At 39.6% G+C, this 118411-nt stretch overlaps 1 protein-coding gene across 1 annotated transcript; it reads right to left on the bottom strand.

Annotated features, from left to right (window-relative positions):
• Nucleotides 1-11123: 11123 nt before the first annotated feature.
• plcb3 (phospholipase C, beta 3 (phosphatidylinositol-specific)) lies at nt 11124-96311 on the bottom strand. Its single transcript, XM_041778988.1, has 34 exons — nt 95693-96311; nt 70876-70962; nt 43172-43240; nt 39508-39645; nt 39133-39212; nt 38999-39052; nt 38671-38743; nt 36893-36993; nt 36554-36720; nt 34139-34285; nt 33887-34044; nt 33215-33297; nt 32951-33035; nt 32025-32169; nt 30522-30623; nt 30370-30443; nt 30198-30294; nt 29846-29930; nt 27260-27384; nt 26715-26869; nt 26467-26628; nt 26257-26356; nt 25934-26038; nt 24339-24427; nt 23992-24133; nt 21718-21759; nt 21422-21531; nt 21159-21268; nt 20770-20929; nt 20496-20572; nt 19701-19790; nt 19530-19587; nt 19082-19168; nt 11124-17217 (listed from the first exon to the last, which is right to left on the bottom strand). The coding sequence occupies exons 1-34, from the start codon at nt 95789-95791 to the stop codon at nt 16900-16902; spliced, it is 3774 nt and encodes a 1257-aa protein (XP_041634922.1). The 5' UTR covers nt 95792-96311; the 3' UTR covers nt 11124-16899.
• Nucleotides 96312-118411: the final 22100 nt, after the last annotated feature.

The raw sequence follows: 118411 nt of genomic DNA, 5'->3' as shown, positions 1-118411 counted from the left end.
TAAACTGATTTTGACACTTCTTAGTTGGTTAATTGGCTCTGTCTTTTTTAAGCAAGCAACTTCTAATTAGCATTCACCAAACGAAATGTTTTTAAGTTCCACTGAAGAGGAAATGATTATTAAGTACTGTTCAATTTATGGCATGGAGAAAATTATAGAAACAAAGATGTTTTTTTCACCAGTTTTCCATTAATCTAACAATTATTTCAGCCTTAAACAAAAGAACAAAGATGACTCAAATAACTCTAAATGTCTTTGCTTCACTGAGAGACTTAACAGCCCACAATAACTCCAAGAAATTCTTTGGCCATGGAGGAGGGCGGGCAAAAATACCAGGAGAAAAATGAAATCATTCTTGTCATGCGTGGTTTGATTTATCCTAGCCTATGCATATGTGTGGGAGAGTGTGATAGGCCGTGGAGGGAGAGTGGTTAATTGGTTAAAATCAACCCTACTGTCCCATAAATGATTGTTCTTCAACTCTACACGCATCGCAGCGGGAACTTTTGAAAACTACTGAAAATGTCTGGGAAAAATGCCAAACTGGAGCACAGAAACAGAAAATTACAGCAGGAAGCCCAGCTTTTGAGAAAAATTCCCACGCTGTCAGGATATTCCAAAGTGCTAAACATTGACGATGATGAAGAAAACGCTCCAGCGGCAGGAACCGAGAGGCTGCTGGCTGCTAATGAGCTGCCGCAAGTGACGGGCAGCACACCGGCTAATGATGGGCCAGCTGCGGGAGAGAGAGAGCGATGGAGACATTGGTGAACTTGATGTCACCACAGGTTAGAAAGACAGATCAGGTTTGAATATTTTTAACAGTAAATTTTCGAGTCAAGCCCCGCCAGTTATCATGGGGATCACATGAATTCAACTTTATATGCTGGCCGGTCTAGTAAAAGTCTATAGCCTCACTGTTTGACTGCAGCTTCACTGTAACATAACATTTCAGTTAAGCCTTTTAAGTCCATGTTTATATCCAGCGTGGTGCTTTTTTCAAATCCAGATGTCAGCGGAGCCTCAGAAAGGCAGCCTGGCAGTCAGATGCAAACCCAGTTTGAGGACCCCATTGCTGCTGCATGTGCAGCCGTCAAAAGTCAACGTAAACGACATTGGACTTCTCCTGCCTCAACGACACTTGCTGCCATCCCGCTAACCTCGGCCCCTACACCGGCTCATACCAGCATGGACCAGGACACTGGGGAATATGAATGAGGATGCAGTGGACTACTCGATTAGGAAAGGGCCGATCAAGAATATACAAACATCAAAAGGGAAACTTTTTTTAAAAGTTTATTTGCACCCACAACTCCACTCTGCTTCAGGATGTGTTTTTCACTTTGTTGGCCATTTGCTTCAAAGTTTGGCACCAGTGGATTTAACATCATACAAAAGAGCGTGTTCTTGAGCATAAAGGCTCTGAGGCTCATCGTAACGGTATGCTTGCGTGGATTAACAGGACAACAGAGAAAGGACAGATTGATTTTGGACTGCACCAACAGTTCGAGAGTGAGTGCCAGTATTGAAGTGAAGAGCTGACGAGGGTTGTAGCTACAGTGAAATACCTTTGTGAACATGCCCTTAGAGGGAACAAACATACATTTGGCTCACCCAGTAACGGTTATTATTTAGGGGGCTTGGAAGTGATTGGGCAGTTCATACCGTTCCTGAGAGAGCACATGGCAGGAACGCCATCGTATCTTTCCTCATCAATCTGTGATGAGTTTGTTCAGTAACGGGGAACCAACTTTGTCAGAAATTATAAATAACTTTAACCCTTTTAAACCTACCATTGTACAAGTCCACCAGGACATATTCTTAAATTTTTACATACTGTAGTGCAATTTTTGGGAGTATTTTTATTTGCTTTATATTAATATAGCCCTTTTATCCAAAGTTTTAATATGTATTGAATTATGTCTTAACTACTACAATAAAATGCTTAAAAGTGCAATAAACCTAAAAAAATGAAAATCGTTTTTGTTTTTTCACATAAATTTCAAAATACAGAAATTGCACAGCTGTTTCCCTTAAATTTGTAAATGTTAAAAAGTTGCACAATATCCTTTGGAACCACAGGAAATTTAGTTGGAGTCCGTACATAACTTGCTTTTTGAGATATAGTCAATTTTGTAACCTGTAAAAAAAACGAGCCAGATGAGTAGTTGGACTCTTCATCTGACGCTGTAATTAGTTCGAAAGCTTTGCGCCAGCTGTAAAACAGTTTGGAGCGACCAGGTATTTGCGTCTCCATAACTACATATGTGTGGAAGTGTGTTAAAGGTGTGTGTGGGTTGTGTGTGAGAGTTTTTGTAAAAAAGTAGGGGGTGAAACGAGAGCGAGGGCGAGTATGTGTGCAGGCTAAGTTCTTCGGTGTATTCTGTGGAAAAAAAACAACAACTCCCGGGGGGGCTATTGGGTAGGGACGCGTAAGGATCATGTGACAGGTCATGCCCACAACGTAAAGATGTTTATCTCAATGTAGGAAGTGCTGCAAATACCCGTGGTCTTGCTTATAAAGATTTTTGTTATGTGCACTTTACTGTGTATTTTTTTAAAAAACCAATAACTGCAACGAAAAAGTGCTCTGAAACATGATGAATGTGTGAAATGTTAGTGTGACTCCCACGATTTTATATGCAAAAAAAATGATCGATTTATCTCATCTGGTTTCAAATATACCGCCAATCTAAAATTAATATGCTAATCATAGCACCGGTTCTATACACTGGGTTCTATAGGGTTAAAATAGCCAAATATTTTTCCAATAGTGTAGATTCTACCCCAGATTTTACATTTATCATGCACTACGTGTCCCTTGAGGGATGCATTCAGGAACGATTCATGAAATTGTTGCCCATAAACTCTCATACAGGAGAGAAAGTGGGGAATTAACATCAACTGCCATGGCCAGTGCTATGACAGTGCACGCAACATGTCAGGACTCTATAAAGGTATGCAATTTGCTGACACAAGGTGGTGTGCCCAAACACTACTATATTATGCCTGCATTATGAAAAAGTCCACAACTCTCTTGTTTGACAGGTTTGAAGCAGCTGTAAAGGACCTGTCTCCAAGTGTAAATGAAACATACAAGGCCAACACAGACAGAGGCAGGTGGTGCAAAAAGATGTTGGAGTGACTATGACCAACACAGTGGAAGTTTTTCTTGAGATGATTGACAAACTTGTGTCCAAACTAGACCGGAGGTATGGATTATATAATGAACTGAATAGCCGTATTGGATTTCTTAATAAAATGCACATCCTGACATCTCAAGAGCAATTCAGAGAATCGAGGATTCACTTGACTCTCCCTGTCACAAATGCCACTGGAGAGCGCTCCTTTTTAAACCTCGGCCTTGTTAAGATCAGACTGCGGTCTACAACGGGACAACACAGACTCAGCCATTTAACATTGATGTCCTTGGAAAGTGACACTGAGAGCGCTGGATTTCACTGTCTAATTAAGGATTTTGTCATCCGTAAAGTCAGAGGCAGTTTGAAAGATAGGAATGCCCTCATATGGTATGTGTTTTTGTTGCAAATTTCATATGATCATGCTGTTTTGTGTTGGATCAATTTGGTTTTGGAAGTTGATGCACATTTGCCATCAGACTTTGACAGCTGAACTTATAAGGCCGATTGTTTACTCTCATCTACTTCTGAGTGTACAACATACACAGTGTGGGTGCATATGTGTGTATGCACACAAATGCATGCATCATGTTTGAAGTAGATGGACGCTCACTGACGGTCTACGGTGAGCTGAGGTGTAGCTTTAGGTGAAGCAATGTTTGTGTTGAATGTAAGATGTTACTCTATGGGCTGAGTGTGAAAATTAATGCTAGAGTGACAGACAGTTATTTTAAACCAGTCTTTGGTGATTATTGATGGATTATGTAAACTAAGTGTGCCTGACGTGCACGGAAATGACCACACGCCAAATTTTCTGTCGCACACATGTTGGATAAATAGTTGCTTGTGTGGGATTAACTAAATGCCAAAAAATGTCCCCGTCCTCTGCCTCAGCTGATTATGATAGGATGCATATTTTTAGATCTTGAATGCATCCATCAAGTATCAGTTGAATAGTTCAGAGCTGCATAAATAGAATTGAATTACATGAAAATGCAACATCCGCAACTGGACAGAGGCAGGAATAGACACATGCCTTTGAGGGTCAGTTAGTCTGTTAGTGTCCACTAGCCTTAGAAGACATGCAAGCTAAAGGGTGAATATATGTAACTCTTCAGACATGATGTAGACCATGGCTGACAGAAGAACTTATTAGCTATGGCTTTACATGTCTCATGTGATTCTCATGCCTCACATGTCAGTGATGACATGACCTCTGCCCAACGGCTCAGATGATGTCAAACTCTTGATCTTCAATAAGCTCATAAAATAAATTAATTTAGTCTTAAGGTCATGAGTCCAGTGTTTTATTTTTATCAGCGTTAGATTTTGCCGTCTTGGAGAAACTGTAGAGGACGCAGTAATTGTGGCTATTTTGTCACTGTGATTAATGTGGCTTTAACTATTCCAACTTAAATCATTTATTGAACCAGGCCAAAAATATGGTAAGTTCTGATGTTAAAATGGCATTTTAGCTTGGGGGTGTGAGTTCTGATGCCAGCCTCAAGTGGACACTTGAGGAATTGCAGTTTGTTTGGGATATATTTCACATTCATCTGGGAAACCTCCTATTAAAAGTGTTTGGGAAGGGCAGGACTTTTCAGAAAATTCTCTGAAGGTGATTGGGTTAATGTTCTGTCACATTTAAAACAGGCCAATCAGACAACACCACCAAATGAGGTGGTATTAATGTACAGCTCCAGTTATGACCTGAGCTCTACAGGAGGCCACTGTCAGGTAGGAGGGGCTTTGGGACACAAATGCAGATGACAGGATTCTAAAAGTTATCCCAGAGGGATAACTACGAAATCGCAAGTGATTAATGGGAAAGGGGGAAAACCAAAGAAGAAGATAAATGCCAAAACCAATAAACCCCTGTTCTTAAAGTGGGGGTATTATGCCTTTTTTCAAAGCTTTATGCCATCTCTCTAATACCCACGTAGTAGCTTCACATGGTTTACAGCTCAAAAAACTCTTCATGTTTCTCACACTGGCGTCCTGAAAAACCCTTATCTTAACCTTCGTCTGAAACGCTTCGTTTTCACTGCTGTCTCTTATCTTTAGAAGAAACTCAAAGATCACCAGACTGGTGTGGAAATAGAGAAACAAAAAAGGGCTGGTTAACAGTTTCCTGCATCAACAAACTTTAACCCTGGGGTAACCGGAGTACTGTTCTCATAAAATTCACTCAGGGAAATCTATCAGCAATGCTTATGCAACCTTTAACTTGTAAAACCCACAATAAATAACAAAAGGAGATGCTCTTATTACCTCTGGAAGTGAGATAATGAGCTAGCACTGAGTGCTGAAACCCAAAAGTATATACATCTGCGACACCTGGTCTCAACAGCACTGATTGGTTCACACTCAGTGAAAAGGCCCTGTGCTGTCATACCTTATGAACAGTGGGGCTTGATGGTGGATAAAACTCATGCCAAGGCTGGTCAGAAGAAGTGCAAAAACATCTTCTCTACCAAGAGAAGCTTGAGTGTGGCTCTCTGCTCTACTTTTAAGAAAGAAATGGAGCCCAGTTCTTATTGAGCCGCTGCTAATACCATAGCTACATCAGAGCTAAACTATACACTGGTGGCAGCCATTGTACGTACCAGCTTCTAGTACAACTAAACCCCACCTGTTGCTACCGATGGATTGGCAAAATTTCATGTCTGTCAGACAGATCAATCTTGCAAAGCTTCAATCTGAAACATTCAGCCAGGTCAGAGAACGAGGCAGAGCTCTTGGCAGGGTTAAACAACGGTGATTGGCGATGTAGCTATAGTGGCACTATTTCAGTTCAGAAACGGGCCACCTTTTTCTTTTTACTAAAAGAGGAGCTAAAAACTAAACTGAAGTGAATGCTTTACTCGATGGAAATGAGGATTTTCCTCTTCTCTCAACCAGCCCCAGCATGAGTTTGTGGTAGTTATGGTCGGTTTTACTAGATTCCTTTAAATAAATGTGGACCAATTATCCAAAACGTATCCTTTTATATGCGTCATGCATCATGCCTGCACTATTTTAAGCTCAGTTAGTTTGGTTGGTTTTGCTAAGCTTAAAGGGATTCCAAAAACGTCAGAAAGTGGATCAAATATTTAATATTTATTCAATATTTATTGCCCTCATTAAAAAAGAGGAAAAAAGAAAAAATCTGTGAGAAACTCAGAGACAAGTGCAGTGAGAAGAGGGGCTAATGTTAGAATGAGAGAGAAGATGTCCACAGCACTTCAGAGAATTGTAAAAGGATAAAAGAAACAGCAGTGTCAGCGTGGATATAGAGAGGACACGGAAAAAAATATAGGCTAGAGTGAGAGGATGAGGAGGATAGAACGAAAAGGATAAAAAAGAGGCAGATTCCATCAAAGAATACAGACAGCGGTGGCTGCGATGGGGAGAGGATGGAGACGACTCTCAGAAAAACAGGAGGGATAAAGAATTTTGGTGAGAAATGAGATTGACAGGAAGCAAGAGAGATGAGAAAGAGTGAAAAATAAGAAGGACTGAAGGGTGACAGCAAAATGATGTTTTTCTTGGTGGGATTAAAGCCTGTTTGGAGAAAGGGAGGAGTGTTGGGATAAGGAGCTAAAGAAGAAGAACTTTGTTACATCTGCAGAAAAGATGAGGAGGGAAAAAAAACCACAAAAGTGAACTGTTCAAATTCAGAGGGGAACACAACGATGTGCGAAATGAAACTGTTCTGATAGCCAGGAGATGCAGTTTGAACAGGCTTCCCAGGTTACACCACAAACTGTTTATAGGGTTATGGATATTTCCAAATGACGCAGGTGATAATCGGAACATAATACAGAGTCCGGATAAAATGTGCATAATCTCCCAAACCAATTGCCTCCTCTCAGGCTCTATTGTGTCGCTGATTACTGAGGATTTGCGACAGGAAATCAGCGATCTGTGAAGGATTATATTCTCAAAGCAGCCATTCTGACCCTGACAAGCTGCAGAGAGGGATGAGAGGAGGCAGGAGAGGAAGAAAGACAGACTGAATGCAGTAGAAATGTTTAAGAATAATGAATGGGTGTTTTTGTTTTCTGTTCAGGACCAGGACTTTAGAAAATGCTCTCTCTAGGATTATTAGATTTTTATATCATTGATCCCAGAGCTCTAGTTTCTTCTTAGAGAGGTCATAGTTGTAGACATGAGTGTGTGGGATGACTACTCTTCAGACAAGCGATGATGGCACAGACCATTTCAATACTTTATTAACGCAGCACTTTATTTCATTTTTAACATGACATTTTATTATTAATTCTTCAAGCTGTCTTTCCGGATTAAACTAACAGACATGAAATCAGTGTTAGAGCAAAATCTTTAAATATGAATTAAGTACAACATCAAGTGTTTGTGCATGCCCGCTAATAAAAATTGTTTTTTTTGTTTTTTGTTTTTTTTAAGCGTGGAAATATTTTTTTATGTTTTGCATATTCTGATTTCACATTAATTCCAGGTTGAGCTGCACACATGGGTGCTTTTTTCTTATTTTGCATAATCTTCCCACAAATTTTAATAATAGAAAAAGAAACCCCCAGTTAAGAGAAAATGCAGTTTTAAATGGATTGTATCATTTATAATGGAAAAAGCCATCCAAACCTTCCTGGACCTACGTCAAATAATAACTGCCCCGTGAGTTAACATGAATAAACCACATTTTTGGAAAGCTGAGCTCAATTTCACAAGCCACACCCAGGCCTGACTATTGCCAGACCTGTTGGATCGAGAAATCCCTTAAATAGAATCCCTCTGACAAAGTGAAGCAGGCTAAAAGATCAGAAAAAGCAACACATCATGCTGTCAGCTGCAGAAAGTCAAGAACAGATGAGAAACAAATCACTGACATCTTTCAGTCTGGAAAGGGTTACGAAGCCACTTCAGATGCTTTAGGACTCCAGTGAACCATTATGAGAGCCATTATCCACAAATGGGGAACACTTTGAACAGGGTTAAACCTTTCTCAGAGTGGCCAGAATACCAAATGACTCCAAGAGTGCATCTACGACTCAACCAGGAAGTCCCAAAAGAACCTAGAACAACCTCTAAAGACCTGCAGGCCTCATTTGACTCAGCTAAGGTCTGTGTCCATGATTCAACAATAAGAAACAGACTGAGCAAAAATTGCATCCATTGGAGTTCCAAGACTGAAACCACTGCTGATTGAAAATATCTCAAAGGCTTGTGGCCTGGCTACCATGCATAGAAAGGGGCCCTGAGTTATGTAGTTTTGGTAGAGTATCTCTGATTAACTCAATGAAATCTATCTCTTATACAATTTTACTTTTTTTGTTGTTTTTACAAAATAAAATGAATAAAATACCATTTAAGTATTTTTAAATTCCTCTTGAACTTTACATTTTTACACATAGAAATTTTAACTTCTATTTATTTATCCACCTCTTTATCAGAAATGAATATTTATTCCCCATGCCGATGAAATCGGCAGGGGGTTATGTAAAGGGCTCCGTCTCTTTGTTTGTTTCTTTGTTTGTATGTGTACAAGATAACTCCAGAACGGAAAGTCGGATCTTCACTAAACTTTCAGGGAATATTGGGATGGTGACAGGGAAGACACTATTAGATTTTGGTGATGATCCGTGCACCCGTTCGGTTTTTCTCGGACTTCGAAATTTTGAACACCATAGTAATCAATGGGAGCGTCAGTTCCTCGGTGGCGCTGCTTAGGCGTGGGTCTGCCGCCTCAGACGGCCATTCTAGTTTGTCAGATTTTTGCACTGGGCTTGTTTCGCACTTGCAAAAGAAAGAACATCTTGATGATGTCAGAGACTTTTGGGAAAATATTCTATGGACTGACGAGACAAAATTTGAACTTTCTTGAGGGTGGTCATTCCGTTGCATCTGGCGTAATATGAACACAGCATTTCATAAAAAGAACATCATATCAACAGTCAGACATGGTGGCAGTGGTGGTGTGATGTTTGGGACTACTTTGCTGCTTCAGGACCTGGATGACTTTCTGTAATTGATGGAACCATGAATTCTGCTATCAGAAAATCCTGATGGAAAACATCCAGCCATGTCCAGAGTATGATCTGACACATACCAGAAAGGTAGTTTCTGAATGGCTAAAAAGCACAAAATGTGGGTTTAGGAGTGTCCTAGTTAAGTTCAGATTTATATCTGATTGAGATGCTGTGGCATGACCTTAAACAGGCTGTTCATGCTTGAAAGTCTCTAATGTGGTGGAGGTAAAACAATTCTGCAAAGAAAAGTGGCCCAAAATTTTTCCTCTGCGATACGAAAGACTCATGGCAAGTTATTGCAAACACTTTTTTGCAGCTGTTACCGCCCAGAGTGGCACAATCAGTTACTAGGTTTAGAGGCTAATTACTTTTTTCACATAGGACCTCCATGTAGGTTTAGATTGCTTTTTCCTTTGATAAATGAAATAATCATTTAAAACTCTATTCTGTATTTACACAATTTATCTTTGGCTAATATATTAGATATTAAAGTATTAACACTTGAGTGTGAAAGGCAGGCAAAAATAAGAAATCAGGAAGGGGGCAAATACTCTTTTCCCAGCATAAAGATATATTCAGGTAAATTCACTGTGAAAAGGGGGTAAGTGGCATTTATATCTAGCACGCAATTAGTCCTGTCTCAGTGCATGTAACAAATCTGCTTCGTTAAGTTCTTTTCTAACTTGACATGCCAAATGGATTTGTTTCACACTTCCATCTGAAAAACCTTCCATAGATGGTGTTTGGGAAAAGGCAGAGCCTTTGAAAAAAAATTTGATTGGATGAACGTTCTGTCTGTCACATCTTTACGGGCAAATCAGAGCAACAAAACATGACGTCATCACCGATACCGAGGAGTAAACTCCATAGGGAACTGCATGTGAACCATGACGACTGTAGATATGTCAGTACACGACTTTTGTCGTTTTTGAAAAGAAAACAACTCACTGCTGTTCTTTGTTCTTCTTTAAACCAAGAAATGTCGTCAAGTTCTGATAAAACTGGCGCTTTAGCAGCATCCACGCTAATGTCTTCCACCATAACTGCACCAGCCTCTTGTTGCTGCTTGCTTACGGCACGACTCTGCCACCCTCGACGCCGATTGGTCCTGTCACTTTCTAACCGGGCCCAAACAGTTCAGATGGGAGCTTTGCAAGATGGATTCACCAGTCAGAAACACAGAAACTGGTGAATCCATCTGCTTTGCAAGGTTAGTTCTTTTCTGCTCTTAGGCAGAGTATGTGCAGAAGCCCACAGCCTGGAGTGTTTGCTGGTTCAGTGGAATACCCTCTTCATTGCCAGAGGCTCAGAAAGCCAGTCAGCGTTTTTTAATGCATGAATAAATGCATCCTCCTTTCAAATAACAAGAGTGAAAAATGTAAAAGTAATCCAACAAAATAAATGGTTGACTATGGCAGCAAACAGACACTCAATATTCAGTGACACACCTGCAGCATTTGTGGCCATACGAAACAAATGGCAGGAGCATTTAAACTCTGATGTCTCAGCAAATGTTTCCAACAGAGTATGTGCAGGAAGAAGAGCCTACTTTGTTAGGGGAAAAAATGTCTCATCCCACACGAGCAAGATTTGTGCCCATTGTCTATCAGAGCTTTCCAGATTATTTTGCACCATAGAAAGTCTGTTTCTGTTGTCAGTTACTTTCTGATTTAGTTATGAATTGGCACAACAGAAACAATGATTGAGTAGTTGATTGCATTGCTTATTTTCGCAGGGGGTGTCCCAACTTTATTGAAACGGAGGTTGTCTAAATGAAAAATGAAGTAACATTCTGGCAAGCAGAAATGTGTATGAAGCAGCTATTTCAGATGTACATGCAAAAAGATTGCACTTGAACTAGTTTCATCATAAATTTCATCCATGATTTACCATAAAGATTGATCAATGGTACTAAAACTGATTGCATGCTGACCCCAGTTTGGTCTCTATTCTGGAAATACTTATTTAGAATTAAATATTGTGCAAAGAGGGCAAAGCTATGCCTCCAAACTCAGTCTGCCACTTGTAATAAATTTAAAACACACTGCAGAGCAAAAAGTGTTAAATAATAGACACTTTATCACAAATGGAAAGGAGGCAAGTGCAGAGGAAGCCTGAAGTGCTGTGGGAGGAAAAAAAAACCTCTAAACACAACCTCATCTATGACCGAGAAAACACAGCAGAGAATAACATTTGAATTGATCCAAAGTTTTGAATTAAAGGCAGAATGATGGAGCAGCTTCATCTGATAAAGGAAGAAACAGGCAAAGTTCAGCTTGTTGATGTTTATTATTGAGTATTCAGTCATATAGTTTTATTTTATCATAAAGGAACAATAAAATATTACACCTGGATCAAATTCCCTTTTAATCATTTACACTACATATACAGTGCCAAATCTAGTTGTACATATCTTGTCTAATGTGTTTTGCATGCTTTCTTACTATTACTACTTAAGTGTACAAACATGGCGCTGCCTTAAATTATTAAATGAGTCCAAAAATAAAGGATGGTCTCATTATTAGATGAACCGGAGGGAGGGAAATAGGACAGTGTGGTGGAGAGAGGAAGAGAAGACGTGACAGACAGAAGCCTTAGGGTGGGCCTGAGGAAGACGAGTCACACCAAATGTTACCAAAAGAGTGAAGTCCAGGAGTGTTAATGTGTGATGCTGAGATGAGCACAGGGCATGATAGTTGGCTATTGTGCTTGGGAAAGAATATGAAATCATGTGAGTGTGCTTAAATGAGTGTTTTTGAACATAAGCAGGATCTAAACAGCAGAGGGTAAGCTCACAGCTGACTAGAGGAAGCCCCCAGGCTCCCCTCTGGTAGTGAGGGAGCTAGCTAACAGCATTAGCATACTGACTGTTCCCTCCATCTTTCTCTGCGTGAAAAATGAAAGCATGTGCTAAAATGAGAAGAATGACAGCCTTTTCGGTGTCATGGGTTACAGTAAAGGTGAATTTACTCAGTGTCTCTACTTCTCATACACTACACATGCTAATACTTAAGGAGCTATGCTAGCTATTGACCTGCTTTTACCCTTTTAGGGCAATATAGCAAACATGCTAGCAACTTGTTGGCTAGTTTCTACACATTTATCAGATGGGGTGATACAAATATCTTTATTCATTTGTGCTTCAGTAAGGGTAGTTTCTAAAGATAATTTGCAGCCTTTTAGCTGCTAAACTGTAAAAACACCTGGTTGTATGGTATTTCTAGAACTTTTTCTTAAAAACAAACACACAAAAGAAAAATCTTAAAACAAGACCAAAATCTTTGTGCAACTGCAAAGTACAGTGAGGACTACTGGTGGGTTTGAGACAGGAAGCTTTCTTTAGGATAAGCTGCACATTACACAGCCATAATTGATCATTAATATTACAAAAATATTGAAAAGTGCCACTTTCTGGAAATAGGAGTGTGATTATAGCGTGGCATTTAATTCGAACAGAAGGGCTGTTCTACTGTTACCATCTTGTTTTATCTGATGATCCAGCATTAACAGAGGGAAGCCTGTTTTCTGCCCTGGAGCAACAACTGTCTGATCAGTTATAATAAGATTCCTATCTGTTATCAGTAACCCATATCTTACTACTGTAATTGCAGCATGTCTGTCTGTTTCAGTTTGCACACCGCACTGTTGCTCTAATTGTCAGTCGTACCTGTCAGAAGACTTTTTAAGTGTACCGGTTCAAAACTGGTGCCATAACAAAATCATAATTTGGCCAGGACACTCTTGGAAATGAGATTCTTAATCTCCATCAGGGTTTTCCAGGTTAGATAAAATAAATATGTACGTTTTCTATAAAGTCCAAAATTGTTGAGCCTTTGCATGTTACATGCATGTGTGTTTGAATGGCACAAAAGTTTTTGAGAACGCAAAGAGGATGTCTTAGACGATTAACATTCTGGGTGCCCATGCACATAAAAAACATTCAACAAATTGTTTGAAATGATCAAAGTTGAGACAGAAATGACTTCAGCAAATTTTGCATGAGAATCTGGAAAGATAAAAATGTGACAAAGTTGTCCTAAAACTTCTGACTCCTAATCAAAAGAAGAAGCGCAAGCAAATTTGTGGAAACAAAGTGTTTTTTAGAGGGATTGATTACATGCAAGGAAACTTGGATTTTCCAGTATGATCCTGAAACAATGCCGTAGCCAATGCATTGGAAAACACCACTGTCACCAAGGATGACAAAGCAAGTTGAAATTCAAGGCCATATTGATTGTTTTCTTTGACATTAAGGGTATCATTTTGGAGGAGTGGGTTTCAGAAGTGTCAATGGTGAACACTTTTACAAACAGGTTCTAGAAAAAACTGCAAGAAAAGTTCGTAGTAAGAGACCACAATTGAAGAAAAATAGTTTCATTCTTCACCAAGACAACACGGCAGCTCTCACTGTGCTCTCAGTAAAACAGTTTTTGACCCAAAAACAAATCACAGTGTTTGATCACCCTCCCTATTCACCTGATCTAGCACCGTGTGACTTTACCCTTTTCCTTAGCTCAAATCTCTGCACAAAGAAATACATTTAGTGTCTGGGTCAGATGACCTACTGCTCTGCTTTGATTGGTGGACGACCTGAATGCAGCGATGTGTCGATGCAGAGGGAAAGTATAGTGAAGGGGAAAGACTCTAAAAAATGTTTATGTTCAATAAAATTGGATGACTAACAGCATTAGTTTCGTTTTTTAAAAGCTGCTTGGTGCTATCTAGAACCAGAATTGTGAATTTTGAAAGGTGAAATAGTGGAATGATCAGATGACAGACTTTTTAAATTCTTCTTCATTCTTTTTGTTATTTGTGATACTTGTAGAGTTACTATAATCATTTTCGTTCAAAATGTTGATTCTGTCTTCTGTTTTTTTTAATTCAAACATGACACTAAACAGTGACATTCGGTGACACTTATCCAGAGTTAGTCAGGCTTTAACAGGTATAAAGTTGTTTTTTATGTGATGACTTTTAAGATGCTGTATATAAAGACTATATGCAAGGCTTAAATTTTCTTAAACTTAACATTCAAAGAATAAACCGTTCTTATATTATTGCCACAATGTGATGACTGACTCTTCACCAACAGCCAGTGTAAACTATTAAAAAAAAACTACAGAAGCTTTACACAAAAGCAGAAATCATTGGAAAGTGGTTGTATTGATGTTCATGTCACAGGAACAAAAGACAAGACAAGCAACAAAAACAGAGAATGACAAAAGTGCATTTAAACATGAAAAGACTCAACTGACGATAAAACTGCATTATTATGGGATGTTTCACCTCAAACAAAGAATTGCAAAACCCTCTGAGTACCTGTTTATAATGTAAAAATCTTACACAATATGCTTTGAAAACTTAAATAATGGACTTGGGAAGGCATGAACCACACTGACCCTCATAGCAGGCAAGCCTGCAAGGAATGTATCGACTTTCTTAGAGAATAAAGTGGTGGCATTTATGAATAGGTCTGTTTCCAAAGTTAAATTACTGTTTACACTCGTCAAGCTCTTCGTTGACTGAATGAATGTATAAAATAAAAGAAAAAGCTGTTAAACGTCTTTTAAAATGATGAGTTCACAAAGGCTGTGTGTGTGTGTGTGGGGGGGGGTAATCAGACAGACAGGCAGCCAGCACTCAAGGAGGTGAGAGAGGACAAAAGAGACATCTCATCGTAAAAATACGACTCTCATAACTGTCTTCAAGTCCTCCTGACTTCTCCTGACCTCCAACCAGCTTGAGCACTTTTGGTCAGTAGTAAAATTCACGTCAAAAAGAAACATTTAGACAGAGCACATAAACACCCCTCAACAAGACAAGAGAAAAACACATGACATTTATGCTGTTAAAAAAAACTCCAGTAAAAGATAAAAAATGGAGAGGCAGCCTTTACACAGACAGGACAGATTTCAAAATAAAAGTACCATCTAGTTTGTGCACTGCTAACAAGAATTACTGTTATTATTATTTTTGACTGCAATGGCTTATCTAAAAACATGAAATTGCAATGGGTATACGTGTCCTAAAATTTAATTTTCATAAGCTGCTTCTATAAATTCAAAGCATTACATGACAGCCCTGGATAGAATAAGAGGTAACTCCTTTAATTTGAGGCTTCAGTAAATTAAAGCATCTAACTGACTTTGGCAGACAAACAGTCACATTTGAGGGCGTTAAAGGTTCCCTTACCACATCATCTAACGCTAAAATCATGGTAAGTGTCAAACGGAGCAAAGTTCACGCTTAGACAGGAAGGGACTTCTTTCCTGTGACGGCCTCATTTTGCAATTTAGATTAAAAATACAAGACAGATTTACATTAAAATGTCATATTGCAGCTTTAAGTCATCCTCTGAAGTCTATTTCCACTGAAGCAGAGCGTATGTGTCCTCCTCCAAGCAGCAAAAGTGGCAAACTAACTGCACCATGGACCCTGACACTCACACTTAGCAGGCTCTTTCCATTAAGCAGGAAGTATTACTCTCCCGAAAAGCAGATGTCTCATCAAGAGATTAACTTTTGGCCACACACAAACCCCTACCCAGAGTTAAGTAATCTGCAACAGCGAGTAAAATATTGTGGTTCTTTCTTAATGTGTGTTAGTGTGTGTGGTCTGTTACCCAAACAGGGGGATAGATTGGATGCAAAGAGGATTTTAGAGATTTTTAGCATCCGCACCAATAAACTGTGACTATGTGTGTGTATTTAAGCATGCGCATGCTGAATGTGGATATGATTTTCATAGAGTCACGGATATGTGTGATTTGCACATTGACAACATGCACATTGACAATGTTTCTGGCTAGATGAATGTCTTGTGAACGCTCCTCATGACACTTCTTGACTGGGCAGAAAAGGTCAGGGACATTATCTTGACCTATGATGTTGCACATGTATGTGGTCAGGTAAATGCTGATTAAAAAGGTAAGGCTACATGAGTGAAAAGCTCGTACCATCAATTTAAAATGATCAGTTTAGGTTGTAGCACCGCCTGCTGGCCAGCTCCTGCCCTTACAGCCAAATAAGCAGCTTTTACACCAATGAATCAAACTAGAAATAAAGCCCTCTTTCCCTTCATGTTCCTTTTTGATTTTCAGATCAGTAAAACTTTTTTTAATCTAGATAATTTTTAATAATGTTGTAAACTTGTGTTTTTCGACATATGCAGCACTAATGCATACCCATAAGTGTTTAAATTGTTCCTTGCCTATTTGCAGGGCACGACACCCTCTGGAAAGCATCTATTGGTCCAATAGTGCCGTTAGCAAAGTGTCCTTGTGATAATTGGACTGATTTCCTGAACACAGGCAGTCATTTCTATCCCTGCTCCTCTCTACAAAGTGTAAAGCTTTTGTACAGTGTCAAAAGAGTAGGTTTAAGTTTTTGCAAACACGCATGCAGCTCCTGCTGTGGTAAAACAACAGCAAAACTTACAAACCAGGTAAGAGTGAAAATGACAACAAAAGGTATCTAAAAGATACGGACAATTAAAAGCAAACAAAGACACAAGAAAATGTAAAAAAAAAAAAAAAAAAAAAAGAAATTAAAAAAATAAAAAGTTTGGTTATGATTTCTTCCAATCAAAGTCATGATGTGTCCAACAAAAAAAAAAGCAAAATTAAAAAAACAATAAAGCTCTGTAGACACGAACAAAACAGTCTGTAATAAAAAAAGGAATAAAATTAGTTAATAATTAATATCATTACTATCCCACTTTATAATCATTATAGACCCCTTTTGTATGTAGATTGATTTTTACAAGCAATTATTCTAACTGAACGACATCTCTGCCTCCGACAGGACCGGAGTGGTAGACGAGGAAGAGGAATCCGCCAGCGAGGCCGTGCTATTGTCCATGCTCCTGTTCCAGCTGCTGCGATTGGGTGTCGATGGGTAAGAGGGCGTGGAGCAGTTGGAGGGTGGGCCGGAGCCGGAGCTGGGACTCGGGCTGCTGTGATTGGACAGCGCTGAGCACAGGGCGTCCGTTCTGAGACCTTTGTTCTGGAGCTCCAAATGAAGGTGCTGACAGATTTCCTCTGGTAGTCGTTGATACTCCTCCTCCAGATCTCGCTCCAACTGAGACTTCAGCTGGAGAAGAAGAAACGGGAATACGTCAGCTGGTCTAATAAAAGAGATGAAAGAAGCTTCATCCAAATCTCCACCCTGGATGTTAAGGCTGACAAAAAATCTGTTTGATGTAAAAGTTCGGCCATGAGCTTGCATAAGTCACTCCACAGGTTTGGAAATACGCTCCTGATCAAAATTTACGACCAGTTGAAAAATTGCAAGAATTTGCATTTTGCACTGTTGGATCTTAAGAAGTTTCTAAGTAGAGCTTCAAAATGCAAAAAGAAGAAATGGTAGTTAAGACAAAAAAAATTTGAGTAAGCAATTTATTGAAAACAACAACTAAACTGAAATAGGCTGTTCACCAGCTGATCAAAAATTTATGACCGCACCTCAAAAAACCCCAAAAACCCCTCAAAACAGAAATAAAAGTTTAAAAAAAGGACTCAGTAATGAGTAGCTCTACCAATCTTGTTGATCACTTCAGAAATTCATTTTGGCATGCTTGATGCGAGTGTTTCCAGGAGGCAAGTGGGAACGTTGCTCCAAGTGGTGAAGATGGCTTCAAGAAGGGGATCCACTGTCTGGAACTGATGTCCATTTTTGTTAACTTCCATTACCATCCATCCGCAAATGTTGTCAGTTGGATTTAGATCAGGGGAACACACAGGATTGTCCACAAGAGTGACGTTATTCTCCTGGAAGAAGTCCTTTGTCAGGCGGGCATTGTGAACTGCAATGTTGTCCTGTTGAAAAACCCAGTCGTTACCACACAGACGAGGGCCCTCAGTCATTAGGGATGTACGCTGCAACATCTCCACATAGACAGCCGCCGCTACACAACCTGAAGGTTCATTGTTCCATTGAAGGAAAAAGCATCCCAGATCATGATGGCGCCCCCTCCGCTGTGCCATGTAGAAACATCTCAAGTGGGATCTCCTTGTCATGCCAGTAACTTTGGAAGCCATCAGGACCGTCAACATTTCTTCTCATCAGAGAATAAAACTTTTTTCCACCTTTCAGTGTCCCATGTTTGATGCTCCTTTGCAAAGTCCAAACAGGCAATTTTGTGGCGTTGAAGAAGACAAGGCCTTTGAAGACTTTTCTGTGTTTCAAGCCCTTCCCTCACAGATGCCGTCTGATGGTTATTGGGCTGCAGTCGGCACTAGTAACAGCCTTAATTTGGGACGAGGATCATCCCTTGTCTTGACGGACAGCCAATCAGATCCTCCGGCTCAGTGCTGGTGAAATTTTTTTGGGTCACCACTTGACGTTTTTGTTCCATAACCCTCAGGATCGTTTAAGCAATTAAAAATGACTGTCTTACTGTGTCCAACCTCAGCTGCAATGGCGAGTTGAATCCACATTTTTGCGCAGATTTTGGCTTTTCAGGGCTGTGGTCTTAAACTTTTGATCTGCTGATGAACAGCCTATTTCAGTTAAATTGTTTAAAATAAATTGCTTACTCAAATTTTTTTTGGTCTCACTCCCATTTCTTCTTTCTGCATTTTGAAGCTCTACTTAGAAGCTTCTCAAGATCCAACAGTGCAAAATGCAAACTCTTGCAATTTTTCAAGTGGTCATAAAATTCTGATCAGGAGTGTATATTTGGTTACTCATTGGGGCTTTTGAAACCTGGATCAACTTTGTCTACATGGATGTCCCTCATTTTCAGGTAAGGGTAAATATAAAGATCAATATTTACATTCTCTGTTATCTTACATCAAGGCTATTTATCTCAACATTACAGTGTTGCTTCAGCTGACACAAAAAGTGCATTAAGTGAGACTGTGCAGCATTTTTTCTTTTCAAGGACAAACCTATTTATTGAAGAAGTAATGAGAGTGTTAAATGACAGAACTGCAGTGTGTGTGTTATTTCTCACCAGAGGAAGTTCGTCATCTATGTGCTGCAGCACCTCCCGCTGCCTCAGCATCAGCTTGTCCTGCCTCCTTGTCTGAGCCTCCTCCAGCTGGAGGGCAGGAAGGGTGGAGGATTTAGGGAAGGAGAAAAGGAGAATAAGAGGTGGTGATTTGTAGGGATAGTCAAAAAAGAGGGAATGCAAAGAAAGAAGGAATAGAAATACAAGCAGGAAACACAGGTTTGTAAAAGGGCAGAATAGAGGATTTTAGAGGAACCAGGATAAGGATAAGGGAAGGAAACATGGCAATGTGGATTAGAAAGCAAAAAGATAAAAAAGGGGGGAAGGGAAAGAGGAGTGGAGTAAAGTTGATGACAATAGCAGAAAATGTACTATAAAGTATGTAACTTGCAGTTCTGAAGGACTGTGTGTGATAAGAGAGTGTATGTGTGTATTAAGAGTGGGTGCTCACCCCGCGGATTAGGGCAACAGAATCTTGAATGTGTTTCCTGTTGATCTCATTCAGCTCCCTGCAGAGAGAGGAGGACAAAGAGAAAGAGCAGAGAAAATAAGAAAAAAGGCATCATTTAAAATATGGTTGGACTGCACAAAGATCTGATATTAAAACAGACAAATGTATTACGTCTCGGCCTTGTCTTTGTCGCGGCTCTTGGCTTCACTGATGCTGTTTTGCCGCTTCCTGTCCAGGATTTTCTGGAGCTCTTTCTTCTCCCTATAGGCACACAACTAGTATTTCAGTCTTATTCAGAGATAGCATGTTTAACACAAAGGTTTTACATTTTTGCTGTTGACCTAGTTTGTCTGTAAATTCACAGTCCAGGAATTAAAGGCATGTAGAAAAAAAGAAGAAAAAATTAAAATACAATGATTATAGCACAATATCTAAATGCAGATATTCAATTTAAAAGGAACCCTGCATATAAAGACACTACTGTTTACTTTATTAGATTACCATGAATGTCTTTTATATGTGTTTGTATGCTGGACATTTCAACAGTTTGAGGAAATTTAAAAGTAGATTGACATTTAGACTTTTATAGTTGAGCAATGAAATCTCGAAAGTGATGTCCAACACTTGCAACTGTCCCATTATTTCCTATGGAGTGTCATCCTTACTGCCTTTTTACTTTAAACCTGAGTCAAGTTTTAGTAAAGAGGGCAAACTATAGTAAATATGGAGTACCAGGCAATCCTTTAGCATCACTACCCAAGTGCAGTGGACAACAGTCGCAGCATAAAAATGATTTTTTTTTTCAGGAATGTAGATATCCAGTGTGTTTCTTTGTACAAACTGCATATTAAACACACTAATGTCAATCTAACAAGATCCATATGTCTTTATTTGCAGGCTTCCCTTTGAAAGTGACTTTAGGGTTCTGTCCCAGCTTATTTAAATCAATGCATCAGCCACACTCACTTCTCACATATCTCCCTGAGCTTTTTCAGCTGAGCTGCTTGGCATTCATGGGCGGTCTCCTTTAACTTCTGGAAGGCCTGAAAACACATTGCAGCAGACATAGCTGTCAGCGAATCACTGTGCAGATGTACCAAAGTGCCACAAAGCCTCTCAGAGGTCAGATAATGACGACATATATTTAAGTAATACTCCAAGTATGACACCTGCAGATGCATGAGTGTGCATATATTGGAGAAGGGCATCATCACTTTTCTGTGTACGCTGTGTATCCTACCTCCTGCAGGTGTGTTTGTTGCTTCTCTCGCTCCAGTGTGTGAAGCTGCTGCCGGAGCTTCAGCAGCTCTTGCATTTGCCATTCCCTCAGCTGGACTGTCTGCTTTTCAATCTCCTGATCCAACGCTGTCAGCTCTCGCTGCACTGGCTCCGGAGGCTCACTGAAAACAGATTTGGTTAGGTAAACAACAAATAACAAGCTTGACTAAAGCAAAAAACAACTTCAAGTTTCTTCTTTCCCTCACGTATACCTCTATGCACCTTTAAACAACATCTGTCATCAGTTTGTACACATATTAATCACATCTTGTGTATTTCCTCTGTACTTATCAACATCCTCTCAACTCTTTTCCCTCTAAACAGACTATAAACCCATTCATCCATCCTTACTTTTTCTTGATGCTACGTTTGAGGTGTTTCTCCATCTGACTTCGTTTCCTCTGGGTGTCAGACTGAATCTGGCTACTCCGACTCTTCTGCTCCTTACTCAGATTCCACACCTGCAAAAAACCCACAAACAGAAACTGATTCATTTTAAGGCAAAGTTTTCAAATCCATTTAGTTAAAATTTTAATCCATAGAGTACAAAATGAGAACTATAATACATGTAGGTTTGAGTGTATCCACACTATTAGATGTCTGTGTTTGCTTACCTTCTTGAGATGTTTCTTGCGCAGCTCTCTGATTTCTTTGCTCTGTTTCTTTAACAGCTTCGTATAGTTCTTCTGCTGCTTCAATTCATCTATTGCCTGGGCCTGGATGTCTAATAGAGACAGACAGAAAAACACAAAATCACTCCATATCACCATTATAATTCTCAGTGTTAATCTGGCTGACGACTATTAGCTCCTGTCTTAGCCTTAAAGATTTAAATCCTGCACACCGCTCATACAGACAAACAAATGACTCCAGTGTCTGCATTAAAATGAATGAGCTGAGATGGTCTTACCTGCCAGAACATTGGCTATTAGGTCTTCCTTTGGACTGTGTACTACACACAGAGGGACAAAAACAAACACACAGACAGAATGAGTGAAATGGATGGTGGGAAAAAAGACACAAACAAAGGAAAACCAGGAGTATCAAATGAAACAGTGAGTGTGTCTTTAGCGAAAGCTTAACATCAAAGTTATTGGATGCTCCAAGAGACAAGTGAAAACATCTTGTTATTGATTAAAATAAACGAATAAGGGACAGATTCAAGGATGTATTATGCAAGCTAATGGGATAATGTTACTCCTAAATCATGCTAATACATAATAACTTAACAAAGCAGCAACATGGGATTTCAAAGCATGGCCAACTCTGACCCGAGGATGAACTGATAGATTTTGAAGATGCAAGTTTATGGACAAAAGCCACCCCAGTACAGTATGTGTCTCTGTGTAGCTGTAGCCTCTGTATCTGATGTTAAGGTGAATTAAACATTTTTTTTTAGTATTATCATCATTATTATATTTTCTAAATTCAGTTTTATTTTATCATTATTTCAACCAATTATTTTTTATGTTGTTGTTGTTGTTTCCTGTTGTGAGATGTGGGTGGATGTGGACAGGCAGGGTTGGGGGATTGTTCATATTAGTTCAAAAATGTTTGGTGCTGTCAACAGTGTCAAACTTTGTTTTTATTACATAAGCATCAATAAAATGTTGAAATTAAAAGCCACCCCAGCCCTTCATCTTGACCCACCACTAGTGGTGTTTGACTGTTGTAAACCAAACAGAGCCATATAACCACCAGACGGCAGGAATACTTTTACCCTAAGTATGGTTATGTCTACTTAGAAATCTATATTTTTCCAAACTACACAAAACAGAAGCTTTACAAATTTTCACTGCACTTTGGCAAAGTGGCTTGCAGCTCGAATCAATCAGTCTTTATTTGTAAAGCATTTTTCATACAGAACAATGTAACACAAAGTACTTTACACACAAACAGAAAATTAAAAGAAAATACATGAGTTTAAAGTTTGTCCTGGTGGAGCTGTAAAAAGTTCTCTACCATCCATGATTTAATATCTAAAATACAGTTATAAAGGGCATCAGGAGACACAGAAACATAAAGTTGAGTGTCATCAGCATAGCTGTTGTAATTGATGCCATTTCTGCTCTAGAACACTGCATTTATTTAATCAAATTTTAGATGAGTGATCCCCAAGATTCACATAAACATTCTGTTTTTTTCTGTTAGTAAGACAAGATTTTAAACAGTTAAAAACAGCTCCAGAAATGCCAATAAAATTATGAAGTCTATTTAAAAGAATTTTGTCCACCGTATCAAAAGCTGCACTCAGGTCCAGTAAAACTAAAACCAAGAGTAATTTATTATCCATGTCGGAGGTGAAGTCATTAACAATTGTAACTAGAGCAGTCTATGTACTGTGATTTTTTCTAAAACCAGATTGATAAATTACATAAGTATTTCTGGAATTAATAAAAATCATTTAACTGGTTTAAAACAAGCTTTTCTAAAATTTTACTTTAAAATGGCAAATTGGATACAGGTCTGTAATTATCAGGTACTGATGTGTTCAAGTTGCTTCTCTTCAGAGGAGGTTTAATAACAGAAGTTTTAAAAGCAGAGGGGAATACGCCTGTTTTAAAAAGTCATAAAAGTTTTTAAAAGGGATGCTGGGATGGGACCCTCGTTGGCTTGAGTTGTATAAAAACTTTTTCAAGCATTTCTGCATCAGCCAGGACAAAAATCTCCAGTGTTTTCTCATTAAAAAGCAAAGATTCAGAAGAGTTAAAAGGCCAGGAATGTAAAAGCTTTGATCTCAAGTCTTCACATGACAAATCTGGGTGGTAAAACCAGTTAAAAACAGGGTTGATTAAGTGGTCAGTGGTTGTAAACTGAATTTTTTGGATTATTTTGATTGTCATGAATTAATTTTGAAAAATGTTCTCTTCTTGTCTTGCTTTGTTGTAGATGTTTATTTGTTCCTGGAATATTTCATAATTAACTTTAGCCACCTCCATAATGCCATCACAGTGAATGTAAGCAAAATGTAAAAATGGAATGGGAAACAGCTAGCATTACACGAAGCATCGTTTTCAAGCTGACAGTCAAGAGTCACTTAAGTTTCCATCACTGACAGTTTCATAAATGTATACTGTACATGTGACACAATAATGAAATCCTCTAAAAAGATAATAAATATGTCAACAGATTTTTTTTTTATATTTATGTACAGTGTGTTTGTACAGTTTGGGTATATCTCTACCTGGTGCAGGTAATTTGATGATGTCAGGGGTGTCATCCAATGAGATACCATGCTGTGTGTGGAAGGGGGAGGGGAGCTGACATCCTGGAATGACTTCACTCTCTCTCCTGGTGTCTCCCTCTTTGGGCTGGTTGGAAACATGCTGAACAAAATCAACAGAGAGATTAGAATTAAATGTTTAGGAGTTGCTATAGTTACACAGTCAGTGGCTTTCTGATGGGTAAACTGAATGCAGGTATTTTGTATCATGGGAAAATGCATTTCTTGGGTCGGTACACCAGCACACATTCTGACTATTCAGTGACACAGATTTAGATGTTCTAATTCAGCACACAGATGTCTCTTACCTCACTGTCTCCCTCTATGAGCACGGCCAGCTGTGTCTCCCTCTTGTGCAACGTGTGCTTTATGGGGTTGGTCAGAGCCTCTGCATATTCTGAGAGAACCCAAATACAAACACATCAGAACAAATAGTGCGGTAGTGTTAGGTGGATTCATTTTCTTTTTCCAAGCTGAATTCAAGCATTTTTCAAGCACTTTCAAGGGGAAATTTAAAGCTTTTCTAGCACCGTACAGCAGTGGTAAATTCTATATTTACACATATATATGAAAACTAAAAAATATTTTACTTTCTTATTGTATAAAAAGCAGCTCAGATGCTCTAAAGAACCAAAATTATGTTTTTTCAAATAGCTGGCAGACAACAAATTAAAGTAAAACACAATAAAGTCAATTTAAATTATTGAAATCATTAATTTCAATACATTTTTATGAAAATATGTAAATGATGACCAACCAACAAGTCTGCCTGATATTTTTAAAAAGAAACTGTGATTTTTATGTTAGGATTTTATCATTTATTTAATCATCATTTTATGTGAAAGGCCCTCATACTTACTTTGTTTCTCTATGCAACAAGCAAACTGTTCAGTCAGATAGTTATTTTAATCATGGAATGGATACAATTACAATTTGACACACTCTAAAGCACTATGACAGTAAACACTTCACCCTCAGATCCTGAGACTTTTGACCAGTTTCTGTCACAGTCTGTCCCGACTTCAGTTGCACAGTGTGAGCATTCAGGTTGTGCACAACCGTCGGATCGCACAGTGTGAGCACACAACTCGTGCGTGATGGTCGTGCGCTGTAAACGGTTCAGTCGCACGGTATGAGATGACATTCTGCTATGACTGTCGTATGGTCGGCTTGAAATTGCACAGTGTATACCCAGCTTTAGCATTAGGTCAAGAAAACAGCTGGAATAGTAAGCTTCAGTACAAATATTTAATCATTTGTTTTAAGCTTTTTAAAGTGTTAGGAGTGATAATGTTCTTTTTTGTTCTTTTCTGCTTCTTAAATTACTTTGTACTGGTTTTAATGTGGCAATTAAAGAATGGGTTGAAGCTGTATTGAAATGACACAGGGTTCTCTGATAGTCTTAAATGCACTGTTTTTAAAGTATGCACAAAGCAGGAATTGTGTCTCTTTTAACTTAAGTCACAAGACTGATGAATGGCCACCGCTGGGAGGACAAAAAGATTTTGGACTTGACAGCCACCCCACATCTATAAATTTGAATGAAACAACTCATCATTTTTGGTGGAAACCCAACAGACCTAAAACCAAACTAATGCCAAACTCAAACGAAGCCTGAGGTTGCTGCTCTTTGCGGCGCCATCCAGAGTGTACAAGGCCAGAGGCCCAGCTCAACAAGTGTTTGGTAGGCTTGCAGTTTGTGTTTCCTGTCATAAAATCCAGTCTCTTCTTTCTACTGCCTGTTTCTTTAATTTAAACTTCAGGTTAAGGCTAGTTTGTGTCTTTAGTTTTATGCAGGACACCATCTCATAAGGTAGAAAGTTTTAACTAAGTTTGTCAAGTAGCTCGGTTAGTCTGTGTGGAGCAAAGCTGAGAAGTGTTGCTGCAAATGTTCTTTTCTTACCCTGGTGTTCATTGGGGATGTAGTCCTGAGCCTCCGTGTAAACCAGCAGAGAGGACAGGAGGAGGGGCTGGTTCAGCTCATTCTTCAGGTTGATGTAATGGAAGCCTGGAAGGCAATAAAAGGGGCAAAATGAAAAAAAAAAAAAACAAAAAACAAAAGTGACTTCTGCTCTTTAAGGCTGGTTGGAGAAAGTTACAGCAGCATGGAATCAAGAGATATTTCATCTGAGTGCAGATGTACAGGACATCTGTGGACAGTTCTGTTTAAAACCAGAGCTCTCTGACTGTTAAACATTACAAGTGTGTTTATGTGTGTTTACTGACCAGGTCTAATGGCCGACACAGGGAGAATACGGTGTCCAATAAACTTGCCATTTTCTTCAAACACTGCTATCCTCAGAGAGGCCAGTGTCGGGAGGACCACCTGGGGGTGGGGGATACCAAAGGCAATGTTAAGAGAGAGGAGGGACAGCCATTTAAAGGTGATAGAGGGTTTGAAATTAATTTGAATTTTGGCATGCCGGCATGAGTTACCTTGTTAAAGACAAACATTTCATCATCCCACACCGGGTCCAGCGAGTTCCCATTGGATGTTTTGGTTCTGTACTTCCTCTTTGTGTCTGCAGGAAGTCCGAAAGTGTCCACTTCCACGTAGACACCCACTTTTTTATCAGTCAGAAACTGGCCTGAGATCACCTGATGGATGTTTAAATTACACCTTCATTACATTTCCTCTTACTGCAAAGGTTTGTTTTCCAGATGGAATCATGTCTCGTCCTTACCTTAATTTTGACGGTATTGGCGACTATACCGTCCACTATGTTTTCTGTAAACGGGTCAAAGTGTTTGTCCGTCCTGCGCATAAATTCTGGTTTCAGCAGGTAGCCGCTGCGGCCGTTGTACTCAAACACGCCCATGTTCAGCTGCATGGGGAGGTCTGGAGGAGAGGAACGGAAAGGCAAAGAAGTTGAGAAAGAAGGGATTTTTTTCAAACACTGGAATACTTTGACTTGACCTCCCTTAAGTGGGTCCTGAATTATTTATAAGGCTGAGAAAGCTTTACGTTTTTACATTTTGTCAGCCACAGAAAGCAGCATTTTAAAAATGCATCTATGTTTCTTGGAACTCAATCAAAAGTGTGATTTAAACGGCAACTTAAAGGAGAAAACAGTGGTGAGAAATGTCATAAATGAGCAGGATAGAAGTCAACGCTAAAGAGGGAATTTACATTAGAAGACTGATTTGGCATTGTGTTGTTTTAACTAACTGCATTCTGTGGATACTTGGTGTTTTACTGGCAAGTTAAGGCTGAAATAAGAAATCTTACCGAGGGTTTGGAAGTTCAGCGCCACCATCTGGCAGCCCACGTTCCAGAAAAGCTGAGGCATGTAGTTGGAGCTGTCCACCCTCGTTCCTTTGGGGTAGATTCTGCTCAGCTGATTCTTGTTGTACCTGAAGAAGTGCTGTTAAGGAGCAGACACTGTGGTGCATGTTTGTTAGTAGCTGCATTTTAATGTATTATGGGGTTAAAAGTTAGATTACACTGCAAAAATGACTGAATTGGGAAAATAATCTTATCGCAATTTTTTCCAAATATTGCAACTATGTTTCAATATTTATTTTTTAATATCTTTTAAGTTCCTAATGTTATGTAGTATAATTTATTATTCTAAATTATAAAAACACAATATAAGGGTGCTGAACAAATTTGAAGATTAATGTTATTTAAGATTATTTTGACTCATATTGGAAATTGCAAATGGGTTGTATTAAAGGGGAAAATAATTTCAATGTCATTATAATATCTAATAAACAAAACATACACAACAAAAAGAAAAGTCAGTTGTTTGGCAAACTACTCTAGAGAAAACGGACACTGGAATGTTTGCATGATGTATAGAGCTTAACATCTCTGCTGCCAAAAAAAAAATGTATCAACACATTTCAGGTCAAAGAAATATCACACCTTCTATGTTGAAAATTACAGTAGGCAATACTCGGATGGAATCTTTTGATTAATTGCCAAGCCTTAATTCTTCACAAGTGTATTTTTCTAAATCCTAGTCAGAAAATAATTCATTAAACTTAATATGAGAGCCTTTTTATCTGACAAGTCAAGATAAAGATCTCAGTTCAGGATATTAAAAGTGAAAAAGCCTGTCTTGTTAGTCAGCAGTAAAAAAAAATGCTGAAGTTTCTTGGAATTAGAAAAATATCTCAGCTCAAGAAACATAAGTATTTATTTGCTGCATTGGCGTCTTTTTACATTCATCACAAGCAATTCAGGCTTTATTTCATGCTTGTACCTTCTTAAAAAGAGAATTTTCTCAACAGTTTTTTTGCAGCATAAGCAACATTTTTAGGACTTTCAAAATTTCCCCTGCTTCGCATTACTAAATCCTCTTGTTGAATCTGATGCAATCTTTATTTCAGACAGGGTGCTTTGAAAATGAATGTAATGAAATAACTGCAACATTTCAAGTTTTATTACAAATAAGCTCCAGCAGCAAAGTTTCAAACATTAAAATCAACAATACTAGCCATAGCTAACTCATATGACAATGCAATGGAGCATTTTGGAGCCGTAGAGGTAATAGAGGGTAACATAATAGAATAAGCCTACTTAAAGGTCACATATTTAAGACAAGTTTATATCAGTCTCGGAGGTCCCCAAAACATGCCTGTGAAGTTTGTTGCTGAAAAAACACTCCAGTGTTGGGAGTTTTGCATGTCTAAAAACCCCTCTGTTTCAGCCCTGCTCAGAACAAGCTCAGTTAACAAGCTGTCTAACTCCGCCCCTGACCACGCCCCTCGTAGGAAATGGATTTGGCCTAATGGATGTGGCTCTCCTGATCCTCTCCTCAGCTGCCAGCTGGGAGGAGGATTAGTGGAGGAGGGTGGAACTTCCTTCAAAGTGAGGAGGGCCAACCAGACCTGGGGGCAGTGCTTACTCCCCACATGACATCATAAGGGGTAGATCTGAGAACGGCTTGTTTTAGCACACATGTTCTGAAAGGTGGAGAAAGAGGGAGGAGAAGGGAATGGATTTTTCTCATTCTTTGAGAGACCTTGGACAGGCCAGGGGCACATATTTTTGCTAGAAAAGCCTGAAAAGGTGTATTTAGTATAATATGTAACCTTTAACACAAATGTCAGAGACTCTGGCAAATGAGGTGCGTCACCTCCAGGGCACCCGCAGACAGATAAACTAGCAAGATTGAAATGAAAAGACTTTTCTGTGTACAGAGAAAGTGATCTTAATGCATAAGAAGGTCTCATGCACATGTAGTTGTTGACATGAATACCTCTTTGTTTCGTTTTTCAATAAATTGTCAGAATATGCTTATCAGACATGCATTTATTGAAAACTACACAAATATGAGCCTTTTCATGCTCAGTTTGCTGGTTATCTGATACTGACTTTCTTAGCTTTCCTTGTGCAAAATGAGCACTTCATGGATTCAAGTGGTGAATTGTGGACAAGTGAATTTGACTGAACATGCCTTTTTTTGTCGTCAAGGCTGGGGTTGGTCGGACATTGTGATCTCAGATACCAAAAGGTGTAACACTAATAGTCTGTTTAATTGCTCACATAGATTTATCACTATAAACTTCAGTCTGTTTCATTGCTAGCTAACAACCTCTTACAGGAGATTTAATGTCCTTACTGCTCTGTTTTCACTATGTAAAGTACTTAGAATTAATATATGTCCGAACAGAGCTTGATAAATACACTTGCCTTCCTGTGAGTCAGTGCATAAAAGTGGCATTTGAAGAGTTCACAGCCCTGTTTATACATTCAAACTCCTAAAAGGAAGAACAACATACTGAGGAAAGTTGCATCAGGGCACAAAATACATTCTTCTAATGTGCATAAATAAGTTGAGGAGGGATGACAGGCTCTGCAGGATACTCAACAAACTCCATGGGGTCGCTCTTCAGGGTGTCCATGCCTTTAGTTTCCACGAATGACGACATTTCAAAGAACTTTTTCCTCTCTGGTGGACAGAAACACGGTGAAAAAAAAACCCAAAACAGCTCAGATTTAAATATGAGGAAGACTGAGAAATAAAAAGAACAATGATAGGAAATAAACCGCCCATGTGTTGTAAGACATGATTCATCATGACCTATATGATCTGAAGCTTAATGAGCAGCTTAAGAAAGAGAGGTACTCGTCTGCCCCCTCACACACACACTTTGCTTAAGCATTGCTCTACACTGTGCCAACATTTCTGTTGTTTCCACCTCTTTCACACACTTACTGTTTGCCACCTCAAAGCTCTTGAATTTGACAGGTTCAATGTAGTTGACGAGAGTGGACATCTCCTCTGTGGCGTTGACCTCACTGCTGGCTGTACCCTGAAATCACAGACTTGTCAATCAGCCCATCTAACAGTCAGGTTCACCATCAGTCCTGCTCCTGGTGGATCTTACCTCGTCAGAGTTCGGCTTTTTCAGCTCCGTCGCTGGTTCGTCCTCCTCATCCTCCTCGCTCTCCCCTTCTCCTCCTGAATGCAAAAACACATAGGTAAGTTTGGTCTCCTTGCATTGTCTCTTATCATTGATTTCCTTCTTTTTTAACCCACCTATAGACTTGCGAGGCTCAGCATCTTTGACCATCCTTTCAGCCAGCTTCTCCTCCCCATTGGACAGAAGCTGACCTCCCTCATTGTCGTTCAAAGGACAATCTACACAGATAACAATTACAATCAACTTTAATCTGACATCCCGAAATCCGTTAACTGAACATTTTGTGTGGCACAATAACCCATTCAATTTGATTCAAATCTATTATTAACAGAGTGGACAGAAGATAGAAGATAGAAGATAGAGAAGATAGAGTCAGAAATTACAGAGAAAGAGGGAGAGTTGAACCTAACTTAACAGCCTAGCTGCAAAGCCACAAGGGCCTTTCTTCAAACTTGTATCAGGTATCAGATTCATTGTAACTGTTGCCAGGGATGTACGGCTGAATCAGCTAAAAATCCATACAAATAAAGGGGGATTTAAATTGATTCAGCTCAATTTGTGTCTCGATACTCCAATTAAACAGGGTTTAAACTCTGTCTGCCCTTAACTCTGCTTATTCAACATCATAAACTCTCTAACCTGAGACCAGCAGATGGACTCAGAACAGTCATGGCCAGAGCCGGTGAAAACTTCACGGGTGAGGATGCGCAGCCCTGTTTTAAGTCCAACGTTTCAACAATGGACTGCTGGACCTCTAATGATCACAGCTCCTCTAATAACCAGAGTGTGAGAGAGCAAATTTTGCTTTTTAAACTCGTCCTCCCTTTAACACATTCTGGAGAAAACAAGCTGTTTTCACGATAATGCACATAAAATGTTGCTGTGAGGAAGGCTGGACTAGCGCCACACGTCAAGTGTTTTGCCAACATGCTTAATTTGGCCACATAGGCCAGTCTGCTTGAACCCTGTGTCAGTCATTTACTGGAACAAGTGAGGAAAATTGCAGCTTTCTTCCAGCAGATCTTAGCAGCCGCCGCTGTACTCGTGTCCAAACATAAACTACTGGAACTGCCCCCACACAAACAACAAACTACAAACTCTGCTTTCTCCTCTAACAAAAGCATGCCTCTCAATACCAGCCACTTCTGTTCCAAGTTTTTTGACCTACAGGGGACAGTGTGAATGTTCAGAGATCTAAGCTTCTGCCTGGGAATGTAGATATGCTGATATTCCCTGTGAAAAACAAAGAATTACAGTGAACCAGGAACATAATCTGCACGGCTGATATTTAACAGGAGTTGAAGGGGTTATTCTATATTTTCCTTTGTTTATTTCTATGTGGGAATTATTGAAAAACGGCATTTTTGTACTCCTAAAACGAGAGATATTTTCAGGTTAATCTTTTCAAGGTAATGAATATAAAAAAATGTATAGATTTGTTTTTGTTTTTTTGAGTCAGAAATTAATGTTAAAAATAAAAAGACTACTTTATCAAAAAAAAAAAAAAAAACAGAACAAGAAAAAAATGTGTTTCAAAGTTTCAACTTAAAAGTGAAACTAGCTGTTACACAACAATAAAGTCATATGTGCAGACAAGTGCCAGAGACATCAGTACCCACCATTGTTGGGCGATGGCTCCTCCTGCTCTCTGCGGCGTATGCTGCCACCACTTGATGGTCGGTGGTGATAATGTTTCTTCTTGTTTTTAATGAGAATCTTCCCCAGCAACTCCTGTGGCGAGGGGAGAGCCTGGCCGGGTTCCAGCTGAAGACACAAAACACAAAGATTTGTTCAGTCCAAGTTTAAAGTTTGGATGACTGATATTGCATAACTGAGCACTAATTAGACAAATTTTTTTTTAAGATTACAATGTGGTTGTTGCAGCTACATTTTACCTTTTAGAGGAAGTCGTTTGCTTTTAAATTTATCAACTCCTGCATATTAGAACTATAAAGTAGTTCGACACAAGCACTATGTCCTTATGTGGGACATATTTTAGTTCTTTTATTTGCTACAGATCAATCAAAAATGGACCACAGACCACAGTTGGCCTGCAGCCAAAGTTTGAGCATCACTGGGATAGCAGTATTAAGTGCAATGGTACTTTAAGTGAGATACCTATGGAGAGACTGGGCCCTCATTGGATGGATATAAATGACTGGCGCTGTTTATTCTGTATTTGGATCAGGTATATGATGTATTGTTTGTACAGATTTTCCTTTTTTCTCCTTGTTTATACGGTATGTAATCATTGTTTGTCTTTTTTTTCTAGAATCTCTGATGATCCTGTCTGGCTAGAATGGATGGCATTTCTGGATTTTGGAGGGTTTTTTCAATTTTTTGATGTTATTGTTTAAAAGAAAGAACAACACAGGAACACAAAGGCAGCCTGTGAAGAAGCAGTTTTCATGGATACAGCTGTAATAATTCAGTTGTTAATGTACTGTAAATGTGAGATGTTAATAAAGAAAATATATATTGATATAAAAAGAACCGTGTACTGTAGGTTGCATCAGCCAACAGACAGACTTTTGATCAGTCTTACCGGATATTTCTCCAGTGGATCAATGAGCAAGGCGTCTCCGAAGATGGTCCTGCAGTACTCAGCCATTTTGGCCTGCTGCTTTGCTCTGAAAAATAAGAAACCAATCTATTTTTTTTTTTGGCATTTTATCACAACAAAGAATTTTGCACTTTAAATTCTAGCTAAACTGGATACTGTAAAAGAAATTAAAAAGAAACCACAATTTACAGAGCCTAGGGCAAACTCAGTGATCTAAACATACTTGAGACTGTCTGAGTAACTTACGAGTCTACGTGATTTTCGAAAGACAGGATGACAGGGTACGGGGAGGTCTTGAAAGCACTCTCTGCTATCGCCTCGATCACCTCCTGCAGTCAGAGAAAGAATGAGAACATTAACAGGAGGTGCCATGTATTTCATCTCTTTGCACGAGTATGTTGAAGATTTAGTTATCTAGGGTTAATGACTGCTTAGTACCAATGTTTACACACTTAAAGCCTTCAAATCAAGCAGTACAACTTCACCATATCCACACATGACAGAAATATTTTTGCTGACACAATCCATTCCACTATAAGTAAGATGTTCAGTAACAAAAATTTGTAAGTGTTTTTTATATCTCTAAAGAGCCGATGGAAGTGAAATAGCTCCAGTTTGGTAGAATTTTATGGCAAAACACATAAAAGTCAATGAACTATAATTTATTGTGTGAACCTCTTAACCTTTATATTTCCATAATTAGAAAGAATGCAGTTCTTGCTGTGAAAAGTTGTAAAAACTCTCATGAATAACCAATTTGTTCAATCATTTCCATGTGGTTCAGTTATGTAGGAAACAAGGAATGTGTCAGTAGTTACTCTAATACATCATCTTTGGGAGAGGAGAACCATGGGAAGAGTCTAGGGTGATTAAATATACAAGAAAATGACACATACGCCTAAAAGCAGGGGCTCCCACCTTAAAAGGGATCTCAGTGGTCATGGTGAACCCGTGAGTGATGTAGGGCTCCTCGTCTGGCGGCCGGCCCTTCCAGCAGTCCAGCTCTACACAGCGGCAGCCAGTCAGCAGCACCTGCCTGTACATCTCCACCGACGACAGACCAGTAAGCTGGCCCACTGAAGGAGGAAAGATGGTTTGGATAGAAGTGATTAACTATGTATCCGAATAATCATATTTGAGATATTACTCCGTTCAGAGCATGCTTTCTACCTGTGAGGTATGTGTTGTGTGAGGAGTTGATGAAGTAATGAGCCAGCGGCTGGTTCATGTCGTCGATGACATCCAGCCTCTCTGGAGGTACAATGCTGCTTTCTTCTCCTCCAAGGTAGCGAGTGAAAGCCTGCAAACTGATCTGGTCTGCAAAAGAGAGAGAGTGTGTGTTAATTTAACATAAAGGGACTAATTTGTCAAGATTAAGTGAACAGGCCTGCACCAATCTGCTCATGATAATCAGAATAATTAGATTAAGTTGTTAAATTCAAAGGTTGGGAGATACGAATAAAATCACATCTTGTACTTTGGTGGTCAACTGGCCTGAAAGAGCAAACAGCTCCAATTTCAGCACAAACAACCCACTTAGAGGAAACTCCAGACTAGTTGGAACACCGCGAGCTGGACAGTGGATCATTTTACCAACTTTAGCCTACCAGCGCTCTAGCAGAGCCACTCATAGTAGCTTAAACTTTAAAGTTTTGAACAGTTTATCCACGCTGACTGAAGAAAAAAGCTATTGGGGGGAAGTCCAACATGCCTCATACTATTTCTAGTCAGATGGTAAATCTATACAGGATTAGTTTTCCCAGGACTCCAAAAGAAGGAGAACAATTTTGCACCTATAAAAGTCAAGGGAAATAAACCCCTCAAGTCTGTACTTACCCAAGGACAAATGCAACTGATAAAACTTACTTTGGGATAAACAGGTGTGATCTACAAATACAGCTACACGGCAGTAAATCTTATCACCACAAAACAAGACTTGTGTGTCTTGCTCTTTTAAATATAATAAACCTTACACACTTTTAAGGCCATCAAATGTGACTGAAATAACCTTGTCAGCATTATAAAGGGAAGACTGAAATTTATCATTTTTAAAGCTTAAGAGCAAACAAAAGATTTTATATAAAGTAGCTGACTTATTAAATTTAGTGCAGCTGGCCAGTGGCTAGTGCGCTGGATTTGCCTGCAAAACTGTTTTTGATGATTTGATAACAATATGCTTCGTTATACAACTGAAGGATGTCCATCCATCCATTTTCCATACCGCTTGGTGGTCCCAGGGGGGCTGGAGCCCATCCCAGCTGTCATTGGGCGAGAGGCGGGATGCACCCTGGACTGGTCGCCAGTCAATCACAGGGCTGACATATAGAGACAGATGAGCAGGCACGCTCACATTCACACCTACGGCCAATTTAGAGTCACCAATTAACCTAATGAGCATGACTTTGGTGGTGGAGGGAAGCTGGAGTACCTGGAGAGAACGCATGCACAGGGAGAACATGCAAACTCTACACAGAAAGGCTCTGAACAGGAAGCGACCCAGGAACCTACTTGCTGTGAGGCAACAACACTAACCCCTGCGCCACCATGCAGCCCTTGAAGGACTGTTTAAGAAAAAATCAAATTCCATCCTGACTTATAAAAGAATAATCAATGCTTTGGTTATTAATGCTTTAATTTTCTGTCCTCCTCCATGGAAAATCTACCACACATCTCCATCTTGTCTATCATGCAGTAGCAAGAACTTAATCCAGCTCTTTTTGGTGAACCTGAACTGACTCAGTACATTTTAGGCCTGGTTTTAAGATTTTATGGATGTTAAAGATGCAAAAAGGAGCGATGCTTTGTCTGTTAGGATAGCACGCTACATGAGAATATTTTCCTTAAAGCACAGCTTTCTTTTAAATCTCCTGTAAAATACACGCCTTTATGTAGTCCTACTTTGGTACTCCTTTTGTAATTTTGGAAATGATATTTTAGCCACTTGTATTTAATCTCTGATTGGTTTATTTTTTTTTTATCTCCAACAATTTCACTGTGCCCAACATTTTAATGTTTGCTTTGCAACTTTTAGTTTGAACCAGCGTTTTATGGATTACTTTGTGAACTTTGTTTTGAAAGAGTGCTGTATGAATAAAGATATTCAGACTTTTCTCTGTCTTTCAATACTTTCTTGTGCTCTCTCGCCAATTATTTTTCAGGTGTAATGATGGCACCAGGAAGAGTTGCTTTGCTCATAGAGGCTATAAGTGGCTATGGATAGGATAGGTCATACATGGAGCCTGGGTCTATCGAAGGTGGCACAGCTGCCTAGGCTGTCATGTAGTTGAAGTCGAAGTAGCTATGCAGTGGCAGCCAACTATAAAAAGTTTTCACCCTTTTTGATGTTTCACCCTTTAACTGTTTTTATGAAACAATTATGATTAATATTAAATTGCCAAGATGTTTTTATAAACACTTTCCATGGCAAAGGTTCTTGATGACAGACAAGAAATAATAAGGTTAAAAATCAGGGGTTATTTAAATATTTTGTAGTTTTTCCTTGTGTTGATCACATGTTCAAGCTTCTTTGAATAAAGCACCTTAACACAAGATATGTTAGCATGAAGACCAAATTAAGTCACCAACCTCTCTCCAACTGGCTAGTGTTGGTCTCGTATTTCTCCATGATCTGTCTGACCTGCTCCCTCTTCAGCGGGGGGTACAGCACCTCGTTCAAACGGGAGTCTCGCTGCCTGCGGTTGATGAAGTCCATCAGCTGGTCCAGAGAGATAAAAGGCTTCCCCTTGGAGCCACTGGAACACAGACAGGAAAGTTTACTGAAATCATGTGCTCATGGTGACTGATGTGGTTTGGATTTTAAGAGATCCTAAATGAACATGACTAACTATAAAGGTTTCAGGGTCAGGGTTTGAATTCTATTTCAGTAAAATAAATGGAAAATAAAGCTTTATATGTGTCAAAAACCTTTCTTCAAAGATGCTTTGTATCTCAGGCCGTAGACAAAGGCTAGCAAGAAACTTCTGGAAGGCCTCCCATGTGAAGTCATCAGGCTTGAGTCCCTCTGACTGAGAGAGAAAAGAAGGGATTGTGTTAAAAAGACATAAAAAGAAAAAGAAAGAAGCCTGATCATTCAGGGACATTTTTACTGCCTGTGACTATCACTGAATATTCAACACAGTTAAACTGAGTTCCTGTAAGTGCTGCAAGCTCCTAATTATTGTGCTCAGTCCTCCATACTAGGTGTGCTTTTCTGTTGAACCAGCAGGGGGCACCAGATCACAACAATGCAAGGAGAAACGCTGACAGTGCAGTTTGCACAATCTGGTCTCCTGTTCAAACAGAAATGTCTTGTGACACGGCCAAACTGATTTTTGTAAAGATTGCACCCATTTATCACACACAGGAAACCTTGTGTTACAACCTTAACCACAACTCTTTGGTGTATTTAACTGCACAATCAAGTAAATATTCTGACAATATGATTAAAAAATTTATAAAAAACACTACTTAGCACTGAGCAAAACTTTTAAACATGGTTGGGCAAAAAACCATCAGGCGGGAAGGAGGACTGACACAACCCATGTAGTGCTCTGGATGTCCTTGCATTTTATATCATATGAAAAAATAACAGTGTCTGCACAGTATGGGATGGATGTGGCGAGTTAGCACTAGGCCTAGGGAACTGTCCAGGTGGAAGGCCTGGATAAAAGAGATGCCATCCAGCTTGACCTTGCCTGCCAAGCGACGCACATGTTGAAATGTGTTGGGCTTGACTTGTGTAATATTAACTTCAGTTTGGCCAAACTGCAAAAAGTATGGAAGAGGTTTAGGGCTACTAAAAAAAATTTGATATGCAATTTCTTTTTTAACTTGTAAGAAAAAAATTCTGAACTTTGGGTTTAAAGTCAGAATCCTGAGATTAAAGTCAGAATTCTGACTTTTAAAAAAAAAATTGTGTCCCTTTTTCAGTGGCCCTAATCCTCTGTAAAAAGCCTTCATTTAAGCAACCAATATATTTATATACACCATTAATGCTAAGTGCAGCTACAGTAAAGTGAAGATTTTCTCGTATTGAATTATCAATTCAAAGTTAGTGGGTGCACTAGTGTCAAAGTTTAAAATCAAGGAGAGTTTGTCCATAATTTAATTTCATTGAAGTTCGTGTGGAATCACAGAATCAAGTTTTAGTACGTTTCTGTTTTTCTTTTTTGTAAAGCTAAGTTTTTATTTTGTTTCCATCAACTAAACTGTTTTAGTTTTAGCTATCTCATTGGTTTTAGTAAACCGTAGTCGCCTTGGTCTCTACAACAGCCACTATTGTTTGTAGGCTAACAGTGCAACTTAACCATGCCTGTAGCTATCACCTCTTTTTCTTTAGATGACACCTACTAAATGGTCATTCTCTGCCTGGAAACAAGCTTTTCAGACAGTAGCTTTGTAAAATGGACCCCCTGATGACAGGCATAAAATCAGGCCAATCCACCTTCTTTGCAGGGTTAAGTTTTTCTTGGCTCAAAGTGAATGAATAGATAAACATCCATTAAAATTTAGACTGCCTTAGATTTAGATAACATTCCTGCAAGCCCACATCTATTTCTATTTTGGCCTCTTTAAATTGAAAAGGCATGCTAAGAATGCTCTGCAACACCCCAGGGTGATAGACTGAGTTGTTGCTATTATCATGTATGGAGGACTACAGCATCTCCTGAGCAGCCTTGTGGTCAGTGATGGCCGATAATTACCCTGTTATTGACGAGACCACACTGCTCCAGAGCCGTCTCCACTCTCTTTTTATCTGAAAACATCTTGAGAATACTGAAAGACAGAGTTTGGAGAATGGTGGTCATTGAAATTGGTTTTCATTATGACTGAGAGAAAACATCTACTGTCCAGAGATATCAGCAGAATCTGATATTAGATTTACATAAATGAAAATGATGAGCATGGGTCAGATGTCAACAGTGAGCAGAAGATAACTCTCAGTGGAGATGAAAGTGAAAGTGGAAGAGAGACAGAGAAGAGGAAAGGAAAGCAGAAGTGGTTTTTTGAATTCTGTGTGTGGCATCTCACTTCTTCACAGGAATCTTCCCGTCCTGATTCACCTGCAGTTTTAACTTGGTGTATCTAAAAGAGAAAAAAAGACTCTTTAAACCGTCATCTAACATCTGCCTCATGTCAAGATAAAAAAACTTTTAACTGCTTACGCTTTGAGGAGGAAGGTGTTTCGTGATGCATTCTGGGAGAGTATGTTTGTGGCCAAAGTGAACAGCTCATCCGTCCAAATCTGGGAAAGCAAACATGCACACAGTGATAAAACAGGGCTGTTTTAGTGTTTGTCTGATGTTAAAGTAAATGAAACAGTTTTTATATACAATATACAGCACACACAGGAAATAATCCTTCTTTACAACTCCTAAACCTGCACACTCACGAGCCTCTAAGTCAACATAGTAAAGTGAGTAACCAGCATATGGCCTTAGGAAAGAAAGAGGGACGAGGAGAAAGCTTGGAGATTAAAGGAAGGAATGACAGAAAGATATATTAGCGTGCAGGTTGACGGGTGAGTTTTCTGTGGTTACCTTGGCTGTGTCTTCCTGCATAGCCTGGAAGTTAAGGAAGGACGTGTTGACCAAGTCATTGCCATGGACCACAGTTACCAGCTTCCCTTCCACGTTGTCACCTTTTCCAAAGCCAAGCAACTCCCGCAGCTTTGGGTCCTGACACACAAACACATTTTCACCTCTTTTGACAAAATTTAACTCAAGTTTTTATTGAGAACACAGTTTTTTTTCTGCATTTAGACTCCGTCCTTCCTGCTCCTTGCCCATCTCTGAGCCTCCAGAGAACAGTAAATGTGATGCATGTGGTGCAGCACTCTGATCTAATTAACCAAACGACTCTTTCCTCCCTTTTGGACCACTCTCTCTCCACCAGCAGCTCTCTCAGTGTCTCTCTATCAATTATGCATTCCCTCCATTACTCACTCTCTATCCTCTCTCTCTTTCATTTCAATTAAATAAATTAACTCAGAGGATTGTTTATGAAGAAAAGTGCACAGAAAGGACTGCTAACAGCTTGACTTGGATCCAAACATTCTTTTTCTACTAATAGATCATCTACAGACATCATTATTAATGGTTTTATTTGGAACTATTCTCTACTGAACAAGTAGTTCCCATAAAAGTGTTGACGACGTGTTCTGTGGATTTTCAACAGCAACAGGAGGTCTGCTCCTGGACTTTAGGGTTGTTGAACTTTTAAAGCCTGTATCAACAGATTTTATGGCAGACAAATGTGAGCACATCTTTTTTTATTAGTGAGATAACATGACAAGAGAAAAAGTGATGTAAAGACAAAGGAGCAAGACGATAAGACAGGAACAGACAGTGTGCAGACCTACAAATAATAAAGGTAACAGGAATGTATGGATGTTTAAGAAAACTCTGAAAGAAGAGATAACCCTGCTGTCAAATCCTGTCTGTTTTCAACCGTACAAACTTGAGTTATTATCTGATAGCTGAAAATATGATATTAAGACCCTGTAAGGAATTTGAGGCTTGTTACAAAACAGACTGAAATTAGTATAAATGGCTCTTTAAGATCTAAAGCATAGCAAGCAAAAGTATATTTAAAAAGATTGATTATTATTATTATAAACCCCTGACTCTTCTGGCAGCACAATACAGAGAAAGCCTTTTTTAAAAATATTTTCTAATGTATTCACGCTGAGGGATGAGTCTGATTGTGTAGTAAAGCAGATGATTCATGAAATCAGAAACACAAGAAGGATAATATCTGTAAATATGAAGAACCACTCTGTTCAAAGGGGGCAAAAATTAAGACAAACTGAAAGTTCCTCACAGAAATTTACAGTGCCTATAAACTGTGTTCTACCCCTTGGATGTTTTATCCTTCAAATGATTTATAAATCAATCATGGTATATCATTTTGCTTTCTTGACCAAAAACCCCAAAATATTACAAAAACCTCTCTAATGTCAAAGTGAATACAGATTTCTACAAATGAATGTCAATTAGATAAAAATAGGTAAAGTACGTGACTGCATAAATATTCACGCCCTTCATGGTAGTTTTGGCTGCAATCACAGCACTGAGTCTGTGCGGGTAGCTCTCAATCAGGCTTGCACATCTGGACACTGCAAAACTGCTAAAGCTCTGTCAGGTTGCATGGGAATCAAGCGTGAACACCCCTTTTAAGGTCCAGCCACAAATTCTCTACTGGATTGAGGCTTAGACTTAGCCACTCCAGAATATTCACCTTCTTGACTCTAAAACTTGTCTGTGCAGCTTTCTCTGCAAGCTTCTGGTCATTGCCTTGCAGGAAAATAAATCTTCTCCCAGGCCATAGTTCTCTTGCAGACTGAATAAGACTGGCTTTTCTGGGTTGTCTATATTTTGCCGTATTCGTTTTACCCTCTACCTTTACAAGCCTGCCAGGGCTGGCTGCTGAGAAGCATCCCCACAGCATGATGCTGCCAAAACCATGCTTCACAGTGGGGATGGTGTGTTTGTGGTGATGAGTGGTGTTTTGAATGATGGCCATGAAGCACCATTTTGGTCTCATCAGACCAGAGAACTTTCTCCCACTTGACCATGAAGTCTCCTATGTGCCTTTTGGTGAATTCTAGTGAAAGATTTAATCTGAGTTTTCTTCAACAGTGCCACAAGCTCCCATAAAGCTTTGACTGGCGAAGAACTGATAGAAAATGCATTTGAAAATAATCAAATTAAATTAAAAGCAGCCTGATACTATTCTTTAAACACATCTTATCTAGTGCAGTTGATATTGATCAGAGTCCTCATTTTAAAAAAAAGTAAGCAGCAGAGGTGGGCAGAGCTGGTGAGTACATTTCTACTCATATTTTGTTATTTTATTAAATGAGCACCTTCTGGTGGTGGAATTTACATACTGAATGTTTAAATATTTGATTCTGTTTGTTCCTGAGATTATTTCTGGACTTTTCATATTTAGATGAGACTTGAGAAAGAAAGGACACATGGAGAGGAGAGAATAGGGGGTGACATCAGCCAAACGGCATCAGAACCAGGAGATGAACATGCAACCAGGACTGTGGTCTCTGTACAAAGGGCACCTGCTCAACCACATCCCCTAAACCAGCACCCCATCTGTTTGATTTGTCTGATTCAGCAAACTTTAACATGGTAGCTGCACAGTTTTGGGTCAACTCCCTGGTGCAACTTAAGTACGTGGACATACAAGAGGGAAAAGTGAGGTTGCTATAGTGCTACATTCATCTTTTGAGCCATTGTTGTTCTAAAACTAAATATTACAACACCCTTTACAATACTGTGAGCAGTGAGAAGATGGTCTGGCTGTAAAAGGAAGTCGTTCTGTGCTGCTGCTGCCAAATGTCCTGAGTGTTTGCTCATGATGGATTTATGTTAAGTCCCTATACATAACATAAAGAGTACAGAGAAGACCTGTTCTTTGTATGAAGACTCCTGAAAGAACACAGAGAACATTTTGGCAATTTATCAGTGACTGGAGTTGATTGATAATTTTGTTGAACTGAATCACAGCCACCTACACAGAGGATCTGAGGAGATAAAAAGTGTTCCTGCAATTTGGCAGACTGGCCCTTTATTCTACCACACTTGATAATTTGTCTTAAAGCCACAACTTGTTGCCTCATAACAACAAAAAATTCAATTTTTTCACAACATGAGTTTTTTGTTAGTTGTTGGCTCATTGTTCATTGCAAAAATGCATCAATTCTGAAAGACTGATTAAAAGCAGAAGCATATTGGAGTGTTTGTTCCTACTCATTGATTTAATAAAGTAAACACAGTCATATATTGTGCAGTGATTCTGTCTTTTGTTATCTTTGGCTAATCTGATCCACAAGCCTGCCCTTTGTCAACACATCCATATGTTTGAACTTAGCCACTAATGCCCTGCTTTATGCTAGCCACTCTGCCAGACTGATCTCCGTTCTTACACAATGACTTCCTCGCCAACAGTCGCTGGTTATATCACTTCCTGTCTGCTGGTCCATCTGTCAGCAGCCTCATTAGCACACTGTCACCTTTGTACCATCAGCTGAGAGAGGAAACACACACACTCAGAGGACAAAAACACGCACATCTTTTGATGACAGCCACTCTTGAGCATCACATTGCTGTTCAGAGGACAAAGTTATCAACAGCAGGAGGTGACAGCGTCTTTCTTCTCCACACACACACACACACACACATTACTAACCTTTGGCTGTTTGGCGTATTTTCCTGTTCTGGTGTCTCTGATAGTGGCAATGTCCAGAATCTCCACCTCCTAAGAGAGAAACACATCAGTCAGAGTCTTGATGGACAGAGAGGCGACATTAGCATCATAGTCACACATTTCAACACCTCTTTTTGGACTTTTATTCAGTATTATTGTAAAAAAAAATAGAAAAAAAGAAGAGGAAAGGTGTCCTTATGTCTACTAAAATTCCCATGAAATCAGGGTTGAACCCAAATCTCTTGCAAAGTTCACTATGATGAAACACTGCCTTGAATTCTTATCTCCCCCTTCATTGAAGTTGCACTAGCAGACAGTGGTTGTCCATGATGGTCACATTCAGTGCAACTGGCTGCTTTATAATAACCTTGTAAAGCAAATGAATGGCCAGATTCTGTGTCTGTCATCAGGCCAATCCATCATGCAAAGCTCAAGTCTGAAACAACAGTTCCAGCTCTGAGAACAGATCTGACCAATCAGCGTCATTTGAGGAGAATGAGGTTGAAGCTACAGGTGTGGTTCAGTTGTACTGAAAGCTGACAGCAATGGCTGCCGCCAGTGTAGCATTTAGCAGGGATGTAGCCAAGGTAGAGTGAACTTTTATCAGAACTGGGACACATTTCCTCATTAAAACAAGAACAAAGAGCCACAGAGCGGTGTTACTTTAGGCAGCTATCTCTAATTTTAGTCTTTGTCTTCAGACCAAATGTCTTTTAGTTTTAGCCCCATTTTAGTCATTTCTACCCTTTTTAGTTTTAGTCTAGTTTTAGTCCAAAAAAGTCCTCACATTTTAGTCTTAACTTTGAGTCCAAGCATTTATTTTCTTGCCTAAATCTGGTACCAAGTCATGCTAGTGTGTTCTTTGCACACTGCCAAACCTGGGGTCCCTGCTTTCTACAGCTGAGAAGTAAAATAGCTACAGATGCATTGGGGTTTCTTGTCAGATTTACCCACAGTAGAGAAATCTTATGGATTTTGAATGTCCGACAAAAATTACATTACATTACATTTTAGTCTAGTTTTAGTCATCTTGATGAAAACTAAACTTACTTTTTGTCAGTTTTAGTCTTAGTCTTACAGTTTTTGTCATGGAAAAAAAGGCTGTTGACCAAATTTTTAGTCATGTTTTAGTCGATGAAATTAACACTGCCACACTGAAAGCTTCTCTTGGCAGAGCAGATGTTTTTGCACTTGTCTTGACCAGCCTTGGCATGAGTTTTATCCTCCAGTGAGTTCCGCTGTGACAAAACTATGGGAGCGCCTGACTGTCGAGCTCAGGTTACAACATGAGCGGCACATACCTGACTACCTTACATTGGCCCGTTGCTCTGATAAGCCAGTAAATAGGATTGGGCTATATTTATTTTTTAATACCGTCATACCCATCCAAAAAATTTATATGGGGTACAGGTGCTATCATCAAGTATTTAAACCCACGTTAAACAAGCACTTGTTGACGTACACACACGAGCGTCGTGAGCAAAGCACATTCCTCTACAAGCTCAAGCTTCAGCTCAGAACACATTTATAGGGCGATGTTTATAGGAGTGCTGAAAGTGATTTACAGTTAAAGCACTGTTCCCAGTTACTTCAGGACAAAGGCGCAAACTGCGTTTGGTTTTCCTCTCCATCTTGACACATACCTTTACCTTTTTTTTTCCCACCGTTGTCCCAGAGGTAATAAGAGAAATATTAACTATCATCATCTAGGATCTGGGAATATTAACTTACATTCAGTGTGCTTTTAAACATTTAACGATTGGCCTTAAATACTTTTAGTGCTAAAAAACTCCCAGGTAAGATTTCCATTTCTGTGTGGTTGCTTGCTTCTACAAGGGTTGTCATTTCTTGAACTGAATTCAGCTGTAACAGCCCAATTAAAGAAATGCTTGCTGGTGACACTGCTGCTGCATCAGCATAGTGCCGTCGCAGTACGATTGTGTGTGAATAACCGTGACATATAGCGTAAAAAAAGTCTTTTGTTGCCGTCAGAGGAATACACAGGCACAATCCTGTTCTACATATAAGAGGATGTATTAGTAGCCTTGGCCTCCAGTGAAAACCTTAGTTACTGATAAAAAATGAGTTAAATCTATTCTTTGAAATGTAGTTGAGAAATAAAATTGTATGACTTTATTTTTTCCTGCTGTTTGGATTCATGTAGGAGTCAGAAAGAAGAAATGCTAATGACAGAGCAGTGTGTTGACAGATCGGGAAAGAAGAAACACTTGAATGAATTTCTTTGTTGAGATAAATTCCTCAGGCTTAAAGTTTACAGCCTGTCTAGGATTTCTCCTCCTTCCATTAAATCCTCTTTTATTTATCTTTTATCATACTCTCCTGTTTCTTCAGACACGAAACACAAACCAGTGACAAATGAAGTGAGTGCATGTGTTTGTATGAGACAATGGAAAACAGAGACAGAGAGAAAGAGGGGATATGTGGAAGGGACTGAGCATCTGCAGTTATCGGGCGTATCTATGGAGCTGATTTGCATGACTGATGCTATGACAAATACACAAACGTATGCATGTACGCACATGTAAACAGGCAAAGCACACACTGAGAGAAGATAAGGAAGCTGTTACAACATTATAGCGAGCAAGGGTTACACGGCCTGGGAGGAAGAGAAGGGAGACAAAAATGGGAATGATGCACATGAGGAGGAGGGGGCGGTCATAAAATCAGCCATAAACAGAGAGGACGACACTGTATATATTTGTTTAGCCCTACACTCATCCCCAGAGCTGTTCATGAATCTCACAGAGATACAGTGCTGTGAAAAAGTATCTGCCTTCTGGATTTCTTATTTTTATGCATATTTGTCACACTTCAATCCATCGTATCATCAAAAAAGTTTTAATTTATGACAAAGATAGCAAGAGTAAATACAGCATGCAGTTTTCAAACGATGATTTCACTTATTAAGAGAAAAAAAACATCCAAACCTACCTGCCCCTATGTGAAAAAGTAATGCTCCCTTGTTTAACCATGAATTAACTATGATTAGCCACATTTTGGGCAAAGCTGAGTTCATTTTCAATGGCCACAACCAGACCTGATCACTGTCTGACACAGTGAAGTAGGCTAAAAGATTCCAAAAAGCAACACATCATGTTGTGATCTGAAAAAATTCAAGAACAGATGAGAAACAAAGTTACTGTCATCTACCAGTCTGGAAAGGGCTACAAAGCCAATTATAAGGCTTTGAGACTCAAGCAAACCATGGTGAGAGCCATTATCCACAAATGGGGAAAATTTTGAACAGTGGTGCACCTTCACAGGAATGGCTGGCCTACCACTTGACTCAGTTATAGAGATGTCGGGGGAACTGCACTGACCAGCGGCCCTGTTTTTTTTGGATTTGATGGTTTAGTATAACAGCACAAAAACAATGGATGCTACAGGTGGCAAGGGAGAACCAAGGGACCAAGTTTTTGAGACTGTGGAGGCTACAGCGACTTTTAAATCTGGCGTGTGGAAGCGTTTTGGCTTCCCGGTGTCAAGAAATGAGAAAAGAGAAAAGGTGACTGACAAATGAAAAACAGTATGCAGACACTCCTCTGGCCAGGCCCTAACTCTCTTAAGGAAGCGTTCACAATCCCACTCCCACACCATAGTGTGAGGGCTCAACAAATCACAAGGTGTATTAGTGAATTTATCCTCAGAGACCTACAGCTGTTTTTAATGGTAGACAACGAAGGTTAGTGAACGTGCCTGAGCCAAAGTAAAAGCAGAGCATGGCCTAATACACACCTATGGCACTTTTTCGCACATATTGTAACATCAAAGGTGTAATTGTTATTTAATAAATGCCAATGTCAATTCCTTCCAGGTTTTCATTCGTTGCTTTGGAGAGTTTTTGATACTCCAATAAATACCATACCATGGACTTGTTATCAAGTTACTATTGTACCATGAGATTTTGATGCAGGTACACCCCTACTCAGGTAAGGTCAGTGTTCATGTTTCAAAAATAAGAAAGAGACTGGGCAAAAATGGCATCATGGGAGCGTCCCAAGGTCAAAACTACTGCTGACCAAAAGGAACACAGAGGCTCATCTCACATTTGCAAAATCATCTTGATGATCCCCAAGACTTTTGGAAAAATATTCTGACGAGACAAAAGTTTAACTTTTTGGAAGGTGTGTGTCCCGTTACATCTGGTGTAAAACTAAATGGACTTGGTAAATGGAGTTGAGCTTGAATAGTGTTATTCTAGTCATCTGAGTACTCAGAGCACTTTTACATAGCAGGTCACTTATCCAATCACAGCCTTTCACTCCATTCATTCCACCTTCACTAATGGCAGAGCTTGCTTTGGAGAATCAGCCATCAGCATTAGCTAATCCCATTCATATACATTCATGTCCATTTCAATGTGGATCGAACCACAACCTTCTGGTTGCGAGACATCCGTCTCTGCCTACTAATCCACAGTCGCCCTGACCAACACAGCAGTTTATGAATAGATTGTAGGAACAGTTAGAGCTGGGCAATTAATCAAAAAAATAATCAAAACTGACATTTAGAGCCTCTAACCAACATAAACCTGCTTTGTCAATTATTTCAATTTTTCTCCCTAACAATTTTCTCTCTACTAATGCTGACTGACTACTGACCGTGTAGTCACGTGATAGTAGCCAGGTGTTGCAAGGCATGTAGCCTGCTGGAAACCCAAGAGAAGAAGAAGTACTCATCATGTGCTCATTCCCATCCAGTCCACTAAAACTCAAACACGTGCAGAGTGAGCAGCAAAGTTATTTTTTACCTTTTATACAACAGTATAAAAATAATTTATTTTGTTAGCAAGAAATACAAGTTGTTTATTTTCTACTTTTCTTGGAAAATTTGACTTTCACAAAAAAGGATTTTCATTTCAGCTGATGTTTGTTTTGATTTAAATTATTTCAATAAATAACCATAAATTTTTTATCTGTGCCGGTTCTTTTCAGTTATTTGTTTTGAAATTAAACAAGTATTTTCAGAACAAACAGAATAGGAGGTTGGGGGTGGAATAATCGTTAATTAATCATAATCGAAGTAAAAAGTTCAACTAATCGTGATTTTGATTTTTGCCATAATCGCCCAGCCCAAGAAACAGTCGAACATTGTGCTGCTAATGTAATGGTCTTCTTTGCTGCTTAAGGTCCTGGACCACTTGCTGTAACTGATGTAATACTGCTCTCTACCAGGAAATCCTGAAGGAGAATGTCCAGCCATCAGTTCATGACCTAAAGCTCAAGCACACTCAGGTTCTCTATCAGGACTATGATCTGAAACACACCAGCAAGTCCACCTTGGAATGGCTAAAACAAAAAATGAAGGTTTCGGAGTGACCTAGTCAAAGTCCAAACGCAAATCCAGTTGAGATGCTTTGGCATGTCCCTACACAGACCACTCATGCATTAAAACCCTCCAATGTGGCTGAATCAAAACAATTCTGCAATAAAGAGTGGGCCAGAATTCCTCACAGTGATGTGAAGTCCTCATTGCCAGCTATCACAAATGCTTGCTTTCTGTTGTTGCAGCCAAACATGGCACAACCAGTTTTGGGGGCGATTACCTTTTTAAACAGGGCCAGAGAGGTTTAAATGGCTTTTTTCCCTTAATAAATGAAATCATCATTCAAAAATGGCATTTTGTTTTTACCCAGGTTATAATGTGAAAATTTGTTTGTTGATCTAAAACACTTCAGAGTGACAAATATGCAAAAAGATAGGAAATCAGGAAGGGGGCAACATTGTATCACTGTGTGACTTGGCTCTGTTATTTAGTGCATTTGTAGGACAAAATTAACATTTTTCTTCTGTCTTAAGATGACTCATTAATGGAAAGAACATAAATAATTTATTTCACTTTTCTTTTTATTCTTCGTCTGAATCTGGGACAAGTTGTCAGTTTGTCAGACGACTCCTTGTCCGCGTTCAGCCCAGATTCTCTCTCCAAAAATAACAACAAAGAAAAAGTCAGACTCTTTGGCTGAAACTCATCTCCTCCACATTCCTGCTTTTGTTATCTCACTTCAGCTGTGATCTCATCGCCTTGCAGTGTGCAAGCTCCCCTGGGATTGCTGCCAGTAAAAAAAAAAAAAAGGTCAGAAGTGATGAACCACTTGGATCAAACTCTGTCTCAAACTTTGTCCTCTGATTGGCCTGTGGAGGATAAATCACTTCCTGGGAGACTAAAACGCTTCTGGGTCTCCTCCTCTCCCACAGGCTGTGGTTTCATTCTAGTATGGCTATGACGACTCCTTAGGGACCACAGTAATGAGACTACAACTTTGTCTGCCGCTTATGTGAGCGTGTGCCTGACAGTTAACATTTTCTCTTAAAACGCATACATTCCAACAGACACACTAGCAGGAATACAAACAGGCAAATCCTCGACATGCAGGTCCTGACTTGTGAAACATCCTGACCTGTTGAGCAAGACAGGGTGTATGTGAAAGAGAGTAGGCGTGCATGGAGAAGGCAGCACACATTAGACGCATGTGACACAAGAAGAGGAGGCAATTCTTCAAGTACAAATGTGTCAGCATGTGATCAGAAAAATGTGTGAATGCGTAGTGAGAACCCGTGTGTATTTTTGCACATAGTTGTGTATCTGAAAGCGTGTGAAGGTCGGTCATCTCTGAGTGCATTCCTAACATATTCCGGCCTTCTGCTCAGTTAGCGTGTGTGTATCTGTGAGTTTCAATGTGTAATATTTAGCTAGTCATGGCAGCTGTAGCCCTCCATTCATCTGTCAGTGCTAAGCTCCAAACACAGCTTGCTCCATTTATCACTTCAGGCGCGGCTGTGGGCTCATTATGGCTCCAAATGAGCATGGATGAGAGTTTTCCAGGAGTCGAGTTGTGATTAAGTGCCACAATTTTCTCTCATTTAGTGTTGTTGGTGGACTAAGGAACTTCCCTCAGCATGATACATGTACTGAGTGATTTCCTACATTTCCCATAATGCACTCCCATCAGTTTTAGGGATTGCTGTGAGCATGTTGCACCTGCTGATTGCAGAGGATGGAAGCTAGAGAGGGCTCCATGAGGACCTAAAGTATGTGTTGCTGCAAAGCACACTGGTCTATTGAGTCAACAGGTTAGTTTTTATGTCATGCAAAAAATCTGCATACAAGCATCTTGGAATTAACCTTGCAAAGCAGATAGATCGGCTAGACTTTAAGTCCGTCATCAGGGAGATCCATCTTGCAGAGCTCCTGAATCGATTTTGCATGGTCTAAAAACAGACCAGACTGATCAGCATCATTTAAAAACACCAAGGCTGCCGTCAGTCTAGAAATGAGCTCAGATGTAGCTAGAGTAGCTGTTTAATCAGAACTGGACCACATTTCTTTAGTAAATAAAGAGCAAAGAACAGCACTGAAAGCTTTTCATGATGGAGAAGGTGTTTTCACCAATCTCCTGACCTGCTTCGGCACAAGTTTACAATGGTAATGTGTGGGGTTTAGTTGTACTGTAGGTCAGTATATACAATGGCTGCTGCTGGTGTAATAATAAGCTCAGATAATGCTATAGTATAGTGGCAGATTGATCAGAACTGGGCAAAAATCTTTATGAAAACAATAACAAAGAGCCTCACTGAAAGCTTTTCGTGGAAGAGAAGATGATTTCTCCTTCTCCTGACCAAACTCAGCATGAGTTTTATCCACCAACAAGCTCCACTGTTCATAAACTATGGCAGTGCCTGCCTGCAGAGCTACACATACCCATACCCAAACAGTCTGTAAGGTTATTTTTGGAAGTTTGGAAACCGGTTATGGTCACAGGTAATGGGAATTGGTACCATACCAGTTCAAATGTGAAAGGTACCCATCCCTAGCCATGATTTGCACAAACATCAGGATGCCATAACACAAAGTTGAGGAAAGTGAGACAACTTAAATGGAAAAGGATTGAGTAATTATAATAGGAGACAAAATATGGGTGGAAAGTGGCAAATGTGGGTTAAAATCAGTGGCAAAAATATGTTAAAAAGTGGAACAATGCTGTTACAAAGTGGCAAAAATGTGGCAAAAAGTGACAAAACTGTGTTAAAAGTGGCAAGAGAGAGAGCTGCAAAAATGGGTTCAACTGTCAAAACAAAGTGTCACAAATAGGTGACAAGTGGCAAAAATGGCAAAATTGGAGACAAGTTGTAAGCATGTTTGAAAGTAGGGTTGAGTATTGGCAAGAACCTCTCGATACGCATCACAATACTTGGGTCATGATACGATAACATCACGATATATCAGGATCTCATGATATTGTGATATATTGCGATATTCTACACAGTTAACTAAGAAAAATATAGAGATGATGTATATGTAAATCACACAACATGTTGGTGGTGTTCCCGCTATATTTCACGGCAGCAAGACTGAGCTTGCAAACGGCATTTCCTTTCTCTAACTCGCTGTTTGTGTTCCCCGTTTTAACTTTGAAGCCTAAATGCTTCCAAACGTCTGCTTTGAATTGTGCAGGTGTTGTTATTTTGTAAGCCATGTGGAGGTGCGGAAGTCGTATTTTACTAACAACTTGGCTAAAATATGAGTTTTTACTTTTTACAAAAAAAATCGATATTAAGAGTTGAAGTATCGATATTGTATCGGATGTCAAAGTATCGTGATATATTGCTGTATCAATATTTTTTCACAGCTCTATTTGAAAAAGGACGATAAAAGGCTTAAAAGTGGCAAAAAGATGAAAAAAAGGGTTAAAAGTGCCAGAAAGAATTGTCAATAAAGGGTAAAAAATGGCAAAAAAAATTGACAAAAATAGGCAAGAAGCAGGACAAAGTGGCAAAAAATGGCAAAAAGTGGCACAAATTTGTGAAAAATGGCAAAATTGGCTAATGATATGGGTGAATAAGTAGTGCAAATAAACCAGCAGAGCTAATCCAACACAGGCATTGGCAGTCTCAGTCTCTGAAAAAGGAAAATAGCTTTATTTCCCCACATTATCTACTGTGAACTAAAAAAGTGACCGTGAGGTATCTCATGATGTGCTGATGATGCATTTTAATTAAACAACAATTATTCGGTCAGTCTATATTTAGCCACTAAACACAAGTACAGCTGATGTGAATGTGATTGGATTAGGCCCATGTTCACTCACTCCTTTCCTTCCTGCATTTCTTTGATTGACTTTTCACTTCCTCTCCTCCCTCCTACTGTGCTACTGTCCTCCTTTCACTTTCTTAAGATTAGAAAAATATGAAAGGGTGACTAAACAATCAAGAGAGCGCCACTCCTTTCCTGTGACGCGCCTCAGTGTGCTTTTGAAAGATCACCGTGGCTAAATATGTCTCCAATGACCAATCACAGCCACTATCAAATGGCACATGATGACGGCATATAGGAAACTGGATACACACACTTGAACACACTGACACGAACAGTGCCAGGACAGAATACATCTCCAGCATTTAAGGTAAGACTTTAAAGGATGTGAAAAAGTGGAACAAAGAGATCTTTAAACTGTTTAATCGCTGCGGTGGGAGAGTTAGTAAAGTGTTTATAGACTGAGATGGAAGGGGACATCTAATACCCCTGTGAACCATGGGACAACTGCACAACTTGTCACGTCTTCTGTGCATGTCAGTGACATCACAATCTGCTTTCTGCTATCACCCCCTCATTATCTGTTTATCTCTGTCTTTCCTCCCTAAGTGTCATATTTTTGTGGTCAGAGAGTGAGGATAACAGGAAAGTAAACATTTTAGCCACTCAGATGAAGAAAAATGTCGCTCGACTTCTAATGAAAAAAATTAGAAGCTCCATTAAGAAGAAGAGGAGTGTGACCGAGATGGTCAGATTCTAAGGAAATAAACATTTCAGAGAAATTAAGTTTAACTTCATGGGAAAGGAAAACAAGCAAAAAGTTGTACATCAGCAAAACGGACACAAACACAAATAGCACAGTCATACCAAAATGTCTCCAGGCGCTTATAAATACTGGCCGATTTTGGCCAAACACTCAAAACCAACACAAAATGAAAATAGTTATAGTATTCACAAAGCATCCACAATATGCAAACAACTAAGATCAATGGGACTGAAACACGCTCAGCCATTCACAGCCCACACACAGAGATTAGGCAACACATGTCATGAAACACACAGGGAAAGCATTGATAAGGAAGAGGTGTACAACCCCGATTCCAGAAAAGTTGGGACACAGTGTAAAAAGGAAAGAAAAACAGACTCTAAGTGTAGTAGTGTTATTCAAAGAAGAGAAGACTAAATCACTGGACAAGTCCAGTTAAGACCTGGTTGGCTGACTAATGAGTGGTTAACATGTTTGTTTATTCTTCTGTCTTTGTCTTAGGGAATTTGCAGACAAAATGCAACCCCTATTCCCCAAAAAAGTTGGAGCACTGTGTAAACTAAAAGCAGAATCAAGCAGCAACCTCCGGTCCTGAAAAACGAAGCCAATGCAGAAGTGCAAAAAAATTGCAATACCGCGAGTGTCCACTTGAGGCTGGCTGCAGGAACACCGGAAGTCCCGTCTGCACACATGTTAAACAGCCGGTATTGACACACAAAATAAACTGGTTTACAGCCTGGTTCAAAACACCAAACGTGTCTCATTAGCTAGTGTCTTATTGTGCTTTCACTGTACGGGGGGGTGAATTTTTTTGTACCACGATCGTTTGGATTATATTTAGGATTAAAGCTGATTGGCGCATCTCATTTGATTGACAGATAGCTCGGCAGGCAGAGGCTCTGTTTCTGTCAACCGGAATGCTAGCAAGCAGGCTGACAGGAAGTCGCGCTTAGTGGGCGGGCGTTAATCCAAAGTTCTGTTGAGACCGGGATTTCAATATGGAAGCCTCCATGGATTGGCTTCAAAAGCCGTTTGAGTCCGCCTATTGTAAGCAGACGCAAGACGTCACACAGGGTTTGTCCGATTCTTTCTACAGTCTATGAGCAGAATGTACTAATTTGCAAAACTCATTAACCTGTATTTTTTTAGATATATATATTTTGAGCTTTTTTATGATAGAGGAGGACAGTAGATAGAATGTGAAACAGGGACGAGAGGGTGGGTGAGGGAGCGACATGCAGGAAACGGGGCTACAGGCCGTACTTGATCCCGGCCGCTTGTGTACATGGGGCGTCCCTTAAACTACTAGGCCATCTGCACCCCATAAACCCATGTTTTTGTCATATTTTAACATACACAACATATCAGATGCTGAAACTGAATCATTTGACCATTTCATGAAAATATCAGCAACACATTTTAAAGAAAGTAGGAATGGGTCTTGTTTCCCATCGTGTATCATCCCCTCGTCTGCTAACATCATTCTATAAATGTCTGGGAAGTGATGAGACCAGTTTCTGTAGTTTTAGGAGAGGAATGTTGTCTCATTCTTGTCTGATGTAGCATTCTAGATTTTCAACAGCGGGACAGGGGTCTTATTTGCAGGATTTTTCATCAATAATGGAGCTAATGTTTTCTATTGGTGAAAGGTCTGGACTGCAGGCAGGTCAGTTTAGCAGCTGGACTCGTCGACTGCAAAGCCATGCTGTTGTGATGGAAGCAGTGTGTGGTTTAGCATTGTCTTGCCGAAATATACAAGGCCTTCCGTCAAAGAGACACTGTCTGGATTGGAGCATATGATGCTCTAACACCTCTGTATACCTGTCAGCATTGATAGAGCCTTCCCAGATGTGTAGCTGTCTGCGTCATAGGCACTAATTCAGCCCCACACCTTCAAAGATGCAGGCTTTTGAACTGAGAGCTGATAACAAGCTGGATAGTCCCTCTCCTCTCAAGTCTGTTGGGTATAATGTCCTTGGTTTCCAAAAAACAATTTCAAATTTTGATTCATCTGACCACAGAGCAGTTTTCCAACTTGCCTCAAGAAGAAGCAGCATTTCTTTCACTGCATCTGTGGATGGCATATTGAACAGTGTTAACAGAATGATGTCCCTAAGTGTTCCTGAGCCCATGCAGGGATTTCCAGAATAGAATCATGTCTGTGTTTTAATGCAGTGCTGCCTGAGGGCCCAAAGATCACAAGCATCCAATATTGACCTTTGACCTCATCCATCACTTACGGAGATTTCTCCAGATTCTCTGAATCTTTTAACGATGTTATGTACTGACAAGAGTGGGACTCAAATCCTCACAATTTAACACTGAGGGACATACTGGTGACCTGTGAACCTCTGTGCATCTTTACTTCTAAGAGACTCTGACACTCTAAAATGCTCCTTTTGTACCCAGTCATGTAACTGCAACAGTAGTTGCAAATGCTCCTCGAGCTGTTCCAACCATTCGTTCTCCTGTCCCCAATTTTTTAAATGGGCTGATTCCATCAAATGCCAAATTTCTTGAAATGGTTAAATGTCTCAGTTTCACCATCTGATATGTTGTTTATCTTTTATTGTGACTTAAATATGGGTTTATGAAACTGCAAATCAATGCATTCTGTTTACATTATGCACAGCATCCCAACTTTTTTGGCATCCCCTGTGGATCAAAATTAATCTAGAGCAAGGATTATCAACTTCATGCACAAGGGCCCACCCTGGCCTTTAGCCTTGAGCTGTCAGGTCAGTCAGCCAGCCACAAAGGAGTCATTGAGATATTTAAGTTGCATATTTCTGGGTCTGTCATGTCATCCATCTTTAAGTTTGATGCTCACATGCTGTGTCATGATTGGTGGGAAAGCATGTACAGGAAGCAGATCTTTAGTTTTGATTCACAGGCAGAGGAAAATCCCACTCGCAGAGAGCCTGAAGCAGAGTAGACATATGACAACAACAGCTCTACGTAGTATGTCTTCACATTGCAAGCTTACATAAATGCTATTCATGCCTTTGTGACTGATGGGTTTGTTGAATGAAGGATGTTATAAAGAAAAAAAAAGTTAATGCCAAACAGCTGCATGCGTAAAAATGAAGAACAGCGTGTGTAAGAATAAAACAAATTGTCTGAAATCACACATTTATTCCTGACGGCCTATTCCCTAGACAGTGAGCCGTCTCTAGTGGATTATATAGTGAACTAATCACCCAATAAAAGAATGATTTCGAACACTACTACACTCAGCAGCAGACAATGAGGTCATTGCTGTTGCACAATAAAAGCATGTAGCAACAACAGCTCATAGATATCCTTGACTAAAAAGAATGGAACATGAAAACTGATACTGTACTCAATGGATGGACTCCTACAATGCTATCATTTTCTCTGAACTTTGACAACAGGCCACATCTTCTGCTCATAATACTCTTTTTCTCTTCTCTGAATCAGCACTTAGGCGTGCCAAACACCAGGATTAAATTGCGGGACACAACAGATAGGCCTACAGGTTTTCAGCAGGTTTTCTTTTAAAATTAATGACTAAGTTGCTCACACAAACATCTCAAAGGCCAACGCCTCTGCGGTGTGTGTTTAGTGTGTACATAAAGGAAAGTGAAAATGCAGACTACTCTGCCATGTGTGTTTTCAGATAATGTCAACAGAAGACAGAGCGTGTGACAGGAGAGGGAAGAGGCTGTCACACATTAAAGTTCAGTGTGACTGACACTCAACTTCCCCTGCCAGTCGCTCTCTGGGTCCGACCTCCTACATGAAAGCATGTGTGTTATGTAAACCTCTTGTTCTAAGTTAATTCCTTGGGGATATTTGACCTGAGCCATGGAGATAATCTCTATTAGATCTCTACTTATACCTGCCAACAATCATTCTACTACAAGTCAACTGGCCCACTTGAACACACACTCATTGGATTTACTTCACAGCCTGGTGTGTTCACACATCCAGTAATACTAGTTCTGGTACATCAATGGTAGGCAATTAAGTCTAATGAAATGTTCATCTAAAACAGTTTGTCATTCAGTAGAAAATGAAAGAGTCATTTCAGTAAATAGCAATGGATAAAGAAAGTCATCGAGGAAAAATGCCAGATATTTTCTGTGGATTTCAAAAAAAAAAAAAAAAAAAAAAAAAAAATCAAGATTTTCTTCTTTGTGTCAAACAAAGTAGGTCATAGAAAGGGATTAGTTGGCATTTTATCCCTCAAAGGAAGAAACTGCGTTCAAGGCATGTACTTTATTGATTTCCAAATGCGAGTTAGTTAAGAAGTAGCAATGCACAGTATTAGGTTTTTATCAATATCCAAGGTGCCAATATTAAATTAATTTTAGCCAATATCAGTATCAATATAGTCCAGATCTAAAACTTCAATCCTTAAAAACTGAGGATGAACAAATCAACAGATTTCCACCCTTATAACTTACTTTAAGAATAAGGAATGCTGAATAAAGAAAAAGACTGCCACTAACTTAACTTTGTAAAGCCAACATTTACAGCAAATTCTTATAGCTATAATATCAGTTGAAATATTGGCAGAAATTCTTAAATCTGCCAATGCTGATAACATTTTTAAGCTTATTTCTGCTTGTACCAAAATCATGCATCCATATTAAAATGATAATTCCCACTCTCATATACTTAATGTGTAGCTGCCATCAGCTGTTAGGACAGTGAGCATGTTTTAACTAAATAAACAGCAGAGAGCAGCTATCATAGCATTTCCTAATGGTTAAAATATCAGCTAAAGCAGCTACAGCTGTCATTTAGTTGTCATAAAAAGTAAAAATGGCAATGATTGGAATGTGAATCAATATGAAGATAGAGAAAAGTTACCTACTGATGCTAAACTAAGTCTCCTTGCTTTAATGTTTCCATTCAACAGGCGAATTTTCAAGTGGTTTATTTCTCTTAACCTAACTGTCAGCAAGGACAAATCACTTTTTCCAAAATGTTCCATTTTGGGGTACCTTACCAACCAAAAGGCTTAAATTCAACAGACATCTTTGAGTGGGGATTCTTTCCTCTCAGCAAGAAAGCAGTATTAGTTTCCAAATATGTCATTTAAGTCTACCCCAGTCTAAGGGAACAAAAAGAAAAGATGTCAAAAAAATCTACTCCAACCCTTGAGCCCTTTCCCTAATGTCATCTCCCATTCTTACATCAATCTCTTTATCAATTTCTAGTGCTGTAGTAATAGAGAATGGTCTTGGTCTTAAGACTGGTCTCAAGACTCAAGCACATTTTTACTTGGTCTTGTCTGGACTCTGGATTTTCCATCAAGACCAGTTGAGACCAGCACTGATCTGCTAATCGTGGACTTCATTAATGTGATAATAAGGAGAAGCACTTGCTAAACAACAAATAGCTACACCAGCAAAAACTCAGACAGCAGTCCGTCTTATTTCTTTTCACAATTACCTCTAAAAACTTACTTTAGGCCTCACACACCTGAAAAATCTAGATAAACATCTCATTTTCAGATATCTAAAATGATTCCAGAATTGTCAGTGGCTTTAAGATACATACAAGGATTTATTCTTTACAAGAAGTTAGTTGAACAAATTTAAGATTTGAGATTTTTGCATGTTGTGCTTTAAAGAGCTGCAGACACCTGTTTTATCTTTTAAAAATATTAAAAAGAAAACTAAAATTAAAGAGAGACTGCTCTTTAACTGTTCAACCTTGTCATGGTTTTTAAAATTGATTTTTATGGTCTTGGTCTTGTCTTGGTCTCGGTGCACTCTGGTCTCAGGAATGTCTCAGTCTCAGATAAAGAACAACACTATCACTTTCTCCTGAACTGTCCTATCAATAAAAGCAAAAATGGGCCAATGCTTTTGAAAAACTGTTTATGAACACCTATCTTAAAACCCATCAGCAACAGTCTAATGTAGATAGACAACCGCTAACTCTATGGGGCTTCAAAAGTAGATACCACTTAGGAACAAAACACCTGACTTCCATAATGGTGCCTTACTGATGCCTTTAGAGTCAGACAAACCAGAATTACTCTAGCTAACTCATTTATTAACATTCTTATCGGTTCTGGCCTGTTATCCCGGTCAAATGCTCTGTCTAAACTTTAACACAGCTGGCAGCCGGCTGAACGTAAAGAACAGCAAACTGATAGCATCTCATAGAAAATGAGGATGAAGCTGAATGTAGGTGATGTCAGATGACAGGCAATGCTGAGCTGAAGCTGTTAGCTCTGCTACTCAGCACTGCCCCAGTGATCATCAGCGGTATTGCAACGTTTAACCCGTGAGCATCCAGGGAATATGCAAACATAGGAACAAAATTAATCTATCCACTGTCTTAAATCCAGATCCTTAGATCCAGATTTCTATATGTCAAGGTTTTTCTAACAACAAATGTGATAAACATTAAAATATATCTTAATTTTGTCAGTTGCCCATGTTAATGATTCACTCTGACCCTCCTTCATGTGTCCAGTCAGATTTTGGTGACAGCTGAGCAGCACCCTGGGGCATTTGTTCAACCCAAATCACAGGTAATTCCTGACACACTGGACTAAGTGTTTGTTTGTGGTTTTAGTGCGTGCCCCACCCCCCCTATCTGGTTAAAGTATGTGAAATCAATTCCACACAATTAGAGGCTAAATTGGAGTTCCCTGATGACTCAATTACAACCCCGGGGGCAAACGTCTAAGAGGCCAGGTGCTATTGACATGACCTGTCCACCTCAGAGGAAGGAGGGAGGACAGGAAAATCAGGAAGGAGGGTGGAGAAAGAGGTGTAGAGGGAAAACGTGGAGGAGTGGGAGGAGAAGGAGGATAGGGGGCAACAAAATTCCCCAGAACCCCCATCTCCCCCGTCTGAGTAACTTCCTGCCCTCTTTCCCACGCTGAGAGAGAGGGAGAATGACGAAGATTAGAAGTGTTGTTGTAAGAAATTAAGGAGCAATAACTCTGGTAGGAAGGGACCACGTGAGAAAAAGCATTGATGACATGTCGAGGAGGAATCAGAGGGAGGAGGAGATGAGAGAAAAGGAAAAAAAAAATACGACCGTGAGGGGGAAGACGAATGGCGTGAAAAGACGGAGAGCAGAGGAGGAAGTGTCATCCTTAGGTTTATATTAGCCGAGCAGATTTTGCCTCATCTCTCTGACAGCTACCAGCTGCCCTAAAGATAGAAAGACAGGGAAGTTAAAGGTGGGAGAGGATGACAAATTGAAGGTGGATTAGCAGTGTAGAAACTGGGCAAGATCCAACAGCTAGGTTGGAAACGAAGTAAAGCAGAAGCAGGGAGGATCAGCAGCAGCAGGGCCAGGTGCCTCGTCTCTGCTGTGGCAGGTTAGACTGCCCTCCATGATCAGCCTCTTATTAAACGTTTCTGTTTGTCTGTCACAAATCAGAATTATTGGACAAGTTATCTTTGCTGCAAGCGGTGTGGAGAATGTTGCAGAATTTTCAACAACGATCCAGAAATGAGCACTGGCCTTTTTTGAGTATTTGAAAAACAGTACTAGTCTTTGCATCATCACAAAAGCCTTTAACTGACTCACAGAATTACACTGTGTGTCCATTCTCAGCGACCAAAACCAAATGGAAGAGGTGCAAAATGGAAAATGGGATTCATGTTAGAACCCTGAGTCATCTTAATAATGCTTACTCAGCCCTAATTATCTAGACCAAGCCAGGAGACTAAAATGTGACTTTAAAACAGGGGCCCTTTTCACACATACATTCCTGAAAATTCCTGAGAAGTCTCAGGACAGCCCACCGCTGATACATCCCTCAGGTGCCCTTCCACGCCCTCATGGCTGGATAGTTTCCCTTCTAACAGAGGGAGAAAGACATGATACAAAATGAATGCTGCAAAGTCTATAATGATGATAACATATCCAAGATGAAGAAACTTACTTAAATGCTGTCATGACAGCTTTTGCATTTATGATGTTATGCGTAATTAGTAGGGGTGTAACGCTTTTTTGTATTCGTCCCAAGTTGTCACACGACAAATACGTCTGAACCATGAAGAAAAAGAAAACAACAGAAGAGAAACGTGACTGAATTCAACTGCCAAACTTGGTGACAGCAATGCTGCTAAATATTAGCTAACCACTACTAAACCACCAACGAGGAAGAGAAAGCAGCCGGCAGGACACACAAAGAAGAAAAGACTGTGTGGCTGCAGCTTGGAGACCTCTCGGATACAGACCTCTCCCGTACAGACCTCCAGGAGGCGACACGTCTTGCTGAGCAGCAAGACCTGCTGCACTTTTCTGCTCCTCTTCATTTCCGGGCTGTTTTTAAAAAGCCTCGGGATGTGAAAGCAGAAGTTTCAGAGATATTACCGCTGCTTAAACATTTTAAAGACTATGCACAGAGTGTCATATGAACAGGGTGATATGACAAGGTTTCGAACTAGGAAATGAAAAGAAATTTGTTTGTTGGCTGTTGAAGGTTGTAGTCATGTAAAACAAATCAACTGAAGTGATGAGTAACCACAAAAAGCATGATATAAACCTGCAAAGAGGAGCAAAGTCTGGCAGAGCTAGCAGCTAACTTTAGCCATACTCTACTCAGATCATATACCCACTGACACAATGACCCTGTGATGAATTTCACTCTTTTCCATGCATTTTCCCCTCTTTATAGGAGCCGGTTAAACACAATTTAAATGCCTGTTTAGCTAAGCCAGGGAATAGCCCCCTGGGAACCTTCTTTGTTAGGAGGATGCTTATGTTGCTGAAGTGGTTTAAGAAGTCCCCCTGGACAATTCTGAGGACTCTCACTCTACTCTGAAATCCACTGTAGCAGCTTTGATTTCAAGCTTACTCCTGCACAGTGAACAAACTTTAGTCTAACCCTTTTACAACTCAACTTGCCAGTCTGAAACTATCAAAAGCCATAGTTTAAGATACAGTTCAACCACTTAGGAGAACTCTTTAACCCTTCTCTTCCATCTGTCACAACATGGCTCCCTCAACCTAAAACATCTAATTTAGGCTGTGAATGTAAAGAGGAGGTGGAGGCCAGTTTGAGCCAGAGGACATAAAAAGGACTCACACAGCAGGATTAGCAGGAGGGAGCAAGCATATGTTGTAACAGATGTGTGGATTTGGGATGTGCCTGTGGATCTTGTATTACCCTCAGCCGCTGGCATGTACTTTGTGTTCAGCTTATAGCTTCAGAATGACTCGAACAACCAATCAGCATTCAGAATGTAGATGAGAATGGTTTAAAAATGGTTTTCATAAAAATGTTGGCAGCATTTAACGTCTGCCAAAGTTGAAATGCATTTTAAACAGCGTGTTGGAGACTTGTGGATTATTTCCTCCTACACACCTTTCCACCTCCTCCCTTTGATAAGAGAAACACAAAACACTGAACTCTGAACTGCTGCCACTTCTGCGTGAGTGGCATGTGAATGTGTATGGATGGGTATAACTGGGATTAGTTACTCTAAATAGCAGCCTTAACATCAGCATCTACTACTTTCACATGGAGACAGGTCTGGAATGCATGCAGACCACTCTATTACCTGCATTCTTTACTGTTAGTCATGCTGTTGTGACTTGTGCATAGAGGTGGGAAATCTTGAAAAAAAATCACATCCCAATCTTTTTATGGCAGGATCACAATCTCAATTTTGTCGCTGTTCTTTTCCATTCAGAGAGCTGCAGTTCACATTGACTTGTATGCATATTTTATATAAGTCATGCATGTAAATGAATAATTATCTATCTAGCCATCCATCTTCTTCGGTTTATCCGAGGCTGGGTTGCAGGGCAGACAGCCTAAGCAGGGAAGCCCAGACCCCCCGCTCCCCGGCCACTTTGTCCAACTCTTCCCGGGGGGATCCCAAGGTGTTCCCAGGCCAACTGAGAGACATAGTCTCTCCAGCATGTCCTGGGCAGTCCCCTGGGCCTCCTTCCGGTGAGACCATCCTGGAACACCTCAACACAGAGGCGTCCAGGAGGCATCCGGATCAAAAGCCTGAGCCACCCCAGCTGGCTCCTCTCGACGCGGAGGAGAAGCGGCTCTACTCCCAGTCCCTCCGGGATGGCCAGGCTTCTCACCCTATCTCTAATGGAGAGCCCAGACACCCTGCGGAGGAAACTCATTTCAGTCGCCTGTATCCGCAATCTCGTTCTTTCAGTCACTACCCACAGCTCGTGACCATAGGTGAGGGTAGGAACGTAGATCGACCGGTAAACCGAGAGCTTTGTCTTTCAACTCAGCTCTTTCTTCACCACGACAGACCAATGCAGAGACTGAATCACTCACCGATCTGCCTGTCAATCCCCGCTCCATTTATACCTCACTCGCGAACAAGACCCCCAGATACTTGAATTCCTCCCCTTCGGGCAGGATCTCATTCCCAACCTCGAGAGAGGGCATTCCACCCTTTTCCGACTGAGGACCATGGCTGAATAACTATGCTATCTGGAATATTTTTAAATAGCAACCGACATCCAGACATCCCGGACATCATTCCATCCCTCCATACAGGGCTCCGGTTTAACAGAGTTTCAGTCGCGATTCAGGTATCCTCCTGGAGAGGCAGAGTAATATGGACTGTAACAAAATAACAGGACAAAATCTACCTCTGATACATTATCTGTGATACATGGTCGTGTAATGAGGACTGCAGTGACGGTCTAGAAAAACCTGAAGCATATGGGCCAGTTAGTGATCGTTAAAAGGATAAGTTTCAGTTTCATTTCCAGATGTGAATCCCCGCTCAGCCGAAGAAGAGGTGGAGGGGGTGACTGAATGTAGACGTATACAAGTAGAATGTGATTACCCCAGTCTCTTAAGTTTAAACAGATCGCAGATACATTCTTTTTCTTCACAATCTTAGATCCTCCCATCATGCACCTCTACTTGTGCAGAATATAGTTTGGCATTGACTTACTGAAAAGCCTAAAAGTTCTGTGCTGTGATCATGGAAATTATATGATTAAAGAAAGGTGCACGCTTACCATCTGAGTCAGCTTTTCTATTTTATTACAACAAAATGAGGATGAAAATAATCAATAGTGACTCATAACGCTTGTTATGTTGATTTTAAGGTCATCCAATCAACCAGAGTGTACAATGAGGAGTCTGTCACAGATTAAGCTGATTTTTTTTTTACCTTCATGACCAATCGATTGGTTGGTGGGTGTAATTTGAGTCAACCAAGACTTTCTTTGGTTGACTACAGGCCTAATAAATTCCTTGCTATTGTGAAGAGAACATTCAACAGTAGTTGAATGACTGAACCTTTCAGGAGTGCTCCTTTTATGTCAATCACAGCGATTACACCTTTTACCAATTAACTTCTTGTGGAATATTCCAGGTGTTTTGAGAGCATTCCACAACTTTAAGTGTAACATTACCCCATCCCAGCATTTTTTGGGAACATGTTGCAGTCATGAAATTTAAAAAGTGTGAATATTTCCAAAGCAAAAATTAAAGGTTTGACTATTACATTTCTTGCCTTTGTGCTTTATTTGACAAAACTTAGGTTTTAAAATGACTTGTAAATCATTCTATTCTGTTTTCAACTGCATTTAACAGAATGTCCTAACTTTTTTTGGAATGGCGATTTGTAAAATAGAACTTTTTAAAGTTCAGGCAGTTTTCAACACTTTGAAATAATGAAAATTGTTAGGTTTTAGAACCAAAAAGTATCTAAGTGTCAGAAATTTTGATAATCTTGGCTTAAGCCTTTACTTTACATAAGAATACTACCGCTGATGTATCCCTGAGGTCCAGAGCTGTTTTCTTTCTCAAGTCCTGCTGCAGATAAGACTTGCAAAGTTTAGAAAGTAGTGAAATACATTCTGTTTAATTAAGGCGACCTTGAACAAACCTGCCTTCATATCACATAAATTAGTAGATTGTGAGTCTCTCTCTCAAAGGTGCTACATCAAACAGTATCAGCCTCATTACACTAACATTTAGCACAGCCTCTATGTTATGTTGCCAAGTCCTGCTGTCACTGCCTTTAAATATTTCACTAAATTCACCTCTGTGTACCCCTCTTGATTCATGCCGGTAGAAGCAGAACACCCAAGGGACACCAAGGTGTATTAATCACAAGAGTAGCTACATTTTGTTAAGATAAAGCCAGCTCCTTCTCTAACGTGTTACTCACCATGTTACTGACAACTTTATCTCTAAATGCAAACAGTGCAGAGATTTTAATAGCAGGGACATGAAAGACAAAAAGAAAAACAACAGCGAGAGAAAAAGAAAGAAAACAGCGCAGATTGGTGCACAGAGGGGTGTGTCTCCCTTGTTTTGCTGCCAAGCCACTGTGCGTGTAACTGTGTGTTTGTCCATGTCTGTCAGTGACCGCTGGTTGTTATCGCCACTGACTCAAGCGTTATGGGAAATTCTGCACTCTGGGTACAGGAAAACATCAGAAGTCTTGCAAGTGGAACCTCTGCACATTACACAGAGATGAAGAGAGTGAGATAAAGGAGGGGAAAGGATGAAGGAAGGAGGAGAGGAAGAGAGAGAGAGAGAGATGTTGAAGATTAATAAGAGGCATGGAGGAAGAAAATATCAGTCACAGCTGACCAGTCGAGCAGGAAGGACATTGTTCTGAAGGAAAGAGACTTTGATGAAAAGGTGTCGGGAAGGAGGCAGAGAAAATGAAATGCTGGAAAAAGTATAAGGTTATTTAAGGTAAAGTGTTCAACAAAGTGAGGCCTAAGGAGAAGGCGACACTAAGCAGGTGGAGAGAAGTAAAGAGAAAGACATAAGATGAAAGAGGGGACAGGAAGGAATACCTGCAGAAAAGGTTAAAGGTTCAGGTGAATGAGCATTTATGAGGCCAGGCACTGATGTTAAACAGGAAGGCCAGGTTTGCAATTTCCATTACAGTAGATTCCAAAGGTGCTAAATGGGGTTGAGGCCAGGGCTCTGTCAGGGCCAGACAAGTTCTTCCACACCAAACTCAGCAAACCCTGTCTTTATAGTCCTTACTTCTGCACTGGGGCACAGCCATGCTGGAAAATAAGGACCTTTCCCAAACTGTTGCCACAAAGTTGGAAGCATAGCATTCTCCAAAACGTCTTTGTAAGCTGAAGCATTACAACTGTCCTTCAGTGGAGATAAGGGGCCTAGCCCAAACCCTGAAAAACAACACAAACTTCACAGTTTGCATCCTCCAAACCCAGACTCGCCCACTGAACTTGGTGATGTGTGGCCTGCACGCATCTGCTCGGTCATGGAAACCCATTCCATGAAGTTCCCAGGACTGTGCTTACCTCAGTGCCAGTGCTGTTTCGGGTATGGAATCAGCAGAGCATCGGTGACTTTACGCGTCATGTGCTCTAACAGTCCTTGACCCTGCTCTGCAGTTTTACAATTTTTCTGCTTTGTGGCTGAGTTGCTGTTTTTCCTGAATGCCTCCACTTTCTTATAACATCTCTTACAGTAGATGAAAGATATACAGCAGGGATGAAATTTCACAAACCCTCTTAATGCAAAGGTGGCATCACAGCACCACTATTGAAATTACTTATCTCCAGAATGACCAATTTTGTATCGCAAATGTTTGCATATGGAGACTGCATGGCTTGATTTCATAATCAAATGAATACTTTCGTCTATACAGGGCCTGTGTCCATAGTTGGCTTTTTTAGAGTTGGCAGCGCTTATTTTTAATTCAAAACCAATGTAGTCCAGTGTCAGCGTCACTCCTCCCTCACTTGCAAATCAAAATCAGGTAGGGGCGGGATTTCTGAAACCAATCTCAGACGCCGTTGTTTTTTTCCAGGAGCCTGTGCTTGGACAGGATTTCTTTACATTGTCTGCATGTTTCCTGTGTGACACTTCCTTGAAATACAGAAATACAAAACACATAGAACTAAAACAATGCAACAGATCAGGGAAAGAGGAATTCATCTTTTGTAACGTAGCAACTACATGTGCTGGCGAGTCCTCTGGAATTGAGGTCCTGAGCACTGCCAGTGCTAAACAAGCTTGCTATGGGCCGGCAGCCTTAGTGTAGCTTTAAGTGCCACAGCAGGTTCGTCAGTTATTAGTGCACTGGCCTGTACATTTACATGCAGAGTTAAGTCAAATTACAATTATTGCCTGGTTAGGATATTAAACAGTGGGGGAAAACTCTTGCTTAATCACAGCAAGTACTGAAGTGAGACCACTGCAACCTTGAGATGGTAAGTTGAGACTTGAGCACTTAAATACACTTGAGGCCGAGGTCTTCTACTACTATATACGTATGCACACTTAGCCTTTAAGCTTTGGTAATGTCTTTGATCCTCTCTGCTTTTTTAAAATAGCGGGGATAGGTTGTTGGGCGTTGGTTTCTTGACGCTAAAGGAGCCAATGCCCAACAAGAAACTAAAGAAGCTGATGGATCCACGTACTTCTACATCTTCATGTGTTTTGTCGCATCTTCTTTTTCATGGCCTCACACCTTGGAAGAGAAGACCGTACTTTTTATCTTCATATAAAAAGTCTCCAGGAGATTTTGATGTAATAGACTTTTAGAAGTCCTTCTTTGTCCTGGATGATGCTCAAAAATTTACATTAGCCAGCGTGATCCAGTCCCACCCAGTGAAGATTTGCACAAAGCAAATATAATACATCATCACAATGGAAAGAATCCTTGAATTCAAAGCCAGATGTCTTTAGTTTAAAACTCTGTTTTGTTTGACATATTAAAAGCAGAGCAGCCAAAATAAAAACTGCACTGGAGATCAAATATTTCGGGTGCCTCTATTCAGAGAAATGGGTTCCATCCAGAATACCCTTGTCATCTGTGTAAAGGCATATTAACTGTTCTCATTAATAATAGCTGGATATCTGTGGTGCAGTGTCCTCTTTCTTTTCTGCTCTGGCTGGAAATCTCCTGGGGAGCCACAACGCTGAATTAAAGCTTTGATAAAGTCGCTCGTCATTCACTTTAAATAGGACTTCTGCAAAGCAGCAATCCATTTTTATACAGGTAAGTATTCTCCCCTAAAAGCAGCACAGAGAGGGTAGGAGCAGAAGGCCTGGTTCTCATTTCTAATGTCTAGTCATTCTAGAAAGCCAGGGATGGGCTGCATAATTGTAGAAATTTAATCCACAGAAAAAGAAGCTAAAAGAAACAAACATCACAGATTTGTTCTGCACTTGAACCGACAAGTGATTTCTGGGAAAGTAAAGTCCGAAAGCAATAACTGGAAGAATGTACTCACAAAGAAACAGTTGAAGTTGCAAAAATCAATGTTTTGGACATAAAATCAAAGTTAAAACTTTACACAAAAGATCTGTCATGATTAGTGACCCTAGCTCTCTAAACATATATCTTCATTTGGCCGTTATTGGCCTGTGTGGTCTGGATGTGTTGAGGCATTTTTCATTTTTTGTGGCCGTAGCCGACCGCGAGCAGCTTTCCCGCTACTGCAGTAGGGATGGTGGCCACAATGCAGCTCCCTCCTGCCAAGATTAACAAAGATGAAAAGCTCTAAGTAAGCAATGAAAGAAAAGACAAACACAGCGGCTCATGAAGCAAACGAGGTGGCACCCGCGCTGCTTTTTCTTAGTGTTTCCAGGGAAGCTGCCGGAAGCTTCTCTGACCAGGGGATTGTTTTAGTTCCGAGATAAAATCTGATGTGGTACCTGTTATAAAAACAAGTAATTTGCATGGTTGGGTCCAAAAAGGTTAACATGTCACACATAGTTTTTAGAGGTTTTCCCCCATATTTCTGCACTCACACTTGCAGGGGTTTCATATTTCTGTGCACTTTTCTGCCTCATATTCCATCCATGTTCTCCTACTTTTTTCTTGAATCAGTTGAGAAATCACTTGTTTCAATAAAAAGAATGCAGTCATTCTATGGATTGGCTTCATCATCACAAAAAAAGATCAAATGACTGACAGCCCAAACAGTGTCACAACTGCACCTCAGGCATCAAATGGCCTATTATCTCCATACCACACACACTTATGTGCACGTGTGTATGCCCAACTCGTCAGGATGAAATGAGTATTTAAAGCCTCTGTGGCGATACGAGTGCATTTACACATGCTGACACACGTGAACACACATAGGATGACGTCTGCCTGTCCCAGATACGTGCACATGCACATACACACTTGTATTGTGCACACTGAGACACAACGCAGTGATAATTTTGGCTATCAACAGGCCATTCCATACATGCCATTTGGATAAATACACAGCCAGAAATAAAAAGGGACAGAGTGTATTTCTGTGTGTGTGTGTGTGAGAGAGAGAGAGAGCGAGAGAGAGAGAGAGAGAGAAGAGGAAAACAGAGATGAGAGACAGGATTCAGGAGGTTGGGTGGGTTATTTGAGCTGCCCCTGAAATGTCATTTCATCCAAACACCGTCCTGACTGGACCATCATCACTGAGATTTCCATCGAGACGGTAGTCGACTGATGACAGCATGAAAAACAACTACAGAGAGAAGATACAGTGCTGTGAAGAAGTTTTTGCTCCGTTCCTGTTTTCTTTTTTTCATATTTTTCACACTTAAATGTGTCAGATTAAAAAAAAATATGACTTTTAGACAAAGATAATCTGAGTAAATACAAAATGCAGTTTTTAAATAATGGTTTGTGCCACCCTTGGCTGCAACAACTGCATGCAGGCATTTGCGGTTGTTGATATGACAACACATGTTTGACTGTTGGTGTGATGCTCTTTTGATGAGATGCTGTTATTTTTACACTGGATGTAATGGGACACACACCTTTCAGAAAGTTAAACTTTTGTCTTGTCAGTCCACAGATAATTTTCAAAAATTCTTGGGATCATCAGGATGTTTCTTGGCAAATATGAGACAAACCTTTGTGTTCTTTTTTTGTCAGCAGTGGTTTTGGCCTTGGAACTCTCGCATGGATGCCTGGTCTCTTTCTTATTGTTAAATCATGAACACTAATCTTAACAGAGCCAAATGAGACCTGAGGACTTTAGATGTTGTTCTGGGTTCTTTGGTAGGCCAGCCACTCCTGGGAAGGTTCATCACTTTTTCAAGTTTTCTCCATTTGTGGATAATGGCTCTCCCTGGGGTTTGCTGGAGCCCCAAAGCTCTAGAAATGGCTTTTAAACCTTTTCTAGACTGATAGGTATCATCGAGATCCATCATGAAGGTTTGCTTTTGGGATCTTTCAGCCTCCTCCACTTTGTCAAACAGCTTCTATTTAAGGGATATCTTGACTCAGCAGGTCTGGCAGTAGTCAGGGATGGGTGCTCAGCTTTCCAAGAATGTGGGAAATCATAGTTTACTCATGATTTAACAAGTGGGGTAATTACTTTGTCACACAGGTCCAGTAAGGTTTGGATAGCTTTTTCCCTTAATGAATGAAATTATCATTTTAAATTTTGTATTTAATTAGGTTATCGTTGTCTGATCATAACATTTGATTAATGATCCAAAACATTCAAGTGTGAGTAATATGCAGGAAAAAATAAGGAACCAGGAAGGGGGTTAATACTTTTTCCCAGCACTGTAGAAAGAGGGTGTTATGTGTACAGAACTTGTAAATGCAAATGTTTCACGAAGTCCTAAAGTTCATAAGTCTACAACATTTTGACATTTGCATGAGCAACAAAGAGCAGATGAATGAAGTGGACGAGAAGTAGGACTAACAGGATGAAGACCACAAAGGGGGGGGGGGGCACAGATGGAAGCAGAGCCGGGACAAATTGATGGGTGAACTACAGTAACAGACGGAGAGATATGTGGTGGTTACAACGTTGGCACTCAAGTTGGTGCATTAAAAATCCATTGTGGTCTGTTTTAGAGTGGCCCATTTGTATTTCTTCTTGTCTGATTTGAGATAAGTGACAGTCCATTTGGCCTACAAAAGACTAACAAGAGGACTGCTCCTTATGTGTGGTTGTGCGTGTGTCTCACCAGGTTGGAGCCTCCAGTCCAGTAGAGGAAGAATCCATCTGGGTCAACTTTCAGGGTTACCAGAGTGGGGTGTCCGCTGTTTGGCTCCTAGACAGCAGAATTAAAAAAATGTTAGAGGGATAAAAATGCAAGAATACAGAGTGAGGTCCAATTTTGATACCCTTAGACTAGGATTTTAAATAAGTATTATTATTAATATCTCCAGAACAAGTTGGATCTTGTTTAAATGAGTAATAGCTAATGTCTAGTACCACTGCCACACTTTTTAACAAACTCTGGCTGGGTTAAAAACATTGTACATATGACTGTTTCACAACAAAGTGAGAATTTTAGACATTTTTGCAAATTTACTAAAAAAAAAACACCGAAATATAGCACTGACATAAGTGTTCAGACCTTTGTGCCTCCTATTTCTCTTGATCTTTGCTGAGATGTTTCTACACCTTGACTGGAGTCCACCTGTGGTAAATTAAACTGACTTGACGTGATTAAGAAAGGCACACGCCTCACTACTGAGAATGCATATCAGGGCAAAACCCAAGCCATGAGGTCAAAGGAACTGCCTGCAGAGCCCAGAGACAGGATTGCTGCAAGGCACAGATCTGGGGAAGAATACAAAAACAATCTGCTGCACTTAAAGTTCCCAAAAGCACAGTGGCCTCCATGGTTCTCAAATGGAAGAAATGTGTCACCAGAGCTGGTCGCCCGGCCAAACTGAGCAATCAAGGGAGAAGATCCCTAGTTAGAGAGGTGACCAAGAATCCAATGGCCTATCTTCAATGCAAAATACATACAAGCACCGCTGGAGTTTGCAAAAACCACCTTAAGGACTCTGGGACTGTGAGAAACAAGATTCTATGGTCAGATGAAACCAAGAATTAACCGTTAGGCCTCAATTCTTAATGTTATGACCGACTCGTCACCTGCCTAAAACCATCCCAACAGTGAAGCATGCTGTGGCAGCATTATTCTGTGGGGGTGTTTTTCAGCAGCAGGGATTGGGAAATTGGTCTGGGTTTGGGTAAAGCTGAATGGAGCAAAGCACAGAGATATCCTCGATGAAAACCTGATACCCTGCACTCAGGACCTCAGACTGAGCCAAAGGGTCACCTTCTGGCATGATGATGAACCTTGGCACACAGTCAAGACAACACAGGGGTGGTTTATGGACAACTCTGTGAAGAGTGGCCCAGCCAGCACTCTGACTTGAACCTTAACAAACCATCTCTGGAGAGACCCGATAAAAGATGCCCACTGACGGTCCCCATCCAACCTGACAGAGCTTGAGAGGATTTGCAAAGAAGAATGGCAGAAAATCCCTAAATCCAGGTGTGCAAAGCTGGCTGCCTCATAATCAGAAACACACAAGGCTGTAACTGCTGCTAAAGCTGCTCCAAGTCTGAATACTGATGTTAATGGGATATTTCAGTTTTTTATTTTTTCATAAATTTACAAAAGATTCTAGAATTCTGTTTCCATATTCTGATACTTTTTATATGATCTAAAATAATCTCTATAAAAATGACTGATTTGTAGTCGAGGGCACTGTCTAAATTGCATAAAAGACAGATTCTGAATGCATTGCTGCAATCTATAGAGTGTGAATGAGTTTGCTTGGATTAAAAAACAAGAAGCTACCAAAGATAGTGTGTTTTAAACTTCTATTTTTGTTGGTATTCTATTGAAAAAGGTGTCAATTATTTTTGAGGTTTACTTGTATTATATAAAATTTTACAGTTCTAGTAAACAGGACAACTCTTTTGGTTTTGGACATGGTGGCATGAGGTGCACTTACTTATTAAAAGCAATACCTCTTAGTTAATTTGTTTAATTTAGAGTTTGTGGAAAATGAATTGCAGCGGGCCAAATTTATGAGAAGATTGTATATTGGACTAAAGCACTGGATTTTTAAGATAATCTTCGGAAAACTTCACTAGACCCCCAGCTTGGTCACATTTGAAGCCAGCAACGACAGTCAAAATTGAAAGCAGCCCTCTTGTTATGTTGACTAGGCCCTTTCAGGGGACATAAAAAAGCCCTGTAATGACTGCTGCATCAGAGAAACAGCTTAACACCAGATCTCTTTTATAGCAGCCTCAAAACAAAATACAAAGACAGGACAATGTAAAGTAAGCTGCTGAAAGCTGTGTCTGTACAGACAGGACAGGATACAAACAGAAAACAGACAATAGTTGTGTCCTGTGTAATACAACAGCTGTTTGGCTGCTAAAAACCAAACAATATGGCCAACATGAAGATCTTACTTATGTGCAGTCTAATGACACCACAGGAGCTAGCATCAACATGTCATTAGCATCATCATTTAGGGGTCTAACAAAAGCAATCTTGACCGCACACACTAACATGCAAACACACTTCCAGTGGCTCTGTAATTAGTGGTAAGCAGTCATACTCTGATCCAACAAACAAACATATAGTCGAGACATCCTGAGAAACAGTGATGCTGATCCAGATTCGCTCATTATAGTGACAGAGGACTCATGTACACATGTCATCATGTGCATCGATAGCAGCATTATCACCAGCATCACATGGGAGGAGATGGTCTAAGCAACCCGCAGAGACTCTCAATAATGCACTAGCAGAGGGAAAACAGCAAGTTTGCAAAAATGCAACACATACCTCAAAAATGACCACATATTTGAATCCATGTGGGGTACAACAAATAGAATTACTGTAATATGATTTTAGCAAAGCTGATTTCTAAATGGTCACACAGTTTGAAATTAAACATATTCGCTGTGTATAAAACAATCAAGCAGAAGACAAGGAATGCAAAACTATTTCTTAACGACAAACAGAAGCAATTCTAAATACTATAACTCCATTCATGAATACTCACAGCAATCATGCTCGCCTGGAATAAAAGGAAAATTGGTAGGGTTAAAGAAAGTCAGAGAACTGCAATGCATGTCTAGACGTGTATGGACAATTTACATACTTTGATATGGAATACAACATAATTTGACACCATAGCATGCCATACTTAACATATGCACTTGCAGTGTAGCCTAAACACACTAAGTGAAAAAGGCTTATCTTGTCCTCTGGTCTTATTTTTACTCTCCACAGTCTCACAATATTTCACATTAGTACTAGCCAATCAACACTGAGGCCTGGGTACCACTGACACAGTGAGCGTATGGCATCACTTTCTGTTTTCCTGCTGCTGCTTTGTTCTTTTCTCATGCTGAAAGAACTAGGGAAAAAATGTTTATTTTCATTCATTTTTTTGATCCTGCAGTTTTATTTTTGCCCTGTTCAGTACATTTTGTACATCATAATAAATGCACACTGGTTCCAAATATAGGACATCAGTCTAATGAACTACTGATAATCGGTACCGGCCCAAAAAAACAATAACGGTCAAGCCCTGCCAAGAAGCACAGTTTTATTGCTAACTTAGCCTACTTATTAAATTTCACTACATTTTAAACATACCTTTATTTTAGGCTCCAAGGTTGGCTAACAGAGGAGTGTGTAGAAATGGCATGTGGATTGGATAAAGGACAGAAGAGACAGGAGAGAAAGACAGGAGAAGAAAAGATGAAGGGAAGTGGAAAGGGTTGTGATGAGAAGAAATGTTGAAAAAAAGAAACAAAAAAGAGCAAAAGTAGAAGATAAGAACATGCAATCCAACCAGATCTTAAGATCTTAAAAAGCAGCAGTAACCTAAGCCTCTTAAAAGTGTTATGATTGTGTGTTATGGGGAAACATGTAGCACCAAGCAAAGATACCTGGTTTCCTTGCTTCTTTTATATAAATTTAATTTAATAACAGAATGACAGCACAGCTGTGTCAACCCTCCAGTATAAAGCCAACCCTTCACTCCAAATGACTGCCCTCGTCACACGTTTACTCACTGGAACCAGTGGCAAACTCCAATTTCATGCTTTGATTACCATCTTAAGGCTGTGACCTCACGTCAGATCCTCTTTGCAGCTGGAGATTTGATGCTGTAAGATGTCAACACAGACCTTTTTTCTGTAAATCACGGGGGATTCCTGAGCCTGTGGCTTCACTTTGTTTATATTTTGTTTGCTGAATGTGAATAACTGCTAACTTTTCCTCTGGAAGACCCAGCTGTTCTCAAGTAATATCACCCTCTTTTAAAAAGCACAGACTAAATGCATACACAGTATTATCTGACAATGGAAATGCCTGACTTTACTGATAAAGGCCAATTAAGCTATAGTTAAAAATTTCAGATTCTCTATAATGTAGCTGTTCAACAGACATATAAAGTGATCCATCATGCTCCTTAAATTAACCTTTAAAACAGTTCAGAAAGTGCTCCAGACTTTTAGAGTAATTTATTTTAACTCAAACCAGACAAACTGAACGGATCTTTACAGCCTTAAATGTACTGTGTACAAGCAGAGGAGGGCTAGAGTCTTTTGTACAGTCTTCTTATGTGGAAATTGAAGGTAACCCAGTAAAATTTCTAAGGTAGGTTACCTATGAACTGAATCAAACTTGTCAAATAATGTGGATAAAGCACTGGAGCGTTTGGCATAGTTTGGGGGAGAAGATACTGAACAAATCAAAAATGGGAAACAAAAACCAATGCAGAAGTACCAAATTCAAAGATGTACTTTCAAAGGTTAGTTAGGGACACAGGTGCTGCAGACACAAAATTGAGAATGATTTTTATCAATCATCTCACAGAACAGAACCAGTGCTCCTTTTCTGAGTCATTTCCATTATCTCACTTTGTTTTTTTCCTTTGGGTTGACTGAGTTAATGTCCTGAATTCTCCTCCATCTTTTCCTTCCTTTTTCTCTCTAGACTGAAACTAGACCAGATCTATCCAGGTTCGATATACTCTCTGCAGCAGATGGGGATTTCCACCGGGACCAGACACACATATACACATTTACCCAGAGGACTGTGATGTAAAGGCTCATTTTACGAGTGATACAACAACATCCCCCTGTTCACCGTAGCTGTCCAGCCACACAAGCTGGACACACACAAGAGCAGTCAGATAATTTGCATGTTATGCCAGCTTAGTTTTGCATACCGAGCAGCTACTTTCTAGCGCTGCTTTTCTCCATTACGCACACACATACACACACACACACAGGCAGGTTCCTGAAAACAGAAAGACATTTTTAATAGATTACAGGATATGAATAATTATTTTTCTCATATTTATACTCCTATTGATGCATTTAATGACCCAAGTCCTTATCAATACCACTATCAATACTTTTCTATTACTAAGGAAAAGCTATGTGATTGACCCAACAATACCATCGGCTTATTGACTGGCAGTTCAGTTATATAAATTTCATTAGACAGTTGTTTGTGCACCAGTGAGTTAGTTTAAATGATGTGAGACAACTCCAAATACAAAATATTGCAGCAGGATAATGATGTGAAACACATCAGCGTGTTACTGGCCACTGGACTAGCCAAGTCAAATCCTGGTCTTCAATCTGATTAAGATGCTGACCTTAAATGCAGGGAAACCCTCCAATGTGTCCAAATCAAAACAATTCTGCAAAGAAGACTGGGCCAAAATTCCTCCACAACAGTGTAAAAGATGTATTATTATTACAAGTGCTAGCTTGCAGCTGCAGCCACCAAATCCACTTAGCAGGTTTCGGATGCAATTACTTTTTGTACTTTTTTTTTTGTCAAATATCAAAATTTGTTTGATGATCTGAAACATTTAAGTGTACTGAATCTGACAAAAAAAACACACAATAGAGCAGATACTTTTTCACAGCACTGTAAATAAAAGTAATAAACACACCCAATGGTTTATGAGAACAAAGTCCATTTTCAGAAGTACACAAGAACCCTGCTTTCCCACCAACCTGTCAATTAAAAATCTTCACATACAGTGCTTAACAAATTTATTAGACCACCCTAACCCTAACCACAGTAAGGTTTATGCCACAGCTGCCCTAAATTAACAGCACTGGTAATTACCAAAATCATTTTTTATGTTTCTGCAATGGTTAATACACCAATATGTAGAAGCTCTTCAACCCAAATGATATTTTTAATGCTAAAATAGAATTATTATTGTTATCCATGAATTTTCAAATTTACTGATTTACAAAAAACTGAAAAAATAGTAAAGCACATGAATATTTCTTGATTAATATGTCAAATTATAGTTATTTACTTGCATTCCTGAACAGAAAAATTAGTTTCAGTGGTTGAATGTTATGCTTGATTCATTTCTGACTTCTCAGAGAAGCCCAGTGAGCCAGGCTCAAATTTGGGTATAAAAAGGTGAATTCAGTTTGAAATTCCTCATTCCTGTTCAAAATGGTAAAACGTGGAGAGCTCACTGAAAATGAAAGAGTCCGCATTAAAGCACTTCATGATGCTGGATGGTCTCTGAGACAAATATGACAGGTGGTCTAATAAATTTGTTAAGCACTGTATATAAATAAACACTCACACACAAACACACACATTTTGTACAGATAAATTTGCATGTAAGGCCTGCTTAGTTTTACATACCTGACAGTTGCATTGTAGCGCTACTTTTTTAATACACTCACAAACAGGCATGCACTTATAAAGTTTTAACAAAGTTTGATCTGCAGCAAAACTTCCCTTGTGGAACATGTAAATAATTTTTGGAATCAGTGAATAATTTAAACCCACACACAGCTTTGGTAAGATGAATTTGCATGTGTAATTTTAACACACTTCTACTAGTTATTAGTATGTAAGCTGTGTTAGTGATGATGCTTTTTACCATTATTGACACACATACAGTCATGTATGGTTTATCAGCATTATGCATATTTTACTCTAAAGAAATTAAAATAAGTTTGCACCTATAATAATAACCATTCTCTGTTGTCTGTAGATACAACAATGCACCAGTTGTGAAGGTCAGGGCCGGTGCAATACTGATGTTCAGAATAATTATGTCGATGCTGTTAGTTTTTCATTAACTGTTGTTACTCGTTTTATTTTGGTGATGTTTAGTCTTTTCATTCAGGCCAGGTAACAAAATTCATTTAAACTGAACAGCAATACAGTTTGATTCTTTTACTTAAGAGGGGACAAATTCAACCATAGAAATTCACAATACAACTTTTCATAAATAACTGCAGCATAGCCTCTTTAGCTTGAAACAAATCACTTCTTTTTCAAATCAGCCTCAACATAAAATAAAATGAAGCTCAGGGTTGGTTCATGCAGGACGTGGTGGTATTACGCCCGGCTGTGATCAGCTGACAGCCAGCTGATCCCAATTATCACCTCTCAGCTCGAACAGCCAATCACAGCGATCCATTTAAATATGACATACTTCTCACTAAACTCTGCTTGCATTTATACTGATGCACCATGCCACTGCTGCTGCTGCTGGCAAAGCTTAACCTCCTCCACCCCAGCCTCCTCCTTTTTGGCATAAAGCTTGTCGTACCCTCCTACTGAGATTTATGCTACTATGTATTAATTGCTTTAGAACTAATTAACTTGTATTCATTACACATTGTCATTAATGTATCCATCCATATGAGGGTTTCTATCTATGCGTTCCCTGGAAAGTCAAAGCATGCTGTTTGACTGAGCAGTCTCCACCAAATCAAACTGTATATCCCTTTTGCAGTAAAACTGTAAAATGTGTGAAAGAGTGTTCCTGACTGAATAATATTATTATAACCAATCATGTTTAAACTCTTTATCTAATATAAAGATAAAAACAGCCCTGCCCTACTTCATAGTCTTAGTTAGGCACAGCCCAGTTTCCAGAACAGGTGGCTGACATGCCAATCTGTTGTGTGCCAAGATACACTTGTTTGCTTTGTTTAATATCCTCTTCAAAATTGTGGTCTGTATACAGGAAATCTGATAAGGTAGCAATGCAGAAAAGTAGATCTGACTCTTGTTTTGTCAACAGCCTCTAATGAAGTAGTCTTTGTTGCTTTAACACCGTGCTCAGTGTCTGCCTCCTTGCGTTAAAGAGGATTCAGGGCTCTTACCGAGGAGATCATCTCAGCAGCTGATGAATCTAATGCGCCGACTTTTCTTGTCAGCTGTGTAAGTTAAACTAAATGCTGCAGTTAAAGTTGTCAGGAGGTTGTAGCAGGAGACATATGTCACAAATGTTAGATTTGTTTCAAGAGGCTTTGCATCATGTAAAATGTACTATTCCGCCAGCTTGAGACTACTGCTGCAGTCTTTTTGGCTTCAATCCTGCGCAACTTGCAGGCATGAGTTTTCAAAGTGTCCTATTTTTCAGCAGGTGTAACCACATATTTTACATACGCATATTTTATCTTTATACACTTTCTTGCCTTCATGGTTATTTTCAGGGCTAAAAAGGGTTCCTGACAAAAATGATTACGTTTTGAGTCGAAATAAGGCAAATGTTCACAACCTAACCAGGAAATCATTAGTGAATACCCTCGACAAACACATGAACACCTTCCTCCACCCGGTTATGTGTTTTCTGTGAGTGGTAGAGCTATAATTGGTCTTCACCCCACTCCCTAATTAACCACCATATGTAGAAACCTTCTTAAGTCTTTCCTCGCTTCCTTCCTTCCTTCCTTTTCATGTCTGTCTCTGCATCAATCAGTCTTTCAGTGTGCCTTCTTTGACACTTGGATTCTATTTTTCCTTCTTTATTAATGATGTCTTTCTGTGCAGACCCCCTCCAGATGCCCTGACCCTCAGACAAACACCTTCATTACCTGACCATAATGTCAAACACACACAGACAGAGTGGACGGACCACCCTCTGAGCTCAAGTCTTATATGGACAGACACAAGCTAATGAGCCCCTCTTTAAAACCCCCCATCTATAAACAGCAGATGTATGTAGAAAGACAAACATGCAGCTATTCTGTCCCCGTACTGACACACTGTCCTCACCAAAAATGTATGTGTTTACACTGCCAGTCAGGAGAGAGCCATTGGTGAGAAACTGATAAAAGTAGCTCCGAGTGCACCTTTGCTCAGCCTGACTGCATGTGGGTTTGCCGACAGATTAGGGGAGTGGTGTGAGAATGAGGGTCAGAGCACAGTCAGAGAGAGTGTGTTTGAGCCGCTGCTTTGGCAACATAGCAAAAGTTGATGACAGTCAGTAACCTTTGGACTTAAAAGAAAGGATAGGGAAGAGGGAGGAGTGGGACAAGGGAGGGAAAATACAGAGCAGCAAAAGAGAAACAAGCAGGTCAATCGAGTTAATATGTTTTACCGCTGTAGACTGTATGTAGCGGTGTAAGGGCCCCAGACACCATCAGTTTCAGTGGCATTAATTGTTGCTACTAGGTTAAAGACATCGACTTCAGCCTCCTTCTGTACTACACAAGCTAAAAAGATCAGTTCAATTTATATTTCTCTTTATTCAAGAAAATCACCAAGAAACACCAACGATATTCAACGCTAATGAAAGTGCTCAGTGAGGAGACCTCTAAAGAGACCCTTACAGTAAAAAGATATAATCAATCTACTCTCAGTACTCCATCATGACAAAGTTACAACTGAATTCTAGATTTTTTGGCTTATCTTTTAAAATTAAAAAATGGCCCTTTGCAAAAGCACCTAAAATTCAGCTCAGGTGCCTCAATTTCTCTTGACCCTTGCAGAAATGTTTCTACACTTTGATTGATCTTACCTGTGGTAAGTTAAATTGATTGGATATGATTTGGAAAGGCACATACGTCTCTATAGATGGCCTAACAGCTGGGAATGCATAGAGCAAAAACAAAGCCATGAGGTCAAAGAGCTGCCCAGGAGCTCAGAGGCAGGATTGTTGCAAAGCACAGATCTGCTGCACTGAAGGTTCCCAAGAGCACAGTGGTCTGTAAAATTCTCTAATGGAAGAAGTTACCAAGAGGCGACCAAGAACCGAATGGTCACTCTGACTGAGGTCCAGTGGAGATGGGACAGAACGACAACCATCACAGCAGCACTCTACTGATCTGGGCTATATGTCAGAATGACTAGACAGAAGCCTCTTATCAGCGCAAAACACTTGAAAGTGATGAAAAAAAAAGCTGCTATCAGATGTCCCACCTCTTCGTCATTTTGATAATTGAGTAAAGGAGAAGTGACTGTTACAAAAGTTGAACTTATTTAACAAAGAGCACTGTGAGTGCAGCTAAAAAAAAACAGCCAACACTGATGGCATTTTTATGCTCAGGGTGCGTAGCACTGGAAACACTGGACTACATTATTTTTAGGTTAAAAATGAGCATTGTCCATGCTAAAAAAGTAGCCAAGGACAAAGGCCAGGCAGATTTTGCAACACAGTGAGCAAAGACGGACAGGCATCAGCTGTGGAAACACAAAAGAGATCAGTGTTTACTGTGAGTTGTACTGTTCTGAAACAAAATGCACCAGCGTTGTCTGACTTCCTCTTCAGAATCTAGACCGAGTATAAAACATCTCCTTTTTAACTCCAACTGTGCAAATTAAGTTTTTATGCACTTTAAGATATGCCTGGGTAAGATGTGACAAAGTTATTATTTACATTATTTTTATTCTTCATTTCATTTTTTTAATTCTATTTATTTCATTTTTATTCAAGTAAAAAAACCATTCCTACTACCTTATGTTATGTCCAAATACAGCTCTGTTGTTGTGTTTTTATGTACTTTTTGATGTGCTTTTATCATATTACCAAATTTAAAAGGGAGACTATGAATAAAAGGTGCACAATTTTCTATCCAAGCAGCACTGATGTTAGCATAGTCAGGACCAGTGTTCATTTTGTCGACTAAAACTATGACTAAAAATGTTTGTCGACAGCCTTTTTTTCCATGACAAAAACTAGACTAAGACTAACCAAAGATAGATCCGTGATGACTAAAACTGACAAGAAGTAAGTTTAGTTTTCATCAAGATGACTAAAACTAGACAAAAATGTAAGTTAGTTTTTGTCTGACATTAAAAATCCACGATATTTCTCCACTGTGGGTAAATCTGTCAAAATACGAACCATCTTTAGCTATTCTACCTAATAGCAGTAGAAAGCAGGGATCCCAGGTTAGACAGGGTGTATAGAACACACTACCGTGATTTGGCACGAGATTTAGGCAAGGCATTAAATGCATGGACTAAAAGTAAAGATTAAAATCTGAAGACTTTTTGTGGACTAAAACTAGACTAAAACTAAAAGGGTAGAAATGACTAAAAAGTGACTAAAACTAGAAGAAATTTAATCAAAAGACTAAAACTAAGACTAAAATTAAAAATAGCTGCCAAAATTAACACTGGTCAGGACAAAGTGATGTCTGTGCATTGGTCTGCTTCTGAAGCTCATTTTCACTCCCAGGTCATAAGAAAGGTCAGTACTCAGCACATCTGAATATGGTCCAGCCTTCTGACAACAGCTTTGACACATACACAAAGGAAGACAACAACCTGGGAGAGATCAGGTGGAGCGACACGTTCTTTCATCAACTTTCAGGTTAACTTGTGGTTTGCAGTTGGATTACTTGCCTTCATCAGTTCTATCGATGCTCAAATTTATGTTTAATCTGCATGACCAGTGTTGTGATTGCAACTTCTAAATGATAAAGCTCACTATATAGTCCTGCCTATGACTTGCACTACATTTTACTGTGTGCGCTGCAGGTGTAAACACTTAAAGAGCACAGAGAAGAGATGCTGCTGAAATCAGGAATACACACATTGCAAATCTGTGGTTTAGTGTCTGTCTTACACATTCTGCTAGTGTATCTGTAGAGGCATAGAGGTAGCATCACCTATAGCCTGTACATTTTTATATGCAGGGAACACAAGACTGTATGCACAGTAGGAAGGGATGGCAATAAAGTATCCAGGGTTTTCAAAAATAGCCACAGTATTGCTTTAATTACCACCATGGACACAGTGCTGTGCAATTAGCACAAGGATGCCATAAGAATGTATGACAGTTTCCAGGAGCGCCACCACCTGTGTGTGAAGATGCTGTTAAAGTGATGACAGAACTCCTGTTCATGATGTAAGGCTAACTTATCAAACCCGTTAAAAAGATCTGCTCCATAGACTCACACGGCATAAGATGGCACCATACTATGGTCCTCTTTGAAGTCAAACTAAACGGTTGCGATGTGATTAAAAGCAATACGAGTCTAAGGGTGCTTTCACATTAGGTCTGAGTGTTTCGATCTGTTTGATGGCTTTCACACAAGCAACATCGATCCGAGTCTGGGCCCACTAGCATATTTACTCAGTCTGATACAGCAGGTGGCGTTGTGCATGTAGCTGGTTTACAAACCCGCCAGTGAGGAGAAAGAAAAAGCAGCTACCATGGCAACCACTCTGGTCATGACACGACTGAAGACTGTTTTTGTTTTAACCTGGCAAAAAAGCCCATCCACCACCATGGAAGATTTTAAAATCACTTTTCAAGATTCCAGCAACGTCGCTCTTTATATCTACACATCTACGTGCAGCTCAGAGGATTAAATGTGAATAACGCAAACCATGGTGACTATAAACATGTCAGTACTCGACTTTTGTCGTTTTTGAAAAAAACAAAACAACTCACTGCTGTTCTTTGTTCTTCCTTTAACAAAGAAGAAATGTCATCAAGTTCTGATAAAAGTGGCGCTTTAGCAGCATCCATGCTAATGTCTTCGGCCACAACTGCACCGGCCTCTTGTTGTGGCTTGTTTATGTCACAACTCTGCCGTGCCTGAAAGTACTGCCCCTCGACGCTGATTGGTCCTGTCACTTTCTAACCGGGCCCAAACAGCTCAGATGGGAGCTTTGCGAGATAGATTCGCCAGTGAGAAACAAGGACACGGGTGTATCTATCTACTTTGCAAGGTTACTCAGATCCAGGATTGGGCCCCTAGTGTGAGTATCTGAGCATGGCCCGTCTGCATACATTTTGTAGCCTTGCCAATGTTTATCATTTTTTTTGTCTCTGAAAGTTAAAAAATAACTGTAACTGTTTGATCGTAAGCCTTACCTAACCAGATGAAGCTGATTTATTTTTGCTAGCTTCATTTGCTTATTTCTGACAGTCTAAGCCGACAGTGCAAAATGCATAGTTCCTTGGATGTGTCATTTAAAACAACTATTTGATTGATTCAAACTGGTAACACATCAGCTGTGGTCCGTTTCTCCACTACCTGCCATAAAAATGATTTAGAAGTGGAAGGAATATCAACAAGCATAATTTCCAGTTCAACATCAGACTCTGTCATGATGGCTGCTGCCCTGTCTCTATATCACAACAAAGTTTCACCTTAGTGAGAAATGTTGTGACATTGGTGTAGTAATACTCCTTTCTTCTACTAAATAAGCCATTTGTGGGCCACAAATCTGAAAGAAGGGTGCTAGTGTGATGGAAAATAAGGGTATTTTTGGATCCTTTGGGTTAAAAAAGGAAGACCTATAACCTTACATAAGTGAAGACAGAGGTTAGAACTGTAGATGAGATTAAAAGAGAGAAGACGGAGCAGAAACAAATACAACAAAGACAAGAATCAAACTGAGACTAATCTAATGAGGAAGAAGGAGTGACAGAAAGGTGACAAGGGATGAATGGGGAAGAGATAGCATGCACAGATACAGACCCACAGAGATGACAGATGTATAATGGATGGACTGAAATTATGAAGAGGGTGAAAGAGGAGGAGGGAGGGAGCGGCCCAGATGTCAGGCCCACACTTCACATGTGGCTGTGGTTGACCTTCCACCTCTCTCCCTCCAACCCTCCATTCCTTGTTTCTCACCGCTCTGTCAGGGTGTCAGCAGTGTTTCTCAGCATGGCGTCAGAGCTTCACACATGCCTGCGTTTCCTCCTCCTCTCATCCTTCAGATCGATCTGATAATGACAATTTGTGGCTCGATGCGTAAATGCATCAATCCAATGCTTTACACACAAAAAAAAAACACCAGGAAAACTGACATAAAACTGGAGCCCATTGTAAGGTCACAGTGACACAGCAGCTCTGCTTACAAAAGAGGTTTGTTTCTAAGGATAGACACTTTTCATTTTGATATATTGGCTGTCACATCTCCAGTGTGAAATACTCCTTGCCATTAATGCAGCTATCTTGCCTTGGGTTTGACCTTTCAACACATAATACGTACAATCTGCTAACTCATAATACATACAACATGGTGTATGACAGGGTAAGTTAAGATATTCTGAAAATAATGTTCTTATTTATCTTGTATGAAGAGAGCAAGGATCACTGAAGGCTGCACAAGAAGATCATGTTTTATCAGTGCAGTGGCATCATAAAAACATTCCACAGCATCATATAAAGTGACTGTTTACCAAGGCCAAAGCTGAGGTAAAAGAGAGCTGCTCCAACAAGCCCCAGCATGCATGAAGAAAACAACCAGAGAGGGTTATTCTGGGGAAATGCAGTCCTGTAATGATAATGCAGATGGAGATAAATGCTAAAATGTTGACTGCAACTTCACAGACTAGAACAAAGCTGAAGTTGAGAAATAAAAAGATCATTTCCTGGACTTGAAAGCAGACATCTGCTTAAAGATAGCAAATAAAGCTAAATCATTGTTAGATGACAAATACAAGCTAAAAAATGAAGTGTATTTTAACCCGTTCCCTATACCTCACATAAGCATAGCAGAGTGTCTCCTTTGGATTGAGCTGCGTCAGAGATTACACATCAACATAAAGATTAATATGAAGTCTTCATTTGCCCTAAGCTAAGTGCAGCTAACGTTATGGTCAACTTAAGGTTCATAACATTAGCTTGTCATATCATCTTTTCAACAGGGGTTGTTATGCACCCGTCTAGGGCAGCCCTGCCTATTCATATCTGAGAAAAACTAGACAAAATCCCAACATATTAGGCCTACATACATGTGTTCTTGAAAAAATATTATGTATAAACTAGGGCTGTAACGGTACAGAAAATTTTGAAGCGCATAAATAAAATTAAATTTTTAATTTTTTAAAATTAAATTGTATTAAAATAAATAGGCTGAATAAATTACATTCAAGTTAATGCAGCAACCTCCTTCCAAAAGTTCTTCAATGATTAAAAATATTAATAATACATTTTTTAATTACTAGGTTATTTTAATTGATATGTTGACATATTTATGCCCATTCTTGAAACTCTAAAATTTCCCAGCCAACTTGAATGTATCATCATACAATCCTGCATTAGCTTGTTAAGTATGCTAATCAGCATCTATTCTGCTGACTTCAACATGGACTTCAGCACTGGATAACTTTTTTAAACAATGGGAGCTACTACAAAGTTTGTGAGAACTTTTCACAGCCCATCTTGGCGGATAAAGAGGTTAAAGCCATGTGAAATCTGAGGATAACTTATGAAGCAGCTTCAGACTTGATGGAGTCCTCTCTCCCCCTCCTCCGAGGCTGACAGTTGAAGGTAGAATTAATTTGATTCACAGAGCCAGAGCACCAGTGTTATAATACAAACGATCTTAAATAATAAGAAATTCACAACCGGCAGGTGAGACTTTGTTGCTCCCCCTCATTACAGTGATGTTCTTGTTCGAGTGGCGCTTTTTAAAATGCTTTGATTGGTCCACTGGACGACGACACACCTGCTGAATAATGTCAGCGCTACTGTTGTTGTCTTTGTCCACTGTTGTATTTTACTGGGCAACAAAGTGTTCCTATACAGGACACTTTTATCTGGGAATATTGAGGCTGTTGCTGTTTTGCTGGGGTTGTGTGGTTGCCAGGACAGTGTGACAGTGAGTTGCCCTCTGGTTTTCTGTCTGTATGTGAGCGTCATTCCACATGTATCCATTCAGTACAGGTCTGTACCGTACCGGGAGACCTGTGCCGAATCGGTATGGTACGAATAAACATACAACAACAACTTTGCAAGCTACTGCAACAACAGAAGAACTTTCTTTGACACACTTCAGAATAAAAGTACCATATGAAAACGCAGGTTGTCTCACCACAAGTGATCAGGCTTTTACTTTGAAAAGTTAGCCATCCTATCGTGGCAGCCTGGAAAGAGTTGACAGACATGATACAGACACAGGTGCAGCAAGATCTGACTGCAGCTCTGAGCAGACATGTTTTTCCATTTCTTGTGTTATAAGAAGCTTTTGACTGAACTACACTCACATTCATGTTTTGAAAAGTTAACTTATCTTGCATGCTTACGAACAACACTAGCTCCCATTAAATACACAATGTGCATAAGACCAGACTAAATGCTTAAGAGAAAGACTGCCCAAAAGATGCTTGGATGAAGTTTGGTTTGATTTTGACTTAGGCAACATACTAATTGTCAGAGAGAGCTAATACCTGTGAATTAAGATTACCTGATAAATACCTTACCCTACAGACAACTGACTTTTGGCTTCAAATTTCACATTTTTTTCCATAAAGATATCTGGGTGTCACTTTACCAGAAAATTTCCCTTTCTTCAGTTGTTTCTTTTAAAATAGATTTTGCTAACCTGAACTACTTCACTGCTGTCTTGACAGCTACTGTAAATGCATGAGCGGTGTCCTTATTTTACTCCCATAAACAGAGAGGCTAAGCCAATTTCCCACAATGCCAGACTGTTCTTTTTGAAACTGCTTTACTATAAGAGGCGTAAGATCACAGACTATAATTATGTTTAAGTAGACTCAGATGCACCAAAATATGACATCAAGATGAGTCCTACATACATTACTCAGAATCCAGCAGGTTGAAGAGAGTAACTCTGAAGGAGATGAGGAGGGGAAAATGATTCAAAAGTGGAGAGTCAGGATATTTGAGAAAGAAGAACAAGTGTCTGCAGTCAGTTTGGTGTGACAGCACGGTACTTAAAAACAAAAAAAAGCAGCAGAAAGTGTTCGGTGTCCTCAGCTGTTTCCATAATTATAGTTTTCAGTTCCTCTGAGTGAACTGTGGTGCAGCTTGCGAGGTCTGACATTACAATCCTAACCTAACAACAACAACAACAATCCAGAAATGCTACATTTAATGGTTCATCATGCTCCACACAGGCATTTGAACGCCTGCTCTTAGATCCCTCAGTCCTGTCCAATCACTGATCAACTATGTGTAACTCTAATAAGCCTAGCAGTTTTTGAGTAGCAGGTGCAGATGTAATCGGACCAAAGCATGGAAATGTTCAAGTTCAACTTTCTTCCACTTTCTGAATGATATCAAGTCTCCAACAGGAAGTGGAGCTGCTCAGTAGACAAGCTGTCTGTCTCCGTTTGGTTAATTGGTTGTTTGGGAGGAATTTTAACTGAATTCCACTTGGAATTCTTCTAAATTGAATTGCGGCTGCGCTGCAGAGGGCGTAGCGGCAGCAGACGGAGGGAGATAGGGAGGGAGAGACGAGGAGGGAAATCGTTGGGCTCTGGAGCCTCACAACAAGCTCCAACAGGAAGTCATTGGACGTGTAACACACAACCCTGAACAAAAACAACCGCACATGCATACATGAGCGCACGCTGAAACACGGTGGGGAGACAGTCAGTTTGGAGCATACACACCCACCCAGCATGACTAAGTGTGGGTGCATGTGTGTCATTTTATGGGCCTACAGTACATGACAGCAGCAGCTCAGTGACATAAGAATAGGGTTAAAAAGTAAAGACTCCAGGATGAAGGGGAATTGAGGGAAAGAAAGGCAGAAGAAGAACTGTGCCATGTAGAGGGAGGAAGTAGGGAATAGATGAAGAGTGAAGGAAGAGGTCAAATGTGTTTTTTTTAAGCAAACTGAAACTAACGGCCCTTAGGCATTTTTAGTGTGTAAATGCATCTGTTTGTGTGCCCTAAATCTGCACTTTGCAAAGTGCTGAAAAAACAGCAAGTTTTAAAGACAACAGCTGATAAGTCAAAGTCCCTGTAAGAACAAAGACCATCTCTGAATTACAGCTGAACAATTAATCACAAATTACATTAACTAGCAATATGGCCTGCTGCAATTTTCAAATTGCAGAAGTTGCGGTATTTCTTTAACGTGAAATGTATCAAAATACCAGCTTAACAAATCAATTTTTTGCATGTTTTATGCACATTATGCAAACATTCAAGTTTCAATTTCTTATAATGGGTTACAAAAAATCCTCCTTTTTGTGTTTTATGTATGTTTTTCGCAATCAAAATGAGTGACATAAAAGTGATCATGCCCTTAAACAAAACAAATGACATCGCATTTGCAATACAAGCAAAAATAGTTAGCTCATTCTATCTAAAACTGATGAAGCCTAGTGTTACTTTATGAAAGTCATACCCCAGCTGTGATCAGCTGGTAGCAAGTGTCACCTCCCCCACCCCAGCCACTTCCTTTAAAACTTAAAGCTTGTTGCACCCCATTATTCAGATTCATGCTACTATGGATTGATTGCCTCAGAAATAATTTCATTGTTTTCAATACATATGGTCTTTTTTATGGAATTATTCATCGCTTGAATTTGTCGAAAAATACAAAAGATGAACCCAAGAATAATCGCATATGAAATCGCAATATATGGGGGAAAAAACGCAATTAGGTTTTTTTTTACAAATCGTTCAGCTCTACTCTGAATATATGAATTTACTTTATGTCATCAGTGCAGTATATTCTCATCATCTTACTTAGAGTTGATCAATTACTCCGTCAGCATTATTTGGGTTAATTTCTTATGATTTCTGGTCAACAGAGCCAGATTGAGTCATGCCCACTTCCAACTGGATGACAACCAGTGTCCCCTGAGTCTGACGTGTTCTTACACAAACTGCACTTTTGTGTCATGCAGACTGGCTTTGGAATATTTTACAAGCTTGGAAAACACTGCAAGCAATCAAGTGTCATGTCAGTGTTGAAAATAATAATAATAATAATAATATCTTGAATTTATATAGCGCCTTTCAAGAAACCCAAGGACGCTTTACAGGAACACATAGACAGAAAAGTCAGGCTCTATGTAATGCTACAGTTAACGAGGATGTTGTACTATTTAGTTAAGAAGTAAACTAGAGCTCAGTGCTGCCATGCTGGTCCTGTTTATTGTAAGAAAGATAATAAGAGCCTCTTTAGATAAAGAGCATGGCAATAGGTATAAATATAGTATGCTTGAGTGCTGCTGAGGCCGCTGAGCTCATCTTATGCTACTGTTTAAGTGCTTTAATAATTATTCGGCTTTATAACTCATTAATTGCTTACATTTGGGATGCAGTTATTGTCAAATCTAAGAGCAAATAAGAAAATCAGATATCGAATCTGATACCAGAGCGCTGGGTATCAGCTGATACCGAGTACCGATCCAATACTGGTGCAAACTTTCTGGACTGACTGTACTGTGGAAGACTAGCACATTATTTTAGCCCTACAGTTGACTCAGAACATGGCTCAACAAATAGAATCAGAATGTGCAGCCTTTCTGTGACCCTTAAAGTTATTTTCCTGCTGATTATTGTGAGTTTTACTGCTTAATATCAAAACAACAACACAGGGGGCCACATCACAGGCTCTCTCACTCTTCCTCAACATTATGTTTTATTCGGGCAGCATGACGTGACGACGGAACAGCCCGCTACTGGTTGACAGACCCTTATACAGGGGAAAACAATATGACGTTAGCATTCAAGCTAGCAGTAATAAATGAATGAAAATTGATTTGAATAGATAAAAAGACATTCAATATTGGGTCTACTGGTGTAGATTTGATCTTTAAAGACCTAAAAAGCAACCAAAGTTCCAGGCTCACTAGAAACGCTGCCATAAGGGATTCTAAGGCATGAATAGCGTCAATGGGCAGCACAACGGCTAGCTTCGAGATTAAAATCAAAGAGAGGCTTCAATTTATGGTTGAAAGTTATTTAACTTTAAATAGACTGTGTCATTTCTAGTCGTTTACCACAACGGCAGTCTGGAAGGTTTTTTTAACAAACACATACAGAGAATAATAATTGTCATGCAGTCTCCAAACTCTGCAGCTGTGGTCCGTCCTTAGGTTATTCTTCATTGCTCTGAAAATGGTGGCTCGCGCATGCCCTGTTTTCCGGTAGTGAAGAAGAAAAGTACACAACGGGAACTGGAACATGAAATTTCCAATCTGAGATTGCCACTCTGAGCCCATTTTCAATGTCCAGCTATGATCTGTATCTTTGAGGTTTACTATAATGAGTAAATTTTTACTTATTTTCTGCATTTTCTTTGCATAGCAAAGCTAATTTTCCCCAGATAATGGGGAAATTCCCAGAGACATTAACAAATTTCCATGCTGTCTTGGGAAAAATGATATGAAATAGTGTATGCATGTCCTTCTGTAATGATGAGCCTTTAAGGCCCCGTCCACACGGAGATGAAAACGATATATTGCCGTTTTGTTTTGAAAAAGTTTTCTGTAAAGACGGAATCATTTCAGGAAATAGGAACCGCTGAAAATGACTGAAAATGCTGTAGTACATATGCCAAGCCTTTGTGTGGCGCTGTAACGCTGCCACAGAAATGTGCCAAAAGAGAGAAGAAGATCACAGAAAACTGACACAAACTTTCTTCTAGTTGCCGTTCTGGTTGTTCTCCACGTTGGATTTAAGAACATCTAGTATGTCTGTTTTCGTGATGGTGGTAAAGAAGCATCAGATTTTGCTGTAAAAGCTATCAAAAGCTCAGTAGCTTCTGCAGCACAAACACAACCGTGCAATTGGCCTTGTTGTGTTGGCCAGACCTTCATGGGCGTCTTAAGGGAGCTACACTGTGTGTGACGTAATCGTTTCAAGAAAGAGACAGTCAGCCGTCCACACGGAGACGAAACGGTAGTCATGTAAGGATACATGCACTCTGGGACCCGTTTTCAAAAAGTATCGTTTAGTCACCCAAAATGCCATTTCCGTGTGGATGAAACGCCGATACAACAAAAAAATTTTGCAAATACTCCCGAATTTGTCTCCGTGTGGATGGGGCCTAAAACATGGTTGTTTTGTCCCGTCTCTTTGTTCAACTATGTTTATTCTATTTGGGTTTCAAACTGCAGCATTGTTCATTAAAAAAATTGTGGTTAAGGATTTTTTTGAACTTGATAAAACAAAAATTTTAAAAATGTAGCAATTTTAACAGAGATTTATGTGTCATCTGCATAGAAAAGAACCTAATCTTGTATTTATGTAGCTGGACCCAGAAAATGATTAGCACTGTGCCATGTTTAAAACCACAAAAGGCTCATCAAGTGTTATTTTTTCAAAGTTCATTTCTGCAGATAGACTGTGATGTTTCATCACTAATTCAATGTGCAAAGAAGATAAAAGAATCCAGATGTTTTGCTCCTGGATTCTGGCAAATATAGTCAGACTTCATGTGAGGATCTGGAACTCATCCTGTGAAGCACGGCGAAAAAATGTGTTAAATAACTTCACTGAATCGATCCTGCAATCATTCTTCTTGCACAAGCTGCACATGATTTACAGGGGGATCTGGATTCTGCTTACACTACATAATCTTTGGAATCTCACAGTCTCTTAAATTAACCAGCATTGAAGATCTGTGAAGTTCCAACTATATCTTTATACAAAAGTTTATGAATTGAGGCATTCGAACGCAAGAAGTAGGCTGCACACAGTTCACTTTTACAAACTCGTATTTACTCTCTCTCTGTCTCTTATCTCGCCGACATCCCTCCTCTTCCTGAACAGCGCTCTCTCTTTCTCCCTCCATTTATCCTCCATAATTCATTTGTTGATTTTTAGAGGGGAAATAGCAAATAAAGGAGCAGAGCGGATAAAAGATAGGATAAAGCAAGCGCATGTTTTTGAGTGCTCACACACTAAATCACATCCATAAGCATTTCCTGGGAATTCCCTTTGAGAGGGAGACAGAGATGGAGTGTATGAGAGAGAGAAAGGAAATCAAAGGGACATGGTATTCTCTGTTTGCGTGACAAGAACAGATGCACACAAACATGTATTCACTGCTTTAATGTGTGTAAAGCCCTGTTGCTAATTAGATCATTTACTTTGAAACACTTGTGTTGTGCTTCTTTTTCTTTTCTTTTTTTTTTTTTTTTGCATGTGTGTCTGTTCTTACGTCTGTGTGTGCGTGCTTGAACAAGTGTCAACACCACACCTGACCTCATATCTGTGAGGAGTCATTATGATAACAGCCACACAGGGACTATGAACATTCGCCTGCAAGATTTTCATGATCCATACAGCACACACACTGAAACACACTTGTGTGCAAGCAATTATATTGTAAATCCAACAAAGCAGTTCCAAATGAGAGACTCAGACCTACAGAGCAGCCAGCTACTGAGTTAATCATTGATGGCTGCTCAGACACAAACGCACTATTATTAAGGTCAATGACAGGGGCAGGCGCATGTCAGGGTTGCCAGACATGCTGCAGCAGAAATACGCAGCAGGGAAAATAAGTCAAACTTTAATATTGGCCTGATTCAAAGAGCAAAATAAACAAAACATGCTAATTTCTTTGAGTGTTTTGCAACACAAGTTGCAAAAAAATCCCTTAAAAATCTAGCATTTTCCACATTTCCCGCTCAGACAGGTGCTTTGTCCTCTAATGCTCTGGGAAACTGCAGGAAGAGAAAGAAAGGGGAGTGAAAAGGAGGGTGTAAGACTGAACCTGAGCCTGCGGAAAACCGGCTTGACAAGAATTCAACACAGCATAACCCTACACATTCAAGCCCTGCTGCCTGCTGGCAACTAAAGGGGGATTTTCTACTTGAGTATCTGATTAACACTCACTCAAAAACATAGTGGGCTTCTGTTATTGCATGGTCAGTTTTACTGTTAGACAAAGGAGGGCACTTGCCTCGGAGCTCTTACACCAAGGCGCCTTAAGGCATAGATGCGCATTAGAAGAGAGGTATGCATCAAAAGTTATTTCAGCAATAAAGATGACTGCTTGGAATGTAATTATTGTCTAATGATGCGAAGTTTGCAAATATTTCCCATGGGAGGAGCCAAGTCCAAGAACCTCAACAAGCTCCACTATGCCTTCATATTGGGTCCATAAATAGCAAGGTAGATCTAAACAGAAACATTAAATCCTTAAAATAGTGGTTCACTTTGAGGTAAAGTGCCACAAGTAATGATTAAAACCATCAATACTTGTGGCATAAAAGCTTATTTTTACACCTGTAGTGTGCATTCGGGTATGATATCAGTATCAGCAGATATGAAAATTTCTTCCAATATTTACATCCAATATTTGGCTATAAAAACCTGCCTTTATCAGCTGTGAGTATTAGCAGTATGGACAAATAAGTTAGTGGAGTTTTAGGCTGGATTGACAGACCTACATCAGCTGAAGTCTTTTCTTATTCATCACCACTGACGCTTGTTCACCTTCAAACTTTAAATTTAAATATTGATATCGCCATCTGCATAAATCCAATATCATGCATCCTTAGCATGCTGCATGCATGCATTATTGTTTTAAAGTTGCACCTTGCCTTGACGCCTGTATAGAGATTTGGAGCATAGTTACCCTCTATACCAGTGATCATCAACTGGCAGCCCAAGGGCCACATTAGGCCCCAAGAACATTATTAGATTCAGAAAATGTGCTTTGGAAAAAAAATGTTGTGGTCATAATTGGTAGTTTTTTTTTTTATAAACACCCAAAACAACTCCAGAAACAACTGAAACTGAAACAGTTTTGTCAGGGACGACTTCATGTTTCATCGATTTTTCAGAAATCCACCTTTCCGCTGTCACTAACACGTACATGAGTCCATCCCATTGTTGATAACAGTCTACTTTTCGGCTTCAGACATTTTGGGCGTGCAGTTTTCCTGCCTGGGTTTCTGACTTATCACTACACCGCATCAAACCCTGTGATAGACAGCATAAAAATGAAAAATATTCAGCTAAAATATCTCAATCGCCCCCTTGTGGCTGGCTGCGGTATAGGATCTGATCTCTGTTAGAGGCTAAAAATTTCACATATTCAAGGAAAATTAAAATCAACAAAAATATAAACCATTTTTAAAAGGATTTTAGTTTATTTAAAAGTTTGGCCCTCAAAGTGTCCGTCAAGGAAAAAGCTGGCGGTTCTCAACTGGTGGGTTGGGACCCTAAAGGGGGGTCTTGAAGCCATTTCAATGGGTCATGGTTGTGTGCCTAGAAAAAATGTGTCACACATGCTTTTATTTTGAAGCAGCAAATTTTTTGTTCCACGTCAGGTCCAAAGTGACCCATTTTTTAACCTAAAACATCTGGTTGGGATTGAAATATTTTAGAAATTTAGGTCGGGATTTGCCATCAAAGTGGTGATCAGATGGGAGTCGCTGCGCTACACTCAGGATGCATTGTATTATCAGCATGATATCAGTATCAGCAGATATTAGCTTAAAAGTGAACTATGAGCAACTTACACCTGATATTTTGCCTTTAAAAATCTGCCTGTATGAGCTGCAAACATTGGCCAATCAAACAAGTGGGGGAAGTTTTACGCTGGACTGGGCTGCTTTTTCTTGATGCATCATCACTTTTTACACTTTAAAGTGTGTTTGAAAGGCTTGCAGGATTTGTAAATATCGACATATCAGATACATCCCTTCTCTACACCACCTGCATGTATAAGGACTGCTTGCACACATTTGGCTAAGTCCTGTTTCTTGACTAGCTCTGACTGCTTTAGGACAACTATAGAAAGCCCTCATATCTTTAACTGGGGCCTCTAATTTCCCAGAACCGCCCCTGTGTGGTTGGCGCAGGGTTTGAGGGTGACACACCTGCACCAACACACATTTCATGTCTCTCTGTCACACCACCACAACAACAACAGTCTCGTGTGACTTCCCAACAGAGGCCCTACTGTCAGCTCTCATGCTGTCTTAAAAGTTGAGAACTTCATGACTGAGACAACCTGATAAACAGCGACACATGTTCCAAACCCTGTGAACAAAGCTCAAACATGTCTTTCTCACCTCGTCCCATTTGATGAATTTGCCCCCTTTCTTCAAAGCTTCGTGGACGGACACGGGTTTGAGCTGCAGCGCGTGGACTCCCGGCTTGGCCCCGGCCATGGCGAGGGACTCCCTGCCCGGGTGCCAACGCCTAAACCCCGGCTAAAGCGAGCTGGACTCCTCGGAAGGAACAACGACGCTCTTCCGTCCTTCCTCCACTTCCACCCCGGAGCTTCTCTTGCTTTTCCGGGGAGAGGGTTAATTGAGAGGACGAGGGGAGGGGAGGTTTCTAAAGACAGCGTCCTTAGAAGTTAGTGAACCTCAGCGAAAGTTTGAAGAACATGAGGAGTAAAATCCAGAAAGGCTGAAGTTTGGTGTTTCAGCGCGCAACGCCGCTGTCTTGTCCGCGTCCACGCAACAACGCGGTGACGCGCCTTCAAGTCCCCTTTCAATTCCTGCCTTTTGATTCATATATTTGTTTATTTGTGCAGGATCCTTTAATCGCGCACTTGAGCCTGCGGAGAGATCCTTTTCTTCCTTCCTCCCATCTGCTCGACCCCTCTCCTCTCCTCTCCTCTACCAACTTTCTCTGCTTCCTCTCTCTCCTGTCGCCTCCAACGCGTTTCGTCTTCTCTCCTCCTCCTCTCCTCCCTGCATGTTTTCTGTGGAAAAAAAAAGAGAAGATTCAGAGAGAGTGTGAGGGAGAGGGACAGCGTCAGATAGCGCTGAGTGAATGAGACATGAGAGAGGAGGGGGAAGTTGGAGTGGTGTAAAAGGGGTGTGTTTTAATTCAGTTCCTCTGTCTACAACTCTGGATGCATGACTCTTAATATTTACAGTATGCACACTTTCTACGGACTTCACATGGCCCCCATTCTCTGAAAAACATTGTTTTTTTTACATTTGTGAAAATCCCTTTTAAAGACTGACACTTTTATGAAACTTAAAGGTGCACTTTAGTGATCTTAAACTGTACTTCTAAAATGCTGGCAAACTTGTAGGAGGCGGGTTTTTAAAAGAATCGTAAAAATCAAAGCAGCAGAGACTGAGATACTGTTGTGTTTCTAAGCTGCTCTAAGACAGTGGTTCTCAATGTTGGGGTTGGGACCCCGATGGGGGTCGCAAGACACTGAGGTGGGGTCGCAAGATGCCTTAAAAAAACAATAATAATTTTTAGATGTTGCTACTTTACACCAGTTTTGTTACATTTCAACAAATTTTTAACACTTTTTTCCCATCAATATTGCCAATTTTAACATTTTTTGCTACTTAAAACCGATTTTTTCCCATTTCAAACCCTTTCCACCACCTTTTTCTGCCTGTTTTTGCCACTTCTAAACGAAGTCTTGCCACTATATACCTATTGTTGCCTCTGTTGACCCATTATAGCCTCTATTAACCACTTTTTACCACATTTTATGCCCATTTCAACATCTTTCACTATTTGACGTGTTCATTTCTGCCAGTTCTGCCCATTTTTCTGTCTTAGTTAACCCTTTTTGACAGTTTGTATCAATTTTTCTTCCAATTTCACCAAATTTTTCACCATTTTTGCCAATTTAAAGTCATTTCAGCCACTTTTTAATTCCCATTCCCACTATCTATGCCCGTTGTTGCCACTTTATCCATTTTTTGCCACTTTTTGCCTCCGCCAAGGAGGTTATGTGATCGGGTGGGTTTGTTTGTTTGTTTGTTTATTTGTTTGTTTGTTTGTTTGTTCATTCGTTTGTTAGCAACATAACTCATGTCATTGGGCGGACAGATTTTCATGAAATTTTCAGGAAATGTCAGAAATGGCATAAGGAAGAACTGATTACATTTTGGGAGTGATCCGGATCACCGTCTGGATCCAAGAATTTTTTTTAAGGATTCTGTACTATTGGGAGATAGGGCTAATGGCGGAGGTCTGTGCTGTTCCCACTTTACACCAGGAGATGGCAGACATGAGTAACTTTTTTGACGTTTTGGAGTTTATAGAGTTTTAAAGATGCACGCCCAGTCAAGGAGACGAGTCGGACCGTAACAGAGAGAAAGACAGTGAATTGTAGCGAGAATACTCACAATGCTGGGAGGAATAGAGGAATATTCACTCTCTGCCATGACTTCCACATGTAGCGAAGCCAATGCTTTGCCTCACTGTGTCTCCACCCCACCAGGGAGGGGGTAATTGGCGAACTAGATTTTGGGACTGATCCAGATCACCATCTGGATCCAGGAATGTTTTTAAAGGAGTCTTCACTATTGGAAGATAGGGCTAATGGCGGAGGTCTGTGCTCTGAGTGCTTTTCTAGTTGCTTATTTTTTGCCAATTTTACCAAGTTTTTGCCACTTCTAACCAATTTCTGCTACTTTTAAAATCAAATTTCAGCACATTTTCCACCATTTTTTTTTGCCATTATTAACCTAATCTAGCCATTTTAACCCATTTTAAGTCTGTTTTTAACAAAAGGGATTTGAACCCATTTTAGGAAGGCTATCTTTTACACAAATACCTTAAAAAATTATACTTGCTTCTTTGGTAAGAGTGGTTATTTTTCAGGTTAAATCTTTCCCCATATAGGCAGCCTTGTCTGCACATGACTGTTCTAGATTTTACATGGCTGTGTTTAACCACCTTCAGCTACAGTGGGGGTCTCCAGTCTCTTGCACCTTTATTTTTGGGGTCCTGGGCTGAAAAGGTTGACAACCACTGCTCTGAGAGAGTACACTTCCAATGATGCAACTCTATAGTGTAGTTCAACCATCCGCTGTTAATACTTTTTAGGCCTTTTGTAAAAAATCTTATCTTGCAGCCCTGGGCGAGATTACAGAAGCTAAAAGAGGGCAAACCTTTACACGTTTTATTGGATCCCATTTCCCTGAGATACTGAGAACAATTTGTCTAATGTTAAGTTGTATCTCTGATTAGCTGCTGTTTTTTTAACAATAACTGGTTGATTTCAGATGTAAGCTTGAGATCTTGGAAATTACTGGTGGTGTTATCTAGGGAAAATAATCACTAATGTGTTTTCATCACAGGAAAGCAGAGGTAAATATGAATGTACAGTGCCTATTCAAATCAATCAAGGTCAATATAATCTCGCTTTTTTGATGAAAAGAGACCCTCAATGTCAAAGTGAAACAGATTTCGTCCAAATGGCTCTAGTAGTATAAAGACGTCTGGAAAGTCTAGTCACTTAAATAAAAACTTGTATTAAATCTTGACTAGAGTTCAGCAAAAGGCACGTGGGAGAAAGTTCTTTGGTCTCATGAGACCAAAGTGGTCCTTTTTTTTTTTTTGGAATCGGACAAAACGCAATGTGGGGGCGACATGCGGCCTACAACAAATCCCAAAGTGGCTCAGCCTGTGGCCATGCCAGGGATGCAGAGGGCAACCTGTTACACAAGTTTACATGAATTTCCACAGTATTTCATACCGTGAATGTAACACTCCGCGTAGCCTAGCAACAGTCTACATACCATGCACTGCCTTGTTTTGGAGCGTGGCTTGCGGTGCTGACAGAAGAAGCCACAAAAACATTTCCTTTTCAACTGTAGCTACAACTGTGCAAATTTAGTTTTTATGCACCTGAAGATATGCCTGGGTAAGATGTGACCAAAATGATTATCTACAGAATTTAATTTAATTTTTTCATTCTATTATTTTAATTCAATTCAAGTGAAAAAAACATTTCTACTACCTTAGGTTATGTTCAAATACAGCTTGGTTGTTGTGCTTTTATGCACTTTTTGATGTGCTTCTGTCATGTTGCCAAATTTAAAGGGGAGACCATGAATAAACCTTTATATTTTACATCAAATTGAGCCGTATTGGTTCGAAATTTGACATTACTAGCTGCTTACTGAGCTCCGAACAAGTCTGGCCTGGCTACATTTCTTGATTCTAAAATTTGGCCCAGTTGAATTTGTAATTGAATATCCCTGTTGGAAAGTGTTCAGATGTGCAAGCCTGACTGAGACCTATCCACACAGACTCAGGGCTGTGATTGCAACCAAAGCTGTATCTACTAAATACTGACTTGAAGGGGCTCAATATTCATGCAAATTTATTTTACATTACATATTTCCATTTAAATGGCATTATATCCTAGAATTCTGTTCTTACTTTGAAATATGATACTTTTTTGTCAAAAAAAGCCAAATTATATTGACTCATTTATAAAATCAATAAAACGGTAAAACATGCAAGGCGGTGAATATACAGTATTTCCTATTAAGGCTTCTGTATGAGATAACACCAGAGAAAAAAGTAACTAAACCCCGGAGTTTTAGCTGAGGTGAATTTACTCTGGAATTTCAAAAAGGGTTAGCAAGGGTGATGAGCCCACTTAACTCCCTCCTTCCTGCTGTCCCTCATCAGCCACAACATCAGTCAGTCTATGCTGCTTCTCAGATGTGAGTATTAGCCATAATGCCATAAACATTCAAGCAAACGTAACCCAGAGCTCCTTCAGTTTGAAATGATGATAAATGATATTAACATGATATTGACCTGAAGTGTGGTTTATTTGCAGTCTCGTTCAACAGCACTACATTACCCACAAGCCTAGTGTCACAATGACAAATCTAGTTGACCCAGCCCATGCCTGAGAAAATTCAGTGTTTGCAGCTACTCGTGAATTTAACACATTTCTCAACAAAAGTTGGTTTGAAGGGGAATAGAAAGACACGGTTGATTAACAGAACAGAACTACGTTACCCACAATCTTAGAGTGTTCAAGCAGTGTATCTGATTGGTGGAGATGTAAATTTTGGCTTTTGGCTGCTAAAAGTGAAGCCAACAGTGATGGAAAATCTGGGCGGTCACTGTGGAGCTGTGGGGTGATGACAGATGGCAATACATTGTCAGCATTCACGCCAGATCGTCCAGTAGAAATTCTTTGAAAAAATTCAGTTGCAGCAGCTGGTTTCAACCGGTCGGCAGCAGTCACACTTCATAATTTCAACACAGAATGTAGGATTTTAAAACTTTTTGCTAAAATGTCAAAATTGTAACCGTCTCTGATGAACAGAGCTAAATCTAAAGGTTTATTCACTCTTTAAAAAGGGCATCTTTCTGTAATCATATGAAAGTCTGCAGTCAGAAGGTATGCCATATTTAGTGGGGATGCTGAGCATCCACACTATTGATATTTGTGTTGGCTATTTTGTTTATTATTATTCTTCCACGCCGGCTATCTCCTGCTTCATACTTTGAAGGAGGAGAAAGCTGTTTCAACTTTTAAAAAATCAGTTTCTTCATCATTCAACTACTGTGACTTTTCTTATTTCTAACTTTTATCATTTTTAAAACGTAGCTATTTTTTACACTATTTTCAGCTAATTCTATGCTTTGTCAGCCATAGAATGCAATTTTCAGCTACTTCAAGGCTATTTTCAGCTATTCTTACACTATTTTCAGCTATTTTCAGGCTACTTTAAGCTTTCTTTAGGCTACTTTCAGCTATTCTTATCCTTTTTAAGCTTTTGAATGCCATTTTCAGCTACTTAAATGCCATTTTATGCTATTTTATGCTATTTTTTATGCTATTATGCTTTTTTTTGTTCTTTGAGCTATTTTCAGCAGTTCTTCCACAATTCAGCCCTCAGCATCCCCACACAATTTCAACTGAAATTGCACTTTTGATCTAGTTCAATAAGCAATTACTCCACTTTCTGAAACGTTAATCCAGAGGTGTTTAAAATCTGTGGTGCCTTTTTAATCAGCCTTTGAATAAAGAGCTTTCAGCAGCATCGATAGGAAACTGACATGGACAAGCAAACTTGACTTGTAACACAGTCCAACATGAAATATAATGACATGTTTATTGTAAGAGAATACAGCATTGTTAGTGATGTGTGACGGTGTGTGAAAGGGCTGGATCAAATCCTGATGGGCAGGTTGGCACCCTGCATGGCCGCCTCTGCCATGAGTAGAGATAGTGTGTGCTAAAGAGGGAATGAGGCAGCAGCGAAGAGTAAGTTGACAGTAAACTAGATCAAAATTGCAGTTTCAGCTAAAATTGCATGGGGATGCTGAGAGCTGAATTGTGGAAGAACTGCTGAAAATAGCCAAAAGCACAAAAATAGCTGAAAATAGCATAAAAAAATAGCATAAAAAGGCATTCAATAGCTCAAAAAAGGATAACATAGCTGAAAGTAGACTAGAAAAAGCTGAAAGTAACCTAAAAATAGCTTAAAGTAGCCTTGAAATAGCTGAAAATAGCATAAAAATAGCTGATTTTGGCCTAAAAGTAGCTGAAAATTGCATTCAATGGCTGAAAAAGCATAGAAATAGCTGAAAATAGCCAAAAATAGCTACATTCTAAAAATTATCAAAGTTAGAAATGAGAAGTCATAGCAGTCAAATGAAGAAACTGAATTTTTTAGTTTAAATGGTGTCGATACGACAAAGTATGAAGGACAAGATAGCCAGCGCAGAAGAAGAATAATAGACAAAATGGCTGACGCCAGTATCAATAGTGTGGATGCTTAACATCCCCACTAATAAATGTGCAATATAAAACCTATGAAGGCACATGAATGGAAAAAAAATCTGTCTTTTGTCAGATTTTCTCTGCTGTTTTTCAATTTTAAATGGAGAGTAAATTCCACCACCAGGGGCTCTCAATCAAAACACAAACAAAAGATGGTGTGGCCACACTTTTCATTACTGGTTTGTGCAGTGAGTAAACTCTTTTTTTTTTTTACAGTTTTCTCCCTCAATTTTGCAGTTCATTCACAAAACAAAAATGGTGGTCTACTATTACTGCTGCTACCAGTGTGGGTGTGGTTGTTAAAGAACTTAGTCAAGGGCCCACATTGTACCCCCTATCTCCCATAGCAAAGTCAGCAATGTAAACTACTGAGCTGTAAAGCCACTAACAGAAATAGAAAATGAAAAACATTTAAGCAAACTTTACGTGGTTGTCGTTGTAGGCATTACTGGGTTGAATTTATGACTTATGAGGCTGATTCTGTCTCACTGCCAGGAGAACTTTGGGATTAACACACTGAAAATATGTAACAATATTGGATATTTCACTTATACTTGCTCAACTTTTTGATACTGGAGTATCTACAATATTGATTTATGCTGCAGGGGTGTAGGGTTTAAAGATGAACCTTCCTCCCTTGGGGTTCATAGATTCACTTTGATCCCATCAACCCAGGGGAGCATGGGCTAGGTACCAGGGGCTATACAATGAAAATGTGACATGATGTGATTGTGGAATTGACTAATCAAAATGTCAAAGGACAGAATCAACAAAAAATATATATTCTTATGGCCCAAAGTAAATAATTCTCCTTGGGCTAATGAGCTTTACTTGATTTTTGTTGTACAGTGCCATGAAAAAGTAATTGCCCCCTTTCTGATTCCTGATGTTTTTGCATATTTATCACACCTAAATGTTTCGGATCATCAAACCAATTTTAACATCTCACACAGACAAACCAAGTAAATACAATATGCACTTTCTAGATGAGGATTTAATTTACTAAGGGGAAAAAATTCAAACCTATCTGGCCCTATGTGAAAAATCAATTGCCCCCTGAACCTAATAACTGGTTGTGCCACTATACAAAAGCTGGAATCAAGTGTTTGTGATAACTGGTGATGTGTCTTTCACATTTGGCCCACTCTTCTTCGCAGAATTGTTTTAACTCAGCCATATTGGAGGGTTTTCCAGCATGAAAAGCCCGTTTAAGGTCACACCACTGCATCTCAGTTGGATTTATGTCTGGACTTTGACTTGGCCACTCCAAAATCTTAATTCTGTTGGGGCTTTTTTAGCCATTCAGTTGCTGGTATATTTCGGGTCCTTGTCCTGCTGCATGACCCAAGAGCGTTTGAGCTTGAGGGCATGAACCGGTGGCTGGACGTTGGCCTTCAGGATTTTCTGGTAGACAGCAGAATTCATTGTTCCATCAATCACAGCAAGTGGTCCAGGACCTGAAGCAGCAAAGCAGCCCCAGACCATCACACTGCCACCATGTTTGACTGTTGGCATGATGTTCTTTCTATCAAATGCTGTTATTTTTACTCCAGATGTAACGGGCCAAACACATTCCAAAAAGGTCAACTTTTGTCTCATCAGTCCACAGGATATTTCTCCAAAAGCCTTGGGGATCATCAAGCTGGTTTTTGGAAAATGTGAGTTGAGACTTTGTGATCTTTTTTGTCAGCAGTGGTTTTGGCCTTGGAACTCTCCCATGATACTGTTCTTGCCCAGTGTCTTTCTTATGGTGGAGTCATGAACTCTGACCTTAACTGAGGCCAGTGAGGCCTACAGGTCTTCGGATGTGGTTCTGGGTTCTTTTGTGACCTCCTGGATGAGTCGTCGTTGCACTCTTGGTGGTTGGCCAACCACTCCTGAGAAGGTTCACCACTGTTCCTAGTTTTCTCCATTTGTGGATAATGGCTCTGACCATTGTTCGCTGGAGTTCCAAAGCCTTTGAAATGGCTTACTAACCCTTTCCAGACTGATAGATTTCATCACTTTGTTTCTTATTTGTTCTTGAATTTCTTTGGATCGTGGCATGATGCGTTTCTTTTTGAGATCTTGTAGCCTACTTCACTTTGTCTGACAGCTTCTATTTAAGTGATTTCTTCATTCAACAGGTCTGCTTTGCAAAAAAAAAAAAAAGTTTAATCATGAGGGAGGAGGGTGATCACTTTTTCCACATGGGGCCTGGTAGGTTTGGATGGCTTTTCCCTTAATAAATGAAATTAATCTTATCCAATATTAATATTTGTCTGATTATCTGAAACATTTTAATGTGAAAAATATTCCAAAAGAAGAAATAAAACACATAAAAATGAAAATACTCAACCTCAAAGCTGTACTTAAATTCTCCCACAGCTTACTGACTACCTTGCTGAGAGTTGGCTCCTATTTACTGTTGTTCTCTGCAGGGAGCAAATGTTTAATTAAAGTCCTGATTAAATCCTTCAAAGTACCTCTGCCTTTAATTGCTTTGAATTATTTCCTCCAGTGTTGACACTGAAAGATCACATGTACTGCCTGTAATGTTATTAAAATCATTGAGGTTATTATTACAGCCAGTGGAAGCCCACAGTAATAAGCTGAGAGGTAATTTTAAGAAAAGGGAGATAGGAGTTGGTGCAATCCATCCTGAAATCAAAACCATGTTTGTTTGTACTATTATTACGCTAAATCTTATTCCAGTAATGAAATAAAGTAAAGGGATTTGTTGGTGAGGTAAATGAAGACCTTTAGAGTCATCAGGTAACTTTCTCCTGCCACTGCTGCAGATCAGTTTCAGTGTATCGTGTTTAAGGAGTGTGAGAGCAATGGAGTCAAATCCTGCTGCCAAGCAACATTACAACTTGGACAACTCATAAAAAAAATGTTACGCAGCAACAGATTTTTTGGCAACCTCTGCCATTCTCTGACTCCCTAACTACACCGGACAGGAATGTCTGCTATGCTGCAGCCTGCTGACTTACTGACTCGTGTTGTCTTTTTGTCTTGACCAAAACCAAAGCCTGAAAAGGGAAATCCAAATAAAATTAACCAGAATCAATCAGAAATAATCCATCATGAATGCACAATTCCATATTAGTGCCTAGAAAGTTCTAGTTTCTCTGTAACATGACCCTGAGGTGGTGCAAACACCCAGTGGGAGATACAATGTTTAACAATTCAGCAGCTGCACAGACTGACTGTTGTGTGTCTCTGTGTATGTGAGCTGTATTTGTGTGTGGATCCAGGCTGTAACCTGGTCCAGGTGGATCTGTTGATTAATCTGATCCTGATCATCACACAGTCACACAACTTCTCAAATGACGGCAAACAAATACAAGATGCATATCCCAACAGCACGGCATAAACAGGGGTATTGTGTTTCTCATGTGCATAATAAAATGCACACGCACACTATCTCTCCTCTCACACAAATTAATATTCTGTTTGGCCAAATAATTGGAGTGCAGACACCTGCAGTGTCAATAGAGCGCCTCCTCCATCCTATCTGCTCCTCCTCCCTCTTCTCATAAATGTAATCTCTCTTTTTGTCTCCATGTTACAGAGAAAAACACTCCCTCTCTTCTCTGTACTTCTCCTCCCTCTCCCTCTCTGGACAGGTGTCCAACTCCCATTGGTCGGTGAGACATCATCTACATGAATATAGAGTGAGATGACAAAATATTTTGGACACTGCAAAGAGTAAAAGTAGAATTGACTGAAGCTTTTCTCTTCGCGGAATCCATGTCATATTTCTTTGTAATTATTTGGCTTCCATACCTGAATGCATTCCAGTCTGATCTGGAAGTGGTTTTCTAACTGTGCCTACAATAATATCTACATCTGCTCAGGGGGTTTCAGCTCTGCTCCCACAAATTAAAGGTTAAGTGATCTGAAATCAACCCCAACTGTGTCCACATTCAGAGTAGGTGAGAGTTTGTTCATGTGTCTGGGTTTGATGTCTACGACTTAGGAGGTCTTGTATTTATTGATTATTTTACAGACTGAAATACCACAACTAAAGAGTACAATGGTACACAAATCCATGGTCCCTGATTAAGGAATCCTTGGCTTTGGAGATACCCCGACTATTCCCAAGTGTCACCATGAAATGGATATTTGGGGGTTTTAGTGAAACGCCTTTATATCTGTTAGTGGTATATTGGCACCACAATACAACAACCCCCTTTGCCACTCCTGCAGGAAATTCCTGCAACAAGGCAAACTTCCATATATGATCTAAAACTCAGTTGGCAGAAAATGTTTCAAATAGAAATATATGTTTCAGTTGGCTCAACTAAAGTAGCTGTCCCAACTATTTAAGCTGAGGCCTCAAAAAAATGTTGGCTCCACTTAAATGTTTATGTTCACTTCTTTTGCATAGTTTAAGAAACCTAATTTAATGTGATGTATCCACTACATTATCAAAAGTGCACTCAATACTTCATTATTTAGGTTGGATTTTTTTACAGTGTATATCAATGAGCTCAGCGCTAAGCAGCATTAATCACGCTTTTAGTGGCAAGGAAAACATTCTTTTAACAGGAAGACACCTTCACAAAAAAACTAGACTCATGGAGTATAGCCATCTGCTGAAGCTCCGTTCATTTCTGACGGCCACTCTCACGATTGTTTATCTGAGACGTTGTATATCTCCGAATGGAAATAAATGCTGAAAACCAGATTTAACGTCAATTTAGGGGTCAAGGAGAGGGTTAGGATACCAAAGATAAAAGTCAAAAACCTGTCCAGCAAAACATATTATTACAAAATGTCCAATAATAATAAAGCCAAAAATATAATAATGCAGCTAGCATAGCTTGCATAACTGCGTTAGCTGTATGAGCTATGTAGATAGAGAAGTTGTGTAGCCAACAGTCATGTAGCTAAACTAACTAAAGCTAAACTCATGAGGCACCTACAATATGTAAGCTATGTATGTGTATTATATACACAGCTACATTAGATTTAAATATGTTAGTTATAGCTATGTTTGCTAAAGCTCAAGTTGCTAAAGCTAACTTAGTTACATAGGTATGTAAGTTACGTAGGCATGCTATCTACTTAGATACATAAGTTTAAGCTATATTAGCTTTAGCTATTTTAGCTTTAGCTACATTTGCTAAATCCCAAGTTGCTAAAGTTTACATTACAGAAGCAAAATTAGCTACTCTGGCTTATGTAGTAATGTCAACTATGTAACTAGTGTAGCTATGCTAGCTTAAGCTACATTTGCTAAAGCTCTCATTGCTAAATATAGAACTAAAGCTAACTTAGCTACATATGTATGTAAGCTATGTAGGTATGTTATCCACTTAGTTACATTAACTTCGGCTATGTTAGCTTTAGCTACATGTGCTAAAGCTCAAATTGGTAATGTTTACATTGCTAAAGCTAACTTAGCTACATTGGCAAAGTAATGCTAAATATGTAGCTAGTGTAGCTATGTTAGCTTTAGCTAAAGCTAACATAGCTAAAGCCAGCTACCATTAGTGTAACAGACCTATGTATAACTTAAGCCCAGATTAGACCTCTGACCTTTTTCTCTGTTTTATATATGAAATGTTTCTTAGTCTGTAATGTCTGCGGTATGGTTATTATATGTAGCTGTATGTAACTGCCAAACGTTGTTAATGAATAATCTAAAACTGGAAATATGTTGTTCTGGCAAATTACTTACTTACTGATTTACTCAGCGTTTTAGCTGTACAGTTTGTGTGAGTGGCCATCAGAAAAGTACAGCGTGCAGCCAGACCCTCCTCAGCTGTGATGGAATAAAAAGGCATAGAGGGAGGTGGAGAAACAGGGATGTGCAGGAAAAGAGAAGTGGAAGATGCAGAAAGAGAGAGAGGGAAATATAGACAGAGAAAAGACTAAGATGCAGAAAAAGGGGGGAAATAAAACAAGAGAGAGTGGTTCCCAACCATTTTTCCTCAGAGCCCCCCAACCCCCTCATTGGTATTAAAGAGAAGCTGAGCCTCCAAGACCCACACAAAAAATTGTTAAATATTGTCTCCAAAAATCAACATCCATTTAATTGTTTCATTGAAAACACTCCAAGAAAATGTCTCTGTACATACTTTTGTTACCTAAAGGCCATTGTATAAACAATGAATTAGGTGTATGATGATTATATGTAGTATGTGCTAATCTTATTTGGACAACCTCAGAGCAGACAAAGGCTTTCAACCCTCCTGGAGTCCGCTGCCCCCCAAGAGAGAAAGGCCTGCTTTGAAAGTGTACAGACTAGTCTATAATTTCAATTTTTACTCATTTTTTCCAGTGTGTGAGTCCTTTCTTGTTGTACTCTTATATTCATTCACTTATATTTATTTATCAAGCAGGTCAACTTTGAGGTCAATGACTCTTAAAAGTCCTCCTCACTACTTCTGGCAGTTTTTACTTCTAGCTCCTTAGGGGCTAAGATCTATTGTGAGTGGCTTTTATGTTTACTAGTCTTATCTATGAGACAGAATCCCAGAAAACATCAGGATTCTAACATTTTCCTAGAATTTCTTCACTCTCTGGGCTCAGGAAGCTTTATAAATACAGGCCTTTATGATTCTGTCCACATAAATTGAGGGTTAAAAGATAAAATGATCTGCTGTTGTTATCACCATCTTGTGTACCAAAAATGTTCTGCCATGACGTAGGTGGCAGTCAGAGAAACTGTTGCTTGGTTGCATGTGCCAACAGGTGCCAACATGGCAGCTTACGACAATTAGCGGAAAATTGGAAAAGCAGGCTATGCTAATGCGATAGTTGGAAGAATTAAGGGGCCACCGATATCTTGTTCTATCAAATAAACACTCATAAATATAAAATATGACTATAATTTACAATTTAAAATAGAGCACTATATGACTGATCAAGGCATGAAGATATAAACCTGATTTTTCTCTGTGGGTCAAAATGTTTGCCAGGATATGTCATTTTCCCCAAAGGATAAATGGTAATGACATCCCAGTGGAGGACTCCGGATGTTTGAGGGGCAGGGGTGAAAATGGTTAAGAGGGCATCTGAAGTATGCAGTGAGGCTTGAGGATGTTGCAAAAGGCAGTAGCCTCTACAATATAAAATCAAATCATAGCTGGGCATTGAAAATTAACAGAGAGCGGCAGTCCCACAGCTGCACCCAAGATCCAAAAAGATTAAAAAAAAATAAGCCAACAGTTGTCACTGAAATTATTGCAGAACTGGGTGTATAAATCCTAAAGATGTTCATTATGGTTTTATTTTCAGGGAATTGCTCATCTTTAGTGTCAGATTTTTAAAACTCAACATTTTTAGGTTTTCTGTAGTGGTAATTGAGAGATTTTTTTTTTTTTTTTTTTTTACAAAAATTGTGAATAATGTTGGGTGTTTGCCATACATTTACATGTTTACATGATAATACGTACTGTAAGGGTTAAGAGGAGCCTGGAAAATGTTCATCTGCCAAAGGAGGGCCTGATAGAAAAAGTTTGGGAACCACTGCTGTGATGGATGCCACCTTGACAGTAAGAGTTTGGGAAATTTCACCCCTGCTGGGTTTTCCACAGTCACCTGTAAGTGATATTATTAAAAAGCGGAAGCGTTTAGGAACAACAGCAACCCAGCCACGAAGTGGAAAACCATGTTAAATCACAGAGCGAGGTCAAAGACTGCTAAGGTACATGCTAGGTAAAAAGTCTGCTGATTCCATACCTGAACTTCTCAACCTTCACTGGCATAGACAGAATCACGCTTCTCTGGCAGTCAGATGGGTGAGTCTGGGTTTGGAGGATGCTAGGAGAACTTTACCTACCTGGTTGCATCGTGCCAACTGGGAAGTTTGGTGGGGCAGGGATAGTGGTATGAGGCTTTTTCTGAGGGTTTGGCCCCTTATTTAATGTGAAAGGCAATCTTAATGCTTCAGCATAACAAGACATTTTGGACAATGCAATGCTTCCAACTTTATGGCAACAGTTTGGGGAAGGCCCTTTTCTATTCCAACATGACTGTACCCCAGCGCACAAAGCAAGGATGATAAAGACATGCTTTGATGAGTTTGGTGTGGAAGAACTTGACTGGCCCGCAAAGAGCCTTGGCCTAAACCCCAACGAGCACCTTTGGGATGAACTGGAATGGAGATTGTGAGCCAGTGCCTGACCTCATAACTGCTCTACAGAATGAATGGGCACAAATTCCCACTGAAACAAAATCTTGTGGAAGGCATTCCAGGCTGTTAGAGCTGCAAAAGGAGGACCAACTGCATATGAAAATGGAAAACAATGTCATTACAGTTCCTGCTGGTGTAAAAGTGGTGTCGCATATTTTGTCTGTATAGTGTATTTCATGGATTTTCATGACATGATTTTATATCATTCCCTACAAAAATCAGCTAATTAGCAGGTGTCCAAATGCAAAAGTTTGAGAAAGAACATGGTAGACAACATTATGACATATACTCCTATGTTCACACTCACATGGAGCAGCATGCATGGTGTTACACTTGTTGCTGACTACATTTAAATGTAAAACACATTGGGTTTACCCGTGGGGAATTGTGCTACATAAATAAACATTTCACAGACATTTGCTTTGTCCTCAGGAGCCCTCTTCATAAAACATATGAAAGGGATGAAGCAGAGAGAGGGAGGGAATAAAAAGAAGCCAAGCAGAGCGAAAGAAAGTGTCATTTAATAAAACAACAGAATAAAAGGGATGGATTTAAGGGAGAGGCACAGCTTTATGTACGGGGAAAATAATAAAGGAAAGAAAGAGTCAGAAAGTATCAGAGGAGGAAGGGGGAGCTCTGGAATGAGTGTGGGCTGAAAAAAATTCTCATATCGGCCTTTAATAACAAGGGTTATGAAAAGGGACAAAAGAGAGACAACAGAGGTTAAAAATGGAACAAAGTGACACACAGACACAGATTGAAAAGATGTTTTGGAGAATGAGAGGACCCCCAACCACCCTCCTCTCTCTCTCAACAGCAGCCGGATCTTTCTCTCCAACGCAAAGCCAAGGACTCACAAAGACACATTGTATAAAGACACACAGGCATATTCAGTATCCCACCACGAACTCCCTCTCTTTTTCTCGATCTCTACACACCAACACACACAATCATGTACTGTACAAACGCTAGCTTTAATGAGAAAGGTCTGACTCAGTCAACAGGACCAATAAAACTTGATCAGATTACTCTTCCCAGCGCTGCAGAGGTTTTGGACTGAAGTCACCTAACAGGAGACTCTCCGAATGTTGCAGGGAATGTTTTGGAAAAAGGTTTCCATGTGGGTGTTTGAGAAAAATGCTGATTAATTTTTTATTTTTTCATGACAGTTACCAATTTTTCCCTAGCTCCAGCTGTTTTTAACTTTCTTTCAAATGTCCTACAAGGGGGACAGACCCCCTTTTTTTCCAAATTGATTAACATCACTGCTGTCTCAACTTTGCTGCAGTGTAATCCTTTGCTGCCATCTAGTGGCTGCATTTCTACACTTCCCTCACTTAGTCAGTACTGTTTGGATTGTGCAACGGTTAGGAATGAGGATGTGCTTTCTTCACCTCCCATCTGCTGTGAATACCAGAGGTGCGGCTTTGTGTGCACACCTGTCAGCTACAGAAATCTGTGTTATGCGTGAATGTGCTTGCACAGGTGAATCAGAGTGAACCCTGTGTGTGTACAGCAGCTTTCAGCATTTGTGTAACATAGGGTGAAGCATGAATTGGTGCTCAAGTTTAAAAAAAACTGGTTTGGATTTTGAAATCATCACAATGAAAGAATAGACTGCAATCAGATTTCATGCTGATATGCATCTATAGATTCCATTTTTCTGTGACTACTACTAACACTGGCTACTCAAGATAACATTTCTGGAGAATTTGAGAACACAACCATAATTTACTACTTGATATGGAAACTAGAATTGTACGAAAGGCTCCCTGTGTATGACGTCAGTGCCCCTCCCTTCCTGTGTTCATCCCTGTCTCCCATTAAATGAATAAATAAATAAATAAATCTGTCTCACTCAGAGCAGACGAAGCAGTGAGAAGTTCAGAAGTTCAGAGTTAGATGTTATTTGCCTTGTTACTGTGATGAAGTGTGTCCATGAGAATTGAGTAATAAGTGCTTTAAGTTAGTTCAAATCAGGTATGTCAAACTTAATCACAGCAAAGGCCTGATTCTGAATTTGGGTCCAACCTGAGGGCCAAACAGGGTCAGCATTTAACCATAAATTGTCAACCTCAAAAGTTAAAATTTTAAGTTTAAAGGCTCAAAATCTGACATAAAAATTAAAACTTATTACTTCAAAAGGTCAAAACATGGCATTTAAAGTCAAAATCATGTTTGAAAAGGCAAATATATGAGATAGACAGTTGAAAACATAAGTTTTAAAGGTCAAATTATGAGATAAATTTTAAAATGATCAGTTTTAAACGTCAAAGCATGACAAAAAATGTTAAATTTTTAATTTTATAGGTCAACATGTTACTTAAAAGCTAAAGTTAAGAATGCAAAAGGTCAAATTATGAGATAAAAGTCAAAGTAAAGAGCTATAAGGGTCAAAACGTGACAAAAAAAATCTAAATTGTGAGTTTAAAAGGTCAAAATATTACTTAAAAATGTAATGAGGATACGAAAGGTCAAATTATGGGGAAAAAGTCAGAATTGTGAATTGAAAAGGTCAAAACATGAAATTAGTCATAACCATAACTTGTGTCAAAACTGTGAGATGCTAAATTAAGAATATTAAATGAAAACAAAAATTATTTCCTGACTTTTTATCTAATTATTTTAACTTTTTATGTATTCTCATTTTTATGACTTAACAAGGATATTTTAAATCATAAAGGTTAAGTTGACATTCTTAAACTGGAGGAAATCTGCAGACCTCCAGCCAGTCGGCCAGTCAAAATAAAAATAGGATATGATCTGGTGGGCCTGGTATAACTGGCTGGACCTTGAGTTTGACATCCCTGTTTAAAGTGTTGATTATGCTTCATGTGCAGGGTAAAGAATCAGCAGGCTTAGCACATAGCGGTTAGCATCTGCAATTAGCATTAGCGGTTAGCATCTGCAATTAGTATGCTAGCGGTTAGCATCCGCGATTAGCATTAGCGGTTAGCACGCTAGCTAAAAGTAGAGCAAGTAAACACATTTATATCACTTGTATATTTTCTTAACATTGTTAACATACACACCCTTATTTGTCTTAGTTATGTTGATATTCTCAGTGTTTGTCTCGTTATTAGGGGCGTTACTTGGGTTCTCCTTGCTATTATATGCTAGCATATACAGTATACTGTATGAGATAGCAATGGAAACAATGTCTGATTTGTGTTTATCGTTTTATTATTTCACAGACCACACACACTCACACTTATGAATCTACTCTCAAATGCAATTTTCATCCTCAACTGCATTAAAGTGAACTGGAATTAAAGGAGTAAACTCAAGAAGGAACCTGCTCAGAAGTGTTCGTACTGACACACCCTTACCAACACCCATCCCTACAAAGTCAGCATTACAGTCCTTACCTGGTTTTCACCAACAAGAATGTTGTCCTGGATAAACAAGATAAAATCCAGATCTTGACAAAATAACTGTAACTTAAGATGACGTGGAAAATCAGTAATGTTATCTCAGAAATAAGTGCAGATCTCAAGAAGCCAACCAAAATGTACTTGAGTGTGAAAGTAAATGTAGGTTTTGAATGTCTTGTGACATCTTGCAATCTGCTATTTATTTATTTATGTCTGTTCTTGCCATTCAACACGGTTCACCAATTCAGCACCGCCTTCTTTTGTCTATAGCAATATGGCCTTTACTGGTTGTATCAACAACAAACAGCACGGGGCAGCCATTTTTATTAAACTTTCTAAAGCATTTGATATGGTGGACCATGCACTTCTGAGACACACTTTTCAAAGCAGATGGTCTACTGGTTTAATAACTACCTCACTGATAGAATCTGTGTGCTTGCATTAGGTTGTACTGTAACCAAAGGAGTGTCTCAGGGACCTGTCCTGAGGCCACTCCTGTTCATTCTTGAAAAAACTTAGCACAAAAAGTGAGGCAATTTGTGTTTGGTTGATTTTTTTTGTTGTTGTAACAATGCTTCTTGGCAATAAATGTTTTACTGTTAGAGAGGCTGTTTATTTCCCTTTAAATGGAGCCACCTTTGTAAGGATCATACATTTGTGGGATGAGCAGCAGAGCTGAGTATGTGGGTTGCGCCCATGAAAAATTTGCCAAATCTCTGCCAATGCCAAACAGCTTACTCTGCCATCGACTCTTGTTTGTTGTTGTTTGGTGGACTGACTGATTGGAGTTTGAAAAACAAGACATATTAGAAATATAACAATTTATTCATTTGACAAACAGGAATCCCATTCTTCAGCTGACAAAAGTCCTCCAACTGTTCGATGGGGTTGAGGTCAGGACTGCTGGCAGGCCATTCCCTCCTCTCCACTCCCAAATTTTGGAGGTAGTCTCTGATAAACCCACATCCTCAGCTCTGCTACTCATCCCACAAATGCATGTTCCTTACAAATGTGACATAATGTAAAAGGGAAATAAACAGGCTTTCCAAGATTTTAAATCAAAATGTGTCTAATGCTAATTTTCTCTTTTATGCTGATGACACTGTGATACACTGCTCCGCCCCCACTGCAGACCAAGCTCTCTCCCAGTTACAACTTACTTTTAATACAGTCCAACCATTTTTTAGGGACTGAAGTCACTACGCCTGCCATCAATCTCCATTTTCAGGGTACACAGACTGAGTTTATTTCATGTTACTGATAGCTTGGTATTTTTATTGATAATTCTTTCTGTTTTACTCCCCGCATTCAGCAGCTGGTAAAAAGAAAGGGCTCAAACTAAAACCGGGGTTTTATTTTGAAACCAGATTCTCCAGATGTTGGAGACAGACACATCTGGCTGAAGATGTTTTGAGTAATTCATTTTGATCTTAATAAATTTTTGCTGTTTTATTTGTAATTCTTTGTCTTTAATGTATGAATGTGTTTTATATTTTATTTGTATGGTTGTTCTATTTGTAACATAACTGCTGCTGCCTATCTTGGCCAGGATACTCTCATAAAAGAGTTTATTCTCAGCAAGTTTTTTACTCCTGATTAAATAATGGTTAGAAAAAATAAATGTGTCCTTCACATGAATACTTTTTGTACCTTTTACTTACAGTAGCTTGTACACATGTACCGTACATATAAATAGCTCAACAGTGCCCCTCTGTGGATGGATGACCTCCAAACTCTTGGCTGTATGTAGGAACCATTAAAGAGACATCTGTATGTCTGGGACTAGACTTCTCCAAATATAGCTCCATGTAAATTCTTTCGTAAATGGTAGATGAGGCCTGTCAAGTGTAAAACTTCTGCATGGTGTCACCACAGAAGAGGAAGTGTAGTCTGGGAGTCGATTCCAGAATGAGTCTGTTCTGCTTCTTTCTGTAGATGACTGTGCTGGGCTCAGCGTGCCTGGCAGCAGAAATAGACATGAACATATTCCCAAGTACCTAGAGGCATTTCTCAGCAGTTTTACATGTTTCATTTCACACTTTTGCTACTTTTCAGAGGGATATGTAGCCCTTTTAACTCTAGTGAGGCTTTTTAAAGATTTATTGACAGGGGTTTCTACCTTTATTCAGATAGGACAGGGAATAGACTCAGGACATGAAGACAGAGAGCAGTTTAAAAAGTGTTTTTATTCAGTCGGCTGCCCAACAGTTAACATTAGCTCCACATTAATCAGCTTAAATGATGAGGCTCTACCTAGATGCACAAGTATCTTATATGTCACTATAAGTAAGTATAAGTATGTTATATGTCACTCTATGTCACATAAGAACAAGCAGGCCTGCCCACAGAAATGGCTGAGCCCCTGAAAAAACCCAGTGAGTGGGCCTTCCACAGTTGTGATTCATCTATGATGTCAGTGCATGTGTTGGACAGCACTGGTGCTAGATTTCTGGCTAACAGTTACCTCATTTCAGAGGTGAAAAGTGTGTCAACCTATTTATGGGTCTGTAGTAGAAATTGTTTTAGGGTGCCACTTTTAACACTTTTTCACCACTTTGGACCCATTGTTGCCACATAAAAACAATTTTCACCATGTTTTTTTTCATAACTTGAACACATTTTTGCCACTTTTACCACTTTGAACCCATTTTCACTACTTTTAACCAATTTTGCAACTAATTGCCACTGTAACTCATTTCTTTTTCCCCCATCTTCGCCACTTTTTTGTGCCATTTGTAGCCCATTGACAGTTAAAACCTCTCTCAACCCATTTTTGCAACTTTTAACCCATTTTTTCCACTTTTGCTACTTTTACCCATTTTCACAACATTTTTGCCACTTCAGACCAACTTTTGCCACATTTCTGCTCTTGTGGACCATTTTTCAAGTTGTCACAGTTTCTCCTACTTTATTTCCTGGCGTCCTGATATCTGACATTAGTTTCCAAATGGTTCAGTTCAATTTGCCAATGTCAATACATGTGTGTTGGACCAGCAACACCGGTGTTAGCATTCTGGCTAACAGTTACCTGATACTGGAACTGAAAAGTGAGTCAAGCTATTAGTGGGGCCGATGTTGACATTTTTGAATTGTGCCACTTTTTAACACCTTTTCACCACTTTTCCACCCAATTTTGCCACGTGTAACCCATTTTCAACCACATATTTGGCACTTAAAGTACCTTTTAGCCACTTTAAAACCTTTCTTCTACATTTTATCAATGTTTGCCACTTTTTTTTATCACTTTGACCACATTTCCACCACATTTCGCCCCTTTTAACCTCTTTTTGCCCATTTGTGCAACTTTGAACCCAATTTTGCCACCTTTACCAGTTTTTGCAATGTTTTTTCCATTGTCTTCAAAATGTTGCCACATTATTAAAACTTTTAACCAGTTTTCACCACTTTTTTTGCCACTTTTAACCCATTTTGCCACTAAATGCTTTTATAATCATTTCCTCAACTTTTTTTCCCCACTTTAAACCCATCTTGGCCACTTTTTTGCCATTTATAACTTTTTTTTTTTTTTTTTTACTTTGAAACCATTTCTGCCACTTTTTACCACTTTGACCCATTTTCACAACATTTTTCCCACTTTAAACCAAGTTTTGCCACTTCCTTTGACCCATTTCAACCCTTTTTTGCCACTTGTGGCCCATTATTTATTAATTTATTAGCTTAAAGTTGTTACAGTTTCTTCTACTTTATTTCCTGACGTCTGACATTACTTTCCAAACGGTTTAGTTCAATTTGCCTATCCACATTGTTATCATTAATGTGAAAAGGTAATTCTGCTGTATTGTACTACAGCACTAATAAATAAAATTAGTTTGGGTTGCTCTGATAGGAGTGATTATTTTTCAGATTAAAAATAAAATATGATTATCACAGCGTAACTTTACAACGGATCATGACTTTGCTGACCTCCATGGGCCCCCCATTTGATAGGGCCCCCTTTATCCCCCATTATGGGCAGCCTTAAGAGCAAATAAAGTGTACTGTGGAACAGTTGTTTTACTTTTATACTTAAACACATGTAGCTACATTTTACTTACTTTTCTTAAATCATCTTTGAGCTAAGCACTGAGTGTTAATTATGAGAATATATTTGTCACATACTTTAATAATGAGCAAATTATGTATTCCAGCACTGATTTTGGTATTATACCAGTGTTCCCACAGTTAGCTCCCATATAGCATAGGAATTTTTAATCCCCTGGTTGTATGTGATTGCAGCTTTTTTGCAGCTGAGCCATATTGAGACTGATGATCTTCAACTCTACAAATTCTTCAACTTTAAGAGGTGGTAGGTAGCTAGTTCTTCATGGTACAGTAACTCTGACATATTCATGTCACTTGGGCTGCTACTGATTGGCTAGAGTGGTCTAAAACTTTGAATTGAAGGACTGGCATAAAAAGCACAGATCTTAATACGAAAAAATATATAGAATATATATTAAAATACAATTGGCACAGATAGAAGTTTTCTATTTCTTCCTTCTTTGCTTGAAGTTTCCACAACACCATCAGAAGCCCCTAGCGACTCCCCAGGAAACACTGTTAGATGATGGATTGTACAGACTTTTTCTATTTTTTTTTAAATGTAATATTTCACTTTTCTATGTCTTTAACAGATTGCAATTTCACTCTCTGTACTTACATAAACAATCTGAACTCTACCTGCCACACTGATACTTGACACGAGATTACCAAAGGTCATGCTGTCGAAGCTTAAGGGGGCTTATTTTTGTTCACAACA

The sequence above is a fragment of the Cheilinus undulatus genome, linkage group 22, assembly GCF_018320785.1.
Source record: "Cheilinus undulatus linkage group 22, ASM1832078v1, whole genome shotgun sequence".
Taxonomy (NCBI): Eukaryota; Metazoa; Chordata; class Actinopteri; order Labriformes; family Labridae; genus Cheilinus; species Cheilinus undulatus.
This window is presented reverse-complemented; position numbering and strand designations above follow the sequence as displayed.

Bases quoted from the DNA above. Each gene is read 5' to 3' on its own strand.
- plcb3 (XM_041778988.1), bottom strand. From the start codon at position 95,791: ATGGCCGGGGCCAAGCCGGGAGTCCACGCGCTGCAGCTCAAACCCGTG. The intron at 70,963-95,692 runs GTGAGAAAGACA...TCTGCTGTCTAG, and splicing joins AATTCATCAAATGGGACGAG to GAGCCAAACAGCGGACACCC. The intron at 36,994-38,670 runs GTAATTATCGGC...TTTCTCTCTCAG, and splicing joins GTGGTCTCGTCAATAACAGG to TCAGAGGGACTCAAGCCTGA.